The 118161-nt window shown below is 39.0% G+C and overlaps 3 protein-coding genes, 2 long non-coding RNA genes and 2 other non-coding genes across 9 annotated transcripts; 5 read left to right on the top strand and 2 right to left on the bottom strand.

Annotated features, from left to right (window-relative positions):
* Positions 1–2581: 2581 nt before the first annotated feature.
* Terf2 (telomeric repeat binding factor 2) lies at positions 2582–27909 on the bottom strand. 2 transcript variants are annotated; one of them, XM_047528422.1, is made up of 10 exons: positions 27508–27909; positions 27327–27422; positions 26528–26658; positions 15424–15510; positions 14340–14486; positions 13131–13237; positions 10756–11148; positions 6109–6194; positions 4360–4403; positions 2582–3700 (listed from the first exon to the last, which is right to left on the bottom strand). In XM_047528422.1, exons 1-10 carry the CDS (start codon positions 27884–27886, stop codon positions 3542–3544), a joined length of 1629 nt encoding a protein of 542 aa, XP_047384378.1. In that variant the 5' UTR covers positions 27887–27909; the 3' UTR covers positions 2582–3541. The 2 variants fall into 2 exon arrangements, with proteins under 2 accessions (XP_047384378.1, XP_047384379.1); XM_047528423.1 differs by having other exon boundaries at positions 4360–4400.
* Positions 27901–39821, top strand: LOC124966764 (uncharacterized). The gene is made up of 3 exons (XR_007105403.1): positions 27901–28094; positions 37299–37355; positions 38788–39821. It is a non-coding gene; the product is annotated as an uncharacterized LOC124966764 (long non-coding RNA).
* An 18767-nt stretch (positions 39822–58588) lies between these two features.
* LOC124966596 (uncharacterized) lies at positions 58589–61078 on the top strand. The gene is made up of 3 exons (XR_007105373.1): positions 58589–58679; positions 59424–59487; positions 59774–61078. It is a non-coding gene; the product is annotated as an uncharacterized LOC124966596 (long non-coding RNA).
* Positions 61079–67869: 6791 nt separating this feature from the next.
* LOC124966594 (cytochrome b5 type B) lies at positions 67870–107456 on the top strand. Of its 2 annotated transcripts, XM_047528017.1 has the most exons (5): positions 67889–68149; positions 87254–87382; positions 88261–88290; positions 99259–99287; positions 103867–107456. In XM_047528017.1, exons 1-5 carry the CDS (start codon positions 67985–67987, stop codon positions 103895–103897), a joined length of 384 nt encoding a protein of 127 aa, XP_047383973.1. In that variant the 5' UTR covers positions 67889–67984; the 3' UTR covers positions 103898–107456. The 2 variants fall into 2 exon arrangements, with proteins under 2 accessions (XP_047383972.1, XP_047383973.1); XM_047528016.1 differs by lacking the exon at positions 99259–99287 and having other exon boundaries at positions 67870–68149.
* Positions 94916–94990, bottom strand: Trnat-ugu (transfer RNA threonine (anticodon UGU)). Its single transcript has one exon. It is a non-coding gene; the product is annotated as a tRNA-Thr (tRNA).
* On the top strand, positions 96981–98893 carry LOC124966595 (10 kDa heat shock protein, mitochondrial). Its single transcript, XM_047528018.1, has one exon. The coding sequence runs from the start codon at positions 97044–97046 to the stop codon at positions 97350–97352; it is 309 nt and encodes a 102-aa protein (XP_047383974.1). The 5' UTR covers positions 96981–97043; the 3' UTR covers positions 97353–98893.
* A 7582-nt stretch (positions 107457–115038) lies between the features above and the next one.
* Trnaa-ugc (transfer RNA alanine (anticodon UGC)) lies at positions 115039–115112 on the top strand. Its single transcript has one exon. It is a non-coding gene; the product is annotated as a tRNA-Ala (tRNA).
* Positions 115113–118161: the final 3049 nt, after the last annotated feature.

Raw genomic sequence — 118161 nt, 5'->3', positions numbered from 1 at the left:
CTACTCCATGGGTGATAGAATCTACTACCTCATCAGAGAGATTTCTACTCATTCCTTGGACCATCATTTTTCAATTCTTGGTTCTTGGGGATGAAATATTGGGTAAATGCATTTACAGCCATCTAAATATACTGACAAAGATTGGCTGGAGGTGTTTTTGTTTTTTTAAATTCATGACATTTGCCAGTGATATCTCTTGCTCCTGTAAAATATCCAGAGCAATGTGTTTCAACAGATTTCTACCTAGAACTACAGTTTAGAGCAAAGCTCAGCATGTGTGAGCAAAAGTTTAAATTGATGAGTAGAGTGACAAAGACAACACCCAGTCCCCTCTACTTGGTAGTCACCTTCCTTCTGCTAACTTCAACCTGACAATGCATCTAAAGCTATCCAAACCCCACTTAATGACACTGTTCAAATCCTTTGGCCTCATTTCTTCTCTTACTTATAACTTTTTCAGCCTGATAGGTTTAAAACAAAAAAAGGGGGGCCATCCAAAACCCACTTCAAGACTATTATATTGTTCACACCTCAATCTTTCTTCTTTTCCTGATGACTTCAAACACCACTGACTTCATGGCAGGCACTGAGCTAATAAATTTACCTGCACCTTTCTTACTTCAGTCTCACAGCAGCCCTAAGACGGAGATACTGTGATGAGGACACTTGACATTTTAGATTCGAGTGGCTGCTCAGTCTCACAAACACAGCTGGCAGGGCTGGGCCCTTAATGGGGGCTCATGCTCTTAACTTCCAGGATAGTGTTTTTCAGGCTGTCAGTTTCCATATTCTGACATCTAAACTTTTTTTTTTTTTTTTTTCAGTCAGTCTTTAAAAACAAAACTGGCCAGGTGCGGTGGTGCCTGCCTGTAATCCCAGCAGCTTGGGAGACTGAGGCAGGAGGATAGCAAGTTCAAAACCAGCCTCGGCAAAAGAGAGGCGCTAGGCAACTCAGTGAGACCTTGTCTCCAAATAAAATATAAAATAGGGCTGGAGATGTGGCTCAGTGATTGCCTCTGAGTTCAATCCCCAGTATCCACAAAAACCCAAAAAACAAAAAACTGCATTAGCACCTTCTAACTAAGAACTACTTCAGAAGTCATCACAACTAATGACTCCAAGCCTCACAACTAATAAGCAGAGAACAGCCTTAGTAAGTGTGGTTCAGTTCCAGCCAAGGTCACATGGCATCCCAGCACTGAGAAGGCACAGTGGGTCTGTGGTGGTCTTGCTGAAGTCAAGGCAGAAGAACCTGGGGCCACCTCAGTAAACAGTAGCCCTGATACCCAAGTCCTGCTGCCACCATAGTACTAACACCAGTCATGTCGGGGGCAGCAACTAGCTTCTATCAGTTCATGAAGTTTTATAGTTCTAAAGAAGCCATAAGCAGAGTTCTGTGTGTACACATTTCAGTAACAACATAATAAAAATAACACTGAAGTTCTATGAAAAAAAGGCTAATGGAATTACACATTTTAGTGTTTGATTTTGTTTGTTTGTTGTAAACCCAAGGGTGCTCTGCCACTGAGCTAACATCTCTAGCCCTTTTTATTTTGAAACAGGGTCTCCCTAAGTACCTAGGCTGGCCTTGAACTTGTGATCCTCCTGCCTCAGCCTCCCAAGTAGCTGGGATTACAGTAATGTGCACAGTGCCCAGCTTCATTTCCCAAATTTGACAAACACTGACTAGGATACTTTGCTTCCCTAAATGCATCACATTTTCACCTTCTACCCTGAGAGAACCATTAAACGATGTTGAGAGTAGAGGGGAGGAAAGTTTTCTGGACTCTAATCAAGTTTGGAGAAAGACCTCACCTCACAGCAAACAGAAGGCAACTAAGCCAAGAAGAGCTTAAGTTCTCACCTTCTCCCTGTGGCTTCCTTTGGGTTTAGCTGATAGAAAAACAGGAGGGGCTGGGGAGATAGCTCAGTCGGTAGAGTGCTTGCCTTGTAAGCACAAGGCCCTGGGTTCCATCCCCAGCACCCAAAAAAAAAAAAAAAAAGAAAAACAGTAGGATCAAATCCCAGAACACATAGTAAAAGATAATAAAGCTATGCAAAGTTTCCAACTTGCATAAATTTTAAAATTTTAGCATATCTTTAAGCCTTGCCTTTTACTCACTCAAAAGGAAGAAAGGGGGAATTCTTTTGTTCCCCCAAGAAGTATTTTACATGAGGAAATGGACAAATTAAGAGGAAACTTCCACATTGTCTGACATGGCTTCCAAGGATTAGAATATCCAGTACAATGGCCTCCCCACCCCACCTCATGGTACTAGGGATTAAACTCAGTGCTCTACCACTGAGCTACATGTCCAGCCATTTTTATTTTTTATTTTGAGACAGGGCCTCACTAAACTGCCAAAGCTGGCCTCAAACTTGGCCTCAGCCTTCCAAGTAGCTGGCTTCATAGACACGTACCACTGTGCCTGGCTGACATCAGTTTCTTGATCAATGTATATGTAGTTCAGCAAAGTTTGTTCACAATTTTACTACCTCTATCTGTGAAAACATGCTGTGCTGCAATTAAACAGCTAATTAAATTTGAGAGAAGCAAGACTTTAATGAAGAATGCTACAAGTGTGGACAATAATTAGTTCTCATATTTTAAAAAAAGATTACAGAAAACACTTTCTGAAAGTTTTGCTAAAAAGACAGTCTTTAAGGATGTCTGAGAGACAGCAAGCACAACACAGTACAAAAGGAGAAGGAAATGTTGAATTCCAGTGCAAGACACTAACACAGCACAGTAGGGAATAGGCAGAAGCAACTGGTTCACAAAGAATGGAACTAGGCATTTATATTCAATCAGGATTTTTTTTTTTAAGCTTTCAAAGTCCAGCATAAGGAAGGAAACTGAAAAGGAAGGAGGTGGGGCTTAGAGGGCTAAGCTTATCTACAATCACCATTTTACCAAAAAACACACTGGTTCAACCACATGAGAAGTGGAGGATAAACCTGCCAATGTAGCCCAGCACATATTAAGAGCAAATGCCAAGGCAGTCAGATCTAGGGTTGATTTCACAGGTGGCTAAACAGTTTTTTAAATAATTCCACAAGGACTGGTCTCTCATCAACCTGGGCTCAAAATCGATGGAGTTCCTTTGCATTTGCATCAGAAGGCCAAAACTTTATGAGGAACAAGTTCACTCCAGATGATGCTCATGTTGCTGGATTTAACAGGTCATGGAGTCATAAGTGACTCCAAACAGACTCCACCATTTCTAGAAGAAGATTCTACAGATTACTGGGGATTTAAATTTAAGCAAACTACTAAAGAAGGGAAACACTAATGGTATGTGGCACTGTACAAGCTGTGCCTGTCACCTCTGCCAAGAACACAGGGTGGGCTTGGCTTCGCTTCTTAGTTCTTAGCTCCATGATCTCCAACAGTAATGAAGTGGACTTGGGACCTCCTCCATACTGAAGGAGGTTGCCCAAAATTCTCATCCCAGCCCAGCTTCTGAAAGAAACAGCAGACTATCAGGGACTATTATTAGGAACCATGCTCCTGTGAATCCTGGGAAAATGAAAGCCCGTTTCAGTTCATGCCAAGTTTTTTCATGGTCCGCCAGCGATCCTTAATCATCACAGCTGTTCGGTTAACAAATGGATAATTTTTAGAAATGGCAGCCCAGTTTCCTTCCCCATATTTCTGTACTCCAGCCTTGACCCACTCACTTTCTTCTACAGTCCACTTCTGCAAAAGAAAACCAAAAAAGAGTTATCAAAACCCATCTCTACTCATGTGTTTTCCAAAATAGTAATGAGGTAAATTCAAAGGGCTCAAATGCAGCTCAGTGGCAGAGTGCTTGCCTAGCATGTATACAGCCCAGGGGTTGATCCTAGGAGATAATCAACCACTGAGCCATATCCCCAACCCTTTTTATATTTATTTTGAGACAGAGTCTCTCTGAGTTTCTTAGGACCTCACTATGTTGCTGAGGCTGGCTTTGAACTTGTGATCCTCCTGCCTCAGCCTCTGGAGCCACTAGGATTATAGGTGCGCCACCACGCCTAGCTGTGCCCTTAAAACATGGCAAAGATAGTAAATTAACACTGTGGATTGGACAGTTGGTAAATTTCCTGCCATCTCATTCTCAACTAATAATCATTTCTATGTTCCAAACTTCAAACATGTATATGTTGTTCATAATCCAGAAAGTGGTGTCAGACTCTGTCCTAGATTTTTCTTCTAGAGAATAATTATTACTTGGTCCATTGGCAATCCTTTGAATTATCTCAAAAAAAGAAAACTTTTACCAGAGGTGTGGGTAGTTGATGCCTATTAGGAGGGGAATTTATTTTACCTCTGTTCTAATCACAAAATTTGTATCAGAAAAGAGAATTTTAAATTACCTGCTTTTTCGTTATACCAGTTGCATTGTCATCTTCTGGTGCTGCTGGAAAACATTAAAAGTAGACTCATTTTAGAGTTCATCTTTCTCTGTACAAACCAAAAGAAGCAAATATAGAATGCCCCCACAGGGAAAACTTGATTCAAATTTCACAAACATTGACAAAAAAAGGACATCACTAAATGATAATTTATTCTTGTCCTTTGTGAACTCAGTCATTTCAGTCTGTGAGGATCTGCTCAAAGCAAGTGCCTTACAAACAGGTTTCCAATAAAAGTTGGTTAATGATGGATTTTAGGCTTTTTAAAGACCATCAGTGTTTAAAATTACTGAGGGAACATCATAGGTAATACCTTAATAGAATCTGTATGTGTGTATATATCACATATACATGTGTAATTTCTAATTTATAGCCCTTGCTAACCACTGCTTTGAAACGACAGTTTTACTATTTTATGTTCAGATTTTCAAATCCTTGATCATTTTATATAAGTATAGCTTATGCTAGGAATAAGAGGTCAGGCATCAAAAAATATGCACCAAGATGATTTTTTTTAAAGGCCAGAGAGCTATAGGAGGGTATATGAGTGTAAACCACATGCCATTTCAAGCAATGGGAGGCAGGTGAAAAACTGCAAGAGGCAATGGTGAATGAACATGAAACCTGCCAGTGTGTCTGCCTCAGCAATGTCACTATCCTGACAATGTGTCCTTAATAATGGAGGTAAATGGCTTTGGAAAAGGGATACTTACAGGACAGACTACTTGTAAGGAAAAAAAAAAAAAAAAAAAAAAAAATTCATAAATTATGAAGTATACAACAGTGGAAGCAGATTTCTAAAACTGACAAATCTGGCTGCATTGGATGTGGATATTTTCTAGAATTTTATATTCTATTGTTTTAGACATTTAATGTCACTTATTGTTTTTCTGTTACTTCCCTCCATTCTTCATGTGATCTTGATCTTACCAATCACATTTTCATCAATTAAGGTACTTTTTAAGGACAAAATCTTTGGGACTGGAAAAGGTTTATTGTTGCCATGTTAAGGAAGTCTTTAGAAACGGGCAAATGAAGATTTAGCACTCAGGTATTTCCATCAGAATGTAAAGTACGCGGAAGAGATTCTAATGCAAATGCTATTAAGTTTGGTATTAATTAGGAAGAAGAAAAGCCTCATCTTAAAATATATACATACATATATGCATATATATATTTATATAAAATGGGAAGAAAAGAAATTTTTTTAAAAAATTTTACTTAAACAAGAATGCAGGAAGTGACCTTTATACTGTCTTTTCTAATTTAAGAACTTTAGGAAGAACATCAACTATTATTAAATACCCTGGGGTTTATTAAAATGGTCTCCACTGTTTAATGGAAAAGGACATAAAATTAACTCTTTTCTTTTTTTTTGCGGGGGGTACTGGGGATTGAACTCAGAGGGGCTCAACCACTGAGCTACATCCCAGCTCTATTTTGTATTTTATTTAGACAGGGTCTCACTGAGTTGCTTACACCTCGCTTTTGCTGAGGCTGGCTTTGAACTCAAGATCCTCCTGCCTCAGCCTCCCGAGCCGCTGGGATCACAGGCATGTGTCACCACTCCCGGTCATAAAGCTAACTCTTTATGAATCAAATGAGGCCAGGAATTAATTTTTTCTAGTTTGGAGATAGCAGCTTCTGGAAAATGAATGACAGTAATTGTAACAAATATTAAGGAGAGGCCACAGGGAATTTATAGCTTACCCTGAACTTGAAAGAGTTCGTCTTCTTCCACCCAAGTCTCTTTTTCTTCAACCCCATTGGAGCTGTTCCACTTGCCTTTGGATACTCTGAGGGGAGATCAATGAGGACAAGGTATAAAATATTCATCCCAGTCACACCACGTTCTGATCTTGGCTCACTCGTGGCCCTCTTTCGAAGTTCACCTACTCCCAGCTCCCAAATGCACCGTCCCTTCTCCTAGACTGGCCAGGCATCTCCACATCAGCACCCCTCAGGCTGCAGGAGCATCCCTCTAACTCAGCACCATCCCCTCAATTTCTGTTCACTTCCCCAAGGTTTTGTTTGGTTGGTTGGTTTTGGCTCTCTTAATTCTGGAGAAGCTACAAACTCTTCTCTCCTTCATGGATATGCTCTCTTATCTCCAAGCCAACTTCCTTTCCCTCTCCCTTCCCCTAGTTCAAGCCCAAAGTGCTTCATGCCAGCATTAAACTAGGCACTTTCCCTTCCAAAGTTGACTTAATTTACCACATACCTTCTCCAGTCTGTGATGGCTTCTCTCTAACCAGCAAAGCCTAAATGCCTAAATAGTCTATTGGCCCTAGGCAGTTTCCTACCAAAGGCCCCCCAGTACCTGCCCCACAGCGGAGCCAGGCTGCTCTGCTACTTCTACCAGCTTGACACTTGCCTGCTTCTCCATATAGTCTGTTCTCTCTAACTGGGAGTTCTTTGCCTGCCCAGAAAACTCAAGCCATCTTTTAGTGACACCTCCTCCTCTATCTACTGGTCCCAACTCAGTCTGGAAGGCCTCACTCCTGTGCCCCATGGCAGTGTTTCCACTTTATAAAAACTATTTCACAGTGTGCTCCTAACCATGAACTACTCAGAAGTCAGGCCCTACCTTAACTTACCTTACAAATACCTAGCACAGTAGCACACCCAACATGGGCTAGAGATATGCTAGTTAAATCAATATTGGGATTATCCAAGAGCCAAAAAGGAATTATACCATCAAAATTTAGAATGATAAGCAAACAAGAATCAATCCTTCCTAGAAACATGAAATAAGTGCTTGGGTATAACCACCAAAAAAGGTCTATAGCTAAAAAACACCCAAACTCAAATTACAGTCCTTCTCTTCTAATCAACTTTTAACTGTTTATCATTAGAAATATGACTGCCCTTAGTAAAAAACACAGCACAAAGCTGACCTCAGAATTCTAATTTCTACAAAATAAACATGGGGAATGTCTGAATTGTTTTGAAGAATTTATACGGATAAAAATGACCTACAAATGTTGACACACAGTAGAGACAACTTCTGTCTCCTCTCTGACAGGAGACACCAAGCATAGTCACGCATGCCTGTAAACCCAACAATTTAGGATGCTGAGGCAGGAAGATTGCAAATTCAAGGCCAGCCTCAGCAACCTAGCAGGGGCCTAAGCAACTTAGGAAAACCCTGTCTCAAAAAAAGTAAATAAAAAAAAGGGGCTGGGAATATGACCCAATACCAAAGGGAAAAAAAATCTATTTTGCAAGTGAGTAGCAAATAAAAGCAATTTGGTTAATAAATACATAGTCTTGAAAAAATTCCTGAGTTCTGTAAGTTTTCTAAGACATTACTTAACCAAGTGGCTGATACAAATGGTAGACTATTTACTGTGTTCTTAAATTGGATTCTATTCCCCATGTTATTTGAGAATTACTTGCTTAAGACAAAGCGAAAAAAATTTCATGAGGTTTTTCCTTCTCAGGATATTACTATTAATTACTATTTGTAAGTAAAAGTCAGATGGTTACAGTTCGAGCTTTCCTGTCCCAGTGCTGGCATAAAACTGATTTGAACCCAGGTTTCCTGCTGGCCCATCATTTCCCGAGTTGTCCTCTCTTCCTGCAGTCTTCTAAGATTATGTTTACCTCCCCTTCCTCTGGATTCTCAGCATTACCACCTGCACGATTATTTCAGGAGTCACTGCAGGGGCTTCAAGACTTGCAGCAGATGGCATCATGCTGACTGCCTCTGCTTGCTTCTCATGCTGTGGGAGCTGAGATCAAGGTTCTGTTCATGGCTGTGTGGACCTGGGCAAGCAGGGCCACTTTATGCTCCTCATTGCTAGGTTTTGTACTTGGGATCTGGGTTGAGAATGCTGTGTTATAAAACAAAAACAAACTATGGAAGTAGGTATGGCCCACAATATTTGCCTCATTTATTTGGTTAATACCTAATTAGCACTGGCTATTTGCAGTGCTGTGGAAGATAAGTATAAAAATCTAGGAGTCATGGCCCTGCCCTCCAGGTGATCTCTTCTAACCCTTCTTCCTCAGTCTTCCCTGCTCATTGACAGTTGTCTCCAGCCTCCCTCACTACCCTCTGTGTCTGTTCAAAAGCCCTCAGTGGTGCCCCTTCAGGCCTCCCAATTAGTTACATTAGAGTCTATCTGGGACATAACTAGAAAAGTATACTACAGAGCATTCTCCTGCCTCTTCTAATTCAGTGCTCAGGAGCCTGGGAATGTTGTTTGTTTGTTTTGTGGTTCTGGGGACTAAACCCAGGAGAACTCTACCACTGAGCTACATTTGATTTTTTGAGACAGGGTCCACTAAGTTGCCTAAGCTGGACTTGAACTTGTAATCTTCCTACCTCAGCCTTCCACATAGGTGGAAGTACAGGTGTGTAACAACACATCCAGCAGAGTAAATACTTTAAAAAATATTTTAAAAGTCACTGCAACTCGAAGCCCAGTATGAGAAACTGCCTGACAGATGAAAATTAAGAAGATCTGGCCCTTCTAACTTTCCTCCTCCCTTCTCTCCCAAGCACTGCACTTTCTTACTAGTTACTATATGGAGCACTCTGAAACATGCCAGGCTTTCTGTGACCGTAAGTAAGGCTTTCCCACTGCCTTGAACCCTCTTCCTGCAGTATGCTTGATGACCTACTCAGCCTTCCAGGCCAGCTCAATGTCTGCTCCTCTGCAAGATCTGCAGGCTCAGCAATCCTTCCCCTAATCTCCCTGGGCACCTCACACATCCTTTAGAGCAGAGATCACTGGATCCCTTTTTTCTGTAAAGAGCCAGCTAGTATTTTCAGATTTGTTGTCTTCATTGTGACTACTCAACTCAGGCAGAGTCAACTCATGGACAATCCATGACTGATGGGTATGGCTATGTTCCATTAAAACTTGGAGAAGTGGTGGGTGAATCCACCAGCTTAACGGCTGTACTGCCAACCCCTGCTTTAGAGAACCCACCATACTTCACATGTTCTTGACGTATGAAATAGGTGAGTATGTCTGAAACCTTCACAAATCTTCCCAATTACAAACAGTGCAATCCTGCCCTTTCTCCCGTTTCTTAATCTGTTCCTGGGGGCAATACCTACACGCCATAGAACTAATGTGAGGAATAAATGCATTGTGTATCAAATGTGAACAATGTATGTAGAGCTGCCATCAACTATGCCCACTGCCAGCCAAGGACTCATATTCAGATCCAAATAGGGGTGCACATAAGGCAAATTTGTGCCTAAGGAGAAATCACTTAACAGATGCCACAGCCCTTTGGGGCACCTAGCATGATGCATGCCAGAGCATGGGTCCCAAAACAACAGAACATGGTGAAGATGGCAATGGCTTTGGGAGATCAGCAAAGTGAATCACTTACAGCAGGAGCAACCAGGGAAGAGTTCACAGAAGAGGCAGTTTTGAGAGGCAACTTGGTGTACGTGACCTACAGGCCCTGGAATTTTGTGTCAAGATCAACCTGGCTTAAAACACCCAAATCCTAGTTTTGCCCCTTTCAGCTGTGTGACTTCAGGTGAGAGCCCAACTTTTCTAAGCCTTCCTTGTCCATGCAGTGGGGCTAATATATCATCTCACAGTGAGGACTGTAGATTCACTAAGATAATACATGAAAGGGCTTGGCACCTGAAAGCCCTTAATCCACAATAGCTTCCCTTCCCTTTGAAGATAGATGGAATTCTAAGAAGCAATGATGGAAGGATGATAATCCACTGTAGGGAATGACAGGAAGCAAAAGTACAGTAATAAAAACAGACAGTGTTCCAGAGACAGCAAGCAGACTAGTTTACCTGGAGGGTGGATCCACAATAAGGCACAAAGGGCAGCAAAACTCAAAAGCCAGGTTGGGCTGGGAGTCATGATGGGGAGCAATATTAAAATGTTATAACCACTGCCCCACAGTACCTAGCAGGATGTGGAAGATTAATAAGTATTTACTGAAAATGCCAAGTTTAAAATGTTCATAAAAGGTACAAAACTGTAAGTATTGATTAGTCTCTTTTAAGAATCAAAGTATAACATGGCCCAATCCAAACAAATTTCTTTTAACAAACAAGACTAATATTTAGTAGTCAAGGCACTGAGAAGTTTGCTAAAAACGAAAGCAGTGACAGGGAGGAGGCTCAGAAACCTTCCAACCATCCTCCCTCACGCCCTAGTGCAAAGCTGGGCTGCCTACATATGGACCTTCAGAACTGGCAGGGACTGCTACGTCGTCACGCCCTGCTCCCAAGTCACATTCTAGCAGTCTGAGCAAGCCTTGGTGGTGAATAACTTAGCTGAAAGTTACTTCATTCACGGAAGTAATACCAGGCCCAACCAGGACCGCCAACCAGCCCCAAAACTGCTACAAAGAAGGTCTTCATACTTGGGATTCTTCTCCCCAGGGCGGGGCTGGTTGAGAGCGGTGGGCTTGGATGGTGATGCTGAACCAATCTCCTGGGAGGAGCTCAAGCCTGTGCTGGGCTCAGTACTCTGGCTGTCCTCCTCCAAAACCAATCTGCTTATAGTCATGCGCTTGTTCTTAGGCTGTAGTTCTGAGCCACCTTCACCCTCAACAGGAGCTGAACTTTCATTTTCATCTTTTTTGGGTCTCTTGTTTTTGAGGGCTGGTGATGATGGGGACGCTTGATTAGGAAGTACCAGATCTTTCTGGTCCAGTTTTGAGAATGCTGTCTCCGAATCCTGTGCACCCGACAGAGCCTTGAAAGCTGCCTTCAGAGTCATAATTCCAAAGGTGGTTGGAGTATTCCGTAGCTGCCTGTGAATAAAGTAAACAAGGATCAATTTCACCATTTTTGGTGCTCAAATAGGCACAACTTTTTCTTGAGTGTAAGGCTTCAAATCAGACAAGAGGACTCCTTAAGTTGAGGACTCCCTATTAAAAAAGGGGTAGGGAGGGGTTGGGGCTGTGGCTCAGTGGTAGAGTGCTTGCCTAGCATGTGTGAGGCACTGGGTTCAATTCTCAGCACCCCATACAAATAGGTAAATAAAGGTTCATCAACAACTAATAAAGATTTTTTTTTTTTTTTAAAGAGGGGTAGGGGCTGGCTTTACACACCCATTATTTAAAAATTTATATTTTAAATATGATGAGTAAGTTGTATTATGGAGTTTAAACTCCAAGTAAGAACCTTGAAGGAGCTAGAGCCAATGATGCTCTCCGCAGAGGCCTCCTTAGCCCACCTACTCTCTCCCTTTAGTTTACATAGCCTAGAGCAAGGCTTTCCTTGCTGTAGGCTACCTTTCTACCTACCACAAAGTCCACAAAGACAATCCACTGTAATCCAACAATCTCACCTTGAAGTCTAGATTTTCTTCCAGCCATTCCAACTGTCATATAAGAGAAATAATTGACTGGTCTCCACTCACAATATACTTAAGAACAAGATCTTGAGAACTGTCAGGCAGCAGGTGCCATGCTATCTTGGAACAATGGGAGACTTGCCTTTTATAAAAAATTAATCTATCATTTAGAACAGCTTATGTAATGAAAGTAGAAACTGTCAGGAAAGGGGCAAATTGACAGCCTACAGGCTAAACTCAACTAGCAGATGAATCTTATTGTCCAACAGATAAGAAGGGTTTTTTACCCTTAAAATGGACTGTTGGCCAGACACAGTTGTAGTGGTGCATGCCCATAATTTCAGCAACCTGGAGGCTAAGAATCTAGAATTGCCAAGTTTAAGGCCAGCCTCCTCAATTTGGTGAGACCCTGTTTCATAATAAATATAAAAAGGGCTGGGGATGTAGCTCAGTGGTTCATTCCCCAGTATGAAATAAATAAAAATTTAAAAGTTAAAAAAAATGGACTAATCAACATTCAAAATTTGAGAAATCTCAAAGAAAAGTGGACATCTCACTCAAAGATTGAACCACCAAAATGCTGGCATGCTTGGACATTCCCATGGGGCACCAATCACCGGATGCTGAAAAGTACATCCTTTCTGCATCCTAGTCCCATGCTCTTGACTATCTTATGCTAGGACCCACTTTGCTGTGTCCTTACTAGGCTGCTATGGTATGGATATTTTATGTCCCCAAGGATTCATGTTAAAATTAACCTCCCTTTTTGAGGTAGAAATTAGACTATAGGGTTTAGAGGTAGGGCCTTTCAGAAGTGAGGAGGATTAGATAAGACTATCAGAATACAGTCCCTGTGTTTGAATACTGATGGCTTTCTAAGAGAGAGGCTAGAGGACATACACGTAAATTCAAGCTCCCTGTCTCTTGCTATGTGATGACCTGCACCACTTCAGTATTCTGTAAGAAGGCCATCACCAGATATGGGCCCTCAAACTTAAAAAACTCCGAGCTGAATACACAACTTTTTTTTTTCTCCTTATAAAAAGTTATCCAGCCTCAGGATACAGCAACACAAAATGGACTAATACATATGCTGGCAGATGTATCTAATGTGACGCCCCCCACAATTCATTTTGGGATTTTGACTCACATCTGAACACTGCTTTTTGAATATATTAAGGAAGTGTCCACAGGATATGGGCATGGCAGACAGCAAGAAAAGTGGAGACAGAACCTTTGAGGAAGAGCCAATCAGGAACTTCTGTTAGGAATCCCAGACATCCCTTCTTCAATATTCACATTTTCCTTCAATGTACACTCTATCTCCCAGAGAGCCTTGTACAAGTAATCCAATGACATGTTAGGAGGTCAAATAATCAAGAGGAACTGATCCTACTCAGTGTTTTCCCGAAGACCACAAAAGGGCAGCCCCCTCACCTTGCAGACTCTCTGAGTGGCTTTTCCACAGGCTCTGGTGCTGGCTGTTTATCTTCCTTCATTGTACTGGAGGGAGTAGACTCAGATTTCAAAGCCTTTTTGGCCATCTGGGAAAGGAAGGATGTCAGCAGGTAAAGGAAGTCACAGAATTTCATTTATTCTCCTTTCACCAAGAACATCCTCAATATGCAAATAAGTTCACTTACAAATCCAATCCAGATATAAACTGAAGGAGGACATAAAACAGAATAGACCTAATGAGAATCATGTCAAACTCCTTTTTTCTTTCCTTCCTCAAAAGAGTTACATTTCCACAAATGCTCACAGTTATCTACGCTAAAGGAGAATTCAAGTTGAGTGGTTCCCTCTTGACATTGCAAGAACTCTTTAATCTTTCACACACCAAATAATAACATGATTTTACTTCACATTTCTTCTTCTATCTTTCCAATCTCAGCCCTAATCCAGTCTGACTCCCAAGTATACCTTTAGAGTCATATAAAAAAGCCAAACATCTTTTTTCAAATGTAGGATGTTTGTACTACTGATTTTCAACTTGTGCATAAAACTTATTGTATTTCCACAAATATATTTTGCCTCATTGACAACTTTGAAAAGCCTTATTCTATATAACAGATATCTCTATATATAGATCTTTATTTATTATTATTATTATTTTGGCACCAGGGATTAAACTCAGGGGCACTTGGTCACTGAGTCATATCCCCAGCACTATTTTGTATTTTATTTAGAGAAAGGGTCTCACTGAATTGCTTGATGCCTCACTTTTGCTGAGGCTGGCTTTGAACTCGAGATCCTCCTGCCTCAAACTCCTGAGCTGCTGGGATTACAGGCATGTGCCACCATCCCCAGCTTCTGTTGTATATTTTTAAGGCATTTAGTTAAGGGAGATAATACACATAATTTGAAGTCTTTTTCACACATTAATTCTTTCCATTTCTTTTTTGGTGGCACTAAAACCCAGGGGTACTGTATCACTGAGCTATATCTTCAACTCTTTACTTTTAATTTTGAGGTGGAGTCTTATTAAGTTAGGCTGGCCCCAAATTTTGAATCCTCCTGCCTCAGCCTCCTGAGTTCCTAGAATTACAGATATGTGTCACTGCACATAGCTCTCTTTTAATTTTCTAATTCCCTGTGCATCCTCAAGAGCAAATCACTGGGAAGAAAGGAGAGGTCAAGGCACACCGTGAGGAGGTAGGGCTCAGTGTCGTCCAGGTGGCTCTCCAGAAAGCGCAACATCTTCTGCTGGAAGGTCTCATAGGAGAAGTTCTGGATAACAGGGTGAGCCAAGTTCTTTTCTCGAATAATGTTTAGGAGATCATTTCTCAGCTTCTATACAAAGGATAGTGTTTTGGAACATGAGAAAGGAAAAGAACACCAGTAAAAATTCAATGAGGAGTTGAGACAGAACACTGTCAGAAACTTTGCATCATTATCAATGAAAATCACTGGTATGCATATAGGAAGGGAAGTCCAGCACAAAGGACTAGTCAATAAACCATGATTCAGCCACAATGGGTTACTATGCAGCTATAAAACAAAGAATAAATAAGCTCCTATGTGCTACCACAGAACTCCAAGATTTATTATTAGGTGAGAAAAAGCAAATTAAAAAGTGTTCAATATCAGCACATAAAATATGTTGTCATGTGTGAATGGGACCAGGCAAAATGGGTACATATGTATGACTATACACACAAATGTGCTTGCATATGCAAATCTCTGAAAGGATAAAAGAAACTGAGGGGAACAATATGGGAAAGGGTCAGAGATGAGAGAATTTTCACTCAACATTTTGTTATGCCTTTTGAGTTGTATATTATATATACATTACCTTTTCAAAAATAAAATTTAAATCTATAAAGGAAAAAAAAAATAAGAGCAGAGGACCAAGAGAGCTTTTGACTCCAGAAAACAGGTCTTAGGTCCTCACCAAAACAGAATCTCCTCAAATCTACAGGATTAGCACTTCAGTAAACAAGGAGTACAAAGCTTGTCAGCTCAATAAATGTTCTGTCACAAACCAGATAGAAATAAGGCAAGTAAATGGCTTATATAAATTTATCTAAAGAAAAATAAATTTTGAAAAGCCAATCTCGGAACTTGAATCTGAGTGATTTTAGATATAAAAAAACATTCTAAAGACATTCCATATTATTTAAAGGTGAGTATCTAGATAACATTCCTAACAAAGAGCCCTTTCCCTATTGTTCCACAAAAAGCAGTAAGATGGATTTAAGCCATGGGAGCAAAAATATATCAAATTTACCTGAGTTGTTGGGTCCTTGGACATGTGTTTTTTCAAAATTTTTGAAGCCTTTTCAAATTCTTTGTTTTTGATACAAATAATGACAGCCTACAAAAGGGGGAAAAACTTTTTTTTTTTACTTTTGTAATGAAAGATGTTATCAGAATATCAAATATCAAAATAAACTGTACTAAAAAGTAAAATTGAGCCTTACCTACCCAAGAACTTTTTCACAACATATCAAATTCCTATACTTAAAAACCAGTAATTGTTCAAGGGTTGTGAACTACTGTAAGCTGCCTCTTTCAGCTTGTAAGATAGTAGCCTTTCAACATTACAATGGATTGTTTTTTAAATGGCTGATAGAGCAGAATGGGATCCCTGGATTACAGACCATTTAACCAATCTGAAAGGGCCTCTTAAGGAAAGACAAAATAGACAGGAGTCATTCTAGATTCCTCCAATCCACAAAACAATTGCTTCTGTTCTTTTTGGTTGCAAGAGCTTTGAAGTAAAGGGGAGATGGGGAAGGAGGATGTACAGTGGGGGAAAAAAAACAAGTGGCTTGCTGACCATCGGGTTTGCTGAGACAGGGTTCACAAGTTACATTCCGGAAAGGCCTGAGGCCAGTTCTGTAGAATGAAAAAAAAAGGCTCTTACACCATAAATACTAGCAAGCAGCTTTAGTTAAAATGTGCAGGGAATTACTGAGACCAACAAACCAACTCATCCACAGTGGTAAATAAAAAGTACAAAGTTCCAGGTAGAATGAGAAGTTTTCATCAGCCACAGAAGAGCTTTCTATAAAGAAAGCCCAAAATAATATACGTAAAGGAAAAATTACAATGATTGAAAATAGAAGGGAAATATTAACTTATGTGAACACAAAAAAATTAGAAAAGCCAAGAAAAAATGAAGGACATTTGGAGTTATTTAACAGGATAAAATAAGTCACTTTAAACCCTGTCTCAAAGAGGCACACAGAAACAGATATTTTGAAGAGATCACATTAAAAAAGGAAGGAGGGCTGGGGCTGGGGTTCAGCGGTGGAGTACCTGCCTTGCAGGCGCGAGTCACCATATAAAAAAATAAAATAAGGTATTGTGGCCAACTACAACTAAAAATACTTTTAAAGTATTAAAAAAAAAAAAAAAAGGAAGGAAAATTTTTCCACAGGTCTTTTCTTCCTATGTGTATGTGTATCAGGGATTGAACCCAGGGGCCTGCAACCACTGAGGTACATCCTCATCCTTTTTTGCTTTTATTTTGAGACAGCCTTGCTAAAGACTACCCAGGCTAGCCTCGAACTTGTGATCCTCCCCTCAGCCTCCCCAGTTGCTGGGATTACCAGCATGCACCACCACACCAGGCTTCCATAAGTATTTTCATTCTTCATGGGGGAGAATGTACAGAGATACAGACTAAAAGGAGATATAGAAAGGGAATTCATTAAATATCAATCTCTAGTGATTCCATCCTTTATATGCTAAGCACAGCCATCCAGAGCATGAAGAAACTGGTATCAAATGCTCTGAAATAAGCAGGCATGATCAAAATTCTTGCTATCCAGAGAAATTACAAATAAATCTTTTAATCAGAAAACCATATCCACTTACACATCATTTTCAGCAGAAAAACTATTCTAAGACTATCCTTACTACCTTCAAGTACAAAGCTTTTACATTTTACAAGTCATACAGGTTCCATTACATTTGTTAACTTAAACTGCACACAGCAATATCAACCTGCCTTAGACATAGAGTTCTGAATGTTTTTTGGGTATTTTGGTTTTGGGGTTTTTTTTGTTTTTTTGTTTTGTTTTGTTTTTTGGTACTGGGGATTGAACCCAAGGGTGCTTAACCACTGAGCTACATCCCCAGCCCTTTTATATTTTATTTAGAGATAGGGTCTCACTGAGTTGCTGAGGCTGTCTTTGAACTTGTGATTCTCCTGTCTGTCACAGGAGCTGCTGGGATTATAGGCATGTGCCACCATGCTGGGCACAGTTCCAACACAGACTCTCATAACCACCATAGGAATCCAAAAGTCTCCCCTGTATGGATCCTTTTTAGGTAGTCACATCCTCCCTGCTTCCCTAACTGCTGATCTTTTTGCTGTTTTATCTCTTCAAAAATGCCATATAAGTCGAATCAGGCCAAATGTAGCACTTATATCAGTTTGAACTGGCTCTTCTCACTATGCCTTTGAGATCCAGCTCCACTTTTTTTTGTTGGTAAGCATTCCACTGTGCGGACACACTGTCACATACCCATTCATCCACTAAAGGACCTTTGGGTAGTCTGCAATCTTTGGTCTTCATGCATATAGATGCTAAAACATTTATGTATAGATTTTAGTGTGAACATAACTTTTCTATTCTGAAGTAAATATCCAGGAGTGGGATTGCTGATTGATATGAAAAGTGTATGTTTAAGTTGATAAGAAATGGCCAGGGCTGGGGTTGTGGCTCAGTGGAAGAGCGCTCACCTAGCATGTATAAGGCACTGGGTTCGATCCTCAGAACCACATAAAAGTAAAGAAAAGGCATTGTGTCCATATACAACTAAAAATAAAATAAATTTAAAAAAAGAAATGGCCAAACTATTATGGTATAGAGTAGCTAAACCATTTTGCACTTCTATCAGCAATATGAGTTCCTATTGTTCCATATCCTCACCAGCATCTTTTAGATTGACAAAAACTTTATATATCTTTCATGTACAACATGTTTTGAAATATAGCATTTCAAACTGGTAAAAAAAAAAAAAAAGAAATATAGCATTTTTATTGTTAAAGTTTAGAAATACTAATTAGTATGTACTAGTATTCATTGTGGTTTCAATTTTTATTTCCTTAACGACTAAATGAATGAGCATCTTTTCATGTGGCTTTTTGCCTTCTACATTCTTTTTGGTAAGCCTTTTGCACATTAAAAAAGTAGGACTGTATAGGCTTGTTTTCTATTAAAAGCTCTTTGTATATTGTGAATACAAGTCCTTTATCACATATATGATTTGCAAATAATTTCTTGAAATCTGTAGCTTGTCTTTTCCTTAACAGTGTTTACCTCAAAGTAAAAGCTTTAAATTTTGATGAAGTCCAAGTATCCATTTTTCCTCTTATGGATTGTTTTGGTGTCATATCTAAGAACTTTTTGCCTAACAATGACATGAACATTTTCTTCTTGCTTTCTTCTGAAAGTTTTAGTTTTACATTTAGTTTATTATCTATCTTTTTGGTTAATTTTAGTGTAACATGCTTATTAAGGTCATGGTTCATTTTTGCATATGAACTTTCCACTGTTTCAACAGTGTTGAACCACCAGTGTTTCTGGACTCTCCCTTCTTATTTAGAGACATAAATAAAATAGAGACATAGGATCTCTATGGTCATGGGTATTATAGCTTTCTTTTCTTTGCCCTGCCCACTTTATAGTTATTCTTAAAACTGAGTATTATGAATCCTCCAACTTTTTTTTCATAAAATTCTTTTAGTTACTTTAGTTCCTTTAACTTTCACATAATTTGGGAATCAGCTAGTCGGTATAAAAAGTCCTGCTGAAATTGTGATATGAATATTTATTCTATAGATCAAATGGAGAAAACTGGTAACTATTTTAAGTCTTCCATGAATATGGTATATCTTTTAAATAAGTTTTCATTTTCATTCATCAGCTTTTTGTATTTTTCCACATATAGATACTTGGTTTTGCTAGGCTTATCATCAAAGTTTTTTTCTTTCTTTTATTTTTGGCAGTTGTTTTGTTTTGGTATTTCTATTTTAAATTGTTCACTGCTAGTATACAGAAATACTATCAGTTTTGTTAACTTAATACTGACAAACTAATTATAGGAGCTATAGTTGGGTATATTTCATGGGGCTTTCCAAATAGTCAAGTCAGTTGCAAAAGGGACAATTTTATTCCTTTTTTCCAGACTATTTGCCTTCTTTCTTTTTGTTGCTTTCTAGTGTCAGCCAGGCCTTCCAGTATGATGTTGAATGAAGTGGTAAGAATGGACATCCTTGCCTTGTTTCAGATCTTAGGAAAAAAGCATTCTATTTTTCACCATTAAGCACATTAGTTGTGGGGTTTTTTGTAGATATCCTTTATCAGGCTCAGGAAGCTCCCTTCTATTGTCTGCTGAATGTTTTTATCATGAATTAATACAGCATTCTGTAAAATGCTTTTTCTGCACCAATTGATAGGATCATATGTTTTTTTTTTCTTTTTTAGACAGTATGGTAGATTATACTGATTGATTTTCAAATACTGAAACAGACTTGCAGTTGTGGGTTTTAATTTCCACATCTGTATCCAGAGCCAAACAGCAGGTTAGAGACAGTAAAAGAAGCAGTGGAATCTGTTCCAAGTTTTAGGGAATCAAAACTCCTCTAGTAAGAGAGAAAGTTTTCCTTCCTCGGTTTTAGGTGCCTGCTCTGTTGCCAGCGTCACCATGAGGCACCGTAGATGCCACGGTAGCATCACCTGGGGGCCAGGTTGGAAAAGAGAAAGCAGAGAAAAAAAATGGCTGAGTCTGGTGGTGCACACCTGTAATCCCAGCTGAATAGGAGGCCGAAGCAGGAAGATTAAAGTTCAAGGCCAGTCTGGTAAATTTAGGAAGATCCTGTCTCAAAATAAAATAGAGCTAGGGATGTAGCTCAAGTGATAAGAGTGCTTGCCTAGCACGTATGAGGCCCTGGTTCGATCCACTGTACCACAAACGAAAAGGAAAAAAAAAAAAAAAATCGATTTCTCCCACCATCTTTGACCCTTAGAAGAGTCACTCCTGCTACTCAGACTAGAAAGAGAGGACATCTCTTGGAGTTCTTTCTCCTCACATCTGAAGTGCACTTCTAGGGTTCAGGCTGTCTGAGTTCATCCCAAGTAATACAACAGGGGACAAAATGTTAAACTACCCAACACTGGTTTGGTGAAACTTCAAATTTGGTCTTTTAAAACAAGAGAGGAAATGTGAATGTTTCCAAAAGTGAAATTAAGCTGGGTGCAGTGACCACACCTGAAAGCCCAGCTATTTGGGAGGCTGAAGCAGAAGGATCACAAGTTTGAGGGAGCTTGGGCAACTTAATAAGATCCTGTCTAAAATAAAAAATAAAAAGGGCTGGGAATATAACTCAGTGGTAGAGCACCCACCCCTGGGTCCAATCACCCATACCAGAGGGAAGGAGAGAAGGAAGCGAGAGGAAAAGAGAGAATGGGGCTGGGTGTGGTGGTGCACACCTGTAATCCCAATGGCTCAGGAGGCTGAGGCAGGAGGATCTTGAGTTCAAAGCCGGCCTCAGCAACCTAGCAACACAATGAGACCCTATCTCTTAATAAATTACAAAATAGGGCTAGGGATGTGGCTCGGTGGTCCAGTGCCCCTGAGTTCAATCCCCAGTAACCCTCCCCACAAAAAAAAGAAAAAAAAAAGAGAGAGAGAGAGAGAGAGAGAGAGAGAGAGAGAAAGATTTAGAAAAGGAAAGAGGGAGGGAGGGAGGAAGGAAGGGAGAGGGAGAGGGGGAGGGGGGGGAGAGAGAGAAAGAGAGAAATTAAAGGTCTGTGTCCAGGGTTTGTGATGAGCTTATTCTTTTCAACCTGTATTAATTTCCTGTGAAAACAAATTTTTTAAGGGACAGAGAATTCAGCTCAGTGGTAGAATGCTTGCCTAGCTTGCCTGAGGTCCTGGGTTCTAGCCCCAGCACTGCCCACTCCCCAGATTTTTTAAAAAGAGATGAATGATTACTTTTACACTTGGCAATTCTCAGAAATATATAAGCCCTATCAATGGTCTCTGCAAACTTAAACAAAAAGGATATTAGAAGCAGATTTTCAAAATAGGTGAGATAGAAATGTTGAGAAAAAAATGCCAAAAAGCATATAATATGAAAGGATGAGAAAACCAAAACTCATAGAACTGAAGAAATGATAAAGAAGCAGTTACAAAAAGAAATGAGGTTGTTCTGGGAAAGGTCTTGACACAGCTTTTTGTTTTCAAGAAATAGTTCTAAGAAGCCAAATGTGAGCTGGGTGCCATAGCACATGCCTGCAATGCCAGCAGCTCAGGAGACTGAGCCAGAAGGATCATGAGTTCAAAGTCAGCCTCAGGAACTTATCAAGGCCCTGACCAACTCAGTGAGAACCTCTCTAAATAGAATATTAAAAAGGAAGGGCTGGGGATGTGGCTCAGCGGTTACGTGCCCATGGGTTCTATACCTGGTACCAAAAAAAAAAAAAAAAAAAAAGGAAGCCAAGTGTGGTAGCATATGCCTGTAATCCCAGCAACTCAGGAGGCTAAAGCAGCAAGATCATAAATTTGAGGCTAGCCACAGTAACTTAGCAAGGTGCTGTCTCAAAACCAAACAAACAAACAAGCAAAAAAAAACCCCAAACAACAACAACGAAGGAATGGGATATAGCTCAGTGGCAAAGTACCCCTGAGTTCAAACAAACAAATGGAATTAGTAAGAAAATATTTCTGATGTGTCTGATGTACCAGCATGTGCAGTGCAAGTGGGATATGGTCCTGAAAGAATCAAGCTGCTGCTACCAAAGGTGCAAGGGAACATGCTGCACAGCTAAAAAGCAACAGTAAGAGAAACAAATAAATTTATAAAGCAATAAATAAATGAAAAATCTTTCCTGAGAAAACGCCATAAATGTTGTTCTCCCTGGTTCTTCAAAAAGTCTGAGCAATCTTTCTTTTATTATGAAGAGAAAAATCAATGTAGTCTCAATATAATTTACAGCTTGCAGAAGATCTCAAACTTTCTGGTCTCAGGATTTCCTTCTACTATATTCTTAAATGTTTATGAGGATCCCAAAGAGCATTTGTTTATGGGGATTATATCTTTTAATATTCACCAAATGAGAAATGTAAAACTGAGAAAAATTTTAAGTATTTATTAATTCATTAAAAAAACAACTCACTACAGGTTAACATAAATAACATCTTTGTAAATGAATTACTAAACTTTTTTAGAAGTTTTATGAAAAGGATGGTATTATTTACATTTTTGCAACTCTTTAAAATCAGGTTTAATGGTAGATGGCTAGATTCTCACAACCGCAGCTATATTCAATCTGTTGTTAGGTTGTTTTAGTTGTAGATTAAATAACCTGCTTTATTCAGAAATGAACTTGAAAAGACCATTCTAATTGGCTTTTCAGAAAATCATGGACAGTCTTCTTTAATTCAATATGAAATTTTAACAAGTAAACTTTTCTTATCTATTACACTAAAATCCATCAGTTTATCTTGTACTTTAAGTGGATCTCTCATCCATGAATGATTTGTAACACCACGCACCCATTGCTTGGAAAATATTAGTTCATTGAGTTATGCAGATCTTCCAGATGTTGACATATTCATTAAAAACATTTTTAAAATCACAGTCATAGTTAATATCAATAATCTCCAGAAAAGTCTAAGTATTTGGAAGATGTCAAGCATAAAAATACAAGTTTTCTAATTTTCTTTTGGAGTTTGCATTTTCCCACTGGCAACAAACACTATCAACTGTTTTGAGTTGACAGTGAAAATGACTGCCAAATACCCAAGTCTGAATAACTCTAGTTAGTCAGTTGTTCCCTCATGTAACAATGGTGTTCCTGGAAAAGAGCAGCTAGTTCTACATGCAACTCAAACACTCACACAAGTACTTTTCCTGAAGACAATCATCATGTTTTGGTAGCAGCAGAAATATTGCAGATAGACTCCTTGTTTTACCACACAAAATACTGAAAAGATATTTACTCATGGGTCTAGATTTAATAAAATGTGAACTTTTACTGCTAGAGAAAAAACATTCTTACCGAAATTGGTGATTTTTTGTTTTGTTTTGGTACTGAGGATTGAACCTAAGGGCACTTTATCACAGCTACAATCCCAGTCCTTTTTTAAATTTCAAGACAAGGTCTTGCTAAATTGCTGAGGCTGGCCTTGAACCTTTGATCCTCCTCCTCAGTTTCCCAAATCATGTGCGCCACTGTGCCCAATGAAAGTGGTAAGTTTTTTTTTAAAACTGCATTTGACAGTAAAGAATACAATAGTTACTAATATAATTTACCACTGCCTTGAGCATGCTAAGGACCCAGTAATTTTAAACTTCATGCTTTCGCGCTATCAGTACAAATGCCAATGTAACAAAAGTCAAATAACATCTTGGTTTTGTTAGGAAAACAGTTTTAACCTCATGGGTGCTCTAGAAAGGCCCCCGAGACTTCAAAGATCCCAGACCATGCACTAAGAAGTTCTAACTTAACTTACTTGATATACTTTTAAACAAATTACTGTGACACATTACAAAGCTTAAATGCATCAAAAAACCTCATTGATATTTAGCTCATCCCAAAGATGACCATTAATAGATTCTAAACTAAATGAGAAACTTCTAAAAAAAAAATAGATTGAAAAGATAAATTATCAAGGTAATATTATCAAGGTAATTGTGGTTTCAGCCTCTAAAATAGTCCCCAGTGATTCCCACCTCCTGCATTGTCCCATTAACACAGTCTACCAGAGTTGGTCTGGTCTGTGTGAATGCTGCTAATAACCATGTATGTAAGTGTGGAAGCAGATCCCAGAGCCCCAGCTGAATCTTTTTTTTTTTTTTTTAAGCTGTAGATAGACACAATACCTTTATTTATTTATTTATTTATTTATTTATTTATTTAGCTGTGCTGGGGATTGAACCCAGGGCCTTGTGCTTACAAGGCAGGCACTCTACCCACTGAGCTATCTCCCCAGACCCCTTTATTGATTTTTATGTGGTGCTGAGGATTGAATCCAGTGCCTCACACATGCTAGGCAAACACTCTACCACTGACCTACAACCAGAGCCCCCCCAGCTGAGTCTTGAAATGACTGCAACTCTAGTTGACAGCATGACAACCTCACAAGAAACCCGAGCCACAACCATTCGGCTAAGCCACTACCAGATTCCCGACCTTTGGAAACTGAAGAGATACTATTTATTGTTTTAAGCTGCTAAATCTTGGGAATAATTTGTTAACACTATAGTAACAGTATACAGTAGATATAGCAAGAGCTCTGGAACCTGTCAGAGAACTGAAAAGCAGAAAGAAGTCAACATAAGAAAAATAATTGACTTAGGTACTGGGAATTAAACCCAAGGCCTTGCACATGGTAGGCAAGTGCTGAGCTACCCAGCCCTTTTTGGGGGGAGGGTAGGGAGGCAGGGGCAGTTACTAAGCATTGAACTCAGGGGTACTCGACCACTGAACCACATCCCCAGCACTATTTTGTATTTTATTTAGAGACAGGGTCTCACTGAGTTGCTTGGTGCCTCACTTTTGCTGAGGCTGGCTTTGAACTCATGGTCCTCCTGTCTCAGCCTTCCAAACCACTGAATTACAGGCATGCAACACCGTGCCCAGCTCGCAGCCCTTTCTATTTTATTTTGGGACAGATCTTACTAAATCTTCAAGGTTGACCTTGAATTTTCAATCTTCCTGCCTCAGCCTCATGAATCCCTGGGATTACAGGCATTCACTAACATACCAGGCAGCAGGTGACTGTTTTAAGTGAGTTTAGATTTTGCCAATAGATTATCCTAATGAAGCTCCAAAACAAGACTTATGAACTTAAATAATAAAATTTTATAAATACACATACACACACATACATGGCCTCCTCTAGAAGAGGGGTCAGACAGCAAATCTATAACCCTTGTATTCTAAAGGAATTACATGAATTACTCTAAACTGGTACCATTTCTTTCCATTTAAAAGAAGTTTACCTGTTTTGAAAGGAGGAATGGATTTCTCCTCTCTTGCCAATGACTTTTCTGACATCTCCCCACAACAGGAACCTGACTTACCCATACTGAAAACCCCCATTCTTAGAATTGCTCTTCCTTGGAAGTATTATATAAACATTCTTCTCAAGACGATAACTAGGTCCTTAACTGAATAAAATATCTGCACCCCATGCATACGGTTGGTTTTTTTTAACAGGGTACTTGAGTACCCTGTACATACCCAGTATCTTCCTTGCAAAGGAAGGTTTTCTCACTCTACCCTACATCCACCTCTGGGATCCCATCCTTTTATAGGGTGCTCTTTTCTTCCCGTTTCCTTACTTTTCTTAACCAAGGCAACAGTGAGCTGCTGTTCTTCAATCCCCACCTCTGCATCTGCTTCCACATCTCCAGTCTTGGTTACTGGAGAAGAAAAAATCTTTTATGACTGTTTCCCTCAGTCACTTCCATGTTTTAAATAAAAATAAGTTCTACTACTTATAGCCACCTGAAGTATAACACAGTGACAGTTCCAACTTTCCAGATACTCCATTAGCTTTTTTCTTGATTTCAAGAATACTGCCCTTGGCAGCCTCCTAACCATTCATTCGTCTACCATTCCTGTTTTTCTAGCTGGCTTATTATCCCAGAAGCTCTTACTCTATTCTGTTCAAAGAGAATTTTCTCCATGCCTCTTTCAGCAGACAAGTGCACGAAAGAGCTCAAAGTCAGTCCCTCATTTCAAGGCCCCGGCTATTCCCCTTGGTTATTTTATTTATTTTTGCAGTACTGAAGACTGAACCCAGGGTCTCATGCATGTCAGACAAGCACCCTACCACTGAGTTATAACTACCTAGTCAGTTTTTCATTTTATTTTGAGACAGGGTGTTGCTAAATTATCCAGGCTGACCTTCAACTGGTGATCCTCCTGCCTTAGCCTCCCCAGTCACTAGGATTACAGGCGTGCACCAAGGTCCTGGCTTCCCATTGGTTAATTATAAACAAGAGTGATCAAATCCTAGATCAGATATACTGTTCACAGCCTCCTGAACAATACAATAACCTCCACAATTTCGGTCTTCAATGCCAACCCATTCCCTATATACTGTGGTTCTTCCTGCCAGGGCCACAGCAAAGACCATCAAATCACAAAAGCAGAATACATTCCAAGTCTGGATGGGAAAGGGTACCTCTGAAGAGATAACATCTATGTTCATGTGTTCATGTGCTTTTTCACTCTCTCCATTCCTGGTTTTCCTCTATCCCACCCAGAAAAGACTAAGCACTGTGTTCTCAAAGACCCCTGATTTTTGTTAAAAAAACGAAAAAAATAAAAAAAAAATAAAAAGAAAAATCAGAGCCTTACAGCTTCCTTGACCAGTTTTCTACTGGATTCAACCACTGCTTCTGTCAGTGTAAATTCCGTTTTAATCATCTCCAGCACATTGATAGCTGATTCCAATGGTGTGAGCTCAGCTTCCATATCAAAGGAACAGTCTAGGACAAAGCACAGTTTTCACTTTAAGCTCTATTCTAAGGAGTGGAAGTTAGTCCAAAAAATATACACATTTATGGGAAAGAACCATGCAAATATATGAAGATTTGTGTTTATTTTGCTGACATACTTGCTACAGCCTTATGTATAAGGGGCAAATTCAAATCAATGAGTTTAAAGTGACATCATTTAATACTTTTCAAAATGGCTAAGTTATTATTTAAACATATTCATTTGCCTCTCAAGTTCACGATAACACATCCTCCTCAGATATAAGCGGCCAGAAACAGAGTTTGGCTAAACAGCTACCAATTTCAATTCAGGAAAAAAAAAAAAAAAAAGCAAAACAACAAAAATGTGCTCATACTCTGAAAAATACTCTAACATGGAGGAAATATGTCCGATTTAATAACTCACTTTCCACAGCAACAAAGTTGTATTAACAATTAACAGGTGGGAGAAAACACACACACACAGAGAAAAGCAACCGAAAGAACCTTAACTGGAGAAAACTAGAGCCTGCAAATACACCCATGGTGGAATGAAAACGACCCCAGAGATGGAAACAGCAGCGCACTTTAACCCGGAATCCTTCAGTTTCTGAATATAAGTTTGAAAACAACAAACCCTACGTAAGTAAGCCCAGAGAAGAACACAAATATAGCCATACCTAAATTTTCCCCTTCTTCAATGCGTGACAGACACTGCATAACCCGAAGCAACCGGGACACCGTATGCTCCTTCCCCAAGGGCCTGACAAGCAAAGCTGAGAAAGAAGACATCGTTGGCTTGACTGCCCCTACCCGCTATCCAGTGCCCACAGACCCCTCCTTCCCCGGCCAGGCCCTCACCCTGCATGATGTCCCGGATCTGCCTGAAGTCCCCGTACCGGCTACCCCGAAAGGCCCGCAGCGCCTCGTGGAAGTAGAACTTGAGCACCCAGCGGTTCACCGCCTCCTCCAGCCGTGCCTCCCCCGCGCCCCGCTCCGCCGCGCCCCCCAGCCCAGGCTCGTGGCGCCCTCGCCGAGCCCGCCCGCTACTGCGGGACGTCCGCCGGCCCACCGCCCGCCCGCTGCCGTCGCTGCTCCCGCCTCCTCCCGCCATCGCGTCCGATCGCCGTGCGCCCTCCCCGCCTTCCCGGCCGGGCCGCTTCCTCGGCTGTGACGCCGCCGGGTCACGCACTACGCCCGGGCCGGAAGCGGGACCCGCAGTCCCGGCTCCAGCGGCCATGATACGGACTGTGTTCCAAGCCGCCCGAGGGCTTCTGGGAGGGAAAGGACCAGGGGGCCCAACCCCGCTTACGGACTCCGTAGTTCCCGGTGTGCCCGCCGCACTGCCTGCTGGGGCTTGAAGTCCACACCACCCAGACACGAGAGCTCTGCTCCAAATTTAAGAATTATATGCTGGAGACGTGGGATTCGGTAAAGATGCTGAAAAAGTAAGTACATGCAGGCTAATAGACACTTTGAAAAGTGTGCAAAGGAGTATAACAGAGGAAAGTTTAATATAAACAAATTTACACTTTAGCAAATTATTTATAAAGCCAGTGTAAGTACAAGCAAGGTCAAGAAATAGAACCCCGGAAACACTAGACATATAATTTTCAAAAATCACAAAATAGCACATTTTTTAATTAAAATATTTTTTATTTTTACAGACACATTTTGATTCATTGTACACAAATGGGGTACAACTTTTCATTTCTATGGTTGTACACAATGTACAACCATTTCACGCCATTCATGTAATCATACATGTACATAGGGTAATACTGTCTGTTTCATTCTACTGTTTTTCCATCCCCACCCCCTCCCACCCCTTTTATCTTTACACCATCCAAAGTTCCTTCATTCTTCTCTTCCCCCCCGCCACCCCCCATCGTTGTATATTGTCATGCACTTATCAGAGAAAACATTTGGCCTTTGGTTTTTTGGGCTTGGCCTATTTCACTTAGCCTGATATTTTCCAGCTTCATCCATTTACCAGCAAATGCCATAATTTTGTTCTTCTTTATGGACAAATTAGCACATTTGGTTGCGGAACATTTAAAATTAGCAAATTCATTTGGATTGTGTAGACGGAAATGAGGGGAGGGGAGATGAAGGAGGAAAGATGGTAGAATGAGACAGACATCACCCTATGTGCATGTATGATTACATGAATGGTGTGACTACATCATGTGCAACCAGAGAAAAATGAAAAGTTGTGCTCCATTTGTATACAATGAATCAAAATGCCGTCTGCTGTCATGTATAACTAAATAGAACAACAAACAATAAATAAATAAATAAAAATAAAATTAGCAAATTCAGCCAGGATCAGTGGCATAGACCTGTAATCCCAGTGGCTGGAGAGGCTGAAAGCAGGAGGATAGCGAGTTCAAACCCAACCTCAGCAATTTAGCAAGGCCCTCAGCAACTTAGCAAGACCCTATCTCTAAATAAAATATAAAAAGGGCTGGGGATATGGCTCAATAGTTGAGTGCCCTTGGGTTCAATCCTCAGTACCAAAAAAAATAAAATAAGGAAGTTCAAAACTAGCCTCAACAATTTACTGCAGCTCTAAGCAATTTAACAAGACCCTGTCTCAAAAAATAAAAGAGCTGGAGATGTAACTCAATGGAAAAGTGCTCCTGGGTTCATTCCAATACCCAAATAAATAAATAAATAGATAAAATAAGCAAAAGAATCACTCATGATCCTACATGAAAAGAAAGTTGACATTTAGGTTTCTAGACTTCCAATGTCTTCCCCCATTCCAGGTACTTCAGTTACATCCCCAAGTCCTTTTATTTTTTTGTTTGGAGAAAGGGTGCTGCTAAATTGTAGAGGCTGGCCTCAAACTTTCAATTCTCCTGCCTCAGCCTCCTGAATCACTGGGATTACAAGCATACATCACTGTGCCTGGCTCTGATGCCTTGTGTGTATATGTGTGAGTGTGCATGTGTGAAAAATGGGATGGTACTACATATATTCTTTGATGCCTTCATTTTCATTTTAACATGCAGTGAACATCTTTCCATGTCATTTTTCTATAATATTTTTAATTTACAGTATTTTATTTTACAGCTGCATAGCATCCTAATATATGGATGAACGAAAAGTTTTCTTTATCTAAACTACTATAAGATGTTTGGGCTACTTAAAAGTTTCATAGGGAGCTGGAGTTGTGTGACTCAGTGGTAGAGCACTTGCCTGGCATGGGTAAAACCCTGGGTTCCCTACTGGACACCACATATAAATAAATAAAATAAAAGATCCATTGACAACTAAAAAATATTTTTTAAAAAAAGTTTTGTAGAACCTTTGCCAGGCACAGTGGCACACCTGTAATCCCAGCAGCTTGGGAGAATGAGGCAGGAGGACTGCAGGTTCAAAGCCAGCTTCAGCAACTTAGTGAGACTCTAAGCAATTTAGCAAGACCCTGTCCTCAAATTTAAAAATTTTTTAAAGGGCTGGGGGATGTGGCCCAGGGATTAAGTGCCCTGGTTCCATCCCCAGTTAAAAAAAAAAAAAAAGAAAGAAAAAGAAAAGGAGAATGAAAATAGCTGGGCACAGTGGCCCACACCTATAATCCCAGCAACTTGGGAGACTGAGGCAGGAGGTTGAGGTATAGAAATGGCAAGTTCATGGCCAGCCTCAGCAACTTAGTGACCCTATCTCAAAATAAAAAATTTAAAAGGGTAGGGACATGGCTAGTGGTAGAGGTGCCCTGGGGTACCTTAACCTAATAGTAAGTTCCAATTTTTTATGTGTTGGGGATCAACCCAGTCCCACCCTGCCCCGCCTCCTCCCCACCACATGCTCAGCATAGTGTTCTACCATGGAGCTACATCCCAGGTGCATCCCAAAATTATAGTCTCGTTGCTCTATTTAGGATGGAAGAAGTCCTTGGAGGAAAGTAAAGTGTACTTAAAATTCAAAGGGCATCTTTATAGAAGCAGTTTCTCAAGAGAGATGGCATTCAACACAACAGACATCCTCTGCCACACAAGACCCCTCAAGGATAGAGTGGTGCATGCTGTTGAACCAACTTTGGAGATGAACTCCAAGGCTAACAGGAGGTGACTGTGTTGTGGGATGAGCTCTTGGTCCTTACTGGGTAGCTGACAGACTGTGACCTGACACAGTGTAAATTCTTTTTTTTTTGGTGCTGGGGATCGAACCCAGGGCCTTGTGCTTGCAAGGCAAGCACTCTACCAGCTGAGCTATCTCCCCAGCCCCCTGACACAGTGTAAATTCTTAACGTGCCTGTCAAACTCTTTAGTTCTATGTGTGCTATAGTTTGGATCTGGAACGTCCCCCAAAGGCCCATGTGCTGAAGTCACAGTTCCCAGCCCCCAATACCATTGGAAGTGGTGAGATATTTAAGAGGTAGGACCTAGTGGGTCACTGGGGATGTGGACTTGAAAGGGAGAGTGGAACCCTCGCCTCCTCTTCTCTATCTTTCCCATGACATCTGTGAGGTGAACGGCTCCACTGTGATCACATGCTTCTGCCATGAGGCATTACTTCTCCACAGGCCCAAAAGCAGTGACACAAATTGATCAACGACAGAAACCTCCAAAGTGGTGAACTAAAATCTTTTTTTATCTCTTTATAAGTTGATTATCTCAGGTATTTGTTACAGTAAAAGAAATCTGACTGACACCGTGAAGCCCACGACAACGAAGTTGAGGCTGGTAACTCACGTATGGGGTCTGATTAGGTATGAGGTCATAGTATGAAGGGGAGAGGGAGTGCATTCCAATTTCTCACACATGGGATCTGATAAGAACACACATCTGGAGTGTACAGGAGAATACACTCCACTTTCAAATCACAGCAAAACCTATTATTCACATCTGAACTATTGAAGTGTTTGGAATCATTTTGAAGCTGCATAGTTTGGTCCAGACATAGTAGCACATGTCTGTAATCCTACTGACTTGCGAGGCTGAGGCAGGAGGATAGCAAGTTCCAGGCCAGCCTCAGCAATTGAGCAAGGCCCTCAGAGACTTAAGACTTAGTGAGACTTTGTGTTAAAATTAAAATAAAAAGAGGCCCGGGGTTGCGGCTCAGTGGTAGAGTGCTTGTCTAGCATGTGTAAGGAACCAGGTTCCATCCTCAGCACCACATAAAAATCAATCAATCAATAAATAAAAAGGGGCTGGGGAGATAGCTCAACTGGTAGAGCACTTGTCTCGGAAGCGCAAGGCCCTGAATTCGATCCCCAGTACCAAAAAAAAAAAAAATAAATAAATAAATAAATAAAAAGTTATTTAAAATTTTTTAAATAAATAAAAAGGACTGTGGATTTGGTTCAGTGGTAAAGCCCCTCTGGGTCAATCCACAGTTCACAGAAGGAGAAAGAGAAGAAGAAACATAATACAACGACACAGTGTGGAACACAGACCAGGACAAGCCACTCACTCACTACCCTTTTGAAAAAGAACACTCCTTAACATGACTTTTGAACAATGAAGAAATCACCTGTTTACCAGCCTCCTTTTGTGCTCATGTGGTGTGTGTGTGCGTGTGCACATGTGCACATACACGCTTGCCCGTGACTTCTATGAGTTTCTTTTCACCTCCTATTTAATCAGCCTGGAGCTTTGTCCTCTCTGTTCTGGCCTAAGTTATTTTTTTCTAATTGCATTTATAAACATTTCACCTTTTCCTACTCTCTAGATTAGATTAAATCCACCCTGCTGCTCCTTCCATAGCACCTTATCTTTCATTTCTTGAAATATCATCAGTTATCTCCTTGAGGGCAGGGACCCTGTACAGTGAACAATGCCTAGTCCAAGTCCAAGGTCTAATACTTTTTTTTTTTGTACCAGGATTGAGCCCAGGGGCACTTAACCACTGAGCCACATCTCCAACCCTTTTTTTGTATTTTATTTAGAGACAGAGTCTCCATGAGTTGTTTAGAGCCTCCCTAAGTTACTGAGGCTGACCTTGAACTCAAGATCCTCCTGCCTCAGCTTGGCTGCTGGGATTACAGGTGTGTGCCACTACATTTCTTTCTTTCTTTTTTTTTTTTAATATTTTTCCTTTATTTTATGTACTTATTTATATGCAGTGCTGAGAATCAAACCCAGGGCCTCACACATGCCAGGCAAGTGCTTTACCACTGAGTCACAACCTCAGCCCCTCTAACACATTTCTTAAAGTTGAATTGAACTGATTAGGAACATGAGTAAGGCTTTATAAATTTTTTTAAACTGATACATAAAAACATAAAAATTGGGCTGGGGAGATAGCTCAGTCGGTAGAGTGCTTGCCTTGCAAGCACAAGGCCCTGGGTTCGATTCCCAGCACTGCAAAAAAAGAAAAAGAAAACATAAAAATTGTACATATTTTAATGGAGCACCATGTAATGTTTAAATACATGGATATATTGTATAATGTTCCAATCAGGTTAATAAATAGGCTTCAGATGCATATTGAAAAACTACCAATTACATGCCCATCAGAAAACTATATTTATCGAAATAGAGGCTTCCTAGGGCTCCCTTCCACTTCTTATGTGTTCGTGCCATGATTTTCTAGATACAAAAGAACTGACTACATGTTCTTATTACTGCACAGGATCCTGACCTGAGTTCTTTTCTCCTTTTCCATTCTAATAAATAGGCCTGGAAAGGACTTCAAAAAAAATCATGATCTCTCTTCCCTCTCCAGGTACTCATTGTTGTCTAAGTCTCAGCTCCAGCTTCCCACCTGGCTGGACATATTCTTATATTCCTACACCTTCCCTACCTTCTTTGCATTTTTTTTTTTGGTACCACAAATTGAACCCAGGTGCACTTAACCACTGAGCCAGAGTCACATCCCCAACCCTTTTTTATATTTTATTTAGAGACAGGGTCTTGCTGAGTTGCTTAGGGCCTCACTGAGTTGCTGATGCTGGCTTTGAACCCAAGGTCCTCCTGCCTCAGCCTCTAGAGCGACTGGAATTGCAGCAGGGGCAACCCTCCTTTGCGCTTCTGAGATGGGTATGCCTCGTTGACCTGAGCGTCCACTCCCCACTCCTTCCCTGGGTGCCTCGGTGCTCTTATCTTCCACAGGCAGGGGAGTGAGGTAAGAATCATTTCCACAGGACTGAGTGGGCCTAGGGTGGGGATAGGGAGGAAGTGGGGACATAGGATCTGAGTCACTTGCAGGTGTCTCTGATGCTCTTGGAATTCACCACCCAACACCTGGACCAAATAGAGAAACTCCAGCTCAGGCCTTTGCCTGGGTTGGTGGATTGGGTTTGCCTTCTCCTAGGAAACCCAGTAACTGTTCCAGCTTCAAAGGTTGTCCTTCCAGCCCCACTGGACTGGAACCAACAGAGATCTAGTTTGTGGCCACTAAAATACAACTCAAGAGGGCAGGTGGTCGCAGAAAAAGCATTTGACAAAATACAACACCCCTTCATGCTCAAAACACTAGAAAAAATAGGGATAGTAGGAACATACCTGAACATTGTAAAGTCTATTTATGCTAAGCCCATGGCCAACATCATTCTTAATAGAGAAAAACTGAAACCATTCCCTTATAAAAATGGGAACATTTTTAATGAGACAGGGATGTCCTCTTTCACCACTTCTATTCAACATTGTCCTCGAAAATCTAGCCAGAGCAATTAGACAGGCTAAAGAAATTAAAGGGATAGGAATAGGAAAAGAGGAACTTAAGCTGTCACTGTTTGCAGATGACATGATTCTCTATTTAGAGGATCCAAAAATCTCCTCCAGAAAACTTCTAGACTTCATCGATGAATTCAGCAAACTAGCAGGCTATAAAATCTACACACATAAATCTAAAGCATTTTTATACGCAAGCGATGAAACATCTGAAAGGGAAATGAGGAAAACAACTCCATTTGCAATAGCCTCAAAAAAATAAAATATTTGGGCATCAATCTAACCAAGAAGTAAAAGATCTCTACAATGAAAACTACAAAACATTGAAGAAAGAAATTGAGGAAGACCTAAGAAGATGGAAAGATCTCCCATGTTCTTGGATAGGCAGAATTAATATTGTCAAAATGGCCATACTACCAAAAGTGCTATACAGATTCAATGCAATTCCAATTAAAATCCAATGATGTACCTTACAGAAATAGAGCAAGCAATCATGAAATTCATCTGGAAGAATAAGAAACCCAGAATAGCTAAAGCAGTCCTTAGCAGGAAGAATGAAGCAGGGGGTGTCGCAATACCAGAACTTCAACTATACTACAAAGCAACAGTAACAAAAACAGCATGGTATTGGCACCAAAATAGACAGGTAGATCAATGGTACAGAATAGAGGACACAGACACAAACCCAAATAAATACAATTTTCTCATACTAGACAAAGGTGCCAAAAATATGCAATGGAGAAAATATAGCCTGTTCAACAAATGGTGCTGGGAAAACTGGAAATCCATATGCAACAGAATGAAATTAAACCCCTATCTTTCACCCTGCACAAAACTCAACTCAAAATGGATCAAGGACCTTGAAATCAGACCAGAGACCCTGCATCTTTTTTTTTGCGGTACTGGGGATTGAACCCAGGGCCTTGTGCTTGCAAGGCAAGCACTCTATCAACTGAGCTATCTCCCCAGCCCTGAGACCCTGCATCTTATAGAAGAAAAAGTAGGTCCAAATCTTCAACTTGTTGGCTTAGGCTCAGACTTCCTTAACAGGACTCCCATAGCACAAGAAATGAAAGCAAGAATCAATAACTGGGATAGATTCAAACTAAATAGCTTTCTCTCAGCAAAGGAAACTATCAGCAATGCAAAGAGAGCCTACAGAGTGGGAGACATTCTTTGCCACTCATACTTCAGATAGAGCACTAATTTCCAGAATATATAAAGAACTCAAAAAACTCTACACGAAGAACACAAATAACCCAATCAACAAATGGGCTAAGGATATGAACAGACACTTCACAACAGAAGATCTACAAGCAATCAACAAACATATGAAAAAATGTTCACCATCTTTAGTAATAAGAGAAATCAAGTCAAAACTACCCTAAGATTCCATCTCACCCCAATTAGAATGGCGATTATCAAGAATACAAGCAATAATAGGTGTTGGAGAGGATGTGGGGAAAAAGGTACACTCATACATGCTGGTGGGGCTGCAAATTAGTGCAGCCACTCTGGAAAGCAGTGTGGAGATTCCTTAAAAAACTTGGAATGGACCCACCATTTGACCCAGCTATCCCAACTCCTTGGCCTATACCCAAAGGACTTAAAATCAGCATACTACAGAGATACGGCCACATCAATCATAGCTGCTCAATTCACAATAGCTAGATTGTGGAACCAACCTAGATGTCCTTCAATTGATGAATGGTTAAAGAAACTGTGGTATATATATATATACACAATGGAATATTACTCAGCCATAAAGAATAATAAAATTATGGCATTTTCAGGCAAATGGATGAAATTGGAGAATAACATGCTAAGTGAGATAAGCCAATCTCAAAAAAACAAAGGACGAATGATCTGGCTGATAAGTGGATGATGACACATAATGGGGGGTGGGAGGCGGCAAGAATGGAGGAAGGAGGGAAAAGAGGGGTGGGAGAGGTTGGGGGGAAGAAAAAAAAAAAGAGGGCAGGTGGTAATACCCTTGAAGATATGAAATCATGGGCTAGGCCCTTGAATTAACTAGATATGGACCTTAATGTGTCCAGTATCCAGGTCAGACAAGATCTCCATACAGTGGACGTTCCAGAATAAGGGAGGAGGCATCTAAGTCTGACTGATCTTTGGGAATCAAAGCTGTCTTGTGGTCCCAGTCTACTTTCCTTAACAGGAGTCAAATTACCTGCTTTCAAATCCTTACTCATAGGCCTGGGGATATAGCTCAGTTGGCAGAGTGCTTGCTTCTCAAGCACAAGGCCCTGGGTTCAATCCCCTGCACCCTCTGCCCACCCCCCAAAAAAAGAACCAAATCTTAACTCATCTGCTTGCTGTGTAACCTTGGGCAGTTACTTACCAATCACTGTACCTGTTTCCTATTCCCAGTGCCAGTAGCACAGGATGCATCTTGTAGGAGCTCTTACTATGTGAGCATTTTTTCCCCCTTTGGTACTGGGGATTGTACCCAGGGGCACTTTACCAGGGGTTACATCCCCAACACTTTTTATTTTTTAATTTTGAGGCAGGGTCTTGCTAAGTTGCCAAGACTGACCTCGAACTTGTGATCTTCCTGCCTGAACTTCCCAGGGAGGGAGTGCAGGCAGGAGCTATTCTACCTGGTTTTTACATAAGCTACTTTTAGCAATTTTTGTTTGCTTGTTTTGGTACTGGAGATGGAACTCAGGGTCTTGTACATGCTAAGCACATACTCTTACCAGTGAGCTACCCCAGTAGAGCTGTTCTTATGAACTCACCCAGTATCTGCCTAAGAAGTCTCATTCACTTCTCTCTATAAATCTCATTTTTTGAACTGGGAATGTAGTTCAGTGGTAGAGACCTGCCTAGCACATGTGAAGCCCTGGGTTGATTCCCAACCCTGCCATAGGAAAAAAAAAAAACTTTTATTTTTAAATCTAGCTATAACTTCCGTGAGGTGCACAAATCTTAAGTACACATCTTGATGAATAGTGTCCTCATTTTTTCAAAGTCCCATATCATTCTCTTCTTCTTCTTCATCTGTCACAGATACCGAAGTGTGTATCCAAGGAACTCTGTGGAACTTGGGTGCTTCATGCCCTCCTGGTGAGCTTCAGCAGAAGGCAGTGTGGTGTGGGGAAAAGGCCATGGTCAGCCTATTAAGGTCAGGCTGATCCCCACCTTGTAATTTTCTGGTTTGGATGAGAATTTAAGTACCAGGTGTCTGGTTTCCTCATCTGCTAAGGGGGAAGACTACTCAATGGACAATTCAGAGGGTTGTAGTGGAGACAAAATAATGCCTGACACATACCAAATTAGCAAGGTTTTAAAAACTAATAATTTCCATTGTTAGGGAAGGTGCTACGAAACAGGACTGAGGGGAGTGTAAATCAGTACAATCTCTCCAGAGTGCAAGTGCGGAAAAAACAAAACACCCTTGAAAAACAACAAAAATCCATAAAAAATCCCATTTTTGACAGTGGTCCACTTTATGCTTTGAATATAGCCCTTGCTGCTCTGCTCTCTTATTTTTAAAAGGACATGTTTCTTTCCTTCCTCTCTCCCTCCTCCTTCCTGATCTCTCCCCCTCCCTAATCTCAGGGGAGACAGGATTACCTTTCTTCGGGTCCTAGGCAGTAACCTGTCCTTGAGTACATACCCACCACAGGAAGGAAGTAATTCAGACATTGGGGATGGCACCAGAAGATCTCAAAAATGACTGTCTCCCAAACTAATAAGTGAATTAAAACAAGAGAACCCATCGAGTGTAGCCTATGAATCACCTCTTTAAAAGCCCCCCTGTTCCTGCTGATGGCAGAATCACATCCTCTGGGACAGGAGTCCCTGTGGTTCTCCTTTGCTAGCAAAGCAATAAACCTTCTTTTTCCTAAAACCGTGTCCTCGCTACTGGACTGGCACTGGGAACAAGGACCGAGCTTGCAGTCACCCACGGAGGAGCATGCCTGTAATCCCAGTCACTCCAGAGGCCAATGCAGGAGGATCCCAAGTCTGAGGCCAACCTAGGCAACATAACAAGATCCCCTTCTCAAAAAGAAAAAGAATCTTAAAAAAATCTTTGTTTTAGAGATTCGTCCTTTGAGAAGAATCATAAATGAGCAACAAAATTTAAATACGAGGATTTTCATCACAGTATTACTTATGATGAAAAAAAATAGAACTGAAAAGATCTGATTATAAAATTAGTAAGTAAAGGTGTTCTCATATTCAGGACTTTTATTGTGATAAAAATTATTTTGCCTCTCCCTTTGAAATAAACATATGCCCAAAGATTATTTCATGCTCAAGATATAATGAGGAAGAGAAAAAAAATAGAAATGTAGTGTGACCATTTATGGAAATAATAATCATATTTTTTGAGCCTATATTATCTATATCTACTGGGCTTGGGTATTTTTTCATCCTTGGTTCTATTGAGTCTGCACCAATATCCTATAAGAAAGGTATTTTCAAAATGGGAGTTTGAGATAAAACTGGATTCTCTGCTTTACCAGTTTCTTTCTGGGTTCTTGTCTTCCAGATTTGAAGAATAAAATCCTTGGACAACAACAGAAGGCAAGAGTAAAGAGGAGGGGATCTGATAGCAGGAACCCCCATTTTTTTGAGGCTTATATGGTTTATTAATATGATCATTGACCAAAATCTGTTATATAGACTTTGAAATGGTACCAAAACCATTGGTCAAAATCTGTGTTAAACAGGTATTGAGAAAGTATCAAGGATATTGACTGTACTTTAGCTGTCTGAGTTTGAATAATTTTTTGTCACTTTTTGTGGGGTGGGTACTGGGGACTGAACTCAGGGGCACTGACCACTGAGCCACATCTCCACCTAGGGGTCTTTTTGTCACTTTCTTCTGGGTTTAGCCCCACCTTCTATTTTCCCAGATTCATACCCACCAGTAAGCTTTATGGTCTTTACATTTGAAAGAGGCCCTGATGGGGCCCAATAATGTTTCCAGCAGTTAGATTCTAGGTGTGATCCTTACATATGAACAAGATCTTAATTGAATCTCATTACTGGGATTGCCTCACAGTTTATGATCTATTCTTATTCATTATTGTGTCAGTTTTACAGATGAATAAACTGAGGCTTCAGGAGGTTACGTGACTTGCCCAGGATATTACAAGTCCATGTCTGAGTCAGACTTGAATTTTTTTTTTAATTGTTTGGTGCTGGGAATTGAACCCAGGGCTTCAAGTATGCTAAGCACATGCTCTACTGCTGAGCTACATTCCCAGCCCTGAATCAGATTTTAAGTCCAGACTTATTTGATATTAATGAAATACAAGGACAAAAGATTAGTTTAGTTTTAACTATCTTGAACTTCAGATAAATAAACCACACACTTATAGGTACTCTGTGTCTAGTTCCTTTTGTATGACAGCCTTTTGGAGATTTGTCCACGTTATTCCTTTTTATAGCTGAGTATGAAAATCCACAATTTAATTATCCATCCTCTTGTTGCTAGACGTTTGGATTGTTGCCAGTTTGAGACAATTAGGAACAAGTCTGCTATGAACACTCTTGTTCAAGTTTAAAGAAAAAACAAAATGGTATGATCAAAACTTTCAGATGTCAACTTTAAAATGTGCAGGGAGAGACACATTTTTAGGTGGTTTCTTTATTGTGAAGTATAACATACATATAAAACAATGCCAAGCTCTTTTGCAGAGTAGCTGTATATTTAGTGCTACTAACTTTCCTTTATAATTTAGTATTGCAACAATCTGGTGAACATACTTTTTTTGCAAACATTTTTTACTTTGTGGTTTATCTTTTATAGTTATATTTATGAACCAGTGTGTAACTTTAGTATGGTTGAATCTATCATTTTTCTTTATCATGTGTGCCATTAGTAGCTTGTTACATGAATTCTTTCCTTTTCAGAAGTCATAAAGGTATTTTCCTTTTTGGGGAGAGGGGGGGATAGGGTACCGGGTATTGAACTTAGGGGCCCTCGACCACTGAGCCACATCCCCAGCCCTGTTTTGTATTTTATTTACAGACAGGGTCTCACTGAGTTGCTTGGTGCCTCACTTTTGCTAAGGCTGGCTTTGAACTCACAGTCTCCTGTCTCAACCTCCCAGGCCGCTGGGATTACAGGTGTGCACCACGGCTCCTGGCAAGATATTTTCCTTTTAAAAAGCTGTAGGCTGGAGGTGTAGCTTGATAGGGCAGCTGCCTAGCATGTGTGAGGACCTGGGTTCCATCCTCAGTCCCGCCCTCCCTCCAAAAAAATTGTTTGCAGAGCATGGTGGTGCTCACCTGTAATCCCAGCAACTCAGGTGGCTGAGAAATTGTTAGGTAGTAGTTCAGGAAACCAAGATGGCAGAGGCAGGGCGTAAGAAGGATGCCTCTGGAGGAGAAGACAGGGAAGGAATCAGGTCCTCATTTACAATAAGCCCCATTACCATGACAACTCCTGCCACAGGTCCAGTGTTTTAAAATGACCAATGGGGGTAAAGTGGGCTGGATTCCAATTAGGTTTTCTAAATTAACCACAAGGGGAAAATTGGACAATATTCTAATCAGATATCATAAGGTAAATGGGGGCAAATGGCGTAGGGTCTTCAATCTGGTTCATGTAGGGAAGAAATCTCCCAGAGCTCAGCTTATAAGACACTAATTTCCAAGCAGTATGGAGATTCCTGAGAACACTTGCAGTGGAACCACCGTTTGACCCAGTTATCCCACTCCTCGTTTTATACCCGAAGGACTTAAAAATCAGCATACTACAGTAACACAGCCACATCAATGTTTATAGCAGCTCAATTCATGATAGCTAAACTATAGGACCAACCTGGATGCGCTTCAACAGATGAATGGATAAAGAAAATGTGGTAAATATACACAATGGAATACTACTCAGCCTTAAAGAAGAATGAAATTATGCCATTTGCAGACAAATGAATGGAACTAGAAAATATCATGCTAAGTGAAATAAGCCATTCCCAAAGAACCAAAGCCAAATGTTTTTTCTGATAAGCAGATGCTGATCCATAGTGGGGTGTGGATAGGGAAGAATGAAGGAACTTTGGATTGTGCAGAGGGGAGTGAGGGGAGAGGTGGGGCAGTGGGGATGGGAAGGACGGTAGAATGAGACAGACATTATTACCCTATATACATGTATGAAAAAAATTTTTATAATATTTACACTGTCAAAAGAAGTTAATGAAAAACATTTTCAATACCACATATTACTTTACTAAGATTACCCTGAAATGTTCAGAGCTTTCCTGTTCCCAAATGAAATTGATGTGTACTTACTAACAGTAAAAAAAAGGAAAAAGAAAAATGGATGAAGTTTCTAAAGATAGTTCTCCAAAGAAGGTACATAAATGGCCAATAATCAGGGACATAGAAACTGAAACCCAAAGAGACACCACTTCACATCTACTAGGATGGCTATTGGAAACAAAACAAAAACCCACAAAAAACAAGTTAATGAGGATATGAAGAAACCAGAACCTTTATACACTACTGGTGGGAAAATAAAATGGTGCAGTTACCTTGGTTCAACAGTTACTCAAAAGGTTAAAACATGAAGTTATCATATGTACCAGCAAATCCACTAGTAGGTATGCATCCAAGATTACTGAAAACACATGTCCACATAAAAATTTATACCCAAATGCTTATAGCAGCATTATTCATGATAACCAAAAGATGGAAACAATCCAAATGTCTATCAACTGATGAATGCACAGAATGTATTAAACCCATATATGAAATATTCAGTCATAAAAAGTACTGCTACACAAACAACATGGATGAATCTTTGAAAACATGACAAAGAAGCCAATCATAAAGGACCAAAAAAAATATTATATGATTCTGCTTATATCAAATGTCTAGAATAGGCAAATCCATAGAGACAGAAAGCAGATGGTACTTGCTGAGGGGCTAGGAGGTTGGTAAGGAATGCAGAGTGATTGTTCCTGGGTACACAATTTTTGTGTTGATGAAATACTAAAATTAGATCGTGGTGATGTGTACATAACGAGATACATTAAAAACCACTGAACTGTACACTAATGGGTGAACTGTATAGCATGTGAATATCATAATAAAACTATCATTAAAAAAGACACTAATTTCCAGACCAGGGCTTGAGCCTCTCTCTTGCTGAGTCCACTCTGTTCTACCTTACTGAGTGCTACTTCCACCTTCAACGAATCTGTACTCTGCCTGTTACTTGTGTCTGTCTTACTCAATTCTTTGTTTGGGACACCAAGGACCTGGACCCCAACTGGTCACCCTGACGATAACAACAGGAGAATTGCAAGTCCAAGGCCAGCCTCGGCCACTTAGCTGAGACCCTCAGCAACTTAGTGAGACCCCATTTCAAAATAAAAAGGGCAGAAGATTTAGCTCAGTGGTAAAGCCCCCCTCGCACCAAAAAAAAAAAAAAAAAAAAAAAAGGTGTAGATTTTTGCCTTCCACAAAAATCTTCTTTCATCCAGCTAAATTTGATGTTTGAGAATGGTATGAAGAAGGGTCCAATTTCATTTTTCCCCCAATGTCCAGCTATCTCAGAACCATTTATTAAAAATATCTCCTTTCAGGGCTGGGGCTGTAGCTCAGCAGCAGAACTCTTTGCCTAGCATGTGTGAGGCACTGAGTTTGATCCTTAGCACCACATAAAAATAAACAAAATAAAATAAAGGCTTGCTGTCCATCTACAACTACAAAAATAATTTTTAAAAAAATATCTCCTTTCATGCTCTCTGCAATGCTATCTTCTTTGTATATTAAATAACCATATGCGTGTGCACCTGTTATTAGAGATACCTAATTTTTCCAAATTATTTGATGTTGTAGACAGGTTTAAAAAAAAAAGAATGTGAAAACTACTCTATTAAACAAATTGTGGGTCTAGTCATTTTCACTTCTCTGAGTTCCACTATTGTTGGGAGAATCAAATGGGATCACACAGTAAAAGCAGCTCTAAGTTCTTACCTAGGAAGCCTCAGGGAGCAAGAGCAGTACTTCTTTTTTCCTTTTGTGGTTATATTTCAGGTGCCACGGAGTACATGGAAACAACACCTACTTGGGGCAGGAACTGCCAGGGAAAGAGCCCAGAGGACGTGACATTTGGGTGGGTCGTGAGTGACGGTGAAATCTGTCATCTCTTTTTATGACTGCAATCTGTCTACTGTCTCTGGCACGTTTCCCACCTGGATTTCATCTGCATTATATTTTATCTGATTTAGAAGGGCCCAGAGGGAAAGGTGCCTTACCCCCACACGAGCACCCCCTTTCTATCAGGTGCTGAAGAAGACCAGATAATAGTGCTGGCTCCACATTCGCTAGACAGATATATGTCACCAAGGGCAGGGTTGGAACTTTTTACAATTTCTGCCACTGTAGTGCTGCAGGATTCCTGAGTTTCACCCACACCTGGCTCCCTTCCCAAGCCCCAGCCAGCAGCCAACACGTACACCAACAAACTCACCCACTTGCCCCAGCACCACCACCCCTGAAAGTGGCGAAATCCACACCACACCCCTCAGGACAATCTTGTCTCTTGGAGAGAGCATAGGGTCTTGCACTCAGTAGACACTTGATGGGCATTGATAAGCATCTGATAAATAACAAATGAAGAACTACATTAGGGTTAGGATTTAGGAACTGCTGTGTCCCAAGAAATGAGTAGATTATGTGACTGTTCCCAATCCTGAATGTGCATCAGAATTGTTGGCAGACCTGTTCAATATACAGATTCCTGGCTGCTTCTCCACCTGCTGAACTAGAATGAAGAGGGAGGTATTCAGAAAGGAACTACATTTTTTAAAAATTTTGAGTGGTACTGGGGATTGAACCCAAGGGGCATTCTACAACTGAGCTATATCCCCAGCCCTTTTATTTTGAGACAAGGTCTCATTAAATTCCCTACGCTGGCCTTGAACTTGGGATCCTCCTGCCTCAGACTCCCCAGTAACTGGGATTTCAGGTGGTTCCATCTCACCCAGAAGATTCTGATTTTGCTGCCCCATCATGTATGGGAACGATAGAATTACTAAATATCTGGATTCATTTGTCAATAAAGTGCCAATTTGACAATATCTATCAAAATTCAATATTCACATGATTTAAAAAAAATTTTAGTTGTCAATAGAAGTTTATTTATTTATATGCGGTGTTGAGAATCGAACCCAGTGCCTCACACATGCTAGGCAAGTGCCCTACCACTGAGCTACAACCCTAGACCTCACATGATTTTTTAACCTATACTTTCTACTGACCTTATCCTATACCAAAAATATAGGTATAAGGATATTTAGGAAAGCATTTTTTGTTCGTTTGTTTACTTGGTACCAGGAATTGAACTCAGGGATACTTAACCACTGAGCCACCATCCCCAGCCCTTTTTATTTTTTCTTTTGAGACAGGGTCTTGTTAAGTTGCTCAGAGCCTTACTAAGTAGCTGAGACTGGCTTTGAACTTGCAATCCACCTCCTTCAGCCTCCTGAGTGCCTGACATTGTAGGCATGCACCACTGCACCCAGCTGGGGAAGCATTTTTGAGCAGAAATATTTGAAACTAGGAAAATGTGTCATTCATTAGACCCATCCTATTGCATATTATTCCAGTTGCCGGAGACAGCAGAAACATTCAAATAATAAAATTCCTACTCTTTTTTAAAAATTTTTGTTGTAGATAGAGTACTTTTATTTATTTTTTTCTTATGTGGTGCTAAGGATCAAATCCAGTGCCTCACACATGCGAGACAAGTGCTCCGCCACTGGAGCTAGAGCCCCAGCCCTAAAATTCCTACTCTTTTTTTTTGTGTGTGTGGTGCTGGGGATCAAAGCCAAGGCCTTGTGCTTGCAAGGCAAGCACTCTACCAACTGAGCTATCTCCCCAGCCCAAATTCCTACTCTTATAGAGATTTGCTTTTTAATCCATTCCAAAGGAGGATGGAATGAATAATTTATAATAACACAAGCAATGAATATTATGCCTTCATCAAAAGGAATAAGGTTTTCAATACATACTGCTTTGAAAAGATATTCAGACTTTTAAACTTTGGAAGCTTTTATATGTGTTAAACTAAACTAAAAAAAACAAAAAGTTACAAAAGTATGTGCAATATTGTTTTATTTGTATATAAAAGTTATGCACACAAAAAATGAAAGTTACATACATATAAACGTATACATTAATAGAAATATTGTGGATATTCAAAAAATGATTAGTGACAACTAGAACTGGAAAATGGAATTGATGAAGGGAGGATTTTGCTTTTCTCTTTATACCCTTTCGTGCTGTTTAAAATTTTAACCTAAAGAATGATTGCTTTTCTAATTTTTGCACTATTAACCAATTTTCCATATAACCTTGAGAGACTGTGAGGTTTTAAATTTCCAGCAGGGGGCAGCAGTGACTCAAATATTTCTGACGTCAATGCAAAGCTGAGGATTAGCGTCCACAGGTTTCCAATTCAAGGCCGAATACTGTCGTCCTTGGATCATCAGATCACAAAGGAACAAAAAACAACTACAGAAATGTTAAGTGCTGTAGGAATTGTAACAAAACATTTTTCGTATGATTCTTTTACTAACATTCTCTCCGTGCGTCTAAACTGCCTTTTCCTCTATGCAGTTTGTGTGTGTGCGCGCGTGTGCACGCACGCATTAACTGGGCATTGAACCCAGGGCCACTCTCTACCACTGAGCTACATCACAGCCCTTTTTATTTTCTATTTGGGATAAGGTCTGGCTAATTTGCCCAGCTGGCCTGAACTTGGCAATCCCCCTGCCTCAGCTTCCCTGTTTGCTGGAATTACAGCCTTTGCCACTACATCCAGCTTGAAGCTCAGTTTTGTAATCTGAAAAATTAATCTTAAAAGTCCTCTTTCCATCTCTGAAATACTAAGGCTTTACAATCAAAATCAGCATCAGGAAGAAACAAGCCCCAGAACCCTCTGAAATTAATTGACTTTATCAAAGAATCTGCTTTACAACCCTTAGCAGATCAGGATGAATTATTACCAGTTTATCTTTAGTGTAGATCAAAGAATACTTTTTTTTTTGGGGGGGGTAGGGTTGTGTGTTGGTATTTATTCAACTCACTGATGGAGAAAAAGAACTCTCCCACTCTATAAATGTTTAGCATGTGTATAAAGGTCGTAGGTCTGGTGTTCAGAAATTACACACAGGCTTACGAAAGAATCTTCACCAGGCTGGCCAAATTAAACAGCAGGCAGTTGTAGAGAAATAAACACAAGTTAACTTTTAACCACAAGTATCTGTTCTTACTGCTCAACAGGAGGGGCGGGAGATGGGAAGAGGGATCTGGTTACTCTAGCAAGAAGCTGGTCTCTGGAACTCTCACCTTCTTCCACCTTCAGAAAACATACTGTATATATATATATCTCTCTGAAGCCTCTGAATTGTAAACTTTTCCAGCTTTTCCTCATGCTCCAATAGCAGTGCTCTTTCCACAGATACCCTTTAAATTTGTAAAACTATTGTTTTTCCTTTAATATTTGTCCAAGGTTGTACTGCCAATAAGTGACTGAGGCAGGACTCAAAACCGTACCTGGCTCCAAGACCTTACACATGACCGTGGTACTACGCGAGAGGCGCCAACTCATTTCATCCGACTCATTTCATTCTCTTGTTTTCCTAAAGCTGTGAGTATCTACTGTGAGGAGTAGCTGATTGTATATATGCAGAGCAAATGGCTATTGTGTCACAAACCTGCATCTAGCTCACAGATATTGAACACTTGCTACACTCTGTCAGGTGCGGGGGTGAAAGTATCAGAAGATGAATTAGACTGGATCATGCATGTGCTTAAGACACAGTTTTTGAGGCTGAGGCAGGAGGATCACAGGTTCTGAACCAGCCTAAGCAATTTAGCAAGGCTCTAAGCAAATTAGCGAAACCCTGACTCAAACTTAAAAAATAAAAATGAAAAAGGGCTGGGGCTGTGGCTCAGTGGTTAAGAATCCCTACCAAAAAAAATTACATTTTTTTAAGGAGTGAAGAGCCAACAAATAAACAAATATCATGAAAAATAATAAAGAGACAGATAAGGGCAAATAGACAAGGCAGCACTGCTGGAAGGTTAAATCCGGAGTCCCCAGTTCTTAGCTACAGGACCTTTGAGCCTCAGTTTCCTCCTCTGTAAAATGGGAATACTAATAATTTCTACTAAAGGTAATTACTGGCCCGGTGCAGTGGTGCCTGCCTGTAATTCCAAGAACTTGGGAAGCTGAGGCAACTGAATCTCAACCTTGAGAACAACTTCAGCAACGCAGCAAGACCCTGTCTCAAAATAAAAAGGACTAGGGATGTAACTCAGTGGTAAAGTGCCCCTGGGTTCAATCTCCAGTACCCAAAACAGAACAAAACAAAACAAAAAAGACAAATGTTAGTTAATAATATTGCTTAACAAAGCTTAAGACAAAATAAGAATCATTCATACAACCACATTTCTGGAATGTGGGCACCCCTTTCTCAAATTATTCTGAATCTCCCAACACCAAAGGACACATTTCCTTTAGATTTATTTCCTCTCAGACAGAGTTGTTTTGTTTTGTTTGGTAGTAGGATTTAAACTCAGGGGTGCTTAACCACTGAGCAACACCATCAAGCTTGTTTTTTTTATTTTGAAATAGAGCCTTACTAAGTTGAACAGGGCCTAAGTTGCTGAGACTGACTTTGAACTTGCAATCTTCCACCTCAACCTCTTGGGCCCCTGGGATTATAGGTGTGCGCCACCACACCTGGCTTATCTTTTGATTCTACTGTAATGTCTCCTGGAAAGAATGATGCTCTAAGGGGGTCCAACTCCCACATTCCAGAATCTTGGATTAGATCCCAGGGAAGGAGGACTGAGACCAGGAATGGACCTCAGGATGGGAAATCAAGACAGGTATGAGAATCACCTGGATCATTTGTTAGAAAACTTCCAGGGTCTACTGTCTGAGGCAGTCATGCCGCTCTGAATTGAATTTCATTACATTTTCAAAAAATTAATCACAACAAGTGTTTTCACATGATCTTATTCTGAAACCAGTTCCCTTCCTCACCAGTTTGTTTATTGTTTTTTTCCCAAACACTGACTCACCTCTTTCATCCTTAGTCAAGGACATTGCTTTGAAATGCTACAGTGGCTGCCCAGTTCAACTTCTGAGTCTTGGCAGGAGGGTGTGTGAATTCTTTCATCTGAAACCCTCTGCCGCCTCACAGCCACACGTGTGAGCTAAGACTTCGCCACTCTTCTGAAACCTTCTGAACACTCCTTCCCTACTGAGTTTTTTACTTTTGCCTCGTGTTCTGTACCACAGATGCAGTGGGGTTGTGGGAATGCAACAGGGGTGTCCAGAGGTCTTTGCATTAAGTTTGGCCCTTCCCACTAGGGGCAGCATGGCTTTGTGGAGTAGAGGCAGGGACTCTGAAATCTCTCTGGCATGAATACTCCGCGAGTTCTCAAATTCATTCTGGCTGTCCTTTGTCACCTTGGAACTGATGCTTCATTTTCGTGGGCTGTTGTCTTCCACCCCAACTTCTCTAGGCAGCTGTCCCTGGTCTTTATTTCTTTCTCTAAAGGGATTCTCTTTTAATTCTCTAAAGCCCTATTAAGGCCACCCCATGCACCCTAACATTTACTGTTGTGTCCTCATCTGTCTGTTGGGGATAATTATAGTCCCTTCCACACTGAATTCTTGTAAGAATGAAATGAGATCAGGCATGTTCACAGGACTTGGCACCTGGCAACTTGTGGCAGTTGCTTTAGACTGACTGACTTGCTCAAAACCCTTTCTCCTCCCCGCCCCCCTTTTTGATGCTCGGGACTGAACCCAGGGCCTTGTTCTTCACAAGCAGGCACTCTACAAACTGAGCTATATCTCCAGCCCGGCTTTCAACTTGTGATGGATTATTTAGGATGTAACTCCATGGTAAGTTGAGGAGCATCTGTAATTGATAATCTGGGCTTAATCAAAATTAAAGATTTAGGAGCTGGGCACACAGCAGCTAAATAATAATGAACTATCAAACCATGGGCCTATAATCTCAGCAGCTCAGGAGGCTGAGGCAGGAGGATTGCAAGTTCAAAGCGAGCCTCAGCAATCTACCAAGGCCCTAAGCAATTTAGTGAGACTCTGTCTCAAAGTAAAAAGTAAAAAGGTTTGGGATGTGGCTCAGTGACTAAGCACCCCCAGATTCAATCCTTGGTGCCAATAATAATAATAAAATTATGATTTTATTATAGACTTAGGCTCTGTGAAAGACACTGTCAAGAGAACAAGAAGATAAGCCATAAACTGGGAGGAAGTATATGCAAAACACATACCTGGTAATGAACTTTTACCCAAAATATACAAATAACTCAGCACTCAACTTACAACAAAATGGGCAAAAGGCCTGAACAGACACCTTGACAAAGAAGATACACAGATAGCAATTAAATATATGAAGAAAATGTTCTATATTATATATTACTAGGGAAATGAAAATTTTTAAAAATATATCACCATGCACTTATTAAATGACCTAAATCCTGAATACTGACAACATTAAATGCTGGTGAGGAAGTGGAGCAACTGGAACTCTGATTCTTTGCTGATAGGAATACAAAATGGTATAGTCACTTGGCTACTGTTTGACTATTTATTGAAACTAAACCTACTTGAGCCAGGCACGGTGACACATGCCTTTAATCCCATTGACTAAGGAGACTAAGGCAGGAGGACTGCAAGTTCAAGGCCAGCCTGGGCAATTTAATGAGTCTCAGTCTCAAAATAAAATTTAAGAAAGGACTGGGTGTGTAACTCGGAGGTAGATGGTTCCTGGGTTCAAGCTAAACATACTCTTACCATACAATACAACAATCACTCACCAGGATATTTATTTACCCAAAGGAGTTAAAAACTGATTTTTACACGAAAGTCAGCACATGAACATTTATAGCAGCTTTATTCAGAATTGTCAAAACAACCAAGATGTCCTTCAGAAGGCAAGTAAATACATAAACTGTGGCACTTCAGATAATGAAATATTATTCAGTATTAAAAAGAAATGAACTATCAAACCATGAAAACAGCACATGCCTATAATCGTAGCTACCCAGGAGGTAAAGGCAGGAGGATCACAAGTTCCAGGCTAGCCCCAGGAAGTTAGTGAGACTCTGTCTCAAAATAAAAAGAGAAATCGTGAAAAAAAAAAAAAAAACTGGAGAAACTAATTTAAATGCTTATTACTAAGTGAAAGAAGCCAATTTGGAAAGACTACATACTGAATAATTTCCGAGTATATATCACCTTCATACTTCTCCCCTGCAGGGCTCTAACTACTAACACCACCATCCCATATGTTCCCGAATCTACTGTTGTATCCTCATCCATCGACTATGGATGATTAGAGTCCTGTCCTCACTGAATTCTTGTAAGAATAAAATGAGTTCAGAATGGTTTTTGTTGTTGTTGTTGTTGTTGTTGTTGTTGTTGGTTTTTGGTGCTGGGAATTTAACCTAGGGAAGTTCTATCATTAAGCTACATCTCCAGCCCTCTTTTATTTTTAATTTTGAGACAGGGTCTCACTAAGTTGCTTAGGGCCTTGGTAAGATGCCAAAGCTGGTCTTGAATTTGCCATCCTCCTGTCTCAGTTTCCCAGAGTTGCTGGGATTGCAGGTATATGCCACCCTGCCCAGTTTGACTTTTTTTTTTTTTTTTTAATGTGTATACGTATGTGTGTACATATGTATGCATTTTTGAGGTGCTGGTGATTGAACCCAGGGATTTCTGCATACCGGACGTGTACTTTACCACTAAGTTATACTCTTAACCTCATATTGGTTCTTACAAACCAGTATGATCAAACTCTGCACCTCAGGGGTGATCTTGAGGCTGGTCATACCTTTACCAAAACAAAGAACTCAACTTCCGTTTGCCAGGAATCATCCAATACCTAAGAACAGTGTGTTCAAGAGACTGGCATGAACAGGTAACTGACTGGGTTAGTAGCGGGAGAGAAGTAGTAAGGAGATGTCTCCATTTATAGCTTCTGACTCAGGCCTCTCAAAGGGGGGGAAATTATTTTGCAAGCTGAACATTCCAGAAACAGAGCTAAAAGACCAAGTTGAATAGTAATGCAGGTTCACACCACAGAGACCTTAGGAGCCCAAAGAATGCAGATTTTAGAGCTGAAAAGATCTGAGTTTAAATTCCTCCCTGGGTGTCCTTGGTTAAGGTACTTAATGTTTCTGAATCTCAAATCCTTCATCTGTAAAATGCTAATACTAGTCTTTACTGGGAGAGGTTGTGTGGGATTCAAGATAAGGTTTGTAAAGCAACTACCATGTCCAGCATATAGTGTGTATTATGACTTTTATTGTCATTCCCTATCAATAATTAACAAGGCTAAAATTCTCTTCCTTTATTTTTGATGATGACTACAATGAAGTTCAGCAATTTTTTTTTTTTTTTTGCGGTGCTGGGGATCGAACCCAGGGCTTTGGGCTTGCAAGGCAAGCACTCTACCGACTGAGCTATCTTCCCAGCCCAAGTTCAGGAAATTTATATGGCATTTGATACATTTTATAGAATAAATAGAAATACAATCATCCTTCAATATCCAAGGGGTATTGGTTCCAGGAACCCCCTGGATATCAAAATATAAGAAAATATAATGGTAAAATTTTTAAGGAGGGTAATTTACTGGGAATTAAAATGAATAATTATATAATTGTCATTTAAAGCCAAGGTCCTCCCTCCCCCGCCACCATTTTAGTGACCGTAGGCCACAAAGACACACATATCATGGAAACATCATCCAACAACTCTGGGACACAGGCATTTACAAAGAGAGCACATTTCAGTCAGGCTTCTTTTTTATGTACCACTTTCATATCACATGAATAAATCCAAATAATCAGTCACAAAGGCTTCACAGACCTTCCTTCCTGTATAACCAAACAAATGAACAATGCAAAGGAAGCCGGGAAAAAAGACGAGGTGTCCAAGTTCCGTTTCATGTGATCTTTTTATTATGGCCCTTATCACCACCTCTTCCCCGACACAGATGTTCCCCATAAATGAGCTTTGACTCCGTGCAATTCGTACCAGAATGGGATGGTCCAAAGTAGTTTGAAGAGAGGAACTCACGCTTCCTGAAATGATTCTCTCCTGATATGAATGCAAATTTAGGAAGGAGCTGTCTAAGGCTTTTATTAATACCCATGATACATATGTGCCTAAGACCGATTTGATTTCCTTCTGTCCTCTTGGTGCCTCTTTTGCTTACTAGAATGATGCTGTGGCTTTGGTTCATGACTGCAGTGAGTGACAGCTGGAAGCCAGCCCTTTCCTCCTACCCTGATTCAAAAACAGTGGGGCGTTTACCATAACTCAAGGCCCAGGTGCTTGGAAATGCTCCCAACTACTTCTTCCAGCTTGAAAAAAAAAAGAAAAGAAAAAATGTAATTGTATCCACTAATTCTGGATTTGGTCATGCATTCACATGTTTCAAAAATCAGAAGATATAAAAAGCATAAAGTGCAATTTGCATTATCTGTGGCCCAGCTTCCCAGTTTCCTTCCCCAGTTCTACCAGTTTTTACAATATTTCTCTAAAATAGAAATTTTGTGCATACTTAAAAAAAACAAATTTATGTCTTTTTCTCTCTTTTATTCTTTTGTTTTACATTAATGATAGCACACTATACAAATGTATTTTTCATTGAAAAGTTTTAAGAAATTTAGGCGGTGGGGATGTGGCTCAGCAGTAGAGCACTTGCCTAGCATGTGCATAAGCCTCAGGTTCAATCCCCAGCACCACAAACACAAAACAACAACAAAATACCCATGATAAAATTTTTTTAAAAATTTAACAGATACATAAAAAATTATATTATTAATGGGGTACCACATAATGTTTTGATACTTTTATACATTGTTTAATGTCATGTTTAATTTTTTTTTCTCTCTCATCCCTGCCACTAGAATGGAGGCTCCATAGGAAAGAAATTTTATTTTGTATAATGTATCCTCAGCACATAGAATGGTGCCTGGCACATAGCAGTTGCTCAATAAATATTTTGTTGAGTAATTAGATGAAAATACATAATTCTGCATCTTACTTTTTTCACTCTGATCATCTGATTTCAAAACACAAGGAACCTTCTAATTTTTTTCATGACTGCAGTTTTCCATTGGATTCTTTGTGATTTATCTAATCAGATCTTTATGATAGATATTAATTTGTTTCTAATCCTTGGCTCTCACAAATAATGCATTCACATCCTTGCACAAACACCAGGTCACACGTGTGAATATATCTATTTGCAAGATAAACTTCTCAATGAAGGATAATGAGTCAACCAGTAAAGTGCATGTAGCCAACTTCTTTTAATCAAAAGCACCTTGCCCTGTCTTAATAGTATTATGAAGGTTTGTGGTAGCTGACTTTAGCCCACTCTGGGGAAATCTATTATTAATAAAATTGTTCTGGTTTGGCCTGAACTTACTACTTCACTTATTCCTACTAATCTTTTTTTTTTCGTGTGTGGTGTGCTGAAGATTGAATCCAGAGGCACTTAACCACTGAGCCACATCCCCAGCCCTTTTCTATTTTTTAATTTGAAACAGGGTCTCACAAAGTTGCTTAGGGCCTGACTAAATTGCTGAGACTGACTTTGAACTTGCAATCCTCCTGCCTCAGCCTCCTGGGATTACAGGCCTGTGCCACCATGCCTGGCTCCTGCTAATCTTAACAGAAAAACTCTACATAGGTTGAAACTGGTGGAACAACAGAGATGAATCTCAAAAACACAATATAGAAAGAAAGAAATGAGACACAATAGAAAGCACTCTGCACTGTGGGATGCTATTTATATGTTGACGAGTCAAGAACAGACAAGATGCATCTAGGTGATAGAAATCAGAACGGTGGTTGCCTACAGCAGGACAGCATTGACCCAAAAAGAGTACTAGGCAACTTTCTGAGGTATGGGAAAGTTCATTCTGGATTTGAGTGGTGGTTACGTGTCTGTACTTGTCAAAACTCATTAATCTGAAATGTCGACATTTTATGTAAATATACCTCATTTGAAAAACATGAAGAAACTGGGTTGTGTGGTCCTGATTGAGTGTGTTGCTGTCTCTGAATTGCAGTCATAATGACCTTTCTTCAAGTCCCCAAACACTGTGCTTTTTCTTACCCAACAGCTTTTCCTGTGCTGTTCCCACTGCTTGGAACATGCTTCTTTCCCTTTCACCAAGAGACAATTACACCCATTCATGCACACACACAACTCACACACTCACAAACTATCTTTTTAGGATTTCCCCACCACACCATGGTACTGGGGATTGAACCCGGGGCACTCTACCATTGAACTACATCCCCAGCCCTTTTTATTTTTATTATTATTATTATTTTTATTTTGAGACAGTTTCACTAAATTATCGAAGCTGACCTGGAATTTGCGATCCTCCTGCCTCAACCTCCTGAGTAGCTGGGATTACAGGCGTGCACCACCGTACCCAGAATCTTTTTATAATTCGCTTTGCGTCAAAATACGTAATACTAGAGCAATGACTAGAGTGGTACATATACTACTGTAACCTGTATGAATGACTTCGCAAAACCCAGGCATCAGAAGCTGCACATTTCTCAATTCTGGGACTTGAATGTAACTGTGTCTCTACCTTCTAGGTGAGGTGGGTGATACAGTCCCAATCACGTTTAGTCACGCTGCTTACTTGGCCTCCTGAGATCTGAGAAGTATCTGGAGCTTAGAAAATTCAGGAAAATGGGAGAAGGGCCTTGGTCCTTGAAGTGGCAACTGAGTTGCTTATGGTTCTGTGTGGATGACTTTAAAGGCAGGAGGCTCAGCTTCAGTGTCAAAGTTCAACCGCTGGGATATCTTGGCTTGTCCTGGATTTAGGAAGTACTTAGCACTCAGTGCTTCTGATGCCTCCTGTCACCACCACCCTCCTATCTGCTGGGGTTCTGTGTGAGACTGAAGTGGGGGTCTCTGTCACTCTGCCACCTGCCCTCCCTTCTCTCTCCCCGTTGGGTTTGAACTTTAAAAAAACCCTTCTGTGGAAAATCGGCAGTAGCCGGGCAGTGGGTGAGAGGGATTTGGGGAACCCTGGTAAATCCCAAGGTTGAATTCAACAACTTCCATTAAATAACCATAAGAAAACCAGAGAGGAGGACTGGAAGGGGAAGGAGAAAGAAATTGCTTTTTTCCCAAGCTTCTAAGAGAGTTTTGCAAACAATTGAAGTAATTAAAAGTTCTCAGAAGTAGCCGCTATTGCCCTTTTCACCGAGGGAATGTGGGCCAAGCATGATATATTAAGAGAGGGAGCTGCTCTATTGAAGTTAAAAATAATCTTCTGTCACATGGCTAATTTGTTGGAATGCAGCAATAAAGGGCTGTGGGCAGAGGGAGAGCTGGAAGCAGCTGGAGAGCTTGAAGGCAGAGCGTATGCCCTGGGGACTGTGTACACAGGGAGAGAAAAACAGTGTCACAGCTGACTTAGAGCACCTTATCAGAAAACCCAAAGGCAGGAAGAAGTGAAAGTGGGTTTAAGTTCAGAGCCCTGACCTTTGGGCTTATCAGACAGTGAAGGGATGGGTCAGAACTTGTCACCGGTGCTCACGGGATGCTGATTCACTCAGCAAGGAAGAAAGAAGGCTTTCCAGTTCCTCTGCCTTTGAAAAGGTTTTCAAAAAATACATAACCCCAAGGAGATTTTTTATCCTAAAGCCATGGGAAAATCAATGTATAGGATCTTGAGGGGCGGGGGGAACCCTCAACAATACAATCCTAGTTGGGCCATTGGAGAATTTTAAACTTTTGGAATTAAGTTAGAGTTGAAAGGGATGGGGGAAAGTGGTTTAGTATAATCCCAGTATTTTCCACTTGAGGCAACAGGCTGAGAGGATGACTTGCTCAAGTTACTCAGTTAGCAAGTGACAGAGCTAGAGTCAAACCCATTTAAGCTAGAGAGGAGGGACCTGTTGGTTAGGAATGCAGGGTTCAGATGACTCTGGTGCTGAATCCCAGCTCCATCAACTGGAGGATCCTTTGGCAAGTTCCTAACCCATCTCAGTGTTAGTTTTACCATCTATAAAATGGTGGTAACCATAGTACCCTCCACCTAGAAGTGCTATGATGCATGTAAAATGCTTAGTTCAACATCCAGCTTAAAGGAAATGCTTAGTAAAAGTTTAGGCTGGGTGTGAGTGGCGCATGCCTGTAATCCCATCAGCTCTGAAGGCTGAGGCAGGAGGATCACAAGTTTGAAGCCAGCCTTAGCAACTTATGAGGTCCTAAGCAACTCAGTGTGACATTGTCTCAAAATAAAAAACATATAAATGTCTGGGGGTGTGGCTCAGCAGTTAAGTGCCACCAGGTTCAATCCCTGGTACAAAAAAAAAAAAAAAAAGGTGTTATTATCCCTGAGATTCTCCTACACCATCTTCTATTAAATTCCTAGTGCTTTTACTCGGGTTAACATCCTCTTTGGTTTGGGTGGGATTCTCTCCTCTTCCCACCTTCAAATCCATCCACTACATACAGATTTTAATCTCTCCATCCTCAGGTAAAGGGACAATTTCTCTAGCCTTTCCTGCATTTGAATGCAGCCTTGTGATTTGTCTTCTCTTAAGCTATACACCCTCCAGCCTGTATTTTCAACTTTTGCATATGTGCTGTCTAAGCGAGCGCTCCAGGCTGTATTTTCATTATGGTTTCTGATTTGTCGTCAAGTCCAAAGAGGGCAGATGTGAAGAAGCAAGTATTGCTGCTACAAATGCAGCAACCAAATGTATTCGAATCTTCTAGATTACTTGACCACTTTTCAAACGCATAATGGACACCACTAACAGAAGACTCTTAAGGTCCAGGGGAGGTTTGTGCTCACTCTGAGCACTCCTAGGAAAGGGAGGCCAGGTTCTGTGTGTGAGCATGCGCAGCAGAGAACAGAACCCTACCTCACACTAGCTTGAGCTGGGGGTTGAAAAGAAGAAAAGGCGAATTTAATGACTCTTGTAACCAAGACACCAGATTTCATTTGTGACTAGATTCAAGTGTTCAGTAATGTCCTCAAGGCACCTTTCTGCTTGGGTTCCATTCTTCAGACCGATTCTTTCCGCTTGGCAGACAGAGCTCCAGCCGTCTTTCTTTTCCAGTTTAGTATTCTTAAAGTAGTAGTCTCCCCTGACTGCCCCACCCCACTTAACCCTCTTTCTGATTGGCTTCCTTAAATCATGCCTGATTTCTGAAACAAAAGAACTTCTCTGATTAGACAGGTCGGATCACGTGGCCCAGGGCCACCAAAGGGAGGTGGAGCAAATTGATTGGCAGCCCCCTACCTTCACATAGAAGTGGAGTATGGAGTACCCTGGAAATTTCTCAGAAGCAGCTGGGACTGCTGAAAGGGAAGGGCTAGCAGGTAGTTATTTTCATAACAGTACACACGTGCATTTTTCTTGATGGTGGTTTGTAACTTGCTTCACAGTCTTGTTTTTTTGCGGCACTGGGGATTGAACCCAGGGTCTTGTGCTTGCAAGGCAAACACCCTACCAGCTGAGCTATATCCCCAGCCCACTTCACACTCTTAAAGTGTTCTATAACACAAGAAATAGTAAGGACTTTTGGAGAGGAAAATGCTTCCTACTGCTCCTTCTGTATGGAGGGTCGTGAACTAACGTAATTAACCCAGGCTGCTCCTCACCCTTTCATCCTGCACTTATGGGAAGGAGGGTATTAGGAAAAACTGGGCATCAGCCGCCCAGTGCCTTCCTCTTTCTGGGCTTGGAGAATCAAAATGCTGGGAGGGGGCTGGAGATGCTCAGTGGTGGAGTTCTTGCCTGGCATGCATGAGTTTCTGGGTCACCCCCAATTCTGGAGGGGGGGGCGTTGCGAAAGGACGCTGGGAAGGAGCATGCTCCATCATTGTCTGGGGCTGATGAAAAATTCTGGTTAGATAACCAGGGAGCTGGGGATGTTGCTCAGTGGTTAAGAGCCACTGGGTTCAATCCCTGGTACCAAAAAAACAAAAACAAAAACAAAAAGAAGGCCAGCAGATGAATTATCTTCTAATAAAGGCTATAGGTTTGAGCCTGGCATGGTGGCTCACGCCTGTAAATCCAGAGGCTTGGGAGACTGAGGCAGGAGGATCTTGATTCTAAAGTCAGTCTCAGAAACTTAGTGAGGCCCTAAGCAACTTAGGGAGACCCTGTATCAAAATAAAAAATAAAAAGAACTGGGAATGTAGCTCAGTGGTAAAACACCCCTGGGTTCCATCTCCAGTACCAAAAAAGAAAAAAATCTGCAAGAACCACCAACCCACAGATTCACCCTCCTGTTCTCCCAGTCCTTGTTGAGGTCTCAAGAGCAAGGAGCAGTTCCTAGGAAGCTCATGGGAACAGTGGAGTGCACAGAGGTAAGTTGCAAGAAAGGTAATGAAGCTAGATTTACTTCCATTAGCAGGAGAGGAACTGGGTTATTTCACATGGGGGAGGGGCAGGCAAAAACAAGACAGATGATTCAAAGTGGCCAGGGATAGAGTGGTAGCTTGCCTAGCAGAGGTGACACTGAGTTTCATCCCCAGGACTAGGGGACAGATGGGGAAAAAAAAACAAAGCTGAACTTCAGCAGAACCATGTAGAGGGTGTGGCATCCCTGGTATTTTTCCATAGCCTCAGTCTGACCAGGATCATAGTCACAACTGCCCCCCCCAATCTCTCTCCTCCCACTTCTGTGCCCATCTCTTGGAAAATAAATTGTTTCACTTCCACAGAGATGTGCAGGAGACTGGGACACACAAACCAATTTAAATTAAAATATATTTTATTATTATTTTAAATTACAAAAGTAATGTGTAATATTTGAAAAGACTGAAAAGATATAGAAAAATATAAAGGTGAAAGCTAAAATCAGTTCCAAGCTCTCAACTCTGAGATAGCTATTTGTTAACATTTTGATGTATTACTGTCTAACCTTTTTTTCTATACAGAGTTTTAAATTTCTTTTTTCCTTTTTTTTTTTTTTTTTTTTTTAAGGTACGGGAATTGAACCCAGGGGCACTTTACCACAGACCTACATCCCCAGCCCTTTTAAAATTTTTTAAACAAGTTCTCACTAATTTGCCTATGTCGGCCTCAAACTTATGATCCTCCTCCCTCAGCCTCCTGAGTTGCTGGGATTTCAGGAATGCACCATCACAACTGGCTCACTCTTCTAAAAATTATGTAAGTAATTCAAATACTATAGATGATGTATATATACTATTAAATGCTTTATTTTACCACTTCCATTTCTCCTGACCTCAGGAATAGCTGACATTAATGACACTTGTTAGAGAAGTTCTGGTGTGATAGATGAAGAACTGAGGCTCCTAGACTTGCCCCCTACTTGTGTGACCAGGGTCCTTGGGGACAGGAACGATTTCCTTACTTGATAGGCAGTTTTGGTAAGAAAAGCTGTAAGAGACAAGATTTTAACTAGCCAGGGCCGTTGACTTTCCTTCTCTTTCAGAAATACCGTCACATCTATTCTTTCTCACGTCAGCCCATCCAATTGCAAGAATTTGATTCTGGGAACATATAGATGCAAGTGAACAGAGTCAAGGGAAAGTTCTTTATCAGCAGAAGAACTCTTTTATTCAATGTGTTTCCTTACATGAGTGGGGACAATAAGGGGAAAGAATGAGAAGAAATAAAAGGCCAGTTATTTAGATCACTTTCAATGAATCACCCTCAGTGTCATTACCCATCTCTAGTCTGGAAAACCTTGAGTTTTTCCATGCCAAGAAAAACAGAGGGCAGGAAGAAACAAATTATGACCCTGTTTGTGTTTTGTGTCTTAACTCCTTGATTTATAGGACTTGATTCAGTGATTATGGATGAAAGAAAATATTTCAGTGTCCCAAACCTAACCTGAACTTAACCGGGGTTGGGTCTCACGTCCACAGCTCAAAGTTAGCACAAAGTTAAAATGCTCTGGAAATAAAGCAGTGGGGCTGCCTGTAGGCATTTTCAACCCAGTAGCAAGGTCAAATTCCTTTCCCACACTCCAATATTAAAAAAAAAAAAAAAAAAAAATCTCTTTAGAAATTTCACCCTTTCCCTTCATTCCAGGACTGGTCATTTATCTACTCAATGGATGGTTATTAAGTACCTACTGGGTGCCAAGCACTAGGTCCCACACTGAGGATACAATGGTCAGCATGTAGATCAGTGAACACATATGTCAGAAAATATCATGTAGCTATAGTTCGATGGAGTGAAAGAAAATAGAATGATGTGTTAGAGATTGGGGGTCCACTAGGACGAGGTGGCTAACCAAAGCCTCCTTTAGGTGCTGGCATTTAAATCTAGATTAGAATAAGACCAGTACATGAAGTTAGGGTTGAGGAGACCATCAAAGCAGAGAGAATATCTCCTAAGACAGGCAGGTGCATGCATACAGAAATTGAATCATCTCAATTCAAAACAAATTCTTGGCCATTAGGATTATTTTTCAAAACTTGATCTGAAAAGAAGGTTGATCAAATCCTTTCTGACTCTAAACCATAGAAACAGATGTTTACTCTCAAACATAAGAAGATAAATGCAAATTAAAACTACAATGTGATGTATTATTAGCATTTTAGGAAAAAAACCAAGTCTACTGCTCTGGGCTTGGAATGGCCTTACAATTATAAATTTTTAACCTTTCAAATGGTACTGTATTATATGAAACAACATTACAAGTGAACATTTCAGTTCAAAAATAAACATAAAAATTAAAAAAAAAAAAACCCTACAATGTGAAGCCATGCCAGACATAGTGTTATATGCCTATAATCCCAGCCACTCAGGACGCTGAGGAAGAAGGATCCAAAGATTGAGACCAGCCCCAGCAATTTAGTGAGGCCCTAAACAGCTTAGGGAGATCTTTTCTCAAAATAGAAATATAAAAAGGACTAGGGATATAACTCCAGTGTTAAAGTGCTCTGGGTTCAATTCCTAGTACCAAAACCCAACCAACCAACAAACAAAAAACCCTGCAATGTGATACAAATTTTTAAAATGTAGATTGGCATACTTTGAAAGCTTTGATACCATAACCTATATGTTGGGTTGGGTAAACTGGCACTCAAATGCATTGCATATGAAAAGTAAATTGGGGCAATTGCTAACATTACAAATGCATATGCCTTTGACCTAGAAGTTCCATTCCTTCTTGTATGTATGTATAATTATGTAAGATCAAGTTAATTAATTATAGTATTCTTTACAATTACAAAATCCAAATCTCTTATCAGTATAAAACCATTTAAATTGTGGCACATTCATATCAAACTGTTAAATTGTGGAAAAATATGCGACTGTAAAAAAGAACAAGGAGGTTCTCTCTGCATTAATATCCAAAAAGAATTTTTTTTTTTTTAACTGCTGGGAGTCAAACCCAGGGTCTTTGACACTTGAGGCAAGCACTTTACCACTGAGCTGTATCCCCAGCCTCTGATATCTAAACATTCCTGAGATAAGTCATTAAGTCAAAAAAACAAGATACAAAACTGTAAGTTGTTTTCTATCTTTTACATTAAAAAGGGATATGAACTTGCATTTGCAAAAACAAACTCAGGAAAGATACACAATTAATAAAATTGATTATCTGAGTGGGTGAGTGAAAAGGGATGGAAACTGAGCAGAAAAGTTGGGTAAGAGACTTTTAATTGTATGCCTTTTAAGTTTCATTTTTTTCCTTTATTAGTTTTGAATCATGTGAGCATATTATGGATTCAAAAAAAAATTTTAATTTGATTCCTCTCCTACCAAGTGACATCACTTAATTCATAACCATCTTCACTTCTTCAGCCACACACACAGGAAGTTTCTACTTGAATCAATATGGATCATGGTTTATAAAAAGTATATTAGTGCACATAAATGTTTTCTTTTTTTTTTTGGTCCTGGAGGTTGATCTCAGGGGCGTTTTACCAATAAACCACATCCCCAGTTCTCCTTCAGCTGAATTGCTGAGGCTGGTCTGGGACTTGTGATCCTCCTGCCTCAGCCTCAGAGTTATCGTGAGTTTTCTGTTTTTTGGTGGTGTTAGGGTGGAACCCAGAGCCTCGGGCACACACACACACGGCCTAGGCACTATACCCCCAGCCCTCTTATTATGCTTTTTAGACATACTCCCTCCTTCTCTTAATGACCTTTCCCTGGATCAGGGTTGTGGCTCAGTGGTAGAGCGCTTGCCCAGCATGTGTGAGGCACTGGTTCTCAGCACCACATGTAAATAAATAAAATAAAGATCCTTTAACAACTAAAAAAATACTTAAAAAAAAATGACCTTTCCCTAACCATCAATTCAGACTTCTAACATTGTATCAGTTTGCTTTGTGTTTTTTCTATAGAGAATTCACTCATTTAACATGTACAATTGAAGGGTTCTGCAACCATCCTCACAAATTTTAGAACATTTTCACCAACCCCTAAAAAGAAACCTCTTACCCATTATCAGTCACTTACCATTCTCCCAAACCCTCTTAGCCCTAGGCAACAACTGGAGCCCTCCTTCCCCAATGTTTGGTGCTGGGGATCAAACCCACCGCCTCATTCATGCTGGACACATAATCTTCCACTGAGTTCCATCCCCAGCCCCTACATTCTGCCTCTATGGATAGGCCTCCTCTAGGAATTATATGTAAGTGAGATCATACAGTGTGTGATCTTCTTTGACTTCTTTCACTTAACATTGTTTTTGAGGTACATCAATATGTTAGCATGTTATTTTTACTACTGAATAAAATTGCAACACATTTATCCATTTATCAGTTGATGGGTATTACATTGTTTCTACTTTGGGGATATTATGAATAATGTTACTATGAACATATGAATAAGGTGGGGTTTTTTTGGTTTTTTTTTTTTGTGGTTCTGGGGATGGAAGTAAAGAAGCTGTTGTGTGAACGTGTTTTTAATCACCTTGGGTATATGCCTATCAGTGGAATTGCTGGTACTGTTATTGATCCTAGGGCCTCGTGAATGCTGGGCAAATATTCTACTACTGAGTCATATCCTTTTTGCTTTATTTTGAGACAGGGTCTTGCTAACTAAGTTGCCTAGGTTGGCTTGAACTTGTGATCCTCCTGCTTTAGCCTCCTAAGTCTCTAGAATTACAGGTGTGTGTCACCATGCCTGGCTATGTAATGATTTCGAAGAGAAATTGTTATGTGAATAAAGCAATAGAAACAAAGTATGTATAATAAGCTAGGCTTTGGATAAAAATGGAGGGGTTGTGGGGATAATAAATAAGAAAGTAAAAGTAGCTATGTCGTGGGAACTGGAGATACATACTTATACACATGTTTATATACACATACATTTACTTTTCAAAATGTGGATGTATCTACTACCTGGTAAAAACAAACAAACTGAGCCAGAGCTGATGGTGCACAATCCTACCTACTCAGGAGGCTGAGGCAGGAGGCTCCAAAGTTTGAGGCCAGTCTGGGCAACTTAGCCAGACCTTGTCTCAAAATAAAATTTAAAAAGGGCTGGGAATGTAGCTCAGTTTAGAGCTCTTGCCCATCGTTTGCAAGATCTGGGTTGGATCCTCAGTGCCACATGCACGATGATAATAATAATAATAATAATAATAATAATAATAATAATAATAATTCAACAAACACTGAAAGACTGGAAGGAGGAATGAATGTTCTAAAGCCAGGAACCCCAATGCAGGGAAGAAACCATCTTTGTCAATGGCCATTTCTTCACAGTAGTTTCTTTCATATCTAAAAATTGGTCTGGGCTGGGGGCAAGAGGCTGTTGGGTCCCATCGGGTTCCATCGGCTTAAGTCTCAACAGGATGGTCTTGGGGTAAACTTGAGAAGAGTCTATTTCCTATGGTGTTTCCCTGAAAAAGAGATTGGAGAGGTCTGGTTAACTGGGTGGGAACCACTCTAGTATGCTGGCAACCAAACCCTCCTTGAGGCCATACCCTGGAGATTTAGGTTCCTAGTTTTATACCAACCTTCTGACACCTCCAGGATATTGGATGATTCAGGCCTGACCCTTGGAAGGGAAAGAGAATAATGAACTATGACAGCTTGATATTGGTCTTTCCTTTTAAGAGAGGAAGAGACTGCATTGCCAGGGTATAATACCTTGAGAAGGGCAAGAACAAATTTGAGGGTCATGTCATTGTATTGCATTCCTGGAACAGGAAAGAATACCTCCTCCCCCAACATAAAAGAGTGTGAGGACACTCAGGAATTATGTTTGATGTCTTGCAAAAAAAAAAAAAAAAAAGGGACAGAATCCTTGCTTCTTGCTCTGTTCACAAGGAACATGCACCAGATGCTAGATGCTAGGAGTATAGGGGAACTTCCTCAAGTTGATATAGGACATCTACTGACAGATCATAATTCATTCAGGGATGCTCAGCTTGCCATTTCCATTCAACATTGTACTGGGAGTCCTAGACAGTGCAATAAGGTGAGGAAAACAGGCGTACAGATTGGAAAGGGGAAAGTCAACGTGTCTCTATTAGCATGCCATGACAAAACAGTCACTAGAACTATAAGTGAACTTAGCGAGGTCCTAGAATATTAAGTCAATGTACAAAATCAATTATATTTCTCTATACTGGCAACAGATAATTGGAAAATGAAATAATTCCACTTGTAGTATAAACAGCATTTAGAAGTAAAAAGATATGGAAGAACTCTGTTGAAAATGACAAATTAAAAAAAAAAACTGGAATGGAGTACTACCGTGTTTGTGAGTTCCTGTTAAAGGAGAACACCAATCACTGCTCTTGCCAGTTAGAAACCTCCTCCCACTATAAATGCATGCTTTCATTTGCTTTTTTTTTTTCTATTTTATTTTATTTTATTTTTTTAATTTTAATTGTAAACAAATGTTTCTGTTTGTACATGGAGTAAAGGCATACCATTTGCGTAATCATACATTTACATAGGGTAATGATGTTTGATTCATTCTGTTATTTTTTACATCCCCCCCACCCCTCCCACCCCTCTTTTCCCTCTATACAGTCCCTCCTTCCTCCATTCTTGCCCCCCTCCCACCCCCCATTAAGATTCATCATCCGCTTATCAGCGAGATCATTTGTCCTTTGGTTTTTTGAGATTGGCTTATCTCACTTAGCATGATATTCTCCAATTTCATCCATTTGCCTGCAAATGCCATAATTTTATTATTCTTTATAGCTGTACTACAAATATATTTCTTCAACCTCTTCCTTCATCCAAGAGATTCTCTCATTCTGTTCTTTCATCATCTGTTTTGCTTTCTTTCTGTACTGAGGATTAGTACAGAAAGTGCTCGACTACTGAGCTATCTCTCAGTCCTTTTTAAAATTAATTATTTAATTTTATCATTTAAATATTTGTGTGTGTGTGCTTCTGAGGATTGAACTGAGAGCCTTATGCAAGCTAGGCAAGTGTTCTACAACTGAGCTACTTCCCTAGCCTTATTTTTTATTTTTTGAGGCAGTGTCTCACTCAGTGCCTAGGCTGGATTTGAACTTGGAATCATCTGACTCCACCTCCGGAGTTGTTGAGATTACAGACATGTACCACTGCGCATGGCCATCTGTCTTTAAAAACACACCTGGGTCAGGCACAGTAGCACACGCCTGTAATCCCCAGGAGGCTCAGGCAAGAGGATCCCAAGTTCAAAGCCAAACTCAGAAATGGTGAGGCACTAAGCAACTCAGTGAGAACCTTGTCTTTAAATAAAATACAAAATAATAATAATAATAATAATAATAATAATAATAGGGCTAGAAATGTGGCTCAGTGGCCAAGTGCCCCTGAGTTCAATCCCCACTACCAAAAACAAAAACAAAACAAATGAACATACAAACCCACAATTGGGCCAGGTCAGGCATGGTGGCACATGCCTTTAATCCCAGTGAAGCTGTGGTAGGAGGATTACAAATTCAAAGCCAGCCTTAGCAATTTAGCAAGGCCATAAGCAAATTAGTGAGACCCTGTCTCAAAATAAACAGAGCTGGGGGTTTGGCTCAGTGGTTAAGTGCCCCTGGGTTCAAGTCCCAGGACCAAAAGAAAACACACACACACACACACAATTGAATTCACTTTCCACAGATTAAATGCATAAGAATTACCTAAAATCCTTATTAAAAATGTTGATTTCTGGTTCTATACTCATACCCTTTGGACCAGAGTTTCTGGAAATGGGGTGGAGAATCTGTATTTTTAACATAGCCTCTTCAGAAGCCTCCTGTGCTGGGGTTAAGTGTGAATTTGTCATTTAACAAACAGTTTTGAGAGCTGTCCCATTGTGTTTGTTATAAATCTCTATTCTAGAAATTAAATTACATACAGTGTGTGTAATGTTTTTGTTTCTTTTGGAGACATTGTTTCCTGTATTACCTTTCTATCCAGAGCCTATCATAGGACTGGTGATGCAGTAAATTTTCCTGAAATGATGTTAATATTTGAATCTAGAGTTTGTGGAAGATCCTAAGAACCATATGTGATTGCTCACATAGTTTCAGTCTAATTAGGGAGATAAGATACTGGAAAGTTAAAATTTACAGATTGTTTCAAAAAATAGTATATGCTTAGATACTAAAAGGGATGGACCCAATGGAGCTCAGAAAGTTTGTGAAAAAGGAAGAAATTGAGTAAGAACTTGAAAGGTGAGTAGGCATTGGGGGTTTGGCTCAGTGGTTAAGTGCCCCTGGGTTCTTAACCACTGAGCCAACCACTGAGTTAGAGGTTATCTTAACTGGGTGGACCCACAGACATGGGTACAAAACCAGGTTTAGGAGTCAGTGATTGATGCCTGGTTATAAAGGGAATGATAGAAAATATTAGTGAAGGAGGTCGTGAATGTATTCAGAAGAGTCCTGAATTACAGTAGGCTGTGAGGATACAATGAAAATGACATTTGAGGATGATCAAGCTGTCAGTTATAATAGCAGTTAAAAATAGGTAGCTCATGACACTACATATTAACCAAACTTGGAATTCCAAAATGACAGAACCTCAGGGACAGTTGAGGTGAACTGTATTTTAGATCAGGTAGAAATTAAAATATTTAGCACCAAAGAATTCGTTTAAAAGTCAGGTGCTTCCAAGTGGTAGGAACTTAGGATCCTCCATCCCCTACCCCCAATAGCTGTCCTAAGGCCTCAGGCCAGTCGCACTAAGGATGGCTGTCATTTATGTAGCAATTACCATGTACTGAGCGCCTTACAGACGCAGTCACTTAATTTGCCAAACCCCTCTGTGAGGTATTGGTTATCATGCCGGTTTACTGGCGAAGAGACTGTGCAGAGGTTCGCCACAGCAAGAACCTGGAGGCAGCAAAGACGTAAACCCAGAGCTGCAGTACCGGCTGAGCAGGAAGTGGAAGTGGGAGAAACGAGCTTGCGCGACTCAAAAGGATCCAGGGGAAAAGCACGGGAAGCGGGGCTCCGAAACACCGACCCCTTTCAGGACTCAGCAGCGGGTGCGCCGAGTGGAAGCTCTCCCCAGGTTGCGCTCATCAGCAGGCCTCCGTTAGGCGCCGTTCCAAAATCACGACATCTGATTGGTAAGATCGGTAGGGCTGGACGACTCTGATTGGTTGGTTGGACCTCGAACCAGGCTTTCACCCGGTTACGGAAGCCCAGGAGGGCCCGGCGCGGGCTCTGCTTCAAGGAAGTTAGCCGCAGAAACCCAGATTGCTGCGGCGAGGAGGTATCTCGGGTCCAATGGCGACTGAGGAAGCAAGCGGCAGCGATGGGAAAGGGCAAGAGGGCGGCGAGACCTCCGTCACCTACTATCGGTTGGAGGAGGTGATGAAGCGCAACTCCTCGAAGGAGCTGTGGCTGGTGATCCACGGGCGAGTCTACGATATCACCCGCTTCCTCAATGAGGTGGGGCCCGGGAGGTGGGAGGCCCTTGGGAGCTGCAGGGGTGAGGGGTGAAAAGGCTACGCGTAGCGTGCGTAGGAAGGAAATGAGGCCTGGCTGAGGGCGATAAGGTGTGTGAAAAGGGCCACGACACTAATAAGGAAGCGGGGGGAAGGGGAGGGGTCTTGGAACTGCAGGCATTTCCAGCCGGCACCGAATTCCCATGCCTTACGTAATATCACGTGTTACTTATGTACTGACACTTGCTGTGAACTCGATTCAATTCAAAGCCATCATTATCTCCATTTTACACAGAGGGAAACTGAGGCTCAGAGAGGCTGAGGACTCTCAAGGTCACATCCTTAATGGCCTAGATCCACTTGAACCCAGGTCTGAAGTGCTCCATACTTGTGCTCTTTACCGTATGAGTTTGGAAGCAATACCGTTTTGGGGAGAAATAATTTCTTCTTGAGAAGAAGTTGAGCTTTTTTTTTTTTTTCCTTCCTAGATTATGCTGCTGAGACACACGCACGCACAAACCTTGAGTTGACCTTGAGGTGGGAAGGTCATGGGAACTTTTTTTTTGGGCCATTGACTTAGGCTTTGTCTCTTCTCTTAAATCTTCAAACCTGTTGTATTAGATTTTTTTTTTTTTTTTTGGGTGCTGGGAGAATCGAACCCAGGGCCTTGTGCTTATAAGGCAGGCACTCTACCGACTGAGCTATCTCCCCAGCCCCTGTGTTAGATCTTATTACACAAGTTCTCTTTGAAATCCTTGTGCAATGGTTTGTGACTTTTATTTAAAGAAACAGGACAAGACTTTAATTTACTTTATTGAGGTTTAATTTACATATAATAAGTTGTGCTCGTTTAAAATGTACAGTTTGATGAGTTTTGACACATGGATTTGTTCATGTAATCACAACCCCAGTTAAGAATGAGAATATTTTCATTGACATAAAAAAGTTCTCTCTTGCTCCTTTGCTGTTATTCTTCTCAACACCAGCCAACTAAATCTTTAGTGCAGCCACTAAAGATTAGTTTGTAGCCAGTGAGGTGTCACACACCTGTAACACCTCTCAGTTACTTGAGAGGCTGAGGCAGGAGGATCACAAGTTTGAGGCCAGCCTTGGCAATTTAGCAAGATCCTATCTTAACATAAGGGCTAGGAATATAACTCAATGGTAAAGCATCCCTGACTTCAATCTCCAACTGCCAGAAAAAAGGAAAAGGAGAATGGTTTGAGGCTGATTTTGGTGTGTGAGTGTGTGCATATGTATAATTTTATTTTGAGTAATAAATTTATAATAACTTTATACCTTTGTGATTAATTTCTTATATTACAATCTTATTCTGAGAAAAAAGTTCATTTCTATTCTCTTTCTGAGGCAAATATGCTAGCAGAATTTTTTTTCTATTAATTTGGGGGACAGGAGAAATTGTTAATTTCTAATTCATAATTTTACAAGAGGATGTTATTTGATAAGTCTACCTAGTGGACCATAAGCTAAACTCAGTGATTTAATGACTTCTTGCATTTGTATTGTGTACAGTTTTTTTTTTTTTTTTCTTTTTTTTTTTTTGTAGTACCAGGAATTGAACCCAGGGCCTTGTACATACTAGGAAAGCATTCTGCCACTAAATTACATCTCCAGCCTTTTTTTTTTTTTTTTTTTCCTGGTGCTGGGGTTTGAACGCAGGGCCTTGTGCGTACAAGGCAAGCACTCTACCAGCTGAGCTATATCCCCAGCCCTCCAGCCCTTGTTTTTACAAAAAAATTTGATAGTGTCTTTCTAAGTTGCTCAGGTTGCCTTGAACTTGCAATCCTTCTTCCTTAACCTTCAAGTAGCATGAGCCACTTTTCCTGGCATTTATAGCATTTTATGATGTTTTTTGGAGTGCTGGCAGTTGAACCCAGAGTCTCAAGCATGCTAGGCAAGCACTCTACCATTGATCTGAACTGAGCTGTATTTCCAGCTTCATCCTCAGAACAACTAGTCTTAGATAGGGTATTAACAGGGGTACCAGAAACAGATTCAGGAATTCTGGTCCTATAATTGGTCAGTGATAGTCTGGCTTAGACCGATCCCTTGATTTCTCTTTCTACATAGTATTCAAAATTTTAGCTTTAGGTATGTCTTCTGGCATTTGCCTCATGTAAGTTTTACGTTAAAACATAGTTCATAATGGGTAGGCAGTCATGTTTTTATTTATGGTTTTTGTGGTTTCATTTTCCCTTATTTCTCCTTGATTGATCTTATCCAAATTCACTTGGATAAGATAGTGAATTTGGAAGGAACATTCAGTGCTTATAGATAACATTAATCTCAAGTAGTGGTTTCAAACCTGTTACAGCACTTCCTGATGTAACTAGTTAGAGACTATGGTATGCAAGGATTCTGTTGATTCTGGGTTACTTTTTCTGTAGTCTATCCCTGTTTTGTTCCTGTCAGGCTTATTCATTCACTTAATCAAAAATAATTTGGGGGGCAGAGTACCGGGGATTGAATTCAGGAGCACTTAATCACTGAACCACATCTCCAGCCCTGTTTTGTATTTTATTTAGAGACAGGGTCTCATTGAGATGCTCGCGCCTCACCATTGCTGAGGCTGGCTTTGAACTCACAATCCTCCTGTCTCAGGCTCCGGAGCTTCTTGGATTATAGGCACGCACCACCATACCTGGCTTAATCAAATATTTTTTAAAATTGTTTTTTTAGTTGTCGATGGGCAGTACTGAGAATCGAACCCAGGGCCTTACACATGCTAGGCAGGCGCTCTCCCACTGAGCCACAACCCAGTCCCACTTAATCAAATGTTAAGCCTTTATTTTGTGCCAGATACCATTCTAGATACTAAAGTTACAGTGGTAAATAAATATGCCCTTTATAGGATGCAGACATTAGGAGGCAGAGTTAATGACTGGATTATGTACTATTTTAGGTTATGGTAAGTGCTAAGAAGAAAAATATTGCAGAGAGGAAGACTGTAGAATGTGTGTATGTGGTGAGGAGAGATGGCCTTACTAAGATCATTGGAGTAAAGGCCAGAAGAAAGATAAGGGCGCTATCTGCAGGAAAAGCATTCTTGGTAGAAGGAGCAAATCCAAAAAGGCCTTGATGTGGGAGTGTGTCTGGTGTGTTTGAAGAGTCAGGGAGGCGGTAGTGGTTGCACAGTAGATGTACATGAGGTCAGAGTGATTAGGGTATGGTGGATCATGTACAGCTTTGCAGGTTTTAGGAAGGACTTTGACTTCCTTTGAGAGAAGAATCATTGGCGCAGAAGTATGACATGTTGTGATTTAATGGTTTAATAGGCTCATTCTAACAGCGCTGTTGAGAAAACAATGAAGGACAGCAAGGGCAGAATTGAGGTGCACGGTTAGGAAACTGTTGTAATTAAGGCAAGGAATGGTGACTTAGACTAGAAGAGGGGCAGTGGGGGTACTATCAGATTTTGAATGTGTTGGGATGGTAAAGCCAACAGGATTTAATGATGCATTGAATTTGAAGAGAGAAAAAGGAGTCAAGGATGACATCAAGGTTTTTGGTCTGGTGGTCTAGAAGAATAGGGTTGCTATTAAATGAGATGGAGAAGACCTAACATTGGTTTTCATTCTGTTTTTGATGGTGCTGGGGATTGAACCCAGACCCTTGTGCATTCAAGGCAAGCACTCTACCAACTGGTTTTCATTCTTTTTACAACTTGAAGTGACTTTGGGGCTCCCTTAAGGGCTTATAATCCAAATATTCTGCATCTATAGATTACTGGTTCTTAAAATGAATAACTGTGATTAGATGGTAATACTACTTGAGTTTGTGATCATTTAGGATTGGCAATGTAGTTAATTATCTTTCTTCTAGTTGGGTGGTGGCACACACCTGTAATTCCAGCAACTTGGGAGTCTGAGGCAGGAGGATCATGAGTTCAAAGCCAGCCTCAGCAAAAGTGAGGCGCTGAGCAACTCAGTGAGACTCTGTCTAAATAAAATACAAAATAGTGTTGGGGATGTGACTCAGTGTTCTAGTGCCCCTGAATTCAATCCCCGGTACCCACCCTGCAAGAAAAAAAACATTTTTCTATTTTTTGGAGGTACTGGGGATTGAACCCAGGGATCCTTAACCACTGAGCCACATCCCCAACCCTTTTTTTGCATTTTATTTTGAGATAGGGTCTTGCTAAGTTGCTTTATTTTACTGAAATCATGAATGAAGATCGTATAATCATTGTCTTTCCACTATTTAGTAGTTGAGAAGAAAAAAATCACATAAAAATGGAATTGGATTCAAAGTGTAATGAAAAATCCCTGAAGTGTTTTAAGATGAAGGGTGACATTGAAACATTATTTTTCAAGTAGATTATTTTTGCTAAAGAGTTGAGAATTAGGTTTAAAGGAAAAGTAGTACAGAGGATAGAAAGTAAAATTCTTTCAATTTCAAGAATTTGTTTGAATCCTATGTCCTTCTTGCACATACCCAGATGTAAAACTATGTACAGATACCTACAGAAAGCTCATGTATTTTCTTTTGTGGCACTGGAGATTGAACCCAGACGCACTCTACCATCTCTTTATTTTTTTATTTTGAGACAGGATCTTGCTTTGTTGCTTAGGCTGGCCTCAAAACTCCTAGGTTAAATGATCCTCCTGCCTCAGCTTCCTAAATAGCTGGGACCAGCAATTACTCTCTTTTCACATGAAAGATAGCATACTATACACAATGATCTATGCCTTGCTTTTTTCACTTAACTTTGTCTCAGGGAACTTTCCATATCAGTACCTAGAGTATACCTTCTTCATTACAGCTGGATAGAATTTGTTGTATGGATTATGATTTATTTAGACAGTTTCCTATTGCTAAACATTTGGGTTTATCACTATTTTGCTATCTGGGGTTTAACCTCAATTCAGTTTTACTGAAATCTAATGTATAGACAATAAAAATACACAGATTTTGATTATGAAGTTAATTTGTTTTCACAAACATCACCTATGTAAGCACAATGAGGATACAGAACATTTCTAACACTTTTCTTCTCATACAGTAATTACTGACTTGATTTTTAACACTGTTGAATAGGATGTATATTCCAACTTGTTTCATCTGTTTTTCTCCTGTTTTAGTAATTTGGTCTTTTTTATTGCTTCTTATTTTATTTTAATAATTTACCAAAATTTTTGGATCTATTCGCCTGTTGATAGACATTTAAATAGTTTTCAGTTTGGGGTTGTTATGAAGAAAGTTGATATGAAGTTGATATGAAGTTTCATGTACAATCTTTGTGTGGATGTATGTTTCCATAAATACCTAGTAGTAAAACTACTAGGAGTGAGATTAAGTCTGTTTAAAACTTCTTAAGCAACTACCAGAGTTTTTTCTCAAAGAGTTTATATCATTTTATACTTCCACCAGCAATGCCTGAGTTTTCCAGTTTCTCCATATCTTATTGACACATTGTATTTGTTAGTCATTTTACTTTTAGCTATTCTGTTGAGCATGCTGTGGTGTATATATAACTGTGGTTTTAATTTACATTTCCCTGTTGACTGATGATGTTCAGAAACTTTTCAGCTATTTATTTATTATTTTTTTAAATTAACCATCACAGATCCATATATATATATTTTTTTTTTATTTTGGTGGTGCTGGGGATTTGAACCCAGGGCCTTGTGCTTTCAAGGCAAGCACTCTACCAGCTGAGCTATATTCCCAGCCCTCCAGTTGTTTTTTTTTTATAGACCTTTATTTTATTAATTTATTTATATGTGGTGCCAAGAATCGAACCCTGTGCCTCACACATGCTAGGCAAGCACTTTGCCACTGAGCCCCAGCCCCAACCCTCAGCTATTTATATATGTTTTTGTGTCTGTTCAGTCTTGCCTGTTTTTCTGTTTTTTTTATTAGGTTTGTTTGTTGCCTTTTTTTTTTTTTTTTTTTTTTTTTTTTTTTGTGGTACTGGGTATCGAACTCAGGGCCTTGTGCTTGTGAGGCAAGCACTCTACCAACTGAGCTATCTCCCCAGCCCTTGTTGCCTTGTTATTGATCTGAATTTTTTTTTTTTTTTTTTTTTTTTTTTTTTTCTCCTAATGACTGGATGCTAGCTTTGTGGCCCAAGTTCCTGGTTGAGTGCCAGGGGTTGAACCCAAGAGCACTCAACCACTGAGCCATATCCCCAACTTTTTTTTTTTTGGAGACAGGATCTTGCTAAGTTGCTGAGGCCAGCTTTGAACTTGTGATCCTCCTGCCTCAGCCTGGATCCACCATCTTTGGAGTCCTAAGTGGCAGGTGCTTTTAAGGATTTAAAAGTAAATTAGATACTCTAGTAATTGTCATGCAAGGTAGATAGTGGGTTTGCCTGAAGGCAGGCAGAGAATGCAGGCTGTTTTATGTGGCCTTAGGGTATTCCTTGAAAGTTTCAGAGTTTGACTAATAACTCCTACTGGATTTTTCCAAGACTGTTCAAAAAAAGTGCAATTTAATTGTTTCTTAGCCAGTGGAAATCACAGATATATAGAAAGAATGCTGTCTTTCCTTCAACATTTCCAAGTAGTTTAGTTCTAGGGAAGATTAGACATAAGATGAAGCCCAGTGAATTCACTTTCATTTATTTACTCATTTCGCATGTGTGAGCATCTATGCACTTGTTCATGCATGTGGTTGTACCAATAAAAAGAATAGTACTCCCTAGATCAATATATTCCAGGCACCATGCTGTGTTGTGAGACAGTCATGAGTAGGATTGCCATGGCTTCCGTTCCTAAGAGTTTATAATCTGCTGGGGAAGAAAGACATTAAATAAATAATTGTAGTTGTGATAATCACTGTGAAGTTACCTAAGAAGGCATGAGAATCCATAGCAGTGGGACCTAATCTGGTAGGGATAAGGATGTCAGGTTATGTTTGAATTTGCTGTCCTGAACTTCAGACTTGGGGCTGTGGACATTTTTCCAAGTTATATACTTTTTGGCCGTGAGCTAATTTACCTCTCCTAGGTGACATCACTGTCTTGCCAGGCTCATTATCATCCCAAAGCAAATACCCAAGGATCACCATTTCCTCCTGTTCACCATCCAGCTCTTATCTTTCTGTGCTTTTTCAGGCTGTATTTTAGGAAGTAGTTTTTGTCCTCTCCAAAATTTTAATCTCCATGTTTTATTTTGGTGATGTAATATGTTTGGCTGGAGGGCCCTTTTTTGTCATCCAGCCTAATTTCAAAACTTCCTCAGTCTAAATGCTTCTCAATTTAATTTTCCAAATCAGGTGATCTCTAATAGATCTCTATTATTATATTTTTATTCCATCACTATGGAATTTCTACCAACAGAGAGTATATGTAATTTTTTTGCGACAAAATTGTTAACTGTCATTCTTTACGTTCTGTTTTCTGTCGGTCAGTTCCCTGTTCTTTCCATAGAATTAATAATCTGGAAGTATTATTTTCCATTAGTAATTTATTCTCTTTTCTTCATTAAAGCATACGTTTTCTGTCCTGTCTTTAATAGTACCTAGTAAAGTAACTGAACTTAAGGAGATGTAAAGGACTTAACTGACTAAAATCCTTCACAAGAGGACATTACAAAATTTCCGTTGTAGGGGTTGGGGCTGTAGCTCAGTGGTAGAGCACTTGCCTAGCACGTGTGAGACACTGGGTTCAATCCTTAGCACTGCATAAAAATAAATAAAATAAAGGCATTCTGTCCATCTTAAAATTACAAAAAAAAAAAAAAATTTTTAAATTCTGTTGTAGCTGTATTTTATCTGATTATTATTGCTTGAGTGTGATAGAAATGAACAGATCATTTCATCTCTTTTGATAGTTTATGATGTTAATGGCAATATAATTTTTTGAAACATTTGTAATATTGTATAATTGCTTACATGATGGAAACAGAGACAAGTTCCACTAGTATTAAAATACAAAGACTATCCAGGTCAGAAGAAATTTTTATTGTAAAATTTATATAAGATTTAAATGTAAAACAGGGCCACAAAAAAGTGGGAAATATGTACTCCCTTGTTAGGTTTACTTAAAGTAGGGAGGAATATTTGACTATCCATTAGACTTGAATAGTGTAAACCAGAAATCTAGGTTACTGAGGGTAATTTCTATGCTTTTCTGTTTTGTTTAGTTGTGACTCCAACAGAAGCAGATTTTTGGTTTATGTTAATTATTGATATGTAAATTTAAACCTCGCTTTATTTTTCTTTTACCACAGAAGGTGGTGAGTTATTCATATATGAATTACATATTACATTCATATATGATTACAGGCATGTGCCACCTGCTCGGCTTAGCCTAAACAATTTAGAAAAAGAAAAATTGAAGGACTTCTTACACTTGCTCATTATAAGACTTAATATTAAAAAAAAACAAAAAACCGATAGTAATCAAGACAGTGTGATTTAGTTGTAAAGTTAGATGTATCAGTTGAACAGAATAGAGTCCTGAAATAGACCCCCACGGGTAGGGTCAAGTAGGGGAAAGGATAATAAAGAAAAGGGCAACCTTTTTAACAAGTGGTGCTGCAACAGCTGGATATTAGTGTGTAGGAAAAAAATGAACTTTTATCTCTGCCTCTCACCATAAACAAAATAGTAATTCAAAATTGATCTCAGACATGAATATGAAAGTTTAAATTATGAAACTTTTAAGAACAAATAGATCTTAGCCACCTTGGGGCCTAAAAGATTTCTTAAGGAGGATACGCAGAGCAAAAAGTATGAAAGAGAAAAAGATTAGAATCATCAGTATTAAGAATTTAGTGCCAGGTGTGGTTGCACATGCCTATAATCTCAGTGACTTAGGAGGTTGAGGCAGGAGGATCATGAGTTCAAAGCCAGCCTCAGCAACTTAGCAAGGCCCTAAGCAACTCAGTGAGACCCTGTCTATAAGTAAAATATTTAAAAAAAAAAAAAAAAAAAAAAAAAAAAGGACTAGGATGTGGCTCAGTGATTAAGCACTCCTGAGTTCAATCCCCAGTACAAAAAAAAAAAAAAGAACTCGGTGCTGTGTTAAGGACTGGGGCTGTGGCTCAGCGGTGGCACACTTGGCCTTGCATGTGTGAGGCACTATGTTCAATCCTCAGCATCGCATAAATACATAAAATAAAGGTATTATGTCCATCTACAACTAAAAAATATTAAAAAGAAAGTGGTAAGAAAAGACAAGCCACAGATCTGGAGAAAACAGAGGAAATTTTGATGATATATGTATCTGACAAAGGCATTCAGAATGTAAAAAGAATTTCCCCAGGATACTGTGACTCAGTAGGCATAGGGTAAGATCTGACCACATACTTAAATAATCACCTGAAGAACTTTTTGTTTCTTTTTAAAAATGCTCTATGATACTTTAGAAAAATTGTCAGAGGACTAAAATAGTAACCCTTGGACTAAGGGTTGCTGTCTACGGTCAGCAGGACCATGAAAATCTCTGTCAGGTCGTTATTGAAGCACAGGCATTGACAAATAAGTCAATGGAACTGAGTTACAGTGAAAAAAGAGTCTTTATTTGTGTATGGGAACTTAATATCTGGTAAAGGTGGTAATTAAATTAATGGAAGGCTGGGGGCATAGCTTGGTAGAATGCTTACCTAGTCCTTGAGTCTGATCCACAGCACTACAAAAAGAAAAAAAAAATAAAATTAGTGGAGAAAAAATGTACTCTAATGAATTGTGTGTATGTTTTTCTTCTACCATTTACAGAAATAAGTTCCAGATGGAGAAAAACTTTTCCTCTTCCTTATTTCCCAAGTCTTCATACTTTCAAGCAGGAAAGGAATATCCAACATATTTCCTCTGAGTACCCTCTATAGTTTTATTAACAATATAGTTCGTCCAGCTACTTGGGAGGCTGAAACAGGAGGGAGAATTGCAAGTTCATGGCCAGCCTGGGCAACTTAGCAAGACCCTGTCTCAAAATAAAAATTTTAAAAGGGCCAGGGATGTAGCTTAGTGGTAGAATACTTGCCTACCATGCAAAAGCCCTGGGTTCAACTCCCTAGCACTGAAAAAAAAAGAAAAAAGAATATCGTTGTTTACCAGGTACGAGTGCCTTTAGTCCCGCTGCTCAGGAGGCTAAGGCATGAGTTCAGGAGTTTGTGAACAACCTGGGAAACGTAGTGAGACTGTCTCAACAAAAACAAAAGAAAAGAATATAGTTGTAATTGAGGTGGTAGTGAGTATGCATTTAAATGTCTCCATTTTCTTTTTTTTTTAATTAATTAAAAATTTTTTTTCATACATGTATTTAGAGTCATATTTCCTGTCTCATTCTACCGTCCTTCCCATCTCCACCTCCCTTGTTCATAATCCAAAATTCCTTCATTCTTCTCTACCCACCCCTCACTATGGATCAGCATCCTCTTATCAAAGAAAACATTTGACCTTTAGTGTTTTGGGATTGGCTTATTTCACTTACCTTGAGTGTGAGAAGCAGTATATTCTGATTTTAAAACACCTCAGCATTCTATAATTTATTAGCATTAGCATTGTTTGCATGTATCTACATATTTTATGATTGGAAGTTGAGCTTTTGACTTTGAACTGGCATCATTGACCTTCCTGAGAACAAGGTGAATAAGGTTTTTTTTTTTTTTTTTTTTTGTGGTATTGTATTACCATCTTAAAAGTGTATTAAGAGCTTTAAATGGTGGAGGTCACCTATAGGGCAGATACTGAGTAATAAGAAAATTCCTGGGTGTGTCTCAAACCTCCCTTAGACTTGCTGTTGAACTGAATATGCTATTACACAATCTGTCTCTCCCAATGGAGCATTATTTTCTTCACATAAGCCAATAATGGGAAGGTTTTCCCTTATTCTGAAGTTGGCACCTATTTTTCTTTGTTGAATCAACAACTAAAAGGAGTGGGGACTGAATTGTAAAGGAGTAGCATTTTTTGTGACTTTTTCTTTGACTTCATCTTTTGACCTCTTTGAAGTGTTTGGCACCTTTTCATAATGGTTTGCCATGGCCTTATTTAAAAAAAAATGTTTTTTTTTTTTTTTTTTAGATAACTCATACCATAAAATTTATTCTTTAAAGTGTACAGTTGCTAGACGTGGTGAAGCATGCCTATAATCCCAGCAGCTTGGGAGCCTGAGACAGGAGGATTGTGAGTTCAAAGCCAGCCTCAGTAACTTAGCAAGGGCCTAAACAACTCAGGGAGACCCTGTCTCTAAATAAAATATTTAAAAGGACTGGGGATGTGGCTCATGTGATTGAGCATCCCTGGGTTCGATCCTCAATACCAAAATTAAAAATTAAATAAGGTGTATAAAATCAGGTGGTTTTTTGTATATTCAAAAAGTTGTGGGCTGGGATTGTGGCTCAGTAGTAGAGCACTTGCCTAGCATGCATGAGGCGCTGGATTTGATCCCTAGCACCACATTAAAAAAAAAAAAAAAAAAAAAAAACAACTAAATAAACAAAATAAAGGTATTGTGTCCATCTAAAACTAAAAACAATAAAAGTTGTATAACCATCACCACTACCTAACTTTAGAACTTTTTAAGCATATCAAAAAGAAACATTGTGTTAGCCACTACTCTCTATTTTGTCCTGTACTGTTAGCTCTAGATAACCACTAATCTTTTGTCTTTATTAATTTGCCTATTTTGGACATTTTGTATAAATTGAGTCATATAATGTGACCTTCTGTCAAATTTAATGTTTTCAAGGCTCATCTTTGTTGTAGAATGTATCAGTACTCATTACCTTTCACAGCCAAAAAAAAAAAAAAAAAAAAAAAAATACTCTGTTGTATGGATATACTGTCTTTTATGTATCCAGCAGTCAATAAACATTTGGGTTGTTTTCACTTTGGGCTTTAGGCTTTAATGAATAATACTGTTAGGAACATTCATGTACAAGTTTATATATATACATATTGTTTTTTTTTTTCTTTTTCTTTCTTTTTTTTTTTTTTTTTTTTTTGGTACCAGGAAAATTGTCAGTTCAAATCATATGTCCATTAAAAAATTGGGTTATTTTCTTTTTTTTTATTTTAATTTATTGTAAACAAATGGGATACATGTTGTTTCTGTTTGTACATGAAGTAACAGCATATCATTTGCGTAATCATACATTTACATAGGGTAATGATGTTTGATTCATTCTGTTATTTTTTACATCCCCCCCCACCCCTCTTTTCCCTCTACACAGTCCCTCCTTCCTCCATTCTTGCCCCCCTCCCACCCCCCCCATTATGTGTCATGATCCGCTTATCAGTGAGATCATTCGTCCTTTGGTTTTTTTGAGATTGACTTATCTCAGCATGATATTCTCCAATTTCATCCATTTGCCTGCAAATGCCATAATTTTATTATTCTTTATAGCTGAGTAATATTCCATTGTATATATATACCACAGTTTCTTTATCCATTCATCAATTGAAGGACATCTAGGTTGATTCCACAGTCTGGCTATTGTGAATTGAGCAGCTATGAACATTGATGTGGTGAGTTATTTTCTTTATGTTAAGTTTTAAGATTTGTTGTTGTTGTTGTTGTTGGACTGAGGAACTGAGAATTTAACCCATGGGTACTTTATCACTGAGCTACATTCTCAGCCCTTTTTTTTAATTTTTTTAGTTGTAGATGGACATAATATCTTTATTTTATTTATTCATTTTTATGTGGTGCTAAGGATCGAACCCAGTGCCTCATGCATGCCAGGCAAGCGCTCTACCACTGAGCCACAACCCCAGTCCAGTCCTTTTTATTTGTTATTTCAAAACAGAGTCTCATTAAGTTGCTCAGGGCCTCACTGAATTGCTGAAGCTGACCTCAAACTTGCAATTCTGTTTAAGCCTCCTGAGTCGCTGAGATTACTGGTGTGCACCACTGCACCTGGCAAATTTTAAAAGTTATTTATGTATTCTAGATACAAGTGCAACTGTTTTCTCCCTTTCTCGAATTATCTTTTCACTTTCTTGATGGTATTCTTTGAAGTACAAAAGATTTAAATTTTGATGAAGTCCAGTTTATTTTTTCTTTTATTGTTTGTGCATTTGGTGTCTTGAAGAAGCCATTGCCTAACCTAATGTCTGAAGATTCACTCCTATATATTCTTCTAAGCCAAGACTGCATTTATCGATACTTAATAGAACTTGGGCCAAACCTGTTGATAGGCAGGTCTCCAAAATAAACCTTGTCTCATCCATCTTAACATTTGGACTGTTTGCAATATATATTCTTATCTACCACTGGCCTGTTGTCTTGGAATCAGTTTAAGGAGTGGAACTCCTTGTGCATTATCCTAGTTTCTTTCTTCCTTATCTGACCAATTTGTTGATGCATTTAAAATTTGATAGCTGCATTAAATTTGCTGTAGCATACTATGTATTAATAGTTTACAAGTATGTTTTTTGAGACCTACAGGCTATTAGCCCCTGTAACTTTGAATTCCAGCTATTATTTAGAACTGAGTCTGACAGAAATTAAACTCATCTTTCTCCAAAACATACTACTGTGTGTCTGCTGCTGGTATTACTTAATTTAACATTTAGTCTTATTTCTTCTTTCATGAGTGTCAGTTTTTTCCCAATTGGTTCTTAAAGATTGCTCAGTATTTTCACTTCTAGCTGATTGTGTGCATTAGGCTTCCATCCAAAAGTTTGCTTGAAGAAAGTGTCCTGTAGCTAAAAAAAATTTGAAAAACTAAAAAAAAAAAAAAAAAAAGAAAGAAAAAAAAATTAAAATAACTCTGCCCTGTGTCCAGTCAGTAAACATACCCAGGTGTTTCCTCTTTTCAAAGGTCAATTGCATGGTTTATAAGAAATATTTTTAAAAGCTAACAGAAAAATGCACAAAACCTGCAAGCACATTCAGTGAATTTTCACTAAGTCAACACATTTGTAAAACCACTGTTCAAGTTGAGAAAAAGCAATGCTAGTGTCGTAGAAATGCTCCTTCCCAACCAGTGGCCCTCTGTGTTCCCCAGAGTAATGCTATGCTGACTTCTAACTTCAAATGCCTTTTTTGCATAATGCACTCCTATATGTAATAGATTCCTTTTTATGTATTCCTTTTTATGTGTGTGAATATGTAGTTATTATTTTGAATCGTTACTAATATCCATCATCTTAACACCCAAATAAAAATTAGTACCTTAGCAATAACCTAGATCTAATCAAATGTTTATTACCAATTATTTTCTCCTACCTTCCCCCACACCCACCCCATGATAACTGTCACTCCTAATTCCATGTTCGTTATTTCCTTCCTTTACCTAGTTTTATGGCATATGTATATGTTCCTTTTTTTTTTTTTTTTTTTTTTGGTACTGAGGATTGAACCCAGGAGTGCTTAATCACTGAACCACATCCCCCCACCCTTTTTTTTTTTAATGTATTATTTAGAGACAGGGTCTCGCTGAGTTGCTTAGGGCCTCACTAAGTTCCTGAGACTGGCTTTGAATTCGAGATCCTCAGGCCTCAGCCTCCCAAGCTGCTGGGATTATAGGCATATGCCGCTGCTCCCTGCTTGTGGATATTCTTAAAAATATGTATTTATAAATATCCACACATTTCTATTTTTATTTGTATTTTACTTAAAAATTAAATTCTGATTAAAAAATATGTAGCATAAAATCTACATCTTAAATGTTTTTACATGTATAGTTCAGTAGGGTGAAGTACGTATGCATGTTTATGAAATTAATCTCAGAACTTTTGCATCTTGCAAAATTTAGTCTATACTGTTAAGCTGGTCTCCCTTCCTTTCCCCACAGTACTTGGCAATCACTATTCTACTTCCTGTTTCTATGATTTTTGACAATTTTACCACTTGGATTACAGGCGTTTGCCACCATGCCCAGCATTTGACAACTTTCGATACCATATAAGTGAAATCATAGTATTTGTCATTTTGTGATTGGGTTATTTCACTTAGCATAATTTCCTTGAGATTCATCCTTTGTTGTAGAATGTGACAGGATTTCATTTTTTAAGACTACATAGCATTTGATTGTATATACACCAAATTTATTTTTTAATTCATTTGTCAATGGGCATTTGAATTACTTCCACCTTTTGGCTGTTGGGAGTAATGCTACAATGAACGTGGATATACACATATCTTTTTGAAACCCTGCATTAAACTCTTTTTGGATATATAACCTGAAGCAGGATTGCTGGATCATACGGTAATGCTAGTTTGTGTTTGTTTGTGTGTGTGCACGTGTGTGGTACTGGGAATTGAACCCGGGACCTTGAGTATGCTAGGTAAGCACTCTGCCACTGAGCCACATCCCTACCCCTTTTTATTTTTTAATTTTTTGAGGCAGGTTCTCACTAAGTTGCTCAGGTTGGCCTTGAATTTGGAATCCTCCAACCACAGCCTCCTGAATAGCTGGAATTACAGGTCTCAGCCACCACACGTGGCTTGGTAATTCTATTTAAATTTTTGAGAAACCACCTTACCGTTTTCTATACTTGTTACACCATTTTACAGTCCTGAGCAAACAGTTCCAGTTTCTCCATATCCTCTTTGCTTGCTTGCTTGCTTTTTTTTTTTTTTTTTTTTTTTTCCCTAGAGTAGCTTGTTCACTATATTTAGATCTTTAGAGAAATGGCTATTTAGATTCTTTGCCTATTTTTAAAATTGGGTTATTTTAATTTTTATTGGGTTTTGGGAGTCCTTTATACATTCTTATCAGATATGTGATTTGCAAATATTTTCTTCCATTCCACAGGATGTTTTTTACTCAGCTGACTGTTCTTTGATGCACAAAAGTTTTGAAGTTTCATGTAGTGCTATTTGTTTTTTTCTTTATTGGCTGTGTTTTTGTTTTTCAAATTCAAGGTTATTATCCAATTTAATGCCCTAAATGTTTCCCCATTTTCTTCTCAGAGTTTTGTAGCTTGGGGTCTAACATTTAGATCTTTAGTCTACTTTGAGTTAATTTTGTATATGATATAAGTTAGGAATCCACCTTCATTCTTTTACATGTGAATTTCCACATAACTCTGTTTTGAGGAGACTGTTCTTTTTCTATTGCACAGTCTTGATATAGTTGTCACAGATCATTGATTATACACTCAAGGGTATTTGTGTTTTATTTTTTTAAACAAGTATCATACTATGTATAATATTTTAGAACTTGTTTTCATGTTTAATTCCATATTCCTGAGATTAGCCATAAGATGTCATTCCAGTGAAAGGAAGTGCCAGAATGCACCCAGTGTGAGCAGTTCTATTCTTTACTGCAGCATAGTCTTAAAAACAGAGGGTTAGTGAAAACAAAGCTTTGTGACAAAGCCTCAGAATGTTATGTTTATACATCTACCAATAAGAATCATAGGCAGGACATTTGTTACATTCCTTTTCATTGTGTCCATAGGCATAGTGCCATGGTAAGAGAGGATAGCATTATTTTCCTTTTAGTTTTTTGTAAGATCCATCCTTTGGGTGGCTGAAATAATATTTTCATGCCAAGAAACACTGGGAACATAACTTCCATTTTCCCTGAAGATTCTGCTCCAAATTAGCACCCAGCTATCAGATGCTTGCTCCTAGGTGAGCTTCTTGTCGTTTTGCCAAAGGATGGATACAGTAGCAGATCCTGCCTGGGCAGAAGGTGGTAATAATTATGAGCAGTACTATCCAGAGGCTAATGCTGAAGTAAAACAACTGCTCCTCCTGCATTTTCTCCTAGAGCTGGTCTACTCAGGGTTGCAGGGATTCTCCTACCTGGGGTACATTTTCAGGTTCACCTCAAGGCCTTCTCGTGCCCCTCAGCCTGGGCATCACCTTGGTTTTGAATTTGCCCACAACTCTGGTGCAGTCTCAGGCCTAGTACACTGTCTACAGCTGGATTGACAGTGGCACACTTCAGTCCTGTTGCCATTTGATTTTAAATAATAGTATCTGAAGATGAGTACTTTCTAAAATAGAAATCAAAAGTTCTGTGACACCTTTTGCTTTTCTAAACCATCAATATTGAGATCACATTTTACAGCAAGAATTATTAAACTGAGTTAGTTTGTTTGGGGACCACTCTGACCCCAATCTCTTGCTTCAGTGAAGAAAAGTAGACTATAAAACAGTATGTAATATATGAATTCACTTTTGTAAAAATACAGAACCTTTTATTTATCACTACCTAGTATGTCAAATAGTAAGGATTCAATAAAAACTATAATAATGATTGAAAGAATGCACAGGAAAAACAATGAGATTTTATATACCAAATTAAATACTTTTTAAAATTATATTGCACTTTACTTATTTATTTGCTTATTAGTGAGTGGTGACCAACTTTGTAGGAGGAGCTGTGTAGGAAGTCAGAAATTCTATTCCCTGAAATAGCTCAAGCCACTAAGAAGTTTTGTTATTCTTTTCCTATGAAAGGCAACATATTAGTTGGGATGTATCATAAGGGAACAGTATCTTGCACAGTTTAGACATACAGCAAATTGGGATGTAATTCCAAAACTAATGACTTGGTTTCATTTCAAGAGGAAACAGCTGATAGGTTTCAGATGTAATAACAAGTGAATGGTGGATGTCTTACTCTTACTTTAAAATAGCATGCTTAAATACCAGACAATACAGTAGTTTTTTGTTTGTTTGTTTTTTGTTTTTTTTTAAGTTGTGAATGGACACAGTACCTTTAATTAATTAATTAATTAATTTGGGTGCTGGGGATTGAACTCAGTGGCACTCAACCACTGATCCACATCCCCAGTCCTATTTTGTATTTTATTTAGAGACAGTGTCTCACTGAGTTGCTTAGTGCCTCGCTGTTGCTTAGGCTGGCTTCAAACTCTCAATCCTTTCTCAGCCTCCCAAGACACCAGAATCATAGGCATATGCCATTGTGCCTGGCCTATTTATTTATTTTTATATGATGCTGAGGATCAACCCAGTGCCTCACACGTGGTAGGCAAGTGCTCTACCACTGAGCCACAACCCCAGCCCTGTATTTTTTTAATGTGTGTTTTTTTAGTTGTCAATGGACCTTTATTTTATTTATTTATTTATATGCAGTGTTGAGAATCAAACCCAGTGCCTCACACATGCTAGTCAAGTGCTGTACCACTGAGCTACAACTCCAGCCCAGTAGAATGTGTTTTGACATGTTATACATACATGGCATATAACTTCTCTATCTTGTTGTTATACATGATATGGAGTTATATTGGTCATGTGTTCATATACAAACATAGGAAAGTAAGGTCTGATTCATTCTTCTGTTTTACTATTCCCATCCCCCCTCCCAGACATCTCAATGTCTTTTTTTAAATTTGTTTTTAGATATTGATAGACCTTTATTTTATTCATTTATTTATATGTTGTGCTGAGAATCACCTAGCAAGCACCCTACCACTGAGCCACAACCCCAGCCCTACAATTTCTTAAATACTTGTCTATGTTCACATAACTTATATTTACAGAATCTACTTCATCTGTACTATTTACTTTTTGTTTGAAAACACTTTTAAACTTACAGATAATTGAAGACTGCAATAAAGAATTTCGTATACCCTAGAGTCCCCATTTGGTTTTCTGCAGTAGTCTCAATATTGGCAAAAGGAACCAATCTGCACAGTTCTGTGGTACATGCCTATAATCTCAGCTACTCGGAAGACTGAGGCAGGAGGATAACAAGTTTGATGCCAGCCTGGGCAACTTAGTGAGACCTGGTCTCAAAATAAAAAATAAAAAGGGCCATGGTGTAGCTCAGTGCTTGCCTAGTATAGGTGAGATCCTGGGTTCAATCCCCAGTACCTCACCAAAACAACAGCAACAACAAAACCAACCCAGAATCACTTGTTTCCAGTTGCTGTGCCTCTTCTAACCTTCAGTCTACAACCGTTTCTTCAGTCTTTTCTTGACTTTTGTGACCTCAGTGTTTTTGAAAATCAAAGACCACTGTAGACTATTGCTCAGTTTGCACTTATCTTATCTTTCCTAACAATAATACCCATATTATGCAGTTTGGGCCATAAATTTATAGAAATTATGCTGCTTTCTTCCTACTGCATCTTTATAGGCACACAGTGTCAATTTGTTCCATTACTCCCATTTAAGGGAGAAAAGAGAAAGGAAGGAGGACAGGAAAGAAACTTACATGGGTTTGCTTTTCAGACACTCCTCTGTTCAGTAAATATCTTTTTCTTGTAGCATCCTGGTGGAGAAGAAGTTCTGCTAGAACAAGCTGGTACAGATGCAAGTGAAAGCTTTGAAGATGTAGGCCATTCCTCTGATGCCAGAGAAATGCTAAAGCAGTACTACATTGGTGACGTCCATCCGGTAAGAACTAGAAGCACTTGTGCAGAGAAAGTGACAGAACAGCCATAGAACAGTGTGAGAGAGAGAATTATTAAAATAGAAATTCATTTAACCATTCATCAGGCTGACTTTTCTCCAGAATCATCCTGCCTTACAGTGCAGCTATTAGCATCTTTGAAAAGCTAAGGGAACTGATTTTGGATTATTTTTGTTGATTTTTTGATTATTGTATTGTAGTTAATGACATCTGTTCCTAAAATAGTGGTGTGGTTGTTTTTGCAAGTCCCTTGGTAAAAAGGTAACTATGGACTTTTTTTTTTTAATTGAACCCAGGGGTGCTTAACCACTGAGCAACATCCCCAGCCCTTTTTTTATATTTTATTTAGAGACAGGGTCTCAATGAGTTGCTTAGAGCCTCTTTAAGCAGCTGAGGCTGACTTTGAACTTGCAGTCTTCCTGCCTCAGCTTCCTGAGCCACTGGGATTATAGGCATGCACCACAGCACTCAGCAACTGTGGACTTCTAAATCTTCCAGACATTCTTACTGTTCTAACAGAACACCTTGATATATCAAGGGTTGGGGTGCTAGTCCCCTTTTTCAGACCTGTAGGTCTCCTAGAGAATTCACTGCCCGCAAATGTAGTCTCATGTTCCAAGTTTAGAAACAAGCACATAGTACAAGTTCATTTGGATATTTCTTTTTTTTGGTATCAGGAATTGACCAAGGGGGCTTGACCACTGAACCACATCCCCAGTCTTTTTATTTTTTATTTTAAAACAGGGTCATGCTGAGTTGCTTAGGGCCTCACTAAATTGCTGAGGCTGGCTTTCAACTTGAGATCTTCCTGCCTTAGCCCTTTTGAATATTTCTTAAAACACTGTTTTCCTCTTTTTAACAGAGTGACCTTAAACCTGAAGGTGGTAACAAGGTAAGAAGAAGTCATCAGGTTTGTCTTATGTGTTTCTAGTGTTTATATTTCTGTTTATTCAAGTAGAATTGCTTTTTTGTTTGTTTGTTTGTTTTTAAACAATAACAATTATCTTAAGGAGAAGTTAAAAAGTGTTTACATTTTTCCCAAGCAAAAATCCTATTTTTCAGGACTTTGGATTCAGTCCTTCTCAGGAAAATGAATAGCTGGGTCTTACACAGTAGGAAACATTTTGTTAATGCTTCTGTATGCTTTCATTTTTTTTTTTTTTTTCTAAACTGGAATTCCAAAGTATGCCATGTAAGGTTTTGAAAGAAATTAGTTTATGGGTTCAGTTATAGAAAAGTATTTTACCTTTGCCTTATTTAGAATAAAACAGGTGAAAATTATTGCTTCTGTCTGAAAAAGAATTAGTTAATTTTCTCTTTCAAGTTATCTTATATATCTATCATACAGAGGCCTTTCTGTTCCTATTTCCCAAATTTTTATTTGTAAAAGTTTTATTTTGTAGGCTCAAATAGGCTTAATCCGTTTCCAGTTATTCACTGATTTTACTAAAAACAAGATTAAATACTTGAGTATTTGAAAACCTTAATGTGCTCTGCATTACATACTAGGAAGAAAATATGGAAACCTTGTCTGCTTTCCACAAGCTGAGTGGTTCCATCTCCCATATTCTCTTACAATTTCCTTTGACTCCTGTCCTTTAGGTAGTTGTTAGTCCACCCTCTGATTTAAAAGGACAGCATTGTAGATGCTGCGTAGAATGTTATAGGCGTCATACAACCTACCCTTGTCCTCTTTCTAGCTTCTTGTCCCATTCCTCATTGAACCAAAATTACTGAATGAGATTGACACAGCGATTAACTATGTCCTAGACATAAGAATTATTTCAGTTGAAGACTTTGCTTACTTGGCAGTTGCCATCTGTTGCCTGGCAATCCAGAGCATTTATATAAATTAACTCTTCTGTATTGCTATACTGTACTACTCTGAACTATTGAGTTGTTTATGAAAAGAGAATTAAATTATTTTTTTCATAATATTGGGGATTAAACTCAGGGTTTCACACGTTAGGCAAGTGTTCTACCACTGAGCCATATCCTCAGCTCTAAATTTTTTTTTTGTTTGTTTGTTTTTTGTTTTTGCGGTGTTGGGGATTGAACCCAGGGCCTGTGCTTGCAAGGCAAGCACTGTACCAACTGAGCTATCTCCCCAGCCCTAAATTTTTTTTTTTTTTTTTTTTTAATATACTTACTTGGGGGGGCAATACTGGGGATTGAATCCAGGGGTGCTCCACCACTGAACTATATTCTTAATCCTTTTTATGTTTTAATTTTGAGACAGGGTCTCTCACTAAATTTCCCACGCTGGTCTTGAACTTGCAGTCCTCCAGCCTTAGCCTCTGAAGTAGCCGGGATGACAGGCATGCGCCACTAAAATTAACTCTTCAAATACTTTTGATGCACTGGTGCTGTGTTTGTTGTCTCCTCCTCACACATATGCTACCAATCTTGAATCTTCACATGTGGTATTAAGATAAAATTTGAACTAAGAATGGCCTTAGTTCTATTGAATGTGTCCAGAAAATGTAGAGGTCAATATTTGATCCAAGGATACTCCCATTTTTACAAGAGATACACCTTGTATCTATGAACCACAACCCATTTCTGCACAACAATCATGACAGCACCCTTCATATTAAGACAGTAGAAAAAAATTTTTTTTGTAATTAGTATGTCTAGAAGTCTATAAGTTGCTTCTTCTTGCTGTTTTTCTTTCTTGGTAACATAGTCATTAGTACCATTCTTTGGAATAGAAAAACAGTATTCCTCACATTCTGATCCTTGTACCACCTAAATTGGATTCCCGTGGAAAGAACATGAAAATGAACATAAAGCATGTGTTTCCTGAGCTTCCGCTACTGCTGGTTCAGGAGCTTTGATAGTGGGGTTTGGGAATTTGCATTTTAAGTAACCCAGATGATAAATAAGTAAGCAAGCACCAAACGTTTTACTAAATGATATGCCCATCATTTCATATGAAAACCTAGGAAATTTTAATTCTCTTCCATGGAAAGCATCATCTGCTTTCTGGAGGTCAAAGAACTAATTGGAGATTTGTCAGCTGAATTATAACTGTTGTAAGAAGTACAGCAAAAGAAACCATTTCGGCTAAGTTCTATAATAAAACAAGCCTCCAAATGTATGTTAGCCCCTTCCTGGGTGAAGGAATGATGAAAGACTCTGTTGTCAAGCCTGTTTTCCCCATGTCACTTGTACTCAAGGGACATGTCTCCACTAAGTAGAGTCAGGCTATTGTGTGTTTCCAGCTACAGTGCTGCACTTTAGATCAGGCAAAGAAAGCCTTTTGGAAACTTTTCAAGACCACCTACACAGACTTTCATAGTCTTCCAACCTGATTTCAGTTCCAGGAAGGAATTCTTGATCCTTCAGATTTATTTCTTACAGAGGTTTAAATAGACACTTTGGTGTCTAGGATGTAGGTATCTCTCTTCTTCATTTTCTGATCTCTAGTTTAAACATTCACCAAGAAATGGAAATGAAGTTGATATTATTAATTACTTTCTTTTCTCTTGATTCAGGGCTGAACTTCTGTGAAGAAGTGATTTTTTTTTTTTTAAGCCTGTTAAGAGGATCTTCTGCCTTATGGGCTTCTGTTTTTTCACTTCTCTCCCACTTTTAACTTAGTGTCTCCTCTTTGTAATGCACTCTTCCCCTGGGAAAAAAATACCCAAAATGTTGCTGTTGCAGAGGATAAATCAGGAACCATTTCCTTGTTCTTTTAGAAACTAACTTTCATTTTGCTTTTACTACAACACAGGTAAATAATTGATGGTAACCATTATTTTATTGTTAGATTAATAATTCCTGAGTTGAAGGCCCTGAAATATAAAATTTTAAAAGCTTAGAAACTCACAAATCTGGAAACGTGTCTTTCTTCCTTACTTCAAAGATAACTTACAAGAGTTAAAATCTTCTTTCCTTTGAATCTCTTCCTTGTTGGATTAACCCCCATGATGAGAGGTGTCAATGTTCTACTTGTATTTGACTTTACATTTTTTCCAGTCTACTTTTGGTTATGGAAACTCATCTTCAAAACAAATTAGTGCCAATGAGGTGGTGCATGCCTGTAATTCCCGTGGCTCGGGAGACTGAGGCAGGAAGATCACAAGTTCAAAGTCAGCCTCAGTAGCGTAGCCAGGCCCTAAGCAACTCAGATAGACCCTGTCTCTAGAATAATATAAAAAGGGCTGGGGAGTGGCTCACGGGTTAAGCGCCCCCTGGGTTCAATCTCTGGCACCAAAAAACAAATACAACAAACTTGGTGTTATTTATGCCAGTATACCTGCCTTGCTGTTCTGTAGCAAGTAACATTTGTGATTCATGAATTATCTCTCTTGAGTATGAATTTACTTCTTGATTAGCTGTTATCACTGAGTCTGTTCAGGAGATAAAATACATACAAATCCTAACCTGACCAGAAAAGTGGATACCATTTCATTCATTTATTTAACAGGTGTTATCTGGGTGATAATTCAACTGCTTTATTAGTCAGATCTCAGTATAGTCAATAGACTCAATAACTTGATCATTTCCTCATTAAAGTATTTTTCAAATAGGTATTATACAAGTGCATGTTTAAAAAAAATTCAGATAGTTCAAAAAGACTATACAATAGGGGGCTAGGAACATGGCTCAGTAGTAGAATACTTGCCCAGCATGCAGGAGACCCCTGAGTTGATCCCCAGCACTGCATAAATAAACACAAAGAAACAAATAGGAGTATACAATAAAAGTAGGTTCCCTCCTCTCTCCAGCCCTCAGTCTCTCATTTCCCCTTCCCTAGAGTTGCAAGCCATCATTTTCTTGTTTTTCCTTCTACAGTGCCTCCATGAATACATAGGATAGATGGATGAATAGATAGGTTGACAGTAGACAGACCATCCCTTTCTTTAAAAACCACAACCAAAACCATAACACATGCTGTTCTTCACATTGCATCTCTTTTTTTGGTACTGGGGATTGAACCCAGGGTGCTTTACCACTGAACTCCATCCTCAGCCATTTTTTGCATTTTATTTAGAGACAGGGTCTCACTAAGTTGCTTAGGGCCTCACTAATTGCTGAGATTAGCCTTGAACTTGCAGTCCTCCTGCCTCAGCCTCCCTAGCCACTGGGAGCCACCATGCCTGGCTCGCATCTCTGTTTAAACTTTTTGTTAGTCATTATTCCTTATCAATTCATAAATATCCTTCTTACTCTTTTAAATAGATACTTATATTTCATAGAGAAAAGTTTTGATGTGATGACATTTGTTGTAACAGGATTTTTTTTTTTTTTTTTTTTTTTGTGGTGCTGGGGATTGAACCCAGGGCCTTGTGCATGTGAGGCTGGCACTCTATAAACTGAGCTATATCTCTAGCCCCTGATTTGTTTTTTTTGTTTGTTTTGTTTTGTTTGTTTTTTTTTTGTTTTTTGTTGTACTGGGAATTTGAACCCAGGGCTTTGTCCTTGTAAGGCAAGCACCCTACCAATTGAGCCATACCTCCAGCCCTCCTGATCTGTTTTTAAAAACAGATTATGTCCATCAAAGCTTACCATGTTCTCTTTTTTTTTTTTTTTTTTTTTGTGGTGCTGGGGATTGAACCCAGGGCCTTGTGCTCATGAGGCAAGCACGCTACCAACTGAGCTATATCCCCAGCCCTTTACCATGTTCTTTAAACTTCACTTTTTTGTTTTGTTTTTTGGCATCAGGGATTAAATTCAGGGGCACTTGACCACTGAGCCACATCCCTAACCCTGTTACTGAAACTGGCTTTGAACTCACTGTCCTCCTGCCTCAGCTTTCCAAGCCACTGGGATTACAGGCAGGTGCCACAATTTAAGAAGTTTACCCTTTAAAAATAAATTCCAGCTGGTTCCAGTGGTGAATGCCTATAATCCCAATGGTTTGGGAGGCGGAGGCAGAAGGATCACGACTTTAAAGCTAGCCCAGCAACTTATCAAGGCCCCAAACAACTTAGCAAGACTCTGTCTCAAAATAAAAAATAAAAGGAGCTAGGGATGTGGCTCAGTCGGTAGGCACCCCGGGTTCAATTCCCAGTAATAAAAAATTAATTAATTAATAATTAATTATAGGTAGTAAGTAGCAATCTAGAAGTTACATTTAAAAGGCAGATACATTTCTTTCCTCCTCATACTGATTTTTATTGTACATACAGTTTTCTTTTATACATATAATGTACAATACATTCATAGCATTGATTACCTCCTCTTTCATGGGACAAATACTAAAAAGATTGCATCATTTATAATTATGTAATGTAGTTAGTTGGTTATTGTATTAGTCCATTTCTGTTATAATAACAAGATACCTGAGATTGGATACTTTATAAAGAGATTTATTTAGCTCATAATTCTGGAGGTTCAAGGCAGTATCAGCTTAATTTTGGTGAAGTCCTCATGGCAAAAGTGTGAGGGGAGGGCCAGAGAGAACAGAGAGAGAAAGAGGGAGTAAAAGAAAGAGATGAAGAAAGTGAGATCATATGGCAAGGCAGAAAGCCAGAAGGGCAGATCAGAACCATCACGGCAACTCCATTGATCTCTTCCAAGAGTATACCAGCAATGACCTAAGGATCTCCCACTAGGACTTCTACCTCCTAAAGATTCTACCACCTCTTAACATTGTCACGCTGAGAACCAAGCTTCCAATACATGAGCTCTTGAGGGATATACTCAAACCATTATCCAAATTATAGCTGTTACATTAGACTAGAAGTTAACTTTTAAGAATTCTTAAATATTCCTTACTACCTGGTTTTTTAAAGTTTGAAATGGGCATGCAGATGCCCTTGGATGAATAATGCTTGCTATTTACCAAAGAATTTTGTCTGATTGTTTTATCGTTCCCTTTTTTTTTTTTTTTTTTGTTAGTTTGTTTTTGTTTTATTTTCTTTGGGTCCTAGAGATTGAACCCAGGGGTGCTTGACCATTGAACTACATCCCCAGCCCTTTTTCTTAAAACTGATACAGAGTCTTGCTCAGTTGATGAGACTGACCTCAAACTTAAGATCCTCCTGCCTCAGCTTTTGGAGTCGCTGGGATTACAGGCATGCACCATCAGGCCCAGTTCATTGTTCCTTGTTTTTGTCTGACATTTGTGTTTTGTAATGTAATCTTTTAGAATATTTTAAACCCACTGTTACAAAACAAAATGCCCTTTCCAGAATTATGCCAAAGTTTAACATCTTCTTGGGAAGCTCTATTTAGAAATGATACATAGTTTTGCAAAATACAGGATTAAAAGAGCAAGTAATGTCCTTTACAAAGTAGCTGTCCAGTGATATAAAATTTTTTTTCATTTCTTAGGTCTCAATAGAGGTCATTCTGTGAGTGTTATAATTTTTTTTCTCTACGAACGTGTTGTGTATCTTGGCACAGGAGGTTCTTAAGAGAGTTGTATAGACATTCGTTTTATGGAATTTTTTTTTTGTTTTTTAATTTTACCTTACTTACAGGGAAATATTTTTTACATAACCAGACTGACTCAGGATATATATTTTGCAAGGCAATAATTGTTTTGTTTTGTTTTGTTTTGTTTTTGGGGGGGTGCTGGGGATCGAACCCAGGGCCTTGTGCTTACAAGGCAAGCACTCTACCAACTGAGCTATCTCCCCAACCCCAATAATTGTCAAACTGTATTCCCATCCAGAAAGAAATGGTTTGTAGTGACTTGTATAGTTTTGTGAGAAGGCTGTCCTCAGGAGCTATACCACATGATCATAGTTAGAAACTATAAAATGTTGAAATCATGTACTTTCAATTTTCAAATGTTTTTGGTGTGAGATACAACTAATACTAAATTCCCATAGTGTTGGTTCATGGTACAAGGTCCATGATATTATGGAGGTAAAATTCTTTCTCATAGTGTTTGAAGCCAAAATTCCAGTTTTTTCATAAATTACTGCCTACAATTACTAACGTGATCTAAATCAAAAAACTATATGAGACCACCCAAATGTCTATTAAATTTTCTGAAGGTGTTCTGTGGCTTAACATTGCTTCCTCCAATTTTAAGTACTTGGAATCCTCTTGAAATAGCAAACATCCAATTTAGGGATTAAAACATAAACTCCATATACACTTTTTACATCTTTTATTTAAGCTTTTGAAAGCCTAAATATAAACTATTTCAGGCTGAAGGTATGCTTATAATGCCCTGTCTTTGTATTTTAACACACCATAATCATAATCGATTCATTCTTTCCTGAGTTTATGTCTTGATGAGAAGATACACCACATTCCTTAAGAGTGTGTATGCAGAGTTTATAGTAAAATCTACTTCTGCTGATGCCAAGGGATTACTAGATGTGACATTGTCATTTTCTTAACTATATCAGATCGGATCAGTACTTAAGGTGTAAGATCTCTTGGAAGAGTATCTGGGAAAACAATCCTTTATAGAGCTGGTGGAAGAGGGAGAACTCAACACATGATAATGCTCCTTCAGTCTCCTGGACATAAGAGAATGGTATTCTTTCTCTCTGTTCTTGTAGCCAGATACAGTGGCACATGCCTGTAATCCTCAGTTACTTGGGAGACTGAGCAGGAGGATAGGAAGCTCCAGAGCACCCTAACAACTTAGCAAGACCCTATCTCAAAATGAAAAAACAGAGGGCCGGGAATGTTGCTCAGTGGTTAGAATGCTACCATCACAAAGACCTGGGTCAATCCCCATTACTGCAGAAGGAAGGCTGTTCATGTAGGTTTTGCTACAAATACCTTTGGCTCAGAAAATTGTGTCAAAAGAATTAAATATGATCTTAGGGTTGAAGTTCTTCTAATCTGAGCCTTTTATTTTACGAATGAGGAGACTGATTTAGTATTGATGTGAAGGATATTTAGATATATTTCAGTTATGAGCAGCTTTTATGCAATGTTTACTCAGGTATTATAAAATATTTCCTTTTATCCTACAAAGCTCATCTTTGGTATTTATTTGTATATTAATATATTTAATTATTTTAAGGGGTAATTAAAGCCTAATGAACCTTGAACTTTAGGAACCAGTTTTATTTAAACAGTTAATTTCTATTAGTTTTGAGCTAAAATTCAGTTATTTCTTGACTATTGGTAGACATAAAGCAATTTTGTTGTTTGTGAATGCACTCCAAACTCTTTGGAAAATAATTGCTTGGTAGAGCTTATGCTAGAACAATTTTGGGTTTGATCTGCTCTCTTGTAATAACGTGATAGTACTGTATTTCTTTCCTTATAGTTGATAAAAAGTGGGGCCACTGTAGTTTGGAATTTATTTGGCCTTCAGTGTCCTAACAGGAATAGGTGCTTCTTTCTCTTCTCTTTTCTCCAGGGTGTTGGGCCCTGCTTATTGGTCTCAAGTTTGACCTTTTTCACCTTCAAAGATGAATTGATCTTAAAAACCAGGAGCACTTTGGGGTACTTAGTTCAAAAAACACCATATATGTTTTTGGTTATTTTAGTGTGTTATGGTCTTGGTTCTCTTTTTTTCTTCATACTGATTATGTTACTTAAAGTTCATCCTAGTTAGCACACATCTAGGGCTTTTGGTTGTAAAAGAGGCTAAAAATGTTGACACGTAGAGAATTCATATATATGAACTTACATGACATTTAATGTTATTAAGATTATACATGGGTCTCTTTGCGGCGGCGGCGCGAGAGCGGAGTCCTAGCTGAGGCGGCGAGAGTCATGGCCGGACAAGCATTTAGAAAGTTTCTACCACTCTTTGACCGAGTATTGGTCGAAAGAAGTGCAGCCGAAACTGTAACCAAAGGAGGCATTATGCTTCCAGAAAAATCTCAAGGAAAAGTATTGCAAGCAACAGTAGTAGCTGTGGGATCAGGCTCTAAAGGAAAGGGTGGAGAGATTCAGCCGGTTAGTGTGAAAGTTGGGGATAAAGTTCTTCTCCCAGAGTATGGAGGCACCAAAGTAGTTCTAGATGACAAGGATTATTTCTTATTTAGAGATGGTGACATTCTTGGAAAGTATGTAGACTGAAACAAATCATTATTGAAGTGGCATCGTGTGAAGCTACCTATTCCACTGAAGTTCTGAAATTTTTCATCATGTAAATAATTTCCATGTCTCTTTTATAATAAACTGATGATAATCTAATAACAAAAAAAAAAAAAAGATTATACATATAATACTGGGATGCTCTTATAAGCCTTTCAAATTATCCCATTTTAAGAATAATAACTACATTTTTTATTGTATGAATCTTTGGCATATATGTGGATGAAGCATAAATGATTATTGGTGTTTTCTTGATGGAATTCAATTATTTCTTGGCTATTAGAGTGACTATTTTAAAGGACAGCATTATAAATTAATATGATACAGACATCACTATCACTGCTACGACAATCTCCCAAATCCATAATATAGTAACATTTTCAAAGATTGACCTGTAATGTGGTTTTTTCCATATTTTTTATTGGTGCATTATAATTATACATAATGCTGGAATTTGTGTAACATGTTTGTATTAGCCCAGTCCATATTATGCTAGCAGAAATGTCCCATAAAACAAAAATCAAGTTCGGTATGGCATATTAGTATGGTTTATCTAAAGCCTTTTTACTGGAAGTTTTACTTGCCTGTAGGCTAATTTCTTTCAGGTTTGGGGCATGTGTTCATTTGCATGATACTGTTTTGGATATAAGAAATTAATACTCATTTCATGGACTGCTCTGAAGTATATCTGAAGTATGTATGATTCTTGGAAATTCGTGGAGATTATTGAAAATCATGATTAAGCAGAGTTAATACACTGTATTCATGCCCTGCATACTTCTACATATTTGCAAAGATGTTATTTTGAGCAATAGCAACCTATGCTAATGGGTTTTTGTCCTCTGGCAGTAAGTTAGCATGGCTTTATATTATAAAGCCAATTAATGGAATCATTAACTTCACTTGATATTTAAATTGAGTAAAAATTATTTTAACAACAATTTTATTAAGATGATTCACATACCATATAATTCATCTATTTAAAATGTACAAGTCAATGGTTCTTAGTATATTCACAGAAGTGTGCAACCATAATCACAATTTTAGAACAAATTCATCCCTCCAGAAAGAAACCTGATGCTCATGAGCAGTCATTTTCCAGCCTGCCCCCTTAGTCCTCCTTTTCCACCCTAGCTGTAGGCAACCACTAATCTATTTTCTGCTTTTATCGATTATTCTGTTCTGAAATTTTATGTAAACAGACTTAAGTATGTGGTCTTATATGTGTGACTTCTTAGCTTGTTTTGAAGATTCATCCATGTCATATATATGAGTTTAATTGCTAAAATTTGTTTTAAAAGTTATTTTGGTATTTTTCTTTCTTTTAATTGCTGTCTCTTCCTTTTCATTGTGAAATAAACCCTAAGGTCTCTAGTCATAATTATTATGATTTTAAAGAGTAAGCCAGGGCTGGGGAGATACTGAGTTCCATCCCCAGTACCGCAAAAAAAAAAAAGATTAAGCCAGTTCATTTCTGTAAACCATAAGCAATCATTTTTACATGATCCTAGAGCATTTCACAGTTTATATGTTACCAGAGAAGAGTTTGGTGAACTTTTACCATGTTTTCAGAAAATATGATCTTAACTACTGCCAGTGGCAAGCCCAGCTGAACCAGGTCTATCATTGTAACTAAAACAGTCTGTTTCAATATAAGTGTGTATCATTAGCATTTCTTTTTTTACATCTAAAAATGTTTCGTTATTGATGCTTCAGTAGAGAGTATCAATATGTTATCAGAAATAAAATTCCTGGTCCTTCCATTGCTTATAGATTCACAAAATGCATGAAAGATAAAGTTCTGTTTATATGAATATGCAAGAAGGCTTAATATGTGTTGTATTAATCCTTTTTCTTTTTGTTATTTTTGAATATGTGTCTTCTTAAGGATCCTTCAAAAAATGATACATGCAAAAGGTTGGTATCTCCTTAAAAAGACTTCCTTATGTTCTACTTATGTCTGACACAAGATTCTTTCATGAATATTCATGAATCACATACTTAAGAGTGCAGTGTGGCCAGGCATGGTGGTGCACACCTGAGGATCTCAACAACTTAGGGAGAACCTGTCTCAAAAAATAAAATAAAAGGCTAGGCTCAGTGGTAAAGCACCTCTGGGTTCAGTCCCCAGTGCCAGAAAAAAACAACACAAAACAAAAGACTAGCCTGGGTAAACATAAGCCACAAAATAAAAGAGTACAGTATGACAGCTAATTCATTTTTGGTCAAAAATCGTTACAAATTTAGTAGTTTTTTGACAGCAATAAAATTAATTTTTATACTTTCAACGTTTTTATTAATTTTTTTTAGATGTTGATAAACCTTTATTCATTATTTATATGGGTGCTTGAGAATTGAACCCAGCGTCTCTCACAGTGTTAGGCAAGTGCTCTACCACTAAACCACAACCCCAGCCCCCTCAACCATTTCCCCATAATCTAAAAGGTTCATACCTTGAGTAATTTTTAAATCTTATAGTGACATCAAGGTGGAGTCATACTTTCTAAGAGGCCAGTATGCAGGGCAAGTCAGGTCCTGAGTGTATGCAGGGTAATCCTAGCTTGTGACTCTCACTTTACACTTAGTTTAGGCCACCCTCACGTCACTCTGAAGGTAGGTACTATTATTATATTTTACACAGGAAAAGATTATTAGAGTCATATTTAGGAATTTGGGTTTTCTCAGAGATTTGCTTACAATGTATCCCTTGCAGTAATATTAGTAATAGGTAATATTAGCTCTGAAAAGTGTAAATTACCACTGCATAAATGTCTCTACTTGAGATGACTGTGGAATCCTTGATTTATAAAAAATCATAGAGATGATGTAAAACTATCTGCTCTGTCTTTTGGAGATCTCAAAGTATTTTAGACAGAGAGAAAATGTCTTTTTTTTCCTCCACAAAATACCAAGTCTTTTATTTGAAGTAGAAAGCAGTATATAAAAATACAGATTATTGGTAAAGACTCACTCAGCCAAGTGCTGCATAAGGATTTTGAAAATGGCTGGGCATGATGACACATGCCTGTAATCCCAATTATTTGAGAAGTTGAGGCTGTAGAATCCAAGTTTGAAGCCATCCTGGGCAACTTAGACTCTGGCTCAAAATTATAAAAAGGGGGTGGATAGGACTAGGGTTGTAACAGTGTAGAACATGCTTGGGTTCAATCTCCAGGACCACAAACATTTGAAAATATAGGGATATAAATTTGTAGTACACTTATGTTACACATAAAACTGATTAAGAATTAGCAGAATACATAAAGAATTCTTGCAATGAAATTTTTAAAAATATATAGAATATGAGAAAAAAACTTATGCACGTTATAGGAGAAGAAACACAAATATAAGCACATGGAAAAAATTTAATCTCATTCATCACCAAGGAGATACAAATTGAAATCATAGGTATAGCTGGATGTGGTGGTACCTGCCTGTAATCCCAGTGACCCCAGAGGCTGAGGCAGGAGAATCATGTTTAAGGCTAGCCTCAGCAACTTAGAAAGACCCCCTAGCAACACAGCAAGACCTGTCTTAAAATAAAGAGAGAAAGGTTTAGGAATATAGCTCAGTGTTAAAGTGCCCCCAAGTTCAATCCTTAGTATCAAAAAAAAAAAAAAAAAAAAAAAAAAAAAAAATCACAGGTAGCTGGGTGCAGTGGCACTCGCCTATAATCCTAGCAGCTCAGGAGGCTGAGGCAAGAGGATTGCAAGATCAAACCAGCCTCAGCAACTTGGTGAGACCTTAAGCAAACTCAGTGAGACCCCTGTCTCTAAATAAAATAAAAAAGGGCTAGACATGTGGCTAAGTGGGTAAGTGCCCCTGGGTTTAATCCCCCTTACCAAAAAATCAAGTCATAGGTATATTTCACACCTACTAGCTTGTCAAAAATTTAAAATTCTGAAAATAAGGAATGCTTGGTTAGAAGTGAATCACTAAGTCTTCTAAGCACTCTTATGGAGCTGTAAATATGTACAATTCACTTGGAAAGCAATTTGACATTGTGTATAAATATGAATAACTTTTAACCCAGCAATTCCATTTCTAAGTATATGTTCAATTGAAATGTGCATACAAGCTGGAATATGGTGGCATTTACTGGTAGTTGCAGCTACTTGGGAGGCTAAGGCAGAAGGGTCACTTGATAAACTATTAAAACTAGACTGGGCAACATAGCAAGACCATGTCTCAAGAAAAAAAAAAAAGAGAGAGAGAGAAGAAAAGAAACATGTGACAAGTATATCAGGAAATACATACAAAAATGATCATAACAGTGCTATTCAGGGTATTTAAGCACTGGAAACAGTCCACATATTCATGCATTAAAAAAATAAATGAATAAATACTAATATATCCATATAGTGAAATACTACAAAGCAACAAAAATAAATATCATAACTACATGCAGTTATTACATGCAATAACTTGCTGAATCTCCAGGAAGAAAATTCTTATGGCATGAAGTTGTTGTTGAGCCTAAATCTTCTTTATTGCAGTATAAATGCATTTCCTCTGCTTCTCTTCTTTTAGTAAAGGGAAGATTATATTAGAATTGGTATCAACCATTTTGTCTTTTGTACTGAAGAATTTTTCTTCAGTGTTTACTCAAGGATCCTACCTTTGAACCATAGTCTTATGATTGCTCTTCAAGAAGTCTGAATCCAGGCTGGGGTTGTGGCTCAGTGGTAGAATGCTGCCTATCATGTGTGAGGCACTGGGTTTGATCCTCAGCACCATATATAAATAAATAAATAAAGGTCCCTCAACAACAAAAATATGAAAAAAAAAGAGTCTGAATTCATTTCTCTTATGGGACATTAAAAAACCACATTGCTGTTAACACATGCCATCTTGATTGTTTTTTAAAAAGAAGGCTTCCTGGTCAACATTCTAAACTTGTTCAAAGAATAGCTTTTTGCTATACTTAACAAAAGTGTACAAAGTGCTAGGCATGTTTAGGCAAAGAGAATCATTTTTTTGTCATGAACCTCACTAGTTTTATTGACTTGGAAACCTTTTAATATCAAGTCTGAATATGTTATAAGTAGAGGGGGCAGCCAGGTCATTTGGATCTTGGAAGAATTACACCTCAAAATTAGAAGTGCTGATAAACTCTATTAAAAGAATTGAAGAGAATGATTACTGTTCCAAAACTCCTAAGTCTTCTGCAGTACTTCTTAAGCCAAAGGCCATTTGTTTACCTCTGTGTAGAACTGTCAACTGTGTTCTCTTCTTATGTGTCCTTATTAGTGTCCACCCTTAACTAGAGATTAGGAGGATGGATTTGGCATCAGACTGCCTGATTCCCATACCAGTTTTGTGATTTGGGGGGTCAAGGATTGTATCTGTTATTTACGAAACGCAAATAAATAATAGTTTTATAGGGTTAGTATAAGAATTTGTTTTTTTGAGGTACTGGAATTTGAAACCCAGGGGTACTCTACCACTGAGCTACATCCCAGCTGGTTTGTTGTTGTTGTTTTTATTTTTTAGTTGTAGGCGGACACAGTATCTTTATTTATTGTTATGTGGTGCTGAGGATCAAACCCAGGGCCTCATGCGTGCTAGGTGAGCTCTCCACCCCTGAGCCACAACCCCAGCCCCAGCTGTTTTATTTTTTATAAAAAATTACAGGGGTCTGACTAAGTTGACCAGGCTGAACTCAAACTTGTAATCCCCTGCCTCTGCTTCCTAATTACTGAGATGATAGGTATGTGCCACCACACTTGGCCATGAGGATTACATTTTTTAAATACATATGAAGCAGAATACTGCTTATAGTTGGATTAGATAGTACCACTTCTAGATTTATAATGGAATGAATATGTAAATATCTATACATTAATGAAATGGCACTTATTTTTTCCTGTTTATAAATATTAAACTTGTTCAAAGAATAGCTTTTTGCTATACTTAACAAAAAGTAATTAATTTAGGCTGGCAGTATATAACTCAGTGGTAGAGCACTTGCCTAGCATGCACAGGACCCTCAGTTCAATCCCCAACATCACACACAAAAAAATACGTGTGTGTGTATGTATATATATATGAAAAAGAAAGTTTAAAACTATCCATAGTCCCACAACCCAGAAATAACCACTATGTCTTTATAGAAATATCTATAGAAACATGTGTGTTTTGATATCAAATTCTAGTTCAGTTTTGTTTTGTTTTGTTTAGATATTGATGGATCTTTATTTTCATTTATTTATATGCTGAGAAGTGCCTCACACATGCTAGGCAAGTGCCCAACCACTGAGCCACAACCCCAGGCCCCTCTAGTTCTGTTTTTAACCTCTAAAAAAAACCTGCTTTTTAATATTGTCATTTCAAATATTTTGGGAGTTTTTCTAGCTACTATGTGATAAAAGCAGTTAAATTTCTCGAAATAAAGGCCCTTGCCTACATAAATATTAAAATTTGAAAACTGAAAGATAGTGAATGATTGGTATAAAATATTCACAACTTCATTGCTTTTTTTCCCCCCTACTTCTAGTTGCTGGGCATATGGATTTTCCCCATCCTAGGCGCTATCTTCGTAGGTTTCCTGTATCGTTACTACATGGCGGAAAGCAAATCCTCCTGAGGAAACCTTGTTGAAGTCTGGGGAACACATCCACTTGGGAGTGAAAATTGGAGACTTGCTTTGAGGGCTACATTGGTGCCCTCTCCTCGAATCCTGCCAGTTGTATTCTTCCCCGTTGGAGCCAAGACAGTTGACCAGACATCCACCTCCAATCTGGGACCAGTGTCCTTCATCTCTGAGAGCCTTACTCCCATAGTACCTGCTCACTGTCCTGTGTCTTTGCCAGTGTTTCTTCTCTCCACTGGTTTGCACAGTATCCTTATATTTCAAAGTGTGTTAACGATTGTAATTCATATGTTACAGTGACATTACTCTTTGGGAAAAATGCCTGCTTTTCAATAATTTGAATGCACTTTAGTCATTCTTAACAGGGCAGTACTCTAGTTTTGAAGGTTTTCTTTTTCCATTTTTCTTTCAAGTAAATATTTTTTAAAATTCTGATTAAGTTGTATTATCACAAGGAGTTTATTCATGAAGTCAAGGTGCACATCTATTAAAATACAACTGCCAAATGATCTTGTTCCTTTTTATGTTTGTTAAAAACAGAAAGAACTATGTGGTTATCTCCCTTCCAGGCTAATGTAAGCTGATAGCTCTTCCCACTCCCTAAGTCCAGCCCCTTTTCTTCCCAAGGGATGATGGACAAAACTGTGCCTCCCTTTGATTTCTTGTGGGTGAGAAGAGGCAAAGGAAGGGAGAGATGAATTGAGGTGGTGGAACCCTGGCAAGTTCAGAGTAATCTTTTGAAAACACTACTTTTAGGACAGGGGTTTAGAAAAGGCACCAGAGCTTCTCTTTGATTTGGCACTAGTTACTAACCATCTTTCTCTCTCTTTTTCCTACCTTTATTTTATTGATAAAATATGAGTGTATAATTATTATGTCTGTAGAGCTTACCAGGGATTCTTGCTGCTGTTTTGTTTATTGATTAGCAATTTTTGGTTTCCTGTTTTACAGAAGAGACTTTAGTTTGATCTTCTGTTCATCCTAGTAAAATAACTTCCATATAAAATGTCACTTGAAAGTGGGAGATCATGACAAAAGGTAGTTTTCCATTTCAATCTGTATTTTACCTCCAAGGCTCCAACTTATGGTTTTGTGCTTTTCCATCGAGATTAAAAAATTGGCGGTTTTTCTCTCCTCCTTGGATGTGTGTTTCATTGAAAAGTAGGTTGTCATTTAGAATTATGTTACTGTTTCTTATTGGCCCAGGGATTCCTCTGGCATTTTTTACTCCTCTTTCCCCCTACTGCCCTAACCCCCAGGAAGCACCTGAATGGATCATATACTGGCTCTTTTCTGCCAGTAGTTATGGTGATTTTTCTCTCCATCTTTTGAAGATTATTAGTCTGCTTCTGGGCCATCATTCTTTCCAGCAAGGAACAGCTGGGTTCAAGAAGGACTATAGATGCTGCTCAATATCTTCTCCCTTCCTTCCAGTTTGCCTGGGACTTGAGACAGGAAACTGACCAGCAAACCGAGTCTGCTCATGCAAACTATTCAAGAAAAAGTTCAACCCAGGTCTTGTATCCTGGGACTTAGCAGTTGAATGAATTCAGAATTCATCAAAATAATATTAACCTTTTTTTTGCATACTTGGATATGATATTTTGGAGTTCTTTCTGGCTGTCTTTTTATATATCTGATATGGGTATAATCAAACTTTTATCTTTAGAAAATATTTGTATTATACGATGCTACTTTAAGAAATTGAATTAAAATATTTGGTTGTTATGTAATAAGTGGTATGACTTGATGTACCTCCATTTAAAGATAAGGAGGGGTTGTCTTGAATAAGGATTGGTATGTAATTTCTATAATAATTAAGTTGCATGATTACTTGGATTGGGGTAGAGGTAAAGAACAAAGGAGTATTGAGGAGCTGGAAGTGGAATGTTCAAAGCTAAAACTAAGCCAGAAGATAACTTGGATCAATTATAAAAGTGTGTTGGCAGTATCTAAAATTGAGTGAAAAACACCTGACTTACAAGAAATGCTGAAGAACTATAGTCTTAAGTAAAATTGGTGTTTCTGATATTTCTAGGGGAAACACCAAATGGTGTGTTTCATATTGATATATTTTTTTTTCCTGTTTATATGTGGACTTAACTTTTTACTAAGAGGCAGAGGGAAAATATTTTCAGACTTTGTCTCTACTGTCCTTGAAATCCATCTAGGATCCAGGGCTTCTTTTGAAGTACTGCTAATGTTATGTCACTTTTGTATTATAGAAAATAGTTTTAAAGCCCATTTGCTGTGTATAATTCTGTCTATATAAGCAGCCAGGTGAAAGATAGCTTTTGAGTGAGTTTGCAAAGGTTTTTCTAAAACAATAAATTTTACAGCACAGTAGCCAAATCTGCCCAAAAGCACTTTGGTTTAAGAAGTAGATCTGTATTTTCTATACAGTCTTGGCATTAGTAGGTCATGGAATCCCCCTCTGAGAGCACATGGAACTAGTTCCTGTTGTCCTCCCCACCCTCGGACCCGGGGTGTTCATCTGTTGGTATTTCTGAGGAGGGCCACCTGCTGCTGCACACTGTACTATACACACAATGGCTGGTGCAGACAAGGAGGAGATGATACGGATTTTGTGCTACAGTATGTTAGGGCCCATTCCCCAGAATTTTCCAGCCCCTGACTCTTGGGAATTGGTTTTCATTTCCAGATGACTCCTGCATTTGTAAAGGTAAGAAAGTGATGGGGGACAAAGTGGATATTGTGTTTAAATCTCCTCAAGTGACAGCTTAAGCATAAGCAAAAATCCATTGGAATCTATCATTTGGGCCTGTGGTGTGGTTTAGCAGTTTTCATAAATCTTAGGTTGTAAAATAAGAACACTGTTGGGTTTAGCTCATTTAGTTCTGATGGGGAATAATGGAAAAATGCTTTACAGGCCAGTTGTATCGTTCCTTATGACATATCATACTTAAAATCTCAAGTGAAATCTACCTGGTTAAATTTTACTTTAAGAACTGAATTGCAGAGTATTAATATTCTTTACCTTCCATCCCAGGAGAAATGGATTCAGACATGTCTTGTCTCAACAAGAAATCGATTTTTTAAACCATCCCATTCGTTGACAGCTATCACAAAAGTATTGGTTTAGTCTCATTTGACTGCTGTGCTCTGAAAAAGTCAGTTCTGGAATTTGTGGGGTGCTTGAGGAGGGAGATTCACCAAAGTAGAGGGAGATTTGTCAAATCACCTACCCTGTACCCAACATCTTATTCACAAGTTTGAATAGCCGCTCCTTGCCCACGCTTGTTTCCTACATTTGCTGTTTGGGCAAAACATTATTGGTTATTTAACTTTCTTTTTACTTCACTCTGGACTGTGAATGAGTAACATTAACATTCCTTTTGTGTATTCAGTAATGGAATTTGTTTACCTATTTTATTTCAGCATATTTTGAACAAAGATCTCTGTCTTTCTGCTGGAATGTGCACACAGTGAATGTTTGTTAGAATTATACACAATAAAGATACTGTTTTCCTTTTCTTGCCCTGTCTACAGTTATTTTTAAATTTTTGTTCTTTTCCTTTTTTTTTGTTTTGTTTTGTTTTGTTTACTTTCTTTTTTTTTTTTTTTTCTTTTTCTTTTTCTTTTTTAATAGAAGTATTGGCTCTGTAGTCCTCAGGTGCTCTGAATGAAAGTAATTTGAAAGCAGGAAATTCACTTGTGTCTGTGTTAATACTGTGTTTAGTGTAACTTGGTGAGAGTTCTATGGTTCTTCAGTATTCTTGCTGCTTCTTCTCTTTGCTGGAAGTGAGTTGCTTGCTTAATAATCAGAAGACACAAAAATCAAGGCTTTTGCCATGTTAATGGATGTGAACCCCGGTAGACTGTTTGGGTTTCTATTTCTGCTGGAATCATCTGCTAAAGAGAAGCCAATATGAGGTAATAATGTTTTATTATCTTCATTGCCAGGCTTCAAATGATTGTTTTTCTTGGAAATAAACTGTTGGGGAAAATTAAACATGGAGATTGAAGTTCTAGTGACTGTGTTAATAAAACAAGGGAAATAAACCATTTTTATAATTGCCTTTAAAACATACTGATAGCCTTCTAACATTACTAACATTATATCAGATTACTGATAAAAGATTGTTCATTAGGGCTTGGTTATTTCACTACCACAGGAATTGAGGATTAGTAACAGGAAAGGATAGCCCCATTATTACCAGCATTTGAATCTAATGTTTAATCTTTGATACTAATAAGAATTCATTATCACAGCACTCTTCCTGATGCTGAGTATTTGGTAGGGGCTCAGCAGATCCTGATTGATTCGTGAAAACTGGAGGTAGAAGATTGTGATTCCAATTATGAAAATTAGAAGATTGTGATTCCAATTATGAAAATTTAAGGTAAAGAATATCCATATAATTTATTTCAATCTGATAATTACAGCATGAACTAACAATTAGCTAAACATATCTATACTATGATTCAAAGCTCACTTAATCACATATATACCAGCATTTAAAAACTTAATTCTCTTATGAAGTATTAAGGAGAGACTAGTTGCTCTTCAGCTGAAATATGAGAATGCAGTTGTAATACTGTCATTTATGTGGCACCTACTATGTGCCACACAGTGTCTTTGGTAATTTATAAGCATTTCTGACCCTTATTTTAAGAATATCCTTACAAAGTAGAGGCATCCAAATTTTTACTAGTGCCTCAGGGAGACACTTCACTTGCCTGAGGCCACAGAACAACTAGGAAGGACCAAGATACAGAAAATAACAGAGATAATTGTTTTGAAATGAACCCCAAACCCCTTGCAAAACAAATTGTTCCCTCCCCACCCCCCCCTTTTTTTTTTTCTGGTAGTGTTGCTAAGGCTTGAACACAGGGCCTAATGCTTCCTAGACAAGTACTCTGCCACTGAGCTTCACTCCCAGCTTTACAAAATAGTTTATTGAAGGCAGTTAATGAGAATTTAGGTTTGAACTATTTTGTTAGAAACAATTTTTAATAAGAGGAAGCCTATAAAGGATAAGGAATTGAGAATTATTGATGAAATCCACAAACAAGAGATGAAAAGTCCTTGCCTAATTTTACCAATCTAGGATCCTGGAATAAGGTTTAACCTATAACTATATAACCTAAAAATGTGTAGTTTTAAATGAGAAATAATTTTAGTTGGTGAACTTATACTACACGCATAAGATTGGGAAACTCATTTCCAGCTTTTAGAATTGTTTTATCATCAAAAGATGATTCAATTTCATTGGAGAAAGCACACTATGGCAGTGCAAATACAAATGCTGTCTGTTATAAATGTATTGTGCCGTTTTTGATCCAGAAGTGCCAGTCTCAAGGCAATTATCCGTTTGCTCTTGGACGTTATCTCTTTAACTGAAACACTGATGCTAGCTGGACCATATGAACCTGGAAAGAGAAAAACCAAACCAAACCCAGGTGCTTAAATTTTATTTTTCAGTAAATAAGCTTGCTTTGAGTATCTTCATTCTGGTTTCCTTCTTTTTAGAAATAGAGGTGGAATTACCTTACAGAACAATAGAATGGTGTTAACAAGAAAATGAATCTTCTCACAGACTTGCCCACTGTGGCTTAATTACCTAAGTAAACTAATTGGGGGGCAAATACAGATAGAATTGGGAGGGGTTAAGCCATGAACTGCACAAGAAATTGAGTTTTCCAAGACTGACCCCCTTTTTCTTTTCTGTATTCTTTTCTTTTTGGATTTTTCTCCAGCTCTTTTCCTAACCTGTTTTGTCCTCTTGACTTTGCCTTGTGGTTTTTACTCTATAAAGGATGAGAGTGCACCTCTGTGTGCTTCTTCTTTTTTATATTTTGTGGTATAAAAAATGTACCCAACAGTTTATCTTAGAAAGGATTTGGAAGAAATAAAGTTGATTTGTTTATAAACTGAACCATCTGAGTAAACTAGAGTGGTTCCAGTTCCATTTGAACATCTCTGTCACCTTCATTTAAGGCTACATTCTATTTCTGGACTTTCATGTGAGCTGATAAAATTGTATTTTCTCTTAAGTTAGTTCACATTGTGAGCTAATCACGAATTCTGACTGCTCTAGTCTCTATAACTTAGCAACCTTAAATCACCTGCCTCAAGAATGTCCTTGTAAGTGTCCTGCCTTTCCAAGTCTACCTAGGCTCCTGGAAGGTAGAAGCTCCATTCGAAGTCTCAGCATCTTTGGGAAGTAGACACATTCCTCATCCACAAATTACTTCCTGTCTTAGAATAGATACAGGACCTAGTTAAGCTAACCGGAGAAAGAGAAATGACTTGTTATGTATCAATATTGAATGAGTATCTGGTGGAGTAGCAACCAGAAGACCAACAGGAATCAAGCTGGCTGCATTAGTTTCCAGTGCAAACTCATAATGGGAAGTGATTCCTACAAGTGAAAGTGTGGTTGGCCAGATAGTATCAGAGTCTTCTTTGGGTCCCAATTTGTTCCTCAGACTTGAGTAGGAAAGGATCATAGGGAAAGCAGTTACTCAGGGTAGAAGCTATCATCACCTACTTGGTGTGTATGTATGTATTTAAGTACCTTCATTAACTGACTTTGGAGAGGAGGGGCTTGTGTGTTCCTCAGGGTGCCCAAGTTATGTTGAGCCAGAAGGAAGGCTAAGTGGATTCAGTATGGTTTATTGTGAAATCACCTTGGAACATTTAAAAAAAAATCTAGCCCTGCCACAGATCAATTAAAACACATTGTTTCAGGGGAACGTGAGGCATAGTGAGGGTTGAGGACCACTGCCCTAAAAACTTCCACAGAGAAAAACAATACATACAAGGAATCAGGAAACATGAAAACTTTCAGTAGTAGCCCTGAAAACAGTGTAGTGGAATAGTGCCTTCCGTAGGAAAACACCTCTAACCTAGAATTCTATGTGCAAACTACAAGTCAAGCTTAAGGGTAGAATTAAGTCATCTTGAACATGTGAGGTATCAAGAATTTTCCTGTATCATCTCTTAGCTTCTGAGTAATATACTCCGCAAAAATGAAGACTTTGGGGCTGGGGCTGTGGCTCAGTGGTAGAGGTCTTGCCTAGCACATGTGAGGCACTGGGATCGATTCTCAGCACCACATAAAAATAAATTAATTAATTAAACAAAAAATAGTGTCTATCCACAACTAAAAATACCTTTTTAAAAATGAAGTTAAATATTTTTTTAAATTTTAAAATATAAGCTGAGAAAGAGGAAGATATGTGATACTGGAAAGGGGAGAAGTAAAATAAATTCCTACATTGAGTGGTCATGTGGAATCCCAAGAGAACAGAACATCAATAGTCAAGGTGGCTTTAGGAAGAGAGGTTTCCAGGAGAGACAGCTCAAGAAAAAATACAACTGATAGATTGTCAGGGGCATTTTTTACCACATGAAGATTTGAGGGATGGATTAATGATACAACATAGAAAAATGTGAAAAAAGGCAGTTATATACTCCAATAAAGCATGTACAAGAAAGGAAGTGTGATCATAGAACTGTACTTAACAGGGCTGGGGAGATAGCTCAGTTGGCAGAGTGCTTACCTGTCAAGCACGTGGCCCTGGGTTCAATCCCCAGCACAGGAAAAAAAAAAAAAAAAAAAAAAAAACTGTACTTAACAATAGCCCTAATGTAAACACTTAATGAAAACTACTGACTGTATTAGGAAGATGAACAAAGGAGAAGCCTGCATGGGATAAAAATCTCAACAAGCTCAATAGAAGGTTGTCTAAAATGGAAAATTCAAGAAATATGACAAATATGTTCTTTAATTGCATGGAGATAAATACCAGGATAAAAGACTAAAAGAGCTGCAAAGAGTACTTTTCTGTGAACCAGGCATTGGAGAAGGAGGGGGAGGGCAAAGGACTGTTTCTTAGAAGCTTTTGGGCCTTACTGATCTTTAAGTGCACTCCTCCTTCCTTGAGTTCTGTTCCAGTAGTGAGATTGACAGGAAGAGACCAAAATGCTGTCTTTGTTATTGATAGAAATAAAATTGGAGGATTTAGCCAAGCAGTAGGTGAGCCTTCCTACAGTCCACCAATGAACAGGGCAGATTTGGCCCTAGTCACTGACAGACTGGAAATCTTGCTTCCCCTGGTGGGACCTTGACCTTTTTCCAGAATTCACGTCAGATGAGAGAACTCACTTCTCCAAAGGTAGATCTCACACTGGTCAAATATGGGAATCCTGCAGTCAGACCTATGTTCAAACTGACAATTAACATTGATAATTTCTGTTAATAAGAGTTAACACTTCAGCGGGGTGTGGTGGTGCATACCTATAATCCCAGCAATTTGGGAGACTGAGACAGGAAGATTGCAAGTTCAGAACCAGCCTCAGCAACCTAGCAAGACCTGTCTCAAAATTAAAAATAGGGCTGGGGATGTGGCTCGGTGGTTAATCCCCTCTGGGTTCAATTCCTGGTACAAAAAAAAAAGTTCACAAATAGTACTAGATGCTTTATGTGTATTACCTCATTTGATCCTTGTAACAATTCTATGAAACAAGTATTTTTATCATCCCCAATTTATAGAAAGGGAAACTGAGTCATAAAATATGTAACTTGCCCAGTGTTACAATGTGAGTAAGTAATGAGTCAGAGTCTGCACCCAGGCCGCCTGGCTTTAGCAACCTTCCATTGGGAGTCACTTACAATGCTGCCTCATTTGTGTTAAAGGCTTTATATGCATTATGATATATTTAATGTCCAGCCAACCTGTAAAGGTACATGCTATTATTATCCCTATTTTAGAGGACATGTAGTGAGAATATATCCAGATCTGTGACTCCACCATCTGATTCTCATTAAGAAATACTATTCTTTGACAACAGAATTATGTTGGGAAAGTATTACTGATGAATTTTTATGTTTTGAAATCAGAAGGAATTTATATTCAAGATACTCCTTTCTCTGGGTAAAACTAGGATTAGATACAAGTATGTTGGTTCAATAGTTAAATTAAAAACAAAAAAATTTCTTACAAACAGAAACTTAAAAAAAGGAAAAAGGTCAGTTGTTGTTCCAGCACCCAAAGCAGTGGGCATTGCTTTACTACTTTCATTTATTTTCTTTTAGGGCTTTTTCTATGCATTACTCTTTTCATGGTATAAATACAGTCTCATATCATGTTCTTTTCACTTACTATTACATCGGCATATTCCCTTCTTATATTTGTGTTTGTGTGTGTTACTCGGGATCGAAACCAGGGCCTCACAAATGCTAGGCAAGCACTCTACCACTGAGCTATACCCCCAGCCCCCCCCTTTTTTTTGTACTGAGATTTAAACCTAAGGTTGCTTTACCACTCAGCTGTATCCCCAATCCTTTTTTTTTTTTTTTATTTTTTATTTTGAGACAGGGTCTTGCTAGGTTGCTTAGGGCCTGGCTAAATCACTGAGCCTGGCTTTGAACTTGCGATCCTCCTGCCTCAGTCTCCTGAGTGACTGGGATTATAGGCGTGCACCACGACAATGGGCTTTCCAAGTTATTCTTTATTAAACACAGTCTTTATTTACAAGCTGCCTACTTTTCAATATCCTCCATGATGTGACCCAGTGTGTTGCCAGACAAATGTTAACAAAGAGAAACATAATGATGCATTCCTAAAAATTTTACATTTTGAATTTATTTATTTATTTATTTTGTTGTTGTGGTGGTGGTATTGAGGATTGAACCCAGGGCCTTATGCTTGCGAGGCAAGCACTCTACCAACTGAGCTACATCCCCAGCCCTTGAATTTTAAATTTTAATTTTAATCATTACAAAATATATGTGTAGTTCAAAAAGTTAAATAGTGCAACACTTCTTCTGCTAGAGGAGATTGGGTCTTTCCCACTTCTTAAGCTTCCAAGTGGAAGCTTTGCTGGACTCTTGCCCTTGGAGAAATGAGTTCTCTAATCCAACTGGTGCTTTCTGGAAAAAGGAACTAGCTTTGCTCAGCTGATACTTGTGTCTTCTTATTTTTCCTCTGCTAGAAGCTGAGTGAGGAATGGACCTGATAACAGGAGGTCAGTTTTCCAGCCCTATCAGTGACGAGGGGTAAATCTTCCCCATTTTTTGGTGGAATGTAGGAAACCTCTCCCTCGGTAATATACTCTGAGTTGGCTGATTCTGCTGTGTTCTACGTCCACCTTGCTCTTTCCCTTCCTAGTTCCCTTGAGAGTTCTTTTCCATGAACCAATATCCATTATCCACTCCCACCCTATCCTGCCACCAGATGGGTGTAGTCATGAATTCTGGTTCCAGTTGATTGACCTGGGTTCCCTGAGCACTATGTTTGGCCTGAACTCGGTTGGCAGTAGAAAGCCACATTGGTATTTATTATAATGTCTGCCACAGGCATGAAGAGAATGGCAAGAGATGGGCAACATATTTCCCATGTCGGTCTAGCTGAATTATACCCAGGCTTGAGTCCAGCTCAAGTCTCACTGTGTTCATGAAATCACAAATTATTCCAGTCAGCTTCTCCGAGTGTCTGACACTGTCACACCATTTTCATTGTTTGGTACCTGAGTAGTTTGTGTGCTGGTTTTCACAACAAGACTGGAGTTTCTTTGATGGCAGCTTTTGGGCAGAGATTCTGTGTCCCCTCACTGTGCCCAGTGCAGTTCCTTACACAGTAAATGTTCAGAATCCATTGGATTTCAGCAACACAACTGGAAAAATGTGCCCTCTGCTGGTATGATCGAAAAGAGCACACCTGTTAAATTTATATAACCTTGATCTGACCTTTATGGAGCAAATTTATAGAGGCTCCTATTGGATTTTTTTTTTTTTTTTTTGGTACCAGAGATTGAATCCAGGGGCACTTAACCACTGAGTCACATCCCCAGTCCTTTTTGTGTTTTATTTAGAGACAATCTTCCTGGCCTCAGCCTCCTGAGCCCCTGGGATTATAGGCATGCACCACCGCCTATTGGGTCTTGACATCATAAATATTCCATTTTTTAAAAAACCTAACCTAGTGGACTCGGTGGCACATGCCCCTGATCCCACAACGCAGGAGGCTGAGGCCGGATGATGGCAAGTGCAAGATCAGCCTCAGCAATTTAACAAAACTGTGTTAGAAAACAAAAAAATAGTGGGCTGGGGATGTAGCTCAGTTGGTAGAGTGCTTGCCTTGCAAGCACAAGGCCCTGGGTTCAATCCCCAGCACCGCAAAAAAAAAAAATAAATAAATAAAATGAAAAGAACTGGGAGTATAGCTCAGTGGTAGAGTACCTCAGTTTCAATCCCCAGTACTCAAAAAAAAAAAAAAAAAAGAGTGCTAAGGGTGTAGTAAAACGTAGTCTGTGCTTACAAAAGTGGTAAGACACTATCCCCAAAAAATTAAAATATAAGTTTATGACTCAGCACCCAAACAGGCAATTCAGAGAGGTCATTGTTGTTCAGAGGAGAGGGCAAGAGCTATTGTGTTTATTTTGTCATGGTCAATTTATTCTTTCCTCACAGAGTTTCTTACTGTACACCTCTAACCTTGAATCCTCAACAGTATGTTCAGCCACAATTCTCTACTGTTTTATGATCCTTTTCATTATTTAGCAATACAGGGCATGTTTATAAATAGAAGCAGATATTTTCCATTTAATTACATGACTCTCCATATAGAGCTATAGAATGGACTTCTCAACGTCCCATCCCAGCCCTGGTGACAAATCCAAGACACTCAGAACCATCCCATCTGCCTGGTCTGATTGGTTGTACATGTGGCCTAGTTCTCCCCATTGGAATGGGAGGAGACATCTGGGAGAAGTTTCCAAAGAAAGAGCCACCAAAACAGAACTGCTCTGGCTATGCTCTGCCAGCCTGAGAATAAAGTGAATACCAAGTTCACGTTAAGAAACGGGTCTTTGTTGACTCAAGCTGCTCACTCAATTCACCCTGAAGCTCTCACTACAGCAAGACTTCCATTTATGTGGAGATCATAAATTTCCCTGTTGTTGAAGCCATTTGAGTTGAGGTTTCTATTACTTGCAGCTGGAAGCATCCTCACTCATAAACTATTAAGAGAAATGACTCACGGGGAAACAATCCTCTGAGCTTCTGATTAACTCTGGCCTCCAGAGATAATTATCTGGGCCATCAGATATATAAAAATATGGAGGTCATAAGAATTAAAATTATAGTGGTTACTTTTAGGAAGGGGTGGGGATAGTGACTGGGAGGGTACCTGAGGGGGCTTTTGGAATGCTAGAAATTTCTCAGTCTGTGTGGTGGGTACATGAATGTGTTTACTCTGGGATAAATTCATTTACTCTACACTTTGGATTTGTGTGCTTTCCTGCCTGTAAGTTATAATTCAATTTAAAAATTTTTATATTTAAAAAATACAACCAGACCTAAAAAAAATGTTTTTATCTTGACAAGAAAGATTTGGATGGCATATAATGGTCATTTTATTAGGCATCCAAATGAAGCTATGGGGATACCCTTTCTTTTATAATCCCCAGAAGTTCACTGAACAGCTTTCCTGTCCCTCGTGTGCAGGAATGTAGTGTCCTCTCTTATCTCAGCCAAACCCTTCTCCCTTTTGGTTTGGATGGAAGTGCCTCAAAGCCTCACACATAAAGGACTCTATCGGTTTTAGAATGTTTTCATAATAGTAAAAAAAAAAAAAAATCTTAACAGATTTGGAGGGCTTTGTCCAGCAATAATCTCAGAGAGACTAGAGAGATGAACTTTTGTCATGGGAAGGTCAATTTGGAAGAAAGTAACCAGAGCCTCATGCAACCTAGGTCACTGAGACCTCCAGTTAATGGAGGGAGAGACGCAACACGTTTAGTCAGTAGTTGGTAAAAGAAGAATGTGTGAGTTTTTAAAGAATATGTTTTAGCGGCCAATGGATTTTTATTTTATTTGTTTATATGTGGTGCTGAGAATTGAACCCAGTTCCTCACACATGTGAGGCAAGCGTTCTACCACTGAGCTGCAACCCCAGCCCAAGTATATGGATTTTGAGGACCCAATTATCTGGAAATGGACTTGCTCTTCGAGGAAGCCCAGCTAAGGGATATTGCCATAAATCATTGCTCAAAGAGTGGAATCAGACACATAAAGGCAAGAACCTGAAATATCAGTTCTCATGAGAGTGAGGACATAGGGAGAGAGCTCATCTTGAAACCAAATGGGGAATATGGTTGGTTGGTGGCCAAACCCATGGAATCTCATGCTTAGCAGTTTCGAGTCCTGTCCTGTTGAGAAGCCACATAGACCCACAGAGCTGGAAGCTCATTAGGACCTGCAGACATACTATATTTGTGTTCCATCTAATTCTTCAAGGTACTTTCATATTTATATCATCATTACAACCTTGTGAGGTAAGTTAGCTATTTTCATAAGAGAGACAGTGACTAAGAAAACAGATTCTAGAGGCAGACCAACCTGGATTTGACTTCTTGTCCTGGAGTGGAATTGCACAATTTACTGAGCCTGTTTTAGTGATTCTCAACCCCAGAGGATATTTGGCAACATCTGGAGACTTTGTTTTCCCCCCTTTTGGTGCTGTGGATTGAACCCATGGCTTTATGCATGCCAAGCACATGCTCTACCATTGAGCTATACTTTAGCTCCCTGGAAAAAAAATTTGACCGACAACCAGAGGGATGTTATTGTCATTTAGTGGGTGGAGGCAAAGACTACTGTTAAACATACCATGATGCATATGACAACCCCCGTCAACAAATAGTTGTTGAGCCCAAAATGTCCCCAGTGCTGTTGTTGAGAAACTCTGGGCTCTGTCTGATTCTCAGTCTTCATCTGTACAACACGAATGTCAACATTACTTCATTGGGTTGTTATAGAGATCGTGTTAAATAACAGTTGAAGTTGGGTTGTCCTGCTCTTTCTCCCCCACTTTAGGGAATTAGTCTCTTAAGAGCTACAGAATTAGAGTTCTGTGGATTGAGTGCCAACCAACATATTCTCCCTTGGTTTCCTGATGCATGTCCCATTTTGCATGATGTGATTCTGCCTGTTTGCCACAGTTGATGCGATCAGAATAGGACACTTGATCCAACCGAGAGCAGTAAGAATCCTTTCCCTGATGAACCAAGTAATTCCAGGTCCGGTTTGACTGGTGTCTTGAATGGAAAATATACAAATCTGGGGGTTGTGGTCATTTTCTCACACAGTAACTGGATGCAAAGACATAGCAAGAGAGGAGAACACAGCAGTTAGGGACAGAAAAGCAGAAATAAAAGATGGAGTCCCC

The sequence above is a fragment of the Sciurus carolinensis genome, chromosome 16, assembly GCF_902686445.1.
Source record: "Sciurus carolinensis chromosome 16, mSciCar1.2, whole genome shotgun sequence".
Taxonomy (NCBI): domain Eukaryota; kingdom Metazoa; phylum Chordata; class Mammalia; order Rodentia; family Sciuridae; genus Sciurus; species Sciurus carolinensis.
This window is presented reverse-complemented; position numbering and strand designations above follow the sequence as displayed.

What these genes read in the sequence shown, in the direction of transcription:
- Terf2 (XM_047528422.1), bottom strand. Translation starts at nt 27,886, where the DNA reads ATGGCCGCTGGAGCCGGGACTGCGGGTCCCGCTTCCGGCCCGGGCGTA. An exon ending in CCAAGGACCCAACAACTCAG is followed by an intron (nt 14,487 to 15,423) that starts GTAAATTTGATA and finishes TCCTTTGTATAG; the next exon opens with AAGCTGAGAAATGATCTCCT. An exon ending in CTGGTATAACGAAAAAGCAG is followed by an intron (nt 3,701 to 4,359) that starts GTAATTTAAAAT and finishes TTTCTTTTGCAG; the next exon opens with AAGTGGACTGTAGAAGAAAG.
- LOC124966594 (XM_047528016.1), top strand. Translation starts at nt 67,985, where the DNA reads ATGGCGACTGAGGAAGCAAGCGGCAGCGATGGGAAAGGGCAAGAGGGC. An exon ending in TCACCCGCTTCCTCAATGAG is followed by an intron (nt 68,150 to 87,253) that starts GTGGGGCCCGGG and finishes TTTTTCTTGTAG; the next exon opens with CATCCTGGTGGAGAAGAAGT. An exon ending in AACCTGAAGGTGGTAACAAG is followed by an intron (nt 88,291 to 103,866) that starts GTAAGAAGAAGT and finishes CCCTACTTCTAG; the next exon opens with TTGCTGGGCATATGGATTTT.
- LOC124966595 (XM_047528018.1), top strand. Translation starts at nt 97,044, where the DNA reads ATGGCCGGACAAGCATTTAGAAAGTTTCTACCACTCTTTGACCGAGTA.